A 119,313-nucleotide genomic window follows, 5' to 3' on the forward strand; every position below is an offset into this window, starting at 1 on the left:
TGCTTAGCTTCTGAGATCTGACTAGAGTAGCCTCAGCCATTGAAATTAGAGAATGAAATTCATTTGTTTAAAGGGAAATTGTTTGAATACATTCGTAGTATTCTTCTCCCCCCACCTCAAGTTCTTAGCTAAATGGAACCTCCATGTCCAGAAGCAGTGTACCTCTGAATTACTTGGGGTGGCAGAAAAGCAGCAGAGAGAATTTTCCTTTCCACCAGCAGCAACTATTTAGAATCAATATTTTGGACTAGATGAACTTTTGGTCTGATCCAGCAGGGCTCTTTTGACCCATTTCCCTTCGGAATCAGGATGCAGCAACAAGCGAAAGAAGAATCCAGCTACGAAACGAATCACGGCGTTGGTAGAAACACCTCTACGGACCAAAGGAAAGAAAAGCTCCTTGTGAAACTCTGCCATGCTGAGCAGATCCTCCAAGCTCTGGACTCCTATCGGCAGGAGGGCATCTTCACTGACGTGGTGCTCGCGATGGACGGACAGGAGTTTCCTTGCCACCGCGCCACCTTATCTGCCAATAGTGCTTATTTTCGGGCCATGTTTGCCGGTGGTTTGAGGGAAGGCCGCCAAAGTGTCGTCAACCTCCAGAAGATCTCTGCATCCACCATGGGCCTTGTCTTGGACCACATGTATGGGAGGAACGTGGTCATCTGTGAAGACAATGTGGAAGGGCTGTTGGAGCTGTCCAGCCTGCTTCAAATCTCCACACTCCAGGCAGCCTGTATGGACTTCTTGGAAGATCAACTCCACCCTTCCAACTGTTTGGGCATCAAGAAGTTTGCTGATACTTTCTCCATCCCGTTCCTGGTAGAGAAGAGCAAGAGGTTGATACTGGACGGCTTTGTGGAAGTGTCCCGCCATGAGGAATTCCTGGATTTGGAGGCTGGGGAGCTTGCCGAGTTCCTGGCGGACGAGCAGTTGGCTGTTCTGAAAGAAGAAGTGGTCTTCGAGGCAGCCATGAGATGGGTGCGCCATGACGCGACCACCCGGAAAGGGGCATTGAGGGATCTGCTGGAGCATGTGCGTCTCCCTCTGTTGGACCCCTGCTACTTTGTGGAGAAGGTGGAGACGGATGAACTCATCCGGGAGTCTAAGGAGTGTCTTCCTTTGCTACGAGAAGCCCGCAAGGGTTACCTTCTAGGCACCGAAGTCGGCTCTCCGTGGTCTAGACCAAGAAGGTAAAAATGTGAATATTTATCTGTTGACATGAGTGTTCTGCATGTATCTTTACTGTTTTAACTGTTTACACCTCCAGTGTGGTGTAGTGGTTAGGAGGAGTGGACTCTCATCTGGAGAACCAGGTTTGATTCTCCACTCCTCCACATGAGCGGCGGGCTCTAATCTGGAGAACCGGGTTGGTTTCCCCACTCCTCAACAAGAAGCCAGTTGGGTGACCTTGGGCTAGTCACACCTCTCTCTGTACTCTCTCAACCCCACCTACCTCATGAGGTGTCTGTTGTGGGGAGAGGAAGGGAAGGAGATTGTAAGCCATTCTCCTTAAAAGGTAGAGAAAGTTGGCACCAACTCCTCCTCCTCCTCCTCCTCCTCCTCCTCCTCCTCCTCCTCCTCCTCTTCTTCTTCTTCTTCTTCTTCTTCTTCTTCTTCTTCTTCTTCTTCTTCTTCTTCTTCTTCTTCTTCTTCTTCTCTGATGTTCCTCAGAGAAGCTCAGATCTGTTTACGCACCATTCCATGTGCCATTGCTTCTTCGAGTGGTCAGCAGGGTTGCTAGTTCTGGGCTGGGAAATTCCTGGTGATTCTGGGGAGGAGCCTGGGGAGGGGAGGAATCTCAGCAGAAGAGAGCTGCTGCCAGTCTTAGCGGACAATACTGACCTTGATGGACGAAGGGTCTGGTTCAGTATAAGGCAGCTTCGTATGTAGGGTTGCCAACCTCCAGGTACTAGCTGGAATCCTCCTGCTAGTACAACTGCTCTCCAGCAGATAGAGATCAGTTCACCTGGAGAAAATGGCCATTTTGGCAATTGGCATTGAAGCCCCCTCCCCAAATCCTGCCCTCCTCATGCTCCACCCCAAAAACCTCCCGCCAGTTGTGAAGAGGGGCCTGGGAAACCTATGCATGTGTTCATAGCATGAACATTGTACAGACTTGCCCATTTCTTTTCTCTCATCAGATTCATGGAATTAGCAGAGATGATAGTGGTGATTGGAGGCTGCGATAAAAAGGGTCTTTTGAAACTCCCCTTCGTGGAGATGTTCCATCCGGCGAGTGGGCAGTGGAAGCCCCTCTCTACCATGCCAGGATACACCAAATCGGAGTTTGCCGCCTGCACTCTGAAGAACGACGTGTACGTATCAGGTGAGGAGACTGTAGAGCCAACCCCTCCCGCTCTGCCTTTTAGGCAGTTCATGAGATGGAGGGCATGTTGGCCCTCTTCTGGGCATGGAGTAGGGGTCACTGGGTGTGTGTGTGGGGAAGGAAGTTTGGAATTGCCTGCATTGTGCAGAGGGTTGGACTAGATGACCCTGGTGGTCCCTTCCAACTCTATGATTCTATGACCACTGCGTGTGCCACAGGAAACAGCAAGGTTGACGTAGCATGGGGCTTTCATGGTAATTGGCGTGAGACTGCTGCTGAAAACGGCATTCCTGAGTTCCCATCCCGTCTCCGTAACATGGAGGATTATGCTGTGCGCTCTTGTGACCGTATTCTCCACCTTATTGGCTGTATTCTTCACACAACCCATAGTTAAACTTTGGGACTCCCTGCCCCAGGATGTGGTGATGGCTAGGGTTGCCAGCCTCCAGGTGGTAGGTGGAGATCTCCCGCTATTACAACTGATCTCCAGGAGGAGGGCAGAGTTTGGGGAGGGGAGGGGCTTCAATGGGGTATAATGCCATAGAGTCCACAGCAGGGTGTCTGCTGTGGGGAGGGGAAGGGAAGGTGATTGTAAGCCGGTTTGATTCTCCCTTAAGTGGTAGAGAAAGTTGGCATATAAAAACCGACTCTTCCTCCTCCTCCTCCTCCTCCTCTTCCTCCTCCTCCTCCTCCTCCTCCTTCTTCTTCTTCTTCTTCTCCTCCTCCTCCTTCTCCTCTTCCTCTTCCTCCTCCAAAGCAGCCATTTTCTCCAGGTGAGCTGATCTCTATCACCTTGAGATCAGTTGAAATAGCAGGAGATCTCCAGCCACCACCTTGCTGCTGGCAACCCTGTTTATGAGTAGAATGCATGCCATCTATCTGTTCAAAGACCCCAAAGAGCTGGAGATATCGGGCTAGATCTTGCAGTGGTCTGTTCTGGTATGAGGCAGCTTCCTGCGTTCCTATGGTTCTCTAGCATTTAAAACAAAATATTTTAAAGCTCCAAGGAGGACATTTCCGAAATGCTTTTGACAACATACTCTGTTCCTAAAATGCTTTTATTATCTGGATATTTTTTTCTTTTAAAAGTTCTTTTCTCTGTCCTGCGTCCTGTAGCTGACCTGTGTTTGCTTTTCAAGGAGGACACGTCAGCAGCAACGACGTCTGGCGGCTGAGCCCGAAGCTGAATGCCTGGCTCAAGGTTGCCTGCTTGAAGAAAAGCCGGTGGAGGCACAGAATGGCCGCTCTCCAGGGAAAGGTGTGTCTTTCTGCTTCCCATAGTCAAGCAGTAGAATTGCCAGGTCCCTCTTCATCACCAGCGTGAGGTTTTGGGGGCGGAGCCCGAGGAGGGCAGGGTTTGGGGAGGGGAGGGACTTCAGTGCCATAGAGTCCAATGGCCAAAGCGGTCATTTTCTCCAGGGGAACTGATCTCTATTGGCTGGAGATCAGTTGTAATAGCAGGAGATCTCCAGCTAGTACCTGGAGGTTGGCAACCCTACTTTTCCTGTATGATGTAATCTTATCCCTGTCAGAATTCTAAATGTTCCCACAGGCTCGAAAAGGTTGGGGACCCCGAACCTTGCCATTCCACCCTCTATAGGTATCACCACTAGGACCTTTTACCCCCCTGGGATTAGTGAACCGAACGTGATTCTTCCTTCTTCTCAACGACAGATCTACGCAGTGGGTGGATATGACGGCTTTGACCGGCTGGCTAGCGTGGAATGCTACGACTCCTTCTGCAACATCTGGACAGATGTGGCCCCTCTGGTGGAAGCCATCAGTTCGGCGGCTGTTGCTTCTTGCCTGGGTCATCTGTACGTGATTGGGGGCGCGGTGGATGATAGCGCCAATACAGATAAGGTAAGGGAGGGTTACCAGATAAAGACCAAGACAATAGTACCAGTCAAGTGAAGGGGGAGGCAGGAATATATCTGAATGTATAGAATCATAGAGGTGGAAGGGACCACCAGGCTCATCTAGTCCAACCCCCTGCACAGTGCAGGAAATTCACAACTACCTCCCCTACACACACCCACAGTGACCCCTACTCCATGCCCAGAAGATGGCAACAAAAACCCTCCAGGATCCCTGGCCAATCTGGCCTGGAGGAAAATGGCTTCCTGACCCCAAAGTAGCGATCGGCATTACCCTGGACATGTAAGAAAGGGCCACGAGAGCAATGTGCTGACACAACTCTTCCCCAGACCTATGGCTGCCAGGTCCCTTTGCAGTCGGCAGGAGTTTTGGGGGTGGAGCCTGAGGAGGGTGGGGTTTGGGGAGGGGTAAAAAAAGATCATCTATATAACTTCGATACCCCCAGATGAGTTCTTTAAAGGGGTGATGATCTCCATAAATATACTTCCTTTCAAAATCAGCCCTAAAGATGTTCGCGATGGTAGGGGCTACAGCCGAACCCATCGCAATGCCTGAAACCTGAAGATACAATTGGGTATCAAAACGAAAAAAATTGTGCTTGAACACAATATCAACTAAACAAAGTAGAAATTTAGAGGAAGGGATAGGATCTACTCTATTTTGCAATAGATGTTCAATTATTATTCTGGTATGATTTAAAGGGACATTTGTGTAGAGGGATATGACATCTATAGTGGCCAAAATACAATCAGAGGGAACTTGTACGTTTTCAATATATCTCACAAAGTCACCGGTATCCTGAATAAAAGATTCAGTATCAACAGCAAATTGTCGCAGATGGTAATCAAGATATTTTGCAATTGGTTCAAGTATACTTTGCGATGCAGACACTATTGGATGACCAGGAGGAATTTTTCCAGGCTTTTGAATCTTAGGTAGTGTATATAAAATGGTCATTCTAGGATGCTTGTTGGTCAAAAATTCTGCAGTCACATTGTCTATGTCTCCATTATGTACTGCTTCTATTGATTATAATGTCAGCAATAATATTGGTGGGATCTTTGGGAATTTTAAAAAGATTGTTTGCAGCCAGCCGGCTGCGACTGCTACATCACAGGTGTACTGATTGCAATCATGGATTAGCTGTAGTAAGTTGTTATTTAGTAACATGTATCCTGATGCTTATTATCGCCACACCTTGTATCTTACCCCGTGCTGGAAGTTGTGTGTTCGTCTATCCTACGTGGGAGAATCTATGTATCCGACCCTTTGAGTCTTTACCCTATATAGGAATATTTAATATGACAAAAGAGGTCTTTGTAAGTATAAATCTTTTACTGGGTTGTGTTATATATTATATCGATTGTGTATTTTCTTGAGTATATGTTTTATATGATAATTAGGAAGGACTGAGGAAGAGTCTCTTTTGGAGCTCGAAACGATCGTCTCCTCGTTGCCAACTCCTCTTCGCTGGTCTGAATTCATCACAATTGGAGACTGACTCTCTTCAAAAATACTCATATGTGACTTTAAACTTTGACCTTGCCTATTTTGCTAATTTTGTAATATTATCCTCTATGTGTAGTCACGGTGTATGTGTATTGTAATATTATAAATATATTTTTCACCTTTGCATACATTGTTGCTCCTGTACTGAGTACCTGGAGGTTGGCAACCCTACCCAGACAGTCAGTCTCAACCCCATCTGGCCACCCCATGGCTTTCTTTAGGGCACTGAAAGATACTGGGAATTGGTGCAGCTGGATTTCAGGCATTAAATAGTTTGGCATTTTTTATAAGTTTTGGTAGTACTATTTTGGTGGGCAAAAATTAGTATTTCGCTTAATTTTGGGGACCAGGTATAGATTTCTCCTTTCCTCATCTGTACCACTCTCCTTCCATCCTTTGCACGACATCAGCTCTTCCTTCTCAGTGGCCAAAAAGGCCACGTCTATTTAGTAGCAAGGCCGTTGATTTATATGGGTCCGCTTCGAACTCCGCTGCCGCCGCAGCGTTTAAATATTTAATCTTGAGTTGGTCTGGATGGAGGCAGCAACCCTTGCATGGAGACCACAGCTGAAAGAGACACTTAGGTGGTTCAATATTTATTTCCAGACAGCGGCAAAAGAACACCCTATCTGGAATATCCAAGGCCAACCTTAAAATGTGTAAAGGAACAACAAAACTGAAATGTATTTCCAGGGTTTTTTTTTTGGGGGGGGGGGTATTTTCCTTCCAAGCTGCAGAAATTTCCTAATGTGACCCCCTGTGGTGCAGTGGTTAAGAGTGTCAGACTAGTATCTGGGAGATCTGGGTTCTATTTTTTTTTGCCAAGGCATGAGTTTAGTTTGGAAGGAATGTAAAAACAGAAGGCTATTCTCATGACGCTGCCTTATACTGAATCAGATCCTTGGTCCATCAAGGTCTGCATTGTCTACTCAGGCTGGCAGAGGCTCTCCAGGGTCTCAGGCTGAGGTCTTTCACATCACCTACCGCCCGGTCCTTTTTAACTGGAGATGCCGGGAATTGAACCTGGGACCTTCTGCATGCCAAGCAGGTGCTCTACCTCTAAGCCATAACCCCCTTCCCTTTGCCTTATACTGAATCAGACCCTTGGTCCATCAAGGCCAGCATTGTCTACTCAGACTGGCAGAGGCTCTCCAGGGTCTTAGGCAGAGGTCTTTCACATCTCCTTCTGCCTGGTCCTTTTCAACTGGAGATGCTGAGGATTGAGCCTGGGATTTTCTGCACCCCAAGCAGATGCTCTACTACTGAGTCACAACCCTTCTCCATGGCTCTCAGGCAGAGGTCTTTCACATAACCTGCTGCCAGATCCTATAACTGAAGATGGAAGGGATTGAACCTGGAACCTTTTGTACCCAAGGCAGATGCTCTACCACTAAGCCACAGCCCTTCTCCATGGCTCTCTAGGGCCTCAGGCAGAGTCTTTCACATCACCTACTGCCAAGTACTTTTTACCTGGAGATACTGGGGGTCAAACCTGGGAACTTCTGCATGCAAAGCTGATGCTCTACCAGTGAACCTCCACACCTCCCCAAGATCAGAACTGAGAAGTTTATTTCTTCTTTAGGGTGAAGAGACAGTGGCAATCATCAGTTATTCTTGGTCTCTGTGGGAAGATGTTCTTGACTTTCATGGTTGGAGATGTGTCTGTCCGTTTGGACTTGACTGGGTGTTTCCTCTCTCTCAGGTGCAGCGCTATGATCCAGTGACCAACCAGTGGAGTCTTCGGTCTCCCGCCCCTTTTAATCAAAGGTGTCTCAATGCTGTCACATTGAATAACTTGATTTATGTTGTCGGGGGGCTTCTGAATACAGTCTTCTGCTACGACCCCCAGAAGGACACCTGGAGTGAAGTGGCATCTCTCCCTGGGCCTCTGGTAAGAAGACCTTCCAGATGTTTTAGATAGACCAGATCCACATTTTCTCCATTTTTCACGTCCACCTGTGTTCCTGTTATTCTGACAGTGGACATTATTTATTATTTATAATTATTTCCTTGAAAAAAATATATGCCGCCTCTCCAGAGACTTGCTCGAGGTGAATCTCAGAGTAACGATAATACAATGAATACTTCTTACCTCAAAAATAAGTAATAGTTCTTATCTCACCACAGATGCTAATTTTATGCCCATTGCATCTCTCCCCAGCTCTAATCAAACTGATTCTATTTGTATTGTACCTTTGAATCCTGACTCCCTTCGTTGTGACACCCCCTCAAACCCTTCAGAATGGGATCTCCATTCCTGCTAGTATCAGATGAAGGGAGCTTTGACTCTCAAAAGCTCATACCCCGAAAATCATGACAGTCCCTAAGGTGCAATTGGACTTGAATTGGACTCTTCTACTACAAACCAACACAGCTACCCTCTAGAACTAACAATATCAATAGGGTTGCCAGGTCCCTTTTCGCCACCGGCGGGAAGTTTTGGGGCGGAGCCTGAGGAGGGCGGAGTTTGGGAGGGGAGGGACTTCAATGCCAAAGAGTCCAATGGCCAAAGTGGCTATTTCCTCCAGGGGAACAGATCTCTATCGGCTGGAGATCAGTTTTCATAGCAGGAGATCTCCAGCTAGTACCTGGAGGTTGGCAACCCTTTTAATCAATATTAAAAGAAGTTATAACAACAATGTGGGGGCATAAAAAAAGTGTAAACAATTCAGCACCCTGAAATGACATTGGTAGGATAATCCTCAGGCAAGAAGCAGATCATTTAAGAGGATGTAAGAACATCAGAAGAGCCTTGCTGGATCAGACCAGTGAGGGTCCATCTAGTCCAGCATCTTGTCTCACACAGTGGCCAACCAGTTCCTCTGGAGGTCCAACAACAGGGCACAGAGGCTGAGGTCTTCCCCGGTTGCTACCACTGAACCAATTTTTCAACCATTTTTAATCCATAAAAAAGATGGAGCCTTTCAGAGCTGTCTTGAACCCACACATGAACACATGAAGCTGCCTTATACTGAATCAGTGAGGTCTTTCACATCACCTACTGCCAGGGATTGAACCTGGGATCTTCTGCATGCCAAACAGATGCTCTACCACTGAGCTATGGCCTCTCTCCATGCCTCCCTAGGGTGCCAGGCAGAGGTATTTGATATCACCTTCTATCTGACCCTTTTAATTGGAGATGCTGGGGATTGAACTTGGGACCTTCTGCATGTCAAGCAGATGCTCTACCACTGAGCCACAGGTCCCTCTACACTATGGTGTAGTGCAATGGTTCCCAAAGTGGGCAATACCACCCCCTGGGGGCGGTGGGAGTACCTAGGGGGGCACTAAGAGGCAAGAGGGCAGCAGGGGAGCGCTAGAGGTGGGCCCCTTCATCTGTGTTGTTCACTAATTTACAATGGATCAAGCGATGGCACCATGCTGGCAAATTTGGTGGAAACTATCAGAATTTTCTTCCAGACTTTGAAGAGCTGGTACCACCGGATCAAGTTCATCAGTTTTGTTGAATAAATTTCAACTACAAAGTTTTAATTTGATTTTGAATAGATGTGCAATTAGTTGTTACTGTTTTGAAATTTTATTGTTATTATCTACTTTAGCGAGTCTTGCAAACCTGTTTTGAATAATGCTTTTTATAGGGTGGGGTAGGGGGTGCTGGGGTTGAGTTTGTGGAACTAAGGGGGCGGTGGCTCGAAAGGTTTGGAAACCACTGGTGTAGTGGTTAAAGTGTTGGACTAGGATCTTAGGAAGTCAGATTCAAACCTACCTCACAGGGTTGTTTTGAGGATAAAACAGAGGAGAGGAGAACCCGTTTGGGTTCCCATTGGTTGAGAAAGGTGGAATATAATAAAGTAAGTAAATAAATAATAGTTATAGCTGTTGGGGTACACATAAACATTCCAGCTTGGTGCATGAAGGACTGAATGTGTGCCTTTCTGTCCTTTCAGGAGAGCTGTGGGGTCGCCGTGTGTGCTGGTAAGGTCTACATCCTTGGGGGCAGAGATGAGAACGGAGAAGGCACTGAGAAAGTCTTTGTTTTCGACGTAGATAAGGGGAAAGTGGAACCGCAGCTGCCCCTCCAGCGCTGTACCAGTTACCACGGCTGCGTGACCATCCTCCGACATATGACCAGATGATCCAGGGTTGCCAACCTCCAGGCTGGGCCTGGAGTTCTCCTGGCATTTGCAACTGATCACCGGACTATAGAGATCGGTCCCCCTGGAGGAAATAGCAGCTTCAGAGAGCGGACTCTATGGTATACCACAGAATCTATGGGCAATTGAAGTGACACTCCCTCCCCAAACCTCCAGGAATTTCCCAAGCCAGACGTTAGCAACCCTACCTGGTGGTGGCTACTCTCCTTGACTTACCCGTCACTAGGGTTGCCAACCTCCAGGTGGTGGCTGGTAGGGTTGTCAACCTCCAAGTACTAGCTGGAGATCTCCCGCTATTACAACTGATCTCCAGCCGATAGAGATCTGTTCCCCTGGAGAAAATGGCTGCTTTGGCAACTGGACTCTATGGCACTGAAGTCCCTCCCCTCCCCAAACCCCACCCTCCCGAGGCTCTGCCCCAAAAACCTCTCATTGATGGCAAAAAGGGACCTGGTAACCCTAGTGGCTGGAGATCTCCCGCTATTACAACTTATCTCCAGGCGACAGAGATCAGTTCCCTTGGAGAAAATGGCCGCTTTGGAAAGTGGACTCTATGGCATTATACCCCATTGAAGTCCCTCCCCTCCTCAAACCGCACACTTCTCAGACTCCACCCCCAAAATCTCCAGGTATTTCCCAACCTGGAGCTGGCTGACCTCTGCTCCCCCCCCCCAAGCCTGTCCCATCCATAGATGCCTGCATTGCATGTCAAAAGTCCAGTTTCATAAGGCATCTGCCCCAAATTCTGGGTATTGTCATGCCAACCTTGAGTTGACTTGAATGTGCTTTTATTTCTTTCAGTATTTTGTTTTCATCTCACTTCTCCCCCAAGGTAGCACCCACAATTCTCCTCTGCTTTATCCTCACAATAACCCTTGGAAGAGGTCACACTGTGACAGGGTCCCCTGATGAGTTTTCTACCCAAGTACGGGTTTTCACCTTCATCTCCCTGCACGGAGTCCAGAACCCCTAACCACTACACCACACTGTATTAGTGATTTATGCTACCTTTCGGGATCTGCTACCCTGGGCCCCGAGTATCTATAAGACCTTCAGCTTTCACTTGCCTTGTCCAACCAATGGGATGATCTGCAGAGACCCTCTTCAAAAAACCCTAGGGTTGCCAACCTCCAAGTGCGCCTGGAGATCTCCTGGGATTACAACTCATCTCCAGACTACAGAGATCAGTTCCCCCTGGAGAAAACGGCTGCTTTGAAGGGCGGACTCTGTGGCATGATCCCCACCCTCCTTTGACTCTACCCCCGAATCTCTAGAAATTTCCCAGCTTAGAATAAGCAACTCTATGACTACCCATCTTCAGAAGGGAAGCACATGGCTAAGTGAGACAGGGCCTTCTCTGCTTTGGCTCCTTGACTTTAGAATCCCCTCCATTTGTTTGACCCACAAATCTGCTGGTTTTTAGGCACCACTTGAAAAATTTGGATTTTCACAGGCCTTTGTGATTTATTGATGACAGCTTTGGTTTAATTTAATTAATTTATTTGGTTTAATTTATTAATTTAAATAAATTAAAGATAAATTAAACCAGTTTATCTTTCCTCATTTTGTATTTTAACCTGTTCTTGGTTTTGATTTTGGGAAGTTGGCCATGCGAACGACAAGTAAAAAGGTTCTTGTAGGTTATCCGGGCTGTGTAACCGTGGTCTTGGAATTTTCTTTCCTGACGTTTCGCCAGCAACTGTGGCAGGCATCTTCAGAGTAGTAACACTAAAGGACAGTGTCTCTCAGTGTCAAGGGTGTAGGAAGAGTAATATATAGTCAGAAAGGGGTTGGGTTTGAGCTGAGTATTGTCCTGCAAAAGTATTGTCCTGTAAGTATCAAGATAATGTGCTAATGAGGGTATGGTATGTTAATATGGAACCATTGTATCCTGAAGTGATCTGTTAATGTGTGTAATCCAAAACTAATCTGTATGGCTATTGTTGAATGTTGTCTTTGTCTGGAGGTTTTTCAGGGCAGGAAGCCAAGCCTTATTCATTCTTAAACTCTCCTCTTTTCTGTTAAAGTTGTGCTGATGTTTATGAATTTCAATAGCTTCTCTGTGCAATCTGACAAAATAGTTGGTAGAATTGTCCAGTCTTTCAGTGTCTTGGAATAAGACCCTGTGTCCTGTTTGTCTTATTCCAAGACACTGAAAGACTGGACAATTCTACCAACTATTTTGTCAGATTGCACAGAGAAGCCATTGAAATTCATAAACATCAGCACAACTTTAACAGAAAAGAGGAGAGTTTAAGAATGAATAAGGCTTGGCTTCCTGCCCTGAAAAACCTCCAGACAAAGACAACATTCAACAATAGCCATACAGATTAGTTTTGGATTACACACATTAACAGATCACTTCAGGATACAATGGTTCCATATTAACATACCATACCCTCATTAGCACATTATCTTGATACTTACAGGACAATACTTTTGCAGGACAATACTCAGCTCAAACCCAACCCCTTTCTGACTATATATTACTCTTCCTACACCCTTGACACTGAGAGACACTGTCCTTTAGTGTTACTACTCTGAAGATGCCTGCCACAGTTGCTGGCGAAACGTCAGGAAAGAAAATTCCAAGACCACGGTTACACAGCCCGGATAACCTACAAGAACCAATGAACTCTGACCGTGAAAGCCTTCGACAAGTAAAAAGGTTAGTAATTATATTTTAAAAAGATGAATACCTCCAACTTCACTTACAACATCGCATTTTTGGTACGGAACTATAAATCTAGCTGCTGGAAATTAGTTGTAGTAGCAGTCGGTTTCAATAAAAGACCAGGAAACCAAATACTGACGGAAGGCAGGTGTCTCGCCTTGGAAATAATTTGTTTCACTTTTCGCTCCCTCTCTCTTCCTCTGTGGCGCTCAGATGCTAGGCAGGGTTGCCAATCTGCAGGTGGTCAAACACCAAAGAGAGAACTGAGCTGCCTAAACAATGTTATTCAAACTACACAGCTACTATGGCTATCAAATTGTTATAAAAATTTCATATATTAAATTAAACCAAAACAAGGCGCTGTTGCTTCTAGATACTTATTTTATACATGTCATTTCAAATCCAAACATAAGAACTCAAAGATATTTATACAATTCTAATTTCTATTAATGTTGCTTAGAGGTCCATAAAAATACCAAACGTTTACACAGATGTGTTTCTGAAGAATGTGGATTCTACTCAAAGTAGTCCATAAGGTATGCAAGGGGTGGAACAGGTTCCCGGTGAGAAAGTCCTGTTTCCCAATCTTCGTCAGCCACCCTTGTCAATTGAATATATATATATATATATATCTCCACTTCTTTTTGAGTTGTAGCAGCCGTTTTGAAAACTAGTAATACAAAATATATTGTTTAACAAAATATAATTAACACTAAATATCTCAAAAATGAAACATCAACGTGCCTTGCAAGTAATAATACGAGCTGAAGCTTCTGCTTTTTTTATCAGTCTAAATTATCTGACACGTACTTATTTGTCCCGTAGGATCATGTAGCAGTCAAATAAGTCACACATAGGGTTGCCAACCTCTGGGTTCTGTGCAAATTAACATATAACAAACACACAATATAATACAAAACTCTTTCAAAGTCCAAGGTACAAAATGCTAGTTTAAGAGCCAAGCATCAAGTAATTCTTCATATAGAAGTTGCAAGGAAGATGATCGTTTCTGTATTCTTCATCAGTTCCATTTAGTTCAAGTTTCTCTTATATGCACATAAGGTTATCCAATTTAAATACAGCCTCTTTCTCAAACTGATAGGAGATCAAGCTGTGTATGGTCTTTCAAATAAAGGTTCCAATACAGGATACAACATTGTCAATACACAGATTGTACAGACAAATTCAACATTTCAACTGTTCCCACCGGTGGCAAAGAGGGACCTGGCAACTCTATTCACACATCAGTATTTTAGCTACTGTACTATGCTCGCTCTGCCTGGGTTCTTGGGTGTATGTCTCTTCTACCTGCGGTTAATTCATCTTTCTATGCAGATGCCCCAACCCAACTGAATCTCTCGCCTTTCCACGCACCTGCCCCCCCTCTTTGCAGAAGCACAATCTGGAGAAATCAGAGCGGGTTCTCCACGCTTGGAGGTGTCATTACTGAAACAAAACAAAAAAACCCTATCAGGACAGGCAGCTGGCACAAGACGATTGCTCGAGAGAGAGCCGTGCCTTGTGGAAGGGCCCCAGCTGAGGAGGCGGGTGCCTGGTGATTAGCAGAGATTAAGGGCCGCATTTGCCATCTGGCAATTCCTGGGACAAGAGGATAACAGGCACCAAGCTCGCCTTACAGCGTTGCTGGGTTGCCAACCTCTAGGTGGGGTCTGGAGACTTCCTGGAATTGCAATTGACCTCCAGACGACAGAGATCAGTCCCCCTGGAGAAAAAAGGGTGCTTTGGAGGGTGGACTCTAGGGCATTAATTCACTGAGGTTCGGCTTCTCCCCAAACCCTGCTCTCCCCAGGCTCCACACCCAAACTCTCCAGTAATTTCCCAACCCATTGCTGGCAGCCCTGAGTATTACACCTAGAGTTGCCAGCCTCCAGGTAGTTTTCACAATGTCTTTTAGAGGCATTCAACATCATGCCCAAAATTCACAATTCCCCAGTGAAACTTCAGCCTATTATACTAAACACCAAACATTAACTTACAATATCTATACTATGGTACCTAATACATGTCCTAACAAAAATATCGAAATATACAATCATTTTCAATAACAGTTACAAGTCTGTGGATAGATGTAGCATTATCCGGAGACAAAATACTTCCGCCCATGATGTTAAGTGCTTCTAAACGACATTGTGAAAACTGGTGATTAAAGCTGATAGTTAGGATTATTGTAGTTGTTTAATTTATATTAGGAATTGTTGAGCCTGTGTGCTGACCATTATCTTCTGGTTTCCCTATATTGCAGCATAGGTTACTAGGTTTACCAAACCACCAGGTACTAGCTGGAGATCTCCTGCTATTACAACTGATCTCCAGCCAATAGAGATCAGTTCCCCAGGAGAAAACGTCTGCTTTGGCAATTGGACTCTATGGCACTGAAGTCCCTCCCCAAACCTCACCCTCCTCAGGCTCTGCCCCAAAAAACCTCACGCAGGTGGCAAAAAGGGACCCGGCAACCCTAATCACACCCTTCTCTATTATATAGAAGGTATGTGGGGTGTGTAAGATTTTAATTTAATTTTAGCATATTGGAAATATAATACAACATTTATATTTGTAAGCTGTAGTTATATAAGCCAGTAGAGAGCAGTGTTGTTTAACAAAAGTTTAAGGCTTTTTAATTTGAACTAGACTAAGCAGATGGTTTTTGGTTTTTTATCTTGAGTTGTACCTGGGACGAATTGATACCGAAAAACAACATGTGATCACGAAGATGAGATCATAACTGGAATGGACTTAGAAGGATGAGATATTATAATGGCTCTTGAAATTTGATCAAACAAAAGGTTCTGAAAGAGTATAAAATATGGAGAAATCGGCAGGGTTTGTTAGGAGACTTTCATTTTCGAAGCCGAAGTGCTGAAATATTCTCCTCTTTTGCCTGGCAAAATAAAAAAAGTCCCCCCCCCTTGCTTCTTAACCTGGCATCGTCTTTGTTCTTAGTAAAATCTGGCTAGTGAACAGAGGAGTGGCTATTGCATCCAACAGGTACTCTACCAAGAGTCTTGGGGGCAGGGTTGCCAACCTCCAGGTAGTGGCTGGAGATCTCCTGCTGTCACGTCTGATCTCCAGGCGACAGATATCGGTTCACCTGGAGAAAATGGGCGTTTTGGAAGGTGTACTCTGTGGCATTATACCCCATTGAAGTCTCTTTGTTCTGCAAACCCCTCCCTTCTCAGGCTCCATCCCCAAAATCTCTAGGTATTTCCCAACCCAGAGCTGGCAACCCTACTTGAGGGGAAAACTGCTGAGGTGTAAGGGCTAGGGCAAGGACCTTTGAGTCCAGAGTCCCCTGGTTCGAATGTCACCTGTGCCAGGAATCCCTTAGATGGTTGTGCTGCCCTGTGGGGTTATAGTTAGTAGATTTTATGTAAATGCTTAAGAATAGGTGCTGGCTAGCAGTATACCATGTGTAGGGTTGCCAGGTCCCTCTTCGCCACTGGTGGGAGGTTTTGGGGGCGGAGCCTGAGGAGCCTGGAGTTTGGGGAAGGGAGACACTTCAATGCCATAGAGTCCAATTGCCAAAGCAGCCATTTCCTCCATGTGAACTGATCTCTATCGGCTTGAGATCAGTTGTAATAGCGGGAGATCTCCAGCTAGTACCTGGAGATTGGCAACCCTAGCCATGTGTCACTTCTGGGTCCAAAACAGGAGGTGACATCATGGCATCACGTGATGCTAGGGTTGCCAGGTCCCTCTTCACCATCGGCGGGAGATTTTTGAGGCGGGGTCTGAGGAGGGCGGGGTTTGGGGAGGGGAGGGACTTCAATGCCATAGAGTCCAATGGCCAAAGTGGCCATTTTTCTCCAGGTGATCTGATCTCTATCAGCTGGAGATCAGTTGAATTAGCAGGAGATCTCCTGCTACTACCTGGCAGTTGAGAGAGAAAAAGCACCACTGTGCATGTGCTAAAGGTTTGGAAATTAGCACAGGAGCGAATGAGTATAACAAAGTGCAAATGTTTATATTGCTACAACATATAACCTAGAGTCACAACTATACACTTAGAACAAACAACATAAATAATCTATCCTACTATGTACAATATATATTACAACAATCAAGTAGGAACAACCAGACTTGAAAATTCAAAGTATAGGTATAGTCCTTAGGTTATATACACAATAAAGTCCTGGGTTCCTCTTCAAGTTTTAATGATGTTTTTGACATTGCCATGAGATGATGCCAAAAATTGAAGAAGGGATACGGCCGTTTCGAATTCTTTGGCTTAACATTTCTTCATCAGTCCCTCAAAAACCAGTCATCAAGTAATATCTCTAGCTTACATATTGCATATTTACTAAGAATTGAAGCAGGATAAATTTTGACCAGTTCCCACATAGGGCAACACAACTGTGTAGCAGTACATGATGCGGATCTTTTTAAGCCTCTGTTGCCTCATCGAGGGGCTGCAAGCCAGGGCTGGCAATCTTGACCTTGGGAAATTTCTGGATATTTGAGGGCAGTGCCGGGGGATGGCAGAGTTTGAGGAAGCGAGGGAGCTCAGCAGAGCTCAGCAGGGACGTCCGCCCTCCAAAGCTGCCATTTCCTTCAGGGAAATTGAGCTCTGTAGTGTGGTTTTTGGATCAGAGCCCAAGCTGCTATTCGTAAAGACTTTCAGCTCTTCCACAGATCTCGGAAGCTAAGCACGGTCAGTACTTGGGTGGGAGACCACCAAGGGAGTCCAAGATCGCTGTGTAGAGGCAGGCGATGGCAAAATCAGCTCTGTAGGTCTCTTGCCGTGACCTGGACAGCCCAGGTAGGGTTGCCAACCTCCAGGTAACAGCAGAAGATCTCCTGCTGTTACAACTGATCTCCAGCTGATAGAGATGAGTTCCCCTGGAGAAAATGGCCGCTTTGGCAATTGGACTCTATGGCATCGAAGTCCCTCCCCTCCCCAAAACTCTCCCTCCTCAGGCTCCACCCCAAAAATCTCCTGCCGATGGCAAAGAGGGACCTGGCAACCCTAAGCCCAGGCGAGGCTGATGTCATAAGACCTCAGAAGCTATGCAGAGTCAGCCCTGGTTAGTATTTGGATGAGAGACCACCACGCAAGTCCAGGGTTGTTGCACAGAGGTAGGAAATGGCCCTGCAGCCTTGAATATCTCTTGCTTTGGAAGCCATCACAACACCGTTACCTTTATTTGTAGCTGGTTGAGCAGGGATAAGTTTGTAACTGGTCAAAAGAATATCGAGCATACGGACTACCATCAAACGAATCTATATTGAGGTAAAGCAGGTTACGTGAATGTCCTGCATTGTGCAGGGGGTTGGACTAGATGACCCTGGTGGTCCCTTCCAGCTCTATAATTCTATGATTCTATGATTCTACTTCAGTCCTTTATTCCCCAAAGGAACTCCTTTATACAATCCTGGAATATAAAATACAACCCTCCCACCCTAGACGACATTCTACACATTTTAATTTCCTGTATTCCTCATTTCTTGTCTCTCTGTTGTCGCTAACCTTTTAGACAATTGGCGTATATGTTTGTTGCCTCCACATAACGTCTACCACATGAACGTTTCTGTGCTATAAACATCTGCCCAAAAAAACCCCCTTAAAACTATACATAAAAAGAAACTGTAAACATCTATTTGATTCTTGCAATGTTTTAAAAAATCCGTAGGTTTCTAAAGCGCAGGTTGCCAAGGGAGCAAGTTACCTCAGCGTGCGACGGGGACCCCCATTTCTTTTCAGAAAGGTAGCAGCCCGCTGTTTCTCCACGTTAGGTACTGAGACAAGGCTTGAGCAATCTTTTCGATATTCTGGTCGCTCATAAGGACCAGAATCGTGTCCGAGATGAACCGCTGATTGACGAAAAAAGTATACAGCAAGGCCAGGCCCAGGAGGAGGCCGCAACCGAACACCAGGATGGTGAGGAACTTGCCCAGTTTCCAAAGCCAGTGCATGACCTTCCGCCTCCTCGACCTGTTCAAGGCCACGTCGACCAACCGGGCCTCCACGATTTCGTGCATGAGAGACCCCACCTGCACGTGGTTCTCCTGGTCCGCCCTCAAGACCATGGCCTGCTGCACGGACAGCTCCACTTGCCCCTGCAGATCTTTGATGCCTTTCCGCTGGCTCTCCCGGGTCAGGAGGAGCTCCCCTACCGTCTCTCTCAACTGCGCCGAACGGCTTTTCTCCACTTCATACCGGTGCTCTGTCTCCTCCAGCTTGTCCTCCAAGCGCCTCAGGTATTTCTTCACTTCCACAGACAGGTTCTGCATCTCCATGAGGTCCTTTTCCTGAGCAGCTTTGTAGTCTTTGAAGAGGGCCACCTGGTAAGAAACCTCATGCAGCTCCTTGCTAAGTTCTTCATTGGCCTTCACCAGGGATTTGTTTTGGAGGTCCAGGTGGTGGATCTTCCCGCTGGTGTCATCAATCTGTTCTCGGATGTCTTCCACCTTCTGCATCTCACCCATGGTCGTCCTGAAACCGTCCACTATCTCTTGCAGGGCCATGTTCTTGTCCTTGAGGGACTTGTTCTCTTTCAGCAGCTCTTGGTTCTCCACGTCCAGGCAGGCCACCGTTTCCCTCAGCTCGGCAATTTCGACCCGGAGGGTTTCGTTGGACGCCGACAGTTCCTCGATGGTAGTGTCCATGGTGGGGATATCTCATTCAGAGCTGGCGACCTCTGCCAAATACAACCGGAAGTCAACATCAAAAAAAGGGGGGAAGTATGGGTAGCCAGCATGGTGTAATGGTTAAGAGCGGTGGTTTGGAGCGGTGGATTCTGATCTGGAGAACCGGGTTTGATTCCCCACTCCTCCACGTGAGTGGCGGAGGCTAATCTCGTGAACTGGATTTGTTTCCCTGTTCCTACACACAAAGCCAGCTGGGTGAGTTTGGGCTAGTCACAGCTCTCTCAGCCCCACCTAACTCACAGGGTGTCTGTTGTGGGGAGGGGAAGGGAAGGTGATTGTAAGTGAGTTTGAGTCTCCCTTAAGTGGTAGAGAAAGTCGGCATATAAAAACCAACTCTTCTTCTTCTAAAAAAATATTACTATCTAGATGGTGAGCCAGATTCGAGTCTAGTAGCATCTCAAAGACCAACAAGATTTTTAGGATTTAACCTTCGGTAAAAGCTGCTTTGGTCAGATACAAGTTCGAAATACCATATATCCATAAGGGATTATATTTTGCATTGCAATCGATGGAGGTGGTATTATTGATATTGCTAGTAATGAAAAATAAGATATTAAAGAAGCTATGCCTCTAGAGTTGGGGAGGGGCTGCGGATCAGTGGTACAGCATCTTCTTGGCATGCAGAAGGTCCCAGGTTCAATCCCCAGCATCTACAGCTAAAGGGACTAGGCAAGGAGGTGATATGAAAGACCTCTGCTTGAGACCCTGGAGAGCCATGGGGAGGGGCTGTGGCTCAGTGGTAGAGCATCTGCTTGGCATGCAGAAGGTCCCAGGTTCAATCCCCGGCATCTACAGTTAAAGGGACTAGGCAAGGAAATGATGTGAAAGACCTCTGCTTGAGACCCTGGAGAGCTGCTGCCAGTCTGAGTAGACAATACTGACTTTGACGGACCAAGGCTCTGAGATTCAGTATAAGGCAGCTTCATGTGTTCAACTGTGGGCTGGGAAATTCCTGGAGATTTGAGGGTGGAGCCTGGGGAGGGCAGGATTTGAGGAGGGGAGGAACCTCAGCGGGGTATAGTGCCATAGAGTCCACCTTCCAAAGCAGCCATTTTCTCCAGCGGAATGGATCTCTGTGATTGGAAATCTGCTGTCATTCTGGGAGATCTCCAGTTCCCACCTGGAGGTTGGGAACTCTATATGCCCCCCCCCCGACAATGAGCACTTGCTCTTCTTTATTGAACCTGACCAAACGAACTCTGTCTTGTGAAAGCTTATACCCTGGAAGACGCTTTTCTGGTCCAAACCCAGAACCTCAGTGGGGTATAATGCCGTAGAGTCTACCCTCCAAACAAATCCAGTTCACCAGATTAGCCTCCACCGGTTCTCCAGATCAGAGTCCACCGCTGCAAACCACCGCTCTTCACCACTACACCACGCTGGCTCATAACCACAAGTGACCGTGAGGGCTCCTATAATATGATTCGATTTTTGGCGTATAAGCTTTTGAGATTCAAAACTGTCGGACTGACTCCTTGAAAGCTGATACCCTGAAAACCGTGTGGCTTTCTAAGGCGCTACTAGACTCGAATCTAGCTCTTCTACTGCTGACCGACATGGCTACCGTCCTGAAACATCATCTTGAAAAATGTCACTTCTGCAAAGAAGCAGAAGGGAAATAGTTAACGTGGAAGGATGGCTGACAAGAGGCCCCTCAAAGCGATTAAAAGGACAGATCGGTTCTAATTTGGAGTCTCTTATTTGGAGACAGCTAACCCCAGGGGGGGAATGAGAGAAATTTATTCCCGTCCATGGAAGGGGGTTAATAGTTCATTATCATGGTAAATATTTATGCCTGGCTGGGGGTCTTTTCCTTGAACCCCTCCGCACTGATACCAGGCCCTGTTAGGGCAGACAAAGGGTCCCAGGTCCAATCCTGCCCATTTTAGCTCTGGAGCACTTTCGGCTTTAACATTGGAGGCCTGGCTGCCCCAAATGTAATTTCATCCCTAATTTGCAGGGAGATGGATTGACTCCATCAAGGAAGCCACAGCCCTCAGTTTGCAAGACTGGAGCAAGGCTGTTAACAACAAGACGTTTGGGAGGACATTAATTCATAGGGTTGCCATACGTTGGAAGAAACTTGACGGCACTTCACACACACACAGTCTGCACACAATTTTCAGGGAAGAGTTCAAACCACCATGTCTGGTTTGCATATCATCTCAAGCTACTGTTTGCCATGAATGCGGCTCTTCGTTCTTGAGACAATCTCAAGGGGAGGGTGATAGGGAAGAGAACAAACAAACCCAAGCTCTATCTCACAGTTATTTTTCGCCCTTCATTCCCCCAAGGACATCCGCTCCTCAATTGCCTTCTCAAAACAACCCTGCGAGGCAAGTTAAGAGACAGTGGCTGGCCCAAAGTCACCAAGTTTGAGCAGGTACCTCCAGGTACTGGAGAAATAGGCACAAGTACCAAATGCTAAGCTGAGGAAATAAATAGTACTAGGCTCTTGCAATGCAAACAAACATCTAGTTTGTAAGAGTTTGCACCTTCACTTATTGCACAGTCTTGTATAATAGATGTTTGTTTGCATTGCAAGAGCCTAGTACTATTTATTTCCTCAACCTCCAGGTACTAGGTGGAGATCTCCTGCTATTACAATGGACCTCCACGCGATAGAGATCAGTTCCCCTGGAGAAAATGGCCACTTTGGCCATTGGACTCTATGGCATGGAAGTCCCTCCCCTCCCCAAACCTCGCCCTCCTCAGTCTCTGCCCCCAAAACCTCTGCTGGTGGCAAAGAGGGACCTGGCAACCCTAGAGCGGGGCTTGAGTCCAGGTCTTCCCAGCCCTAGCTCTAACCACTATGCCGCAATGGCACTCACAACAATCTTCAGGCTTAGTTAAATAATGACAAACAATGGGTGGGACAAGGTTTCCAGTGGCATTTCAGGCTCCCACTGGAGGGGGGAGATGGGAAAATTGCAGGCCACAACAGAAATACTGGTTGGGATCCAAATCCATGTATCTTTGTGGTGTCCAGACACATGAACACGTGAAGCTACCTACTACTGAATCGGACCCTTGGTCCATCAAAGTCAGTATTGTTTACTCAGACCGGCAGCGGCTCTCCAGGGTCTCGGGCGGGGGTCTTTCACATCACCTACCTGCCTAGTCCCTTTAACTGGAGATGCCGGGGATTGAACCTGGGACCTTCTGCATGCCAAGCAGGTGCTCTTCCACTGAGCCACAGCCTATATGCCTATATGTTCAGCAACATATTTAACATATGCAAGATGTGCTTTGTTAAATATGTTATATAACAGGTTGGATATATACATTAACATGTGAGTGGAGAAAATACGTCTTTCTCCCTCTCCCGTTGATGCAGTGTTTCAGGCTGGGATGCCTGCTTGAATGACCAGGAATACAAAATAAAATAAACTGGGGGAGTGGGGGGGGGGAGAATACATTCTTATGTACATGCGGGGTGGGGGGGAGGTGTCTTCCTTTGGGGCTGTATCTCTAAGGCAAAAGCGCCCCCTGCTGAGCAATAGAGAGCACTGCAGAAGGATTTTTCCAGCTGTTCACAGCTGGAAAAATGCACTACTGCGGTCCAAGCTCTGCTCACAACCTGAGTTCGATCCTGACAGAAGTTGGTTTCAGGTAGCCTGCTCCAGGTTGACTCGGCCTTCCATCCTTCCGAGGTCGGTCAAATGAGTACCCAGCTTGCTGGGGTTAAAGGGAAGATGACTGGGGAAGGCACTGGCAAACCACCCCATAAACACAGTCTGCCTTGGAAACGTCGGGATGTGCCGTCACCCCATGGGTCAGGAGTGACCCGGTGCTTGCACAGGGGACCTTTACCTAGGATTGCCAACTCTGGGCTAGGAAATTCCTGGTGATTTGGGGGTGGAGCCTGGGGAAGGCAGGATTTAGAGAGGGGAGGGATCTCAGCAGGGTATAATGCCATAGAGTTCCACAACCTCCAAAGCAGCCATTTTCTTCAGGGGAACTGATCCCTGTAGTCTACAAATAAGTTCTAATTCTAGGAGAACTCCAGGCCCCTCCTGGAGGTTGGCAACTCTACACTTTCCATTTTACCCTCACAACAACCCTGTGAAGTAGGCCAGGCTGGGAGAGAATGATTGGCCCACAGTCATCAAGTAAGTTTCTAGGCAAGCCGGGATTTGAATCCGGGTCTCCCTGATCCTTGTCAACCACTCCAACCACTTATCACTGTGGATTTGTGACAGTAGACAGTGCCATGATACCCTGCTTGGAAATCAGAACATCACACCTAGCTGGCCACAACGGGAATTAGGGTTGCCATCCTCCAGGTTCTTGCTCTGGCTTTTGGTTTTCATGCAGCTGTTTCTCGTTGGGCTTCCCAGAGAGGAAGTGTCAGGAATGAAAAACCTCATCCCGGATGCCCAAGGATTGACAGTGACCACGGCAATGCCTCAGCCAATAGCGTCGTGAGGAGGCAGTGTGATGCAACAAACCAACATGATGATTTTGAAGGGACACCTTGGTGGGAAGGTTGCATTCTGGGGTTGCCTCCTCCGGGTGGGGAAATCCCTGGAAGATTCATGGGTGGAGACCTGCTGAGGACCCTCCCTTCCCAAACCCCGCCCTCCTCAGGTTCCACCCCCAGAATCTCCTGGGATTTCCCAGCCCGGAGCTGGCAACCCTGGTCATCACTCAATGTGAAACTGGCCTCGCCCATCATGTAGGCTGACAGTCCTGAGAATGGTCGGGGTCTTGGCTTTCCTTCCAGGGTGGCTAGGTCCCTCTTTGTCATCGCCGGGAGGTTTTTGGGGTGGAGCCTGAGGAGGGCGGGGTTTGGGGAGGGGAGGGACTTCAATGCCATTGAGTCCAATTGCCAAAGCGGCCATTTTCTCCAGGGGAACTGATCTCTATCGGCTGGAATCGTAGAATCAAAGAGTTGGAAGAGACCACCAGAGTCAGTCCAACCCCCTGCACAATGCAGGAGATTCACAACCACCTCCCCCCCACAACCCCAGTGACCCCCGCTCCGTGCCCAGAAGATGGCCAAGATGCCCTCCCTCTCATCATCTGCTTAAGGTCATAGAATCAGCATTGTTGACAGATGGCCGTCATAGAGTGCAAATGCCAAAGTGCATCAAAGTCAGCGTTGTCCACTCAGACCGGCAGCGGCTCTCCAGGGTCTCAGGGAGAAAAGGGTCTTTCACATAACCTACTGCCTGGTCCTTTTAACTGGAGATGCCGGGGATTGAACCTGGGACCTTCTGCACGCCAAGCAGATGCTCCGCCACTGAGCCACAGCCCTTCTCCATGGCTCTTCAGGGTCTCAGGCAGAGGTCTTTCACATCACCTTCTGCTAAGTACTTTTTACCTGGAGACACTAGGCTTTGAACCTGGGACCTTCTGCATGCAAAGCAGATGCTCTACTAGTGGGGTTGCCAGGTCTCTCTTTGCCACTGATGGGAAGTTTCTGGCATGAAGCCTGTGGAGGGTGGGGTTTGGGGGAGGGGAGGGACTTCAATGCCATAGAGTCCAATTGCCAAAGCGGGCCATTTTCTCCAGGGGAACTGATCTCTGTCAGCTGGAGATCAGCTGTAATAGCAGGAAATCTCCAGCTAGTATCTCCAGCTATTGTCTTCATTACTCACAAAAGCTGCCTCCCTTGGGGGCAATTAGGTGCTATTTACACAGCCCAAATAATGCACTTGCAATCCACTTTCATTCCACTTTAAAGGTGGATTTTACTGTGTGAACTGGCAAAATCCACTTGCAAACAACCGTTAAGGTGCAGTGAAAGTTGATTGAAAGTGCATTATTTGGGCTGTGTAAATAGCACCTTATAGTCACCAGCTGCACCCTTTCGATGTGAGCAATCTGGCTGAAAATTCTCATGCATCTTTGTGCAGGCTAGGGGGGAAAAATGCCCCAAAGCAATCCCTAGTATCTCCTCCCAAGAAGAATCAAGGATTGTGTTTTACCAAGAATCGCTACCAGCAAAATATGGTCTTAGGGTACAAGGGCAAGGCCTGATCAATTTCTGCGTTCAGAATTGACGCTGAGATGAAGACAATTCGAAACGTTTCCCTTGGGAGCACAGCAAAGGACTCCTGCAAAAACAGTTTCCTATCTTTTCTGAACAATGGTTGGTTTCTGCGAAACTTTCTAGCCAGGCTGCTGGCCACAGAGATATGGGCCAGATCACGCGAAGTGATGGTATCGCTTTACTCTGCTCTGGTTAGACCTCACCTAGAGTACTGGGTTCAGTTTTGGGCACCGCAATTTAAGAAAGACGTAGACAAGCTGGAACGTGTCCAGAGGAGGGCAACGAAGATGGTGAGGGGTCTGGAGACCAAGTCCTATGAGGAAAGGTTGAAGGAGCTGGGTATGTTTAGCCTGAAGAGGAGAAGACTGAGAAGGGATATGACAACCATGTTCAAGTACTTGAAGAGCTGTCATAGAGAGGAGGGTGCCCAGTTGTTTTCTGTTGCCCCAGAAGGTCGGACCAGAACCAATGGGTTGAAATTAAATCAAAAGAGTTTCCGTCTAGACATTAGGAAGAATTTTCTAACAGATAGAGCGGTTCCTCAGTGGAACAGGCTTCCTCGGGAGGTGGTGAGCTCTCCTTCCCTGGAGGTTTTTAAGAAGAGGTTAGATGGCCATCTGTCAGCAATGCTGATTTTATGACCTTAGTCAGATCATGAGAGGGAGGGCATCTTGGCCATCTTCTGGGCATGGAGTAGGGGGGTCACTGGGGGTGTATGGGGGGAAGGTAGCTCCGCCTCCAAAACCTCCCGCTGGTGGTGAAGAGGGACCTGGCAACACTAACTGGAATCCGGAACTAGACTTTTCACCATGTACCTGCCATTGCTACAAAAACAGACCGAACCTTTGTCTGAAATTGTAGCCGACGCCCAACATTTTCCGTCTACATCCCGAAGCACAAACCCACGGCTCTTCCCTAGGATGCCCGTTCTTGCTCCGGCTTTTTGCTTTCATGCAGCTGTTTTTCGTTGGGCTTCCCAGAGAGGAAGTGTCAGGAATGAAAAAACTCATCCCGAATGCCCAAGGATTGACAGTTACCATGGCAATGCCTCAGCCAATAGAGTCGTGAGGAGACAGTGTGATGCAACAAACCAACATGATGATTTTGAAGGTACACCTTGGTGGGAAGGTTGCATTCTGGGGTTGTCTCCTCCAGGTGGGGAAATCCCTGAAAGGTTCATGGGTGGAGACCTGCTGAGGCCCCTCCCTTCCCAAACCCCGCCCTCCTCAGGTTCCACCCCCAGAATCTCCTGGGATTTCCCAGCCCGGAGCTGGCAACCCTGGTCATCACTCAATGTGAAACTGGCCTTGCCCATCATGTAGGCTGACAGTCCTGAGAATGGTCGGGGTCTTGGCTTTCCTTCCAGGGTGGCCAGGTCCCTCTTCGCCACCGGAGGGAGGTTTTTGGGGCAGAGCCCCAATGAGGACAATGAGGCGAAAGGGCCTTCAGCCTTCCCCCACACACACTACTTTCCCAACCTGAAGCAACCCCAAGGAGCCACTGTTTTCTCCACTGGAAAAACGTATGGATAGCCATCAGTACATGTAAGTTTCCTCAGTGGACAAATAGTGGCTTCCAAGCTCAGTGGTAAGGCATCACCGTTGCTTGGAGAATGTCCCCGGCTCAATCCCCAGCATCTCCAGTTAAAAGAACTGAGGAGGTCATGTGAAGAGCTCAGCCTGAAACCCTGGAAAGCTGCTGACCTTGACAGACCAATGGTCTGACTCGGTGTAAGACAACTTTATGTGATCATCTGAGTGAATTCCTGGAGAGCATTTTACAGCGGTGGGCAGCAGCTGAAAAAGCCAGAGCCCAGGCCATAACAGATAGTATTCTAGTGGAGGAAAGGACCACAAAAGACCTTGTTGTGAGGAGCAAAGCCACTGCACAAGTTCATTCTAGAAGAAGTGGTCCTTCAAGTATGTGTACCCCAAGGCATGAACCCCAAGGCTGTAAAGGGAACACAAGATTTTCTACTGGAAACATATTCTGTTGACAAGGAAATTTCTGCTGGACTCAAATGCAGGCTGATGAAGCCAATTTTATTGGTGAAAATGCTATAGATCCGCAAGGCGTTCCCGTGCATCGTTCACGCAACTCACCACGCCTATTGCCAGCAACTTTGAGTATTGACGCTTCACAGCTACTTTTGAGATATTCTAAGACTCTTTGGAACGTCCCTTTCAGCAACTTTTGAAGCATTGCCTTCATTGTAAAATTCCCCTCTTGGGAAGAGCATATTTGTGTATAGTTGTTTGTGTATGTATGTTTAGGCTCATAGAAATTCCCTTTCACATTTGTAACAGTTTTTGCACTGCACTTGTTTATAAATGAAAAGAAATCTCTATAACTGAGCGTGTACTGTCTATTTATAGCAACTTGATTTACAGTCCTGGTGATTCTTTCATACAACCTCCAGGTACTAGTTGGAGATCTCCTGCTATTACAACTGACCTCCAGTCAATAGAGATCAGTTAACTGGAGAAAATGGCCTCTTAGGCTATTGGACTCTATGAGATTGAAGTTCCTCCTAGGGTTGCCAGCCTCCAGGTACTAGCAGGAGATCTCCTGCTATTACAACCGACCTCCAGCCGATAGAGATCAGTTCCCCTGGAGAAAATGGCCACTTTGGCCATTGGATTCTATGACATTGAAGTCCCTCCAAGGGTTGCCAATCTCCAGGTACTGGAATCAAAATAATGCACTTGTATAGCTAACAAAGCTCAGACTCAAACTGAAATGCAATTAGGTCTATTCAAAGGAACAACCTTACTTATAAGAATAAATACGTGCTCAAAGAGCAAAAGACAAAAATCAAACAAAATTCACAGTTACAGTATCCCAAAGGTAAGTATAAGTATACAATTTCTCTAAAAGGTAAGTCGAGGTATAATAGGCCAAAAGTCCAAACATCCAACTGGTAAGTATGCACAGGCAACGGAGTAGTTATAAACCGCAATGGGCTTCCGGTAAAGTCCCCATTTCATATTCTTTTTTCAAGCTTCAAATGTTTCCGTGTGCCAATAACCCTTATGGGAAAAGAAGCTTGTAAGCTTGCAATTAAATATGGACAGCTTTGGTGAAGCTAGCTGGAGATCTGCTATTACAACTTATATCCAGCCAATTCAGTTCCCCTGGCTCTGCCCCAAAACCTCCCGCCAGTGGCAAAGAGGAACCTGGCAATCCTAGCAACCAGTTTTTCTCAGCCCCTTAAATCTTGAGGTCCCCCCTTTCTTAAAAAAACAGAAACAGAAATGGTTTTGCTTTTCTTTAATTTGCACTGTTGTTTATGATCTTGTAGCGGACTCTTCCTGCCAGGCCGTTCAGGTCCTCTCCGTAACCTTGGAAGGGCCCGTTTTCCCGGGCAGGTCCCTTTCCTGGGGGGCGTTGGGGTTTTCCACAAGGGCCACCTGGCAGGAAAGCTGGTGCAGCTCATTGTTCAGGTGGTCGCTGGAGGAAATCAAAGAACACCTCTGGACTTCCAGTTGGTTGAGCCTCCGGTAGACTTCGTCCATCCGCTCCCGAATGGCCGCGACTTTCCCCTGCATTTCATCCATCACCAGTCTAAAGTTCTCTACGGCTTCTTGCAGGCTCATCTTTTAAAAACTGTATTTCTTTTTGCCTTTTAACGGTTCTCGGGATTGAGGCGGGCCGCTGTTTCTCCAAGGTCGTCAAGTCCTGCCCGACACAGACAGCTCCTTAAAGGACCTCGGCTTGGAGGAAAAGGTGGAAAAAATAACTTCCACAGATGGTGGAAAAAATAATTTTTTAAAACCCACGAAAAACCATTCTAAAATCCTCTTTGCCTGCAACCAGGGCTAGTTATGGTGTAGTGGTTAAGAGCAGTGGACTCTCATCTGAAAAACCAGGTTTGATTCCCCGTTCCTCCACTTGAGCGGTGGACTCCAGCCCCCAAATCTCCAAATACTTCCCAACCCAGAGCTGGCAACCCTCTCCCCCTCATTTGCCTTTTAGCAGGTCTGATGAACCTCTTTGGCCCAGTGCAGTCTACCTCCATCAGTCACTGCTATCTAGCATCTCAGAAACATTTCGACATATTACACTAAAAGATGGGGGTCCCGCCATATCCATAATAACCCCCCTCTTTATTTTTGCAGTTTTGCAGGGGATTTATGCCAACTCACAGAAACATTGGCCAGGGGATTTCAGTCACCTCCCCCACCCCAAACACACGACTGATTCCTTTCATAGGTTTGCCAGTGAGTTGGGAAATACCTGAAGATTTGGGGGGGTGGAGCCTGGGGAGGGTGGGGTTTGGGGAGGGGACTTCAATGGGGAATAAAGACATACAGTCCACCTTCCAAAGCCTCCATCTTCTCCAGGTATGGTTGCCAGGTCCCTCTTTGCCAGCGGCGGGAGGTTTTGGGGGTGGGGCCTGAGGAGGGCAGGGTTTGGGGAGGGGAGGGACTTCAATGTCATAGAGCCCAATTGTGAGGGTGGCCATTTTCTCCAGGGGAACTTATTTCTGTCGGCTGGAGATCAGTTGAAATAGCAGGAGATCTCCAGCTAATACCTGTAGGGTGGCAACCCTAATGTTGGGTTTGTGTTTTTTTTCTTTTCTCTATTGGCTGGAGATCAGTTTTAATAGCGGGAGATCTCCAGCTACTACCTGGAGGTTGGCAACCCTATCAGAACTGTCACCTGGAGATCAGCTGTAATCCCAGGAGATCTCCAGCCACCACCTGGAGTCTGGCAACCCTTACCCTTTCATAATTTATGCTCTCCGGTCCCAATGTAACATTTTCTCCCAATGAACCCCCCCTCCCAAATTAAGGCCTCCCAAAACAAACCGCTGTCAGCTGCCAAGTCTCGGGTCGGCTTGGTTTTCATCTCTCTTTCCCAGAGCTGCTGTCTCAGCAATGAGGGGGGATAATCTTTAACCTCCTTGTATTGCCACTCGCCATGGAAACCCCCCAGCCCATCCCATTATGAGGAGGCAGAGTGATGTAACAGACAGTGGCCTCTCCTTTTAAGTGCATTTAAACAGGGGTTGGAAGTAGGGCTTGCCAAGCTCCAGGTGGGGCCTGGAGATCTGCTATTACAATTGATCTCCAGACTGTAGAGATCTGTTCCCCTGGAGAAAATAGCTGCTTTGGAGGGTGGACTCGGTGGCGTTATAACCTGCGGAGGGACCCCCTCCTCCCCAAACCCTCCCCTCCCCAGGCTACAGCGTGGTGTAGTGGTTAAGAGCGGCGGACTCTAATCTATATAACAGGGTTCGATTCCCCATTCCTACACGTGCAGCCTGCTGGGGGACCTTGGGCTATTCACAGTTCTCTCCGAACTCTCTCAGCCCCTCCCACTTCACAAGGTGTTAGCTAACGCACCTCTGTTGTTTTGCATTGTTCCTTGAGGGGGATTCTTTGCGGCAAACACCAAAGGTCGTGTTAAATGGGCTCTTTTGTAATGCGAAGTTGGTATGTGCCGGCTTCGCAGTCACTTCCGGAATGATGGTTCAGCGTGAAAATTAAAAAAAAATATATGCGGGGCAATTCAGCCTGGAACGCGCTGATAATTACAATGCAAAAATGGCCAGACTGTTCTTAGCAGTACCTGGAGACCCTGGAGACCCTGGAGAGTCTTTGGACATCGTTACAGACTGTTGTTTCTGTGCGTACTGCTGGATATTTGATGGACTATCAGTTATTGGATTTGACAGTTATGACGGTGAATGTGTGATTGGTGTGATTTTTGCAGATTTATATCTAAGTATTATGTGATCCTTATTTTGGCAATCATCTAATAGATTTTGTATACAGTGAGCCGTCGTGCTGGTTTCTTATATGTAGTAACCTCCAGGTACTAGCTGGAGGTCTCCTGCTATTACAACTGATCTCCAGCCGATAGAGATCAGTTCCCCTGGAGAAAATGGCTGCTTTGGCAATTGGACTCTATGGCATTGAAGCCCCTCCCCTCCCCAAACCCCGCCCTCCTCAGGCTCCACCCCAAAAACCTCCCACTGGTGGCAAAGAGGGACCTGGCAACCCTAGGCATTGTGGTTAGGATTGCCAGCTCCCGGTTGGGAAATAATTGAGGTTTGGGGAGGGGAGGGACTTCAATGCCAAAGAGCCCAGTTGCCAGAGTGGCCATTTTCTCTAGGTGAACTGATCTCTATCAGCTGGAGATCAGTTGTAATAGCGGGAGATCTTCCAGCTACTACCTGGAGGCTGGCAACCTTAATTGTGGTGTGCACTTCTTTGTGAGAGACTACATATGCAACAGTGGTGCTTTTACCGTATCAAACACATGACCCGGGCTCCCAGTGTGCCTGGTCAATTTGGCATGCAATCTTTTGTCAATCACTCCCTTTATATCCCCTCCAGCTTTCTACATGTTAGTGGAAATGGGGTCAGTCTCTCGGGTCTCCGGGTCGATGAAGACGAATGAGGGGGCTTCCGAATGAGTCTATCGATCTCAGGATCCTTGTTCCCTTCTCTCTTTTGCAAACCCCGTCATTAGTAAGCGAGCTCCATTTGGCTGGCAGGGAATCAATTTGGGTGCGGGGAAGGGAGAATCGAACCTTTCTTTCAACAATGAATTCTCTCTCTTGGGGCCAGAGGGTAGCCATCTGCTTGTGGGGGGTGGGTCCTGGCTGTCTGCCTCCCCCTCCTCCAGCTCACTGAAGGACGTATGGTTTGTTCAACAACCAACTGGCTCTTGAAGAGATGCTGTGTCTGGACAGAAAGTCATCCAGCGAATTACAATGGGGCCCAGAAGTAAGGTTGCCAACCTCCAGGTGGGGCCTGGAGATCTCGCAGAATTACAGCTTATCTCCAGAGATCAGTTCACCTGCAGGAAATGGCTCCTTAGGAGGGTGGACTTTATGGCATTAAACCACACTGAGGTCCCTCCTCTCCCGAAATCCCACCCTTCCCAGGCTCCACCCCCAAATCTTAAGGAATTTTCCAACCCAAGAGTTGGCAACCCTATCAAGAAGCCCCACAGACAGGGAAAAAATTGTTTGCAAGGAATATCTTGTTCCCACCCTTGGGGGGGGGAATACCCTTTGGCTAACAGCAAGACTCCACAGCCCTTCCAGTACTGGAAGGCTACATCAGGGGAATATTTGGGGAGGGGCCATAGCTCAGTGGTAGAGCATCTGCTTGGCATGCAGAAGGCCCCAGGTTCAATCCCCGACATCTCCAGTTAAAAGGATTCAGGAAGTAGGTGATGTGAAAGACTTCAGCCTGAGACCCTGGAGAGCCATGGAGAGGGGCTGTGGCTCAGTGGAAGAGCATCTGCTTGGCCTACAGAAGGTCCCAGGTTCAATCCCCGGCATCTCCAGTTGAAAGGACCAGGCAGGAGGTGATGTGGAAGACCTCAGCTTGAGACCCTGGAGAGTAGCTGCCAGTCTGAGTACACAAGGCTGATATTGATGGACCAAGGGTCTGATTCAAGATAAGGCAGCTTCATGTGTATATAGGACCTGCTTGTAGGTCTTCTAAGAACATCTGTTTGCCAATGTGGGATATAGGATGCTGACCTAGATGGATCCTGGGGCCTAATCCATCAGGACTGCCTTTAGAGGAATATTTGCTGATCTGTACTTGACACCTGAGGTCAGTGTTCCAAACACAGCAATCCTGATTGCAATATTCGATACTGGATGGGGTTTGATGGTTGCCAAGTTTGGTATTAGCATTTGGTATGTAGTTTAGCAATGCCCGCAGCCAATCCGGAGGGAGGTGGAGCGTAGCATGAGCTTCAAAATGACAGGTGACATGCAACCGTACTGAACTGTTCAACGTGATTTGACCGCTGAAAGCTTTAATGTGCTTTCATGTTAGGCGCCTGCCAAAATGTCAAAAGCAACACATTCACTAAGCCCCAAGCAAGCAGATGTCAAATTTAAAGGGGCAATTGAACATTCAAAATTCCAGTTAGACGTTTGTCACAGTTTGCTGGAAGGAGGAAGTCTTTGAAAGCCTTTTCTTGTTTGTTCCAGTTTTTAACAGACTTTGGGCTCTCATTGAATGCTCTGTGAGAGGCGCATGGAGGCAAACAAGATATTGTGGTAGTCAAAAAGGGCAAGAGTCCAGTAGCACCTTAAAGACTAACAAAAATATTTTCTGGTAGGGTATGAGCTTTCTGAAGAAGTGAGCTGTGGCTCACGAAAGCTCATACCCTACCAGAAAATATTTTTGTTAGTTTTTAAGGTGCTACTGGACTCTTGCCCTTTTTGACTACTGCAAACAGACTAACACGGCTACCCACTGTGAAAGATATTGTGGGATACAGTCGGGCACACCGCAGTCCTGCAGTGGTCCATAATGTCATCCCTGTGCCTCTTCTTTTTATAAATAATGTCTATGTTGACTTCACAGAAATGCAATGGTTCTTGAGCGAGATTTTGGAGTGGTGGTTTGGAGCGGTGGGCTCTGATCTGGAGTACCAGGCTTGAGTCCCCTCTCCTACACATGAAGCCAGCTGGGTGGCCTTGGGCTAGTCACAGCTCTCTTGGAGCTCTCTCAGCCCCACCTACCTCACAGGGTGTCTGTTGTGGGGAGGGGAAGGGAAGGTGATTGTATGCCAGTTTGATTGTCCCTTAAGTGATAAAGTCGGCATATAAAAACCAACTCTTCTTCTTCATCGGTCACACAGGCACTCCGCATTCCATTTGACCAAAATGATGTACGAGACATTTATCTCCAAGGTGCTGATCTGGTTATACATCATTGATGAGTCTATTTAAATAATGCATCTCTCATTAAAAATGGAAGATGATACTTCTTGTTCATGCTCAGAGAGGAGGCAAAAAACTGGGTTTTGACCCAAATATGTCACAAAGGTTGATGGTCACCAAACATAAAGCACTTTTCCGTCATTAATAATAATGTGGAGGAGGGGACAGGGATTGTGGGACAAACGACCGGGGAAGTCAAATGAACGGAAGCGCTACCAAAGAAGGGAAGCAAAGAAATATAAAGGAGGAGAAAAATGAAAGACCAAAAAAAAAAAAAAAAAAAAAGGGAGAGAAGGGAAGCCTCTTCAAAGGCAAAAAGACAGGGTACTTTCGTTTAAAAGGGGGGATCCTTGAAAGTTTAAACCCCAGAGTTGTTTTTTATAGCTACATTTATTCCACCCTTCCTCCAAGGAGCTTGATAAAGTGTGTGTGTGTGTGTGTGTTAAGTGCCGTCTAGTCGCTTCCAACTCATGGCAACCCTATGAATCAATGTCCTCCAAAACGTCCTATGCTTAACAGCCTTGCTCAGTTCTTGCAAATTGAGGGCCGTGGCTTCCTTTATTGAGTCCATCCATCTCTTGTTGGGTCTTCCTCGTTTCCTGCTGCCCTCAACTTTTCCTAGCATGACTGTCTTTTCCAGTGACGCTTATCTTCTCATAATGTGACCAAAATATGATTTTGGTCATTTTAGCTTCTAGTGATGTGAGATCTCCTGCCGACAGAAATCAATTTTCCTGGAGAAAATGGCCACTTTGGCAATTGGACTCTATAGCATTGAAGGCCCACCCCTCCCCAAACCCTGCCCTCCTCAGGCTCCGCCCAAAAAAACTCCCGCCGGTGGTGAAGATGGACCTGGCAACCCTGTGCATTTGCTGTCCTGGGTATGTGCACACCTTGCCGTACTTGGTACTGTGTTTAGAGAACCCTGGGGAATGAGGAGAAAGGGGCCACCATCTATGGGGGGGGGGGACTGTGGCTCAATGGTAGAGCATCTGCTTGGCATACAGAAGGTCCCAGGTTCAATCCCCACTTAAAGGGACTAGGCTAGTAGATGTTGTGAAAGACTTCTACCTGAGACCCTGGAGAGCCGCTGCCGGTTTCAGTAGACAATACTGACTTTGATGGATAGGGTTGCCAGGTCCCTCTTTGACACCGGTGGGAGGTTTTGGGGGTGGATCCTGAGGAGGGCGGGGTTTGGGGAGGGACTTCAATGCCATAGAGTCCAATTGCCAAAGCAGCCATTTTCTCCAGGGGTGCTGATCTCTGTCAGCTGGAGATCAGTTGTAATACCAGGAGATCTCCAACTAGTACCTGGAGGTTGTCAACCCTATGTACCCGCCTCTCTTCAAAGAAAAAAACACAAGCCCAACATTAGGGTTGCCACCCTACAGGTATTAGCTTGAGATCTCCTGCTATTACACCTGATCTCCAGCCGATAGAGATCAGTTCACCTGGAGAAAATGGCTGCCTTAGCAATTGGGCTCTATGGCATTGAAGTCCCTCCCCTCCCCAAACTCCACCCTCCTCTGGCTCCGCCCAAAAAAACGCCCAAACGTAGTGAAGAGGGACCTGCCAACCCTACCCACCATTGAAGAAGGAATCACAGTAAGGATTTACAGACAACAAAAGATCCAGCATCCGTCAGATTTGCTGAATTTTATTATTATTATTATAGTCAAGTAAGGCTGTACATGTTTCATGCAGGCGGCATGCTGGTCCCAGCAGCTGGCTTCGGGGCAGAAGGCTGAGGGTTAACTTCCATAGGCTCGACTTGGCCTACGGAAACAGGATCCTGGGATGTAGCACCTGCAGTTTGATCAGAGGTCCTGCAAACAAAACAGAGGTCATCATTCCAAAGCTTTGTTTCTTGTAGAAAAAAAAGGGGAGGGGCCGTGGCTCAGAGGCAGAGCCTCTGCTTGGCATGCCGAAGGTCCCAGGTTCAACCCCCGGCATCGCCAGTTAAAGGGACTAGGCAGGTAGGTGATGTGAAAGACCCTTTTCTGCCTGAGTCCCTGGAGAGCCGCTGCCAGTCTGAGTAGACAATACTGACTTTGATGGACCAAGGGGTCTGATTCAGTAGAAGGCAGCTTCATGTGTTCATGCGTTCAAGACTGCTCTAGAAGTAGGGTGGCTAGCTCCAGGTTGGAAAATTCCTGGTGGTTTAGACGTGGAGCATGGGGAGAGTTGAGTTTGGGGAGGGACCTCAGCAGATTATAATGCCATAGAGTCCACACCCCAAAGCGACCCTTTCCTCCAGCAGGAACTGACCTCTGTTGTCTGGAGAGCAGTTGTAATTCCAGGTGATCTCCAGACCCCACCAGTAGATTGGCAACCCTATTCCCTGGCAGATAACGAAGAAAACATTAGATATTTATTTGCTTGTTATGGAATTTTGCAAGGCTGGTGCGTTTTTGCTTGTTATGGAATTTTGCAAGGCTTGTGAGGTTCCTGATTCAGTATTCATAGACCTGTTTGTGGCCCTGATTCTGCTTTCAAAGGTTGGTTTTGAGGGGAAGGGCCCTGGCTCATTGGCTGAGCATCGACTTGGCTTGTAGAAGGTCCCAGGTTCAATCCCCGACATCTCCAAGAATCTGGCAGTAGGTGATATGAAAGACCTCTGCCTGAGATCCCGGAGAGCCACTGCTGGTCCGAGTAGACAATAGAAGAAGAAGAGTTGGTTTTTATATGCCGACTTTCTCTACCTTTCAAGGAGAATCAAACCGGTTTACATTCTCCTTCCCTTCCTCTCTCCATAACAGACACCTTGTGAGGTAGGTGGCGCTGAGAGAGTTTGGTGAGAACCATGACTAGTCCAAGGTCACCCAGCTGGCTTCATGTGGAGGAGCGGGGAACTGAACCTGGTTCACCATATTATAGTCTGCCGCTCATGTGGAGGAATGGGGAAATCAACCCGGTTCTCCAGATTAGAGTCTTCCGCTCATGTGGATGAGTGGAGAATCAAACCCGGTTCTAACCGGATTAGAGTCCGCCGCTCCTAACTACGACACCACGCTGACCTTCACGGACCAAGGGTCTGATTCAGTATAAAGCAGTGTCATGTGTTCATGTGTCTAAATTAATGTTGTTGGTCTGGATCTTTCAATTGTTTTCACAGCCCTTTGGATTCTGTGTGTGTGTGTGTGTGTTAAGTGCCATCAAGTCGCTTCCGACTCATGGAGACCCTATGAATCAATGTCCTCCAAAATGTCCTATTTTTGACAGCCTTGCTCAGATCTTGCAAACTGTGGCTTCCTTTATTGAGTCCATCCATCTTTTGTTGGGTCTTCCTATTTTCCTGTTGTCCTGGATTTCCTATATACTGTGCAAAAAAAAAGGTTCAAGATTCCCAAAATTCTGTGCTTCTACTACATGTGTTTGCCAACTGATTGGAAAACCAAAGAAAGAATCTGAACCAACAATAATAAACTAGGAATGTTTCTCTGCCCCACTCCATATGTGATGGCGTCCCATTATGGAAATCAGCAGGTTTGCAGGCTAAAGATGCATTGAAGTGTGTGTGTGGGGGATCTCATTAGATGGGGAGGGGCTGTGGCTCAGTGGTAGAGCCTCAGCTTGGCATGCTGAAGGTCCCAGGTTCAATCCCCGGCAGCTCCAGTTAAAGGGACTAGGCAGGTAGGGGATGTGGAAGACCTCTGCCTGAGACCCTAGAGAACCGCTGCCAGTCTAAGTAGACAATACTGACTTTGATGGACCAAGGGTCTGATTCAGTATAAGGCAGCTTCATATGTTCATGACTAAGTTTCAGATTTGGTTGTTCCAACCGACGTTTTGAAATAGAAATGCTTTCCTATTCAACGTTCCTTTGTTTGCATAAAATATTTACTATCTCCCGCCTTATTTCTTTGGACTTGGTGCAATTAGCAATTTGTTCCAAGATGATCTCGTGTGGGACCTGGATCCCTGCTGTTATGTGTGGGCATGAAAGCTCAGGATGTGGATTCCCCCCCCCCCCAGCCAGAAAGCAAGCTTAAAAAAAAAAACTTAAAGCTCACTCCCCCTACATAGCCAAATGTTCCCTGTTGGTCGACGAACATGGTATTCTCAGCCTTTTTTCTTGCTGAAGATGCTAATGGAGTCTCCCAGCCACGCTGGCCACTTTGAATACCATGCGTAGAGGCGGACGTATAAGCATGAGCAGGACGCGCTTAATGCAATGTGACAGCTCAGCAGTTCGGTTCCCATAAAGCGAGTGATGGATGTTGGCATGCCACAGAGCAGGGAGAACAGCATCCAGCACTCAGTGTGTTGCACAATTAGGGTTGCCAGCTCCAGGCTGGCAAGTTCCTGGAGGTTTGGGTATGACCGCACCAGCAGTCAGCTCCCCATTCGCACTGGTGGCTTTAATCAGGCTTCACTCTACTTTCAGCTTCTTTTACTTTCAAGTATTCTATAAAGGCCATTTGCTGAATGAAACGAAAAATTTAGACTAATTTTAAATGAGAGTGAAATTTTCATTCCAGCTTAGTGGCTTTCTACCTCTTGGGTAGAGGAGGTCAGGCCCGTGAGAGCCCGAGAAAACGCCACAGAAGCTGAGCCCTCAGCTGGCGTGGATGGGAGGAAGGATCTTGTGGGATCTTACAAACTCAAAGAAGAAGAAGAGTTGGTTTTTATACCCCGATTTTCTCCACCTTTTAAGGAGTCTCAAAGTGGCTTACAATCACCTTCCCTTCCTCTCCCCACAACAGCCACCTTGTGAGGTAGGTGGGGCAGAGAGAGTTCAGAGAGAACTGCGACTAGCCCAAGGTCACCCAGCAGGCTTCATGTGGAGGAGCGGGGAAACCAACCCAGTTCTCCAGATTACAGTCCGCCGCTCTTAACCACGACACCACAATACACACATATTTCAAGTGCGGCATCAGCTCCTGCAGGCAAGAATCGGTTTCAACAGGTATGTCGAGCGGACAGTGGAAGGTGAGGGGCATTTATACGTTTGAGCTTTTTGCTCCATAAGCAAAATAGCGAAATGGAACCTCCATGGTCTGAGAGAACGTATCTTTGAGCACCAGGTGCTGAGGAAGAGAGGGGGCAATTGCAGCTGTCAGGCACTCTCTGTGGTTTCCCCGCAGGGCTGGCCCAAGGATTTGGGGCGCCTTAGGATAGGGCACCCAAGCTGGCACTTCTGTGGGGAGACAGGCAGATGGCACCCTCCGGCCACCCCGCCACACCACGGGAAGTCAGGAAGATGATATCTGACTTTACCACCTCCCTTCTAATGGTTCGTGTTGAGAAACTGCTACCTGCTTCGAAGGGCCCCATCCCAAAGATACCTGGTTGGGTTGCCTCAATGTTCTAAAGGGGATCTGCACAGTGGTGAATGTGTTTCGTCCTTTATCACATCCCTAAAACTGCCCCAGTTCTGCACTTTCTGAGGCCGGCTTCATGTTGTTGAATTGACTTTTCGTCCGGTTCTGTTCCTCTCCCCCTTCTTCCAAAGCGCCCGAAGCATCAGACACCCCCCTGGAGGAAACTGACAACTTAAGAGGGTGGAAGATGGAAGTTCTAGAGTGACATCACATCCCCATTGAAGTCCCTCCCCTCCCCAAACTCTGCCTTCCCAGGATCCACCCCCAAATCTCCAGGAATTTCCCTATCCAGAGTCGGCAACCTTATCTTTCTAACTTACCATTTGCAAGGATGCTTTTTGTGGCTTATTCACTTAAAAAAAAAAAAAAAAAAGGTCAAAGGAAGTGAATGTTCGTCTTTAACATTTATTTATCATCGTCCAGGAAGAGAAAGAAAGAGAGAGGCCCTCTCTGAGCTGGAAAAATTCACAAGCATGTCACACATTAACATTGATTTGGATAAGATTACACTAACAGCGAAAATGGAGGCAGTACCCAGAGAGACAGATTTAAAGATTTAGAGAGAGAATTTGTGTGAGGGTGCATGTGATCAGACACCTTGGATCTGCCTCTGGAAGGCCAGAATACAGATGTGTTCATGGAGGATTATGTATTTCCCAACAAAAACACAGCAGTTGAGCACAGCAGGTGATTGTGGTATTTATTTCTTTTGTTTTTGCAAAGCCAAGTGAAGGTATAAACAAGCGGGGTAAAGGACTTTTAGCACCATCTTGTAGACGGGGGAATAAAAAGAACCGGTACAAAGAAGGAGGTACAATAAATGTGACCAAAAGCGCAGTATCAGAATAGTCCAAAGGAAAAGGGGCAGAGGAAGCAGGCAAGCAAATTTTTCTTTTGTACAAGAAGCACAGAGAAAATATGTTACAAGTTTTGCCAAGACAGAGGAAATCTGTTCAAAGAAAAACTGTTTTTTTTTTAATTAAAAGGATTTATTAGGCATCCAAAAACAAGAGATTTCTGGTACCCTGTGGTCATTCCTAAGCATGTATACTCAGAAGTAAGTGAGCGCAGCAGAACTTACTCCCTAGTAGGCGTGCTTAGGATTGCAATCATCTGCTGCTAATATAAACCAAGGAGAGAGCAGAAAAGGCCTGTGGATACCTATTAATCACCCATATGGAAAAAAAGTTTAATTTAGAGTGGAGTTCCCCCATAGACCAGAAGGGGGCAGTTTAGAATCCCACAGAAGATCACCTTTCTATTTAAAGCCCAATCATATCGGACTTACTCTCAGGTAAGTATGCATACAACTGCAGCCTGAAATTTTGTTGCTTCGAGTAGGAACGAATTCGGCCGAACGCTTCATTTCCCCTCTGAACTCAACAGAATTTGGAAAGTGCCCCCTCAATGATAGGTAATTTGGACTTGGGTGCAAATGCCTTTGTATGCCACCCGTTGTTTTTCGTCACCTGGGTGAACCTCCTCACAGGCAAAAGCACTTCTTTAGCTCCTCTAAGGCTAGTTAGTTGTCCATCAACCTTCCAAAGGATTCATTTTTTGATCCCACCCTCCTGTGAGCTCACCTTGACTGTATGCTGGTCTATGGGGAAGTAAATCCACTCCTGTGAAGTGCTCAGTGGCACTCCGACTTCCTAACGGGCATTCCTTCCGGGATTGCATTTGAATACCCCAAAATGAGATTCCGGAATATTCTGGGGGATCCCACAGGCGTTGGCTGCTAAGCCAAGGAGAGGGAAACTCTCCAAAATTTTCCACAAGCCGCCTGGATCGCAGCTTGAAAATCCAGGACTCCCTTTGAGTCCCCGACGTATGTAATGTATTTCGGATGGTGCACGCCTCACCCTGACGCGCATACATGAACCTCTTCAGAACTGTGGTTTTATAATCAAGGAATGTCTATGTGGTTGTCCTCCCCCCGCCAAGCAAATGAGTATCATGGATGCTCATCATGAGGCATGCGCTCTTTTGGGGGGGGGGGCGGGGGGAGAAAATGCAGCACATTTGCAATTAGTTCTCCACAATTCCATTTCCTGAACAATATTCCTGAATTCCTCCGGCACGTCGGAGGCGTCGACACCTTCCCCGCTCCCCCTCCCCTCTACGTACACACGATCCCGGCTAACGGCACGCTCTACACTTCTAACACAGCTACGCATGGCAACACACCACAGAAATCATTACACATATGTTATAGTCAAGGCATCTCGGGCACAAGCCGTACAAAACACGTCACACACGATACGCTACGACTTAGGCAATCCATTCCGGTAATCAAGCTAAGTAACATATGCTATCCACCGGTCATACATATCCCCCCTCCCCACCCCAGTCTTGAGATATGTTCTCCTAACCCGGCATTCTGGCAAAACAAGATTTCCTCTCCTTTCTCGACTCTCTCCAAAATTAGCATGTACATTCTGCACGCTTCTAGGACCTAAGATTTGGGGGCTCGTTTCTCAACTGCCATCAGAACATCGGGGTCCCGAGAATGCTTGTCCTGAGATCTTCTTTAGTTATCATTTAGTTATCATTTCAGGGTTGTTGCTTTTTAAAAAATTAATGGGTTTGAAACGAAAAGAACATGAAAATGAAAAGCACAGGAAGCTGCCTTAGAGAAAGTCAGACCACTGGTCTATCGAGATCAGTATCATTTGCTTTGGGGTCTTTCACGACAACTGCTCCCTGGTCCTTTGAGTGGGGATTGAACCTGGGGCCTTCTGTATGAAAAGCAGATGCTCTACCACTCAGCCACAGTAGCTGCTCCCTAATAATAATTTAGAGCAGGGGTGTCGAACTCATTTGTTACGAGCGCCAGATATGACATAAATGTCACTTGGTAAGGCCGAGACATGCTTCGCCAGCCCAGATTGAGAGTGGAGGGGGTGGCTGTTTCGGCTGGCTCACGGGCTGGATAAGAGCTCTCAAGGGGCCAGATCCGGCCCGTGGGCCTTATGTTTGACACCCCTAATTTAGAGTGTTGGGCTGCAGTAGAAGAGCTAGATCTGAGTCCAGTAACATCTTAGAGACCAACAAGATTTTGAGGGTATAAGCTTTCGAGAGTCAAAGTATCCTTTGTCAGATATAAGTAGGAATGGAAGGCCCTATCTGACAAAGGGAGCTTTGACTCTTGAAAGCTTATATCCTGAAAATCTTGTTGGTCTCTAAGGTACTACTGCACTCGAACCTAGCTCCCTCATAAAGCTTGCTGCTGACAGAAAGGGTTTCCACTGGTGAGGAAGAAGGGGATTTTTTTTTGCCAATTTCCCCTCCCACCGCAGACCCCTTTCCATCCCCTCTTCCTGGTGCTGTTCTGGGGAGTCCACTTTCTTTTGAAGGCCAATTTTATCACGTTCTATGAGACATTATTGAGTGGAAGGAGAGGAGCATACATGCATTCACAGGAGTTTGGCCCTAAAAACTATTTGCTTGCAAAGGGGCTGATTCCCTACCTCTACTTAAAGAGTTTGAATGCCCTCGGGTGCTCCTGGCAACTGTCTCCTGTTTGGCATGAAGCGGCATAAGGAAAAGACTGGTGATGGGCAAGAGTTTTTGTGAGATAGCTCAAAGATGCTCGAAAAGGGATTTCATGTCCTGTTTTGTGAGCGCACATTTTATCCTCTCTTGCCTCTGGCCCTCTGGATACAATGCCAAACCTGGCAAAATCGGTTTTCCAGAGGAAAATGCAAGATGCTCATATGGACTCATCCCTCTCCCAAAGTACTTTCAACTCTCTGTCTCAGTCCAGACAACACACAAAACCAGGGTTTATTTTAACAACAGTTTGAGAAAACCAGGATTTGGCTTGCGGGAAATCACTGAAATCCATGTTTGCCAACCTCCAGGTTGTGGATGGAGATCTCCTGGGATTACAACTGATCTCCAAATGATAGAGATCAGTTCACCTGGAGGAAATGGCTGGTTCGGCATTATACCCCACCGAAGTCTCTCCCCTCCCGAACTCCGCCCTCCTCAGGCTCCACCCCCCAAATCTCCAGGTATTTCCCAACCCAGAGCTGGCAACCCTAACTGAAATTCTGGTTTGCTTTGACAGGACAGGTTCCATTGCCTTCCTCTGGCCAGGTACCTTTGAAGATGAGGAGTGTGCTAGGGTTACCAGCTTCCAGGTGGGTTCTGGATATGTCCTGGAATTACACCTGAACCCCAGGTGACAGAGATCAGTTCCCCTGCAGGAAATGGCTGATTTGCAGGGTGGTCTCTATGGAGTTATACCCAACTGAGGTCCCTTCCGTCGCCACATTCCACCCTCCCCAGGCTCCAACCCCAAATCTCCAGGACTTTCTCAACCCAGAGTTGGCAAGCCTAAATGTGCAAAGGCAACACCAGGAACAAGGCATATTCCCCACATCCATGCGTCCTGTGAAGCCAGAGTTAACTGTGGTTAATAAAACAGCTTCCACTAAACCCAATAGAGCAGCTTGGGTTCAGACAACTGAAGGAACTGCTGTTTAATCAACCCCTGGTATTGTGTTATGTGTCAACCGATCCCCTTTCTCCTGCTTTTCTGAAACCCTGACACTCGCAAACTGAAAACCAGGGTGATCCACGATCCCTTTCCTCCTTTAAGTCCCTTCTCCTTGCCCTGAAACCAAACCCCTGAAACGATCCCTCCTAAACTTCCGCAGAAGTCAACCAGAAAAAGCGTCCAATACAGTTGGAACCCAAGCAGATTAAAAGGCTCTAATTAATGTTGTGGCCTTTATTATTGGGGGGGGGGGGAGAGAAAGAAAGAGAGAAAAGGGGGAGTGAGCATGGCAAAGAGAGAGAGAGAGAGAAAGAGAGAAGGAAGGAGAGTGAGGAAACGCAGAGACATTTACTCTTTTGCTTCGGCCAACTTATTGTTCATCTCTTTGCTTTTCTCCTTGTCCTCGGGGTTGGCTGGGCTGGCGGCTTCCGTGCTCTTCTTCTTGGCAGCCCGGCTGGATGCCATCTGCTTGTCTTTGGCTTTTTTCAGCGGTTTATGGCTTGAGGGTGTCTTTTTTGGTTTTGGAGGCTGCGGGCTAGGCTTCTCCACCTGGGCAGGCGCAAGCGACAAACCACAGCCACAAAGAGAAAACACGCATGACACACAAGAGGGAGAAGGTGGGAAAGAAGGGCATTTAGAGAGGACTAGCAACATGGCGGCAGGTTTCGATTTAGAGCACAGGGTCAGGCATCAATCTGGAGGTCCTGGATTGACCGATCAGGGTGGCCAACCCCCAGGTGGGGCCTGGAGATCTCCTGGAATTGGAATTGATCTCCAGATGATTGAGATCAGTTTTCCTGGAGAAAATAGCTGCTTTAGAGGGTGGACTCTATGGCATTGAAGAAGAAGAGTTGGTTTTTATATGCCGACTTTCTCTACCATTTAAGGAAGAATCAAACTGGCTTCCTCTCCCCACAACAGACACCCAGTGAGGTAGGTAGGGCTGAGAGAATGTGACTAGCCCAAGGTCACCCAGCTGGCTTCATGTGGAGGAGCGGGGAAACAAATTCAGTTCACCAGAGTAGCCTCCGCCACTCATGTGGAGGAGTGGGGAATCAAACCCAGTTCTCCAGATCAGAGTCCACCGCTCCAAACCACTACACCACACTGAGGTCCCTCCCAAACCTCACCCTCCCCAGGCTCTATTCCCCAACCTCCAGGAATTTCCCAACCTGGAGTTGGCAACCCTATGACCAATGCAAAAGGGGAGGCAGTTCTTAACTTGCCCAAACAACAAGCGTTCCTTACTAAGCCAGTGTGAGGGTTGAACAGATCCCAAAATACGTCATAGAAATAAAACACTTTTGGTGACAGGTGGAAGGCAACATTCAGCATGCCACCAATTTAAAAAAAAATCAACATTTTTATTAAGCATCTTTCTATACCAGTATAGGGATGGTACAGCAGGAAAAACTTTGGGGGAGAAGGAATATTTTATCAATTCCACCCTATATATACAACTGGTGTAAAAATGACCCTCCGACACCATTAGAGTATATACTACAATGTATAATGTATGTACATAGATAGAGAATTTACATCATGAAGGTTGAGAAATATAGAGAGTATGACTCTGGAAAACATAGCTGTATCCATTTCCCCCCACATCCTTCGGTCTGCTCGACCCCACACTTCTTAAAAAATCCTCTAGAAGCACTCTTCATACATTTCCTTATCAGGATGATTGCTATTGAGTAGGATTGTTGGCAGTGGCTGGCCATTTATGCATGGTTGTTTCGTCGCAGTCACCCCGTCGACTGCTTCAGGGTTTTGCTTTGAATATGCTTGCATTTTCCGACCGTCAGAGGTCGCCTCGCTCTCCCCGCATGTTTACGTGGGTTTTGCCCGCATTTTCTGGATTCGTGTTTAGCCAACATCCAGACAACATGGGGAAAATGCGTGGAAACGCGCGGGGAGGGCAAGGCGACCTCTGACAGTCGGAACCTGCAAGCATAATCAAAGCAAAGCCCCGAAGTAGTCGGCGAGGTGACCGCGAGGAAACCGCCATGCATAAAAGGCTGCTGTCAAACTCGTATGCATTACGAGTTCACGTGTGGAGGAGAGTGAGGTGGGAACGAGACGTCAGAATGGAGGGGACCGCATCAGCCCGCCGATGGAAGATCACGGAGGAATGGATACTGGGATGGCTCCCTGTCGTTAAAACCACTCTGCAGAGACGAAACCAGGAGAGCAAAGGGAGTGGAGCACAGCTTCCACCCTGCCGTCCCGGTTTTCTGTCTGCAGGGGAACAATCAAAGTAAGGGCGCATCAGGGATTTCCCGTCTCCTCCTCCTATGCTCTGGACTGAAAGCAAAACAGCAAGCAGCAAGCAGATCGGATGATGGCTCAACTGAGCATCCAATTGGATGGAAAAGGGAGAGGATACCATTTGTCTGGTGGCAGTGGGCAATCTCCTGACCCTGCTCAGAGCCCGGAGGAGCGGGAGAAAAAAATGGTGGGTGGGTGTCAATGGTGATGCTCTAGGACAGGGGTGTCGAGCTCATTTCTGACAAGGGCCGGATATGACATAAATGTCACTTGGTCAGGCCGGGCCATGCCTTGCCAGCCCAGATCGGGAGTGGTGGTGGGGTGGCTTCCTTGGCTGGCTCGCGGGCCGGATGTGAGCTCTTGCTGTAACCGGCCCGTGGGCCGTATGTTTGACACCCCCGCTCTAGGACTTTCTCCCAACATCTATGGTAAAGACTATAAGGGAACTCCTAGAGCAGTATGGATTTCATGACATCATTTTGCAGTGATTGTTCTAGGAATTGTTTCCAGGGTAAAGACCATAGAGCAGGGGTGTCAAACATAAGGCCTGCGGGCTGAATCCGGCCCTTTGACAGCTCTTAGGCGGCCCACAAGCCAGCCGAGGCAGCCACCCACTTCAACCCCAGTCCCGATCCGGGATGGCGAGGCATGGCCCGGCCCGACCAAGTGACATTTATATCATATCCAGTCCTTGTTAACAAATGAGTTCAACACCCCTGCTATAGAGATTGGGGAGTTTTCTAAAGAATCACCACGAAGTGGAGTCACACCCTCCATGCTGCTCTAGGAGGTTCCTCAGTGGTAGAGACTACAGAGATAGGGGGGATTCCTAGCGCATCACCCAGAAGTGACATGTCCTCCCCCACCACAAAAAATCTTCACCCTCCCCAGGCACCATCTCAAAAATCTCCTGGCATTTGTCGGTTCAGGGAGGTGGTGAGCTCTCCTTCCCTGGAGGTTTTTAAGCAGAGGCTAGATGGCCATCTGTCAGCAATGCTGATTCTATGACCTTAGGCAAATGATAAGAGTGATGGCATATTGGCCATCTTCTGGGCATGGAGTAGGGCTCACTGGGTGTGTGTGGGGGGAGGTAGTTTGGAATTTCCTGCATTGTGCAGGGGGTTGGTCTAGATGACCCTGGGGGTCCCTTCCAACTCTTTGATCCTAGGATTCTACCCTAAACTTAGCTGATGGGGAGACAGTTTACAATGCAAGGCTTGTAAGAGATGTGCTGACCTGTGTTTTTTCCACCAACATACACAATCGGCTGAGCACATTTTTGCACAAGCACCACTGAAGCCAATGGTGGTTACGCAAGAACATAGACCTAATTTTCCACCTCTTGCTTCAGTGCGGCCGGCAGCGGAGGGGGCCTGTATTGTCCCCATCCCTCCTTACCTTCGGTGATTCCTTGTAGGGCTCGCTATAAAGGCTGCGTATCCTCCTGCGCTCGAGGAATTTGTTATCTGCCGGACCGGGCTTGGCGCTCTCTGCGGTAAACTGGGCACTGTAACTGGTTTCAACAGCCATCTTCCCCTCCGGGGGTTTGTACTGGCTCTTGGCTCTGATGGCTTTCACTGCCTTGATGTCTGTCCATGGTCGGAATTCGTTTCTGGTGGAAGGAGGAGTGAGAAATGAAACAGAAGATCGGCCAGAAAACTCAACAAACGACATTAATGGGACTGCTGGCTTTAACTAAGCATCTGCCCAGCCTTCCTGAGTTCATGAACCGATAAAACCACCTGCCATATACTAGAATCGAGTCCAGCAGCGCCTCAGAGACCAACGCAATTTTCGTGGTATAAGCTTTGGAGAGTCAAAGCTTCCTTCGTCAGATATGGATTCCATCCCGACTTGTATCTGACAAAGGGAGAACATAAGAAAGGCCCTGCTGGATCAGACCACGGCCCATCAAGTCCAGCAGTCTGTTCACACAGGGGCCAACCAGGTGCCTCTAGGAAGCCCACAAACAAGAAGACTGCAGCAGCACCATCCTGCCTGTGTTCCACAGCACCCAAAATAATAGGCATGCTCCCCTGATCCTGGAGAGAATAGGTATGCATCCTGACTAGTATCCATTTTTACTAGCAGCCATGAATACTCTTCTCTTCCATGAACATTTCCACTCCCGTCTTAAAGCCTTCCAGGTTGGCAGCCGTCACCACAACCTGGGGCAGGGAGCTCCACAATTTAGCTGTGCCTTGACTCTTGAAAACTCATACCCCAAAAACCGTGTTGGTCTCGAAGATGCTACTGCTCTTCCACTGCAAACCGACAGGGCTGTCTTCTGAAACTGTCTGCCATACACTGAGTCAGATCACTGGTCCATCTATTTTAGCATTGTGCAATTCGATTGGCAATTGCTCTCCAGCATCTGAGAACCATTTTAGCAGGGATCCTTGAACAGGAGGTGATGCCAGGGACTGATCCTGGAACCTTCTGCATGCAACACAGTGGGCTTTCCTCCTGATCCCTGGCCCCTCCATATCTGTGCTACACATAGGGTTGCCAGGTCCCCCTTTTTTGGGAGGAGTTCTGGCAGGGATCGCACACGCTGACACGATCGCGTCACTTCCAGTTTACACCTGGAAACACTGCGTCGCAGCAGGCCTCGAGGCAGCTCGTCGCGATGCAGCGCTTCTGGGTGTAAACCAGAAGTGAAGTGATCGTGACTTCCATCCTGACTTGTATCTGACTAAGGGAGAACATAAGAACATAAGAAAAGCCCTGCTGAATCAGACCAAGGCCCATCAAGTCCAGCAGTCTGTTCACACAGTGGCCGACCATGTGCCTCTAGGAAGCCCACAAGCAAGACGATTGCAACAGCATTTATTCTGCCTGTGTTCCACAGCACCTCATATAATAGGCCTGCTCCTCTGATCCTGGAGATAATAGGTATTCATCATCACTAGGATCCATTTTGACTAGTAGCCATGGATAGCCCCGTCCTCCATAAGAACATGAGAAAAGCCCTGCTGGATCAGACCAAGGTCCATCAAGTCCAGCAGTCTGTTCATCCAATGGCCAACCAGGTGCCTCTAGGAAGCCCCCAAGCAAGACGGCTGCAGCAGCACCATCCTGCCTGTGCCCCACAGCACCAAAGATAATAGGCATGCTCCTCTGATCCTGGAGAGAATAGCTAAGCATCATAAGAACATAAGGAAAGCCCTGCTGGATCAGACCAAGTAGTCTGTTCACACAGTGGCCAACCAGGAGCCTCTAGGAAGCCCACAAGCAACACGGCTGCAGCAGCATTATCCTGCCTGTGTTCCACTGCACCTAAGATAACGGGCATGCTCCTCTGATACTGGAGAGAAGAGGGATGCATCATAAGAACATAATGTAAGAGAAGGCTATCCGTGGCTGCTCTTCAAAATGGATACTAGTCATGATGCATGATGTCGGTGCAGCTGTGTGCAGTCACCGCTCCTGAGACGGCCGATGGAACTGCCCGCCAATCTACTTGACCTGGCGACCCTAGCTGCACATGAAGTGGCCTTGTACTGAGTAAGACCACGGATCCATTTCGCGCTGTGTGGTCTACTCAGATTGCCAGCATTTCTCCAGGACTCAGGGAGAGCAAGTTCTTTCCCAAGACTCACCCAGGAGCCAAGTCACACAACAAAAAGTCCTGGCATCACCCGCATGGCTGCCACAACAACTTTCAATCAGGTGCTCACTGCTCAGAACTTAATTCCAGGCATGCGGGGACTCAATCTGGATTAGGGAGCATGGTGTGCGTGGAGAGGTGGCTTAAGTTTCCCCCTCCACACTGTTTTCCCATCCCAGGTGCAGTGGTTAAAGTGTCATACTAGGGAAAACCCAGGTTCGAATCCTCACTCTGCCATGGAAACTCGCTGGGTGACCCTGGGCCAGTCACACACTCTCAGCCCCGACCCTGGCTAGTATTTGGATGGGAGACCACCGAGGAATACCAGGGACGTGACGCGAAGGCAGGCAATGGCAAACCACCTCTGAATGTCTCTTGCCTTGAAAACCCTACGGGGTCACCGTAAGTCAATTCCTAGAGCTACCGTGTACCACTTCTGGTTTTGCCTGGAAGCGACACAGGGATGCAGCTGATATAGGAAGAGGCCAGTCAGACCTAACATGGTGAAGATCTGTAGCGGGACAGGGGAATGGGTAGTAATAGCCAATTTTGTCTGGAACTGACCCAGAATTTAGAACTGGGGCGTCTGGCAGTAGTCATTGAATTTTAATGGGAAAGCGTCAATGAGCATTGAGTTGTAGTTTACGGATGACACGTGCCTTATTTAAAGGTTGATCAATCTATTTTGCAATCTATGTGAATGTCGGCGGCTGGCAGGGCGCCAAGCCCGGCGTCCTTCCCCAGGGCAGAAACACACCCATTAATTAAAACCTAGCTGGGTGTTTAATATTCAACACAGACAACAGACCTCAGCCAACGGCTTGTTAATCGCTGCCAACGACATGAGGACCAGGGAGCTGCAGCTAATTTATAAATTGCATCTGTGCATAAACAAAGTTTATTTGCATTAATGAGGCAGGCATCGGTGTCTTGATGCTATCAGGGAAATTCTCGAGCTGGAGCAAGTTTCTCTGTGCGGAACAGGGTCCGTGCACGTAACACGGTATTTTGTACACAGATCCTTGGTCTGTGAGCAACCCAGATTATGTGCACAGTTAACAATGCTGAATTTGCAATGGCATGCACATGTGTTAACACTAGGGTTGCCAACCTCCAGGTGGTAGCTGGAGATCTCCTGCTATTACAACTGATGAACACATTCTGTCTTATACTGAATCAGACTCTCGGTCCATCAAAGACAGTATTGTCTACTCAGACTGGCAGTGGCTCTCCAGGGTCGCAGGCAGAGGTCTTTCACATCACCTACTCGCCTAGTCTTTTTAAGTGGAGATGCCAGGGATTGAACCTGGGACCTTCTGCATGCCAAGCAGAGGCTCTACTGAGCCACATCTGATCTCCAGCTGATAAGAGACAAGTTCACCTAGAGAAAATGGCTGCTTTGGCAATTGGACTCTATGGCATTGAAGTTCCTCCTCTCTCCAATCCCCGCCCTCCTCAGGCTCCGCCCCACAAACCTCCCGCCAATGGAGAAAAGAAACCTGGAAACCCTAGTTAACACTGAAATCGGGTATAGATGTACAACCTAGGAGTGCATGCATGCCACATTTCACATTGGTATAAATGCAACCCCCTTCTGGATGTACACCTTAATGTGGTGAGGGGGTTTGTGTGTGTCAGGGAAGCTGAGAGCAATACCGTCAGGGGTCTAGACTTTACTAAGAGACTAAACTCCTGGCAGAGTCACTCAAGACGCAATGGTCGCAGCTGAGACACCAGACAAAGATGCGTCCACCCCTTTAAGGGATCCATGGCCACATCCGCAGAAGAGAACAGGCCGTTCCAATGGCGATGGGGGCAGAGGAATCCTTGAAGGTGTGCTACTGGGCAGAAGCAGTATTGGAAGGTGACACCGGCGGAGGATCTTTTGTAGACAACGGCAGGGCCACTGCGGCTAACCCTGGTTAGCACTGCACAGAAGAAGGCATTGGTAAACCACTTCTGACCAACCTTTACCTTGAAAACCCTATGATGAGACATGAATGTGTGACACAGATAGGAAGATACCACTGTTGCAGAAGATGCAGAATCAATACTTTGGCAGAGCTTTCTCACTTCCTCAGTACTCAGAAAGCAATTGATTGGTTCATTCCCACTCGCTCTTCTACTGCACTAAATGATTGCTGTGTAAAGCCCCATTGGGAGAGTGTGACAAGCACCTATTGACCAGTGCCAGTGACTAGCAAAACTGATTCCCCTTACTCCAATTTAGAAGAAGTGTTGGTTGTTATATGCCGACTTTCTCTACCACTTAAGGGAGACTCAAACTGGCTTACAATCACCTTCCCTTCCCCTCCCCACAACAGACATCCTGTGAGGTAGGTGGGGCTGAGAGTGTGAAAAGCCCAAGGTCACCGAGCTGGCTTCATGTGGAGGAGTGGGGAATCAAACCCGGTACTCCATATTTAGGATTTTTTTAAAGTTTCATTTATTTTTATTTAACTTTATAGTTTTTAAACACAATGCTGAAGTGCTTTCAGAGTGGGCAGCCCTGTGAATCAAAGGCAAGAAGAAAATGCCTTACATAGAAACACAGAGCTGGAAGGGACCTCAAGGGTCATCTAGTCCAACCCCCTGCACAACGCAGAGAATTCACAACTATCTCCCCACTCCCCCAGTGACCCCTGCTCTATGCCCAGAGGAAGGCAAAAAATCTCCAGGATCCCTGGCCAATCTGGCCTGGAGGAAAATTTCTTCTTGACCCCATAGCAGCGATCGGCATGACCCCGGGCATGTAAGAAAGGGCCACGAAAGCCGCGCACTGGCTCATCCCTTCCTGTGCTTCCTCTCATGAACTGCCTAAGTTCACAGAATTGGCCTTGCTGTCAGATGGCTATCTAGACTTTGCTTAAAAACCTCCAAAGAAGGAGAGCCCACCACCTCCTGAGAAGAAGAAGAGTTGGTTTTTATATGCCGACTTTCTCTACCACATAAAGTTTCTCTACAAAGACTCAAACCAGCTTACAAACCCCTTCCCTTCCCCTCCCCACAACAGACACCCTGTGAGGTAGGTGGGGCTGAGAGAGCTCTAACAAAGCCGTAACTTGCCCAAGGTCACCCAGCTGGCTTCGTGTGTAGGAAGGGGGAAAATCCATCCAAATTAGCCTCCGCCATTCATGTGGAGGAGTGGGGAATCAAACCCGGTTCTTCAGATCAGAGTCCATCGCTCCAAACCACCGCTCTTAACCACTACACCACGCTGTTTAGAGTGTAGCCCACTACACCATGCTGGTGGAAACCTGTTCCACCAAGGAATCGCTCTGTCAGGAAGTCCTTTCTTGAAACCAGTTTCTCTACAAATAACCTGAAGGACCAGTTCTTCCAATACTATCCAGCTGGCCAGTAAAGATCTGCCATCCAAGCTCTGCTCTCTGTGCCCCCAGCTGCAGAAGAAGGTAGAAATTAGAGACGGGGCTTTTACACTGGTGGCACCTTGCCTTTGCCACGCCTTGGCACCTACCTTGCTATTTTTTTAAGGTACCGGGCCAAAACATTTCTGCTTACCCAAGATAGGGTTGGCAACCTCCAGGTGGTGGCTGGAGATCTCCCACGATTACAACTGATCTCCAGGTGACAGAGGTCAGTTCACCTGGAGAAAATGGCTGCTTTGGAAGGTGGACTCTATATAAGGTTGCCAACCTCCAGGTACTAGCTGGAGATCTCCTGCCATTACAACTGATCTCCAGCCAATAGAGATCAGTTCACCTGGAGTAAATGGCCGCTTTGGCAATTGGACTCTCTGGCATTGAAGTCCCTCCCCTCCCCAAACCCTGCCCTCCTCAGGCTCCACCCCCAAAACCTCCCACCAGTGGCGAAGAGGGATCTGGCAACTCTAACTCTATGTCATCATACCCCATTGAAGTCCTTCCCCTTTCCAACCCCACCTTCCTCAGTCTCCACCCCCAAATCACCAGGTATTTCTCAACCTGGACCTGGTAACCCTAAGCCAAGGTTTAAAGTAAAAGGGTTTTATCTTTTTAAACAGTTTCCCCCTTCCAGCCTAAAGATGATTTATGGCTATTTTTAGGCTGCTCAACATTTGTCTTACAGTGTTCTTAGAGACCCAGCGAGGTGTAGCGGTTAAGAGCGGTGGTTTGGAGTGGCGGACTCTAATCTGGAGAAGCGGGTTTGATTCCCCACTCCTCCACCTGAAGCCTGCTGAGTGACCTTGGGTCAGTCACAGTTCTTTCCAACCAAGGTGCCTGTTGTGTGTGGGGGGGGGGGGAAGTGATTGTAAGCCGCTTTGAGACTCCTTTCGGTGAAGAAAAGCAGGGGTACAAAAACCAGCTCTTCTTCTTCTTCTTCTTCTTCTTCTTCTTCTTCTTCTTCTTCTACACCCAGTTTTAATAACTTGTAGCGGGTTGATTTTTAATGAATTCATGGTATTTTTTTTTTACTTGTCTTGAGAAGGTCTCTGGTGAGACAGCAGTCATTCATTCATTCATTCATTCATTCATTCATTCATTCTCTCTCTCTCTCTCTCTCTCTCTCTCTCTCTCTCTCTCTCTCTCTTAATGTAATCTAGTTTAGATGCCATTTTTAAAAAAAAGATCCAACAAATTTATGTTGGATGAGTATACTGATGCCTCAATGAGCCCGGGAAAGCTAAATGGAACCTCCATGTTCAGGAACAGTATACCTTCAAATATCAGATGCTGGGGAAAGGCAAGAGGAGATGGCCATCATCTTCCCACCCTGCTTATGAGTGCCAAACAGGCATCTGATGGGCCGTTGTGGGATACAGAATGCTGGATTTAATTGGTCTTTGGTCTGATCTAGGCAAACGCATTGGAACGGGCTTAGCCGGCCAAAAGTTCAGCAGCCCATTTTTCTCTCTGAGGCAGAGGGAAGTCTACTTTTCTGACCCTGGTGAGAGAAGCCAGTCCAGCTTGACATAGAAAAAGACACACAGTTAAGTGTGCCTTCATTGAACACTCCATCTCATGAGAGCCACGAAGACAAAAGGCCCATGAATTATGTATCAAACATGGGCAAGCAGCGAAAAGTGAACGGAGCTACACAAATTTCTGCAACTAGAGGAGGCCAACAAATGAATGCTGGAATTTCTGCAGTGAAATGAAAGCCAGGTGTGTTGGTTTTTCAACCAATAGTTTTTGAGCCTGAGGAGGGTGGGGTCTGAGGAGGGGAGGGGCTTCAGTGCCACAGAGTCCAATTGCCAGGGCAGCCATTTTCTCCAGGGGAGCTGATCTCTATTGGCTGGAGGTCAGTTGTAATAGCAGGAGATCTCCTGCTATCACCTGGAGGTTGGCAACCTTGGAAACTGGCCAGTTGGCAACCCGGGCATGGGTGGGTGAAGCTCATCATGCTCCCCACTTTGAGAAAATATTTCCCATGGGGAGGAGATAGGGATGCCAGCCTCCAGGTGGGACGAGGGGATCCCCTGGAATTACAGCTCACCTCCAGACTACAGAGATCACTTCCCCTGGAGAAAATGGCTGCTTTGGAGGGCGGACTCTATGGCATGGTACCCCACTGAGGTCCCTGTCCTCCTCAGGTTCCACCCCCAAATCTCTAGGAGTTTCCCAATCTGTATCTGGCAACCCTAGGAGGGGAGGGTCCTTAATGTGATATAATGCCATCGTGTCTACCCTCCAAAGCAGCCATTTTCTCCAGGGGAACTGATGCCTGTCTCCTGGAGATTAGCTGTAATAGCAGGAAGTCTCCAGCCACCACCTGGAGATTGGCAACCCTACCTGAAGAAGAAGAGTTGTTTTTTATATGCTAACTTTCTCTACCAGTTAAGGAAGAATCGAACTGGCTTACAATCCCCTTCCCTTCCCCTCCCCACAACAGACACCTTGTGAGGTAGGTGGGGCTGAGAGAGCCTCTAAGAGAGCTGTGACTAGCCCAAGATCACCCAGCAGGCTTCATGTGTAGGAGTGGGGAAACCAACCAGATTCACCAGATCAGCCTCCGCCGCTCATGTGGAGGAGCGGGGAATCAAACCCGGTTCTCCAGATAAGAGTCCACCACTCCAAACCACAGCTTTTTACCACTACACCACACTGGCTCTATAGTCTGAGCTATAGTCCTGAAATCTGGTATATAAATACTCCAAATTACAACCTTCATTTCTACCCTGCCCCCAAGGGCGAATTCACACCTCCTCTCAAAGTAAAACATTCACATTACACCCAAAAAGGATTAAGATACTTCCAATCCATCAAGAAAACTGACATTTTGGCAAGCCAGTTATCACCAGACGTTCTAATTTCTAGAGACTATGAAAAGGAGGCATATTTGAGCCACTTCCAAAAAATAAGGCGGGCCAAAAGATTATTCTCTAAATGGATAAAACACTTCCAAGAAAAGCTGTCAGAGCAGAAGGCCAGGATCACTAGAAAAGTCTGAATCACTCATCAGAGGGATTTCAGGGACAAAGAAGAAGAGTTGGTTTTTATATCCCAATTTTCTCAACCTTTAAGGAGTCTCAAGCCAGCTTACAATCACTTTCCTCTCCCCACAACAGGCACCTTGTGAGGTAGGTGGGGCTGAGAGAGCTCTATGAGAACTGTGTCTAGCCCAAGGTCACCCAGCTGGTTTTATGTAGAAGAGTGGAGAAACAACCCCGGTTCACCTGATTAGAGTCCGCCGCTCATGTGAAGGGGAATCAAACCCAGTTCTCCAGATTAGAGTAACAGAATCATAGAATCATAGAGTTGGAAGGGGGCATAGAGGCCATCTAGTCCATCCCCCTGCTCAATGCAGGATCAGCCTAGAGCATCCCTGACAAGGGCTTGTCCAGCCTCTGCTTAAAGGCTGCCAGTGAGGGGGAGCTCACCACCTCCCCAGGAAGCCAATTCCACTGTCAAACAACTCGTACTGTAAAAAGGTTTTTCCTAATATCCAGCCGGTACCCTTCTGCCTGCAATTTAAACCACTCATGCGGAGGAGTGGGGAATCAAACCCGGTTCTCCAGCTTAGAGCCCACCGCTCTCAACCACTACACCACGCTGGCTCTGTTAGCAACGCTAGACCCAAGTGTCACCCGTTAGCACCGCTATACCAAAGTGTCCACGTTCCAATCTGGAAACCAGAATCTTGCCGATGAAATGCTAATCCAAACATCTAAATATATGCCCATTTCCTTCACTGATGCTGATCACAAATATTGGATTTGTCGCAACTGTGTACCCACCAACCCCGGTTTGGATCAAGCCAGGCATTCAATCCCTCGGCGATGCACTCGAAGGACTTCCTTCATTGTTTAAAGCCCATTTTCTACTGGTGGATGATTGTTTTATGGGAAAGGATTGCCGGAGCTGGTTCCTCCATGGCTAATTGAGTCCCAGGCCAGCAGCTGTGCCAAAGCTAGCCCGCCCCCCCCCCCCCGGGATTCTCAGAGGAGTCTGCAAAACGGACTCCGTGACAGATGGCCGACCTATGAGGCTGCGTGATAATCCGACCTCCGTGGCCAAAGATGTGGTTTGTCCAGAGGCGGTCATCAAAGCTAAAAAACAGAGACATTCAGGACGGCCAGACGTGAAACGATACTTTCTTTTAAAAAATGAATAGGGCTCGGGATGCCAACCTCCAGATAGGTAGAGAAGAAGGCAGCACGGGGCTCAATATTAAATAAAGAAAAACAGTAAAGCCTACGCTTGTTATTCAAAAGTAATATTTCATCATTCAAGCAAACCAAAAAACAAAATACTCTTAAGAGCAAGCGTGTTGCTTCACACGTAGAAAACTTTACACATTGAATTGCCTCGCAGGGCTTAAAGCATAATACATACAGCCACTGAGGGCTTCACATACATATGAATAACAAGCTTAGGCTTTACTGTTTTTCTTTATTTAATATTGAGCTGTGTGCTGCCTTCTTCTCTAGCTTTCACTATTTCAGCACAGGTTAACCAACCTCCAGATAGAGCCTGGAGATAGGGTTGCCAACCTTCCAGGTACTAGCTGGTGATCTCCTGCTATGACAACTGGTCTCCAGCCGATAGAGATCAGTTCCCCTGGAGAAAATGGCCCCTTTGGAAGTTGGACTCTATGGCATTGAAGTTCCTTCCCTTCCCAAACCCCGCCCTCCTCAGGCTCCACCCAAAAAACCTCCCACCAGTGGCGAAGAGGGACCTGGCAACCCTACTAAGACAAGTTTGCCATCCAGCATGATTGGCCTGCATGCTCTGTTTCCCAACCTATGGGTCTGGACCCAAATGTGGGTTGCGAAGGCTCTGAAAGTGGGTCATAGGTCAGCCCTCCCTATAGGGTTGCCAACTTCCAGGTGGTGGCTGGAGATCTCCCTCCCCAAACCCCGTCGCCTCAGGCTCCATCCTGAAAACCTCCCGCCACTGGCGAAGAGGGTCTCCGCAACCCTACCAGGAGATCTCCTGGAATTGCAGCCGATCTCCAGGCTTCCGAGATCAGTTCCCTTGAAGAAAATGGCTCTTTTAGAGGGTGGACTCCATGGCATTATACCTTGCCAAGCTCCCTCGCTTTCCTGAACTCTGACTTCCCCAGTCTTCGCCCACCAAAACTGCAGGAACCTCTCAAGCCGGAGATGGCAGCCCTAATTTCTTCTAGTCTAAGGGGAAACCCTCAGCTGGAAAACTCTCTCACACAGCAGAAAAACCAGTCATGCCAGCAGAAAACTGGCTGACTGGCAACCCTGGCTTGGGTGGGTGAAACTCATCATGTATGTCACTTTGAGAAGAGTTAAACTAAGGTTGCCAACCTCCAGGTAGGTTCTATACAAATATATAACCTCTGCTAAAATAGTATAAACTGATAATCCCAAGACAGCACTCAGGCTCAAAAACAATTCAATATATCACAGTATATTCATAAACAATGTATTTTAAACTCAATGCTAATCCTAATCTATTCTAATCTATTATATACAATTCATATTCCATTTATCATTGTTTCATTCAATCAGGTGTACATTCACCATAACCACTACAGGAAGCACAAGTCCTGTTGTATACAATACAGTGGTTAATTAAAACCCTTTGTTAAGCTTGCACACATTTACAGAAATACATTAATGAATACAAACACAAATACAAACAGTTCAAACCCAACCAGGCATGTGTATATATTGTAAATTCTATTCCCAATTATTCAAACTTCTGTTATAATAGGTTCTTGTTGTAATACTGGTTAGTATAAGTCTCTCATATACTATGTGTGCAGGTATCAACCTAGTAAATTGGTCACGAAAAGTATCAACCTAGTAAATTGGTCACTCTAGAAATCACTGAATAATTCTAGAAATTATTCAAGGGAGAGAGTACGTGCACTCTAGATCTTGGCTGCGTTTCGTAGAGACCTTCTTCAGCTCATTGATTAATGTTGCTTAAATTACCGCAAAATAGTTCAAAGATTTTTTGGTAGAGACTATGGCAAATTGCCAAAGTAACCACATGTGTTTGTCCACAGTTTAGACATTTCTTTCGACCTCTGAAGGTTAAGAACATAAGAAAGGCCCTGCTGGATCGGACCCAGGCCCATCAAGTCCAGCAGTCTGTTCACACAGTGGCCAACCAGGTGCCTCTAGGAAGCCACAAACAAGACGACTACAGCAGCACCATCCTGCCTGTGTTCCACCGCACCCAAAATAATAGGCATGTGGTTCCAAAATGTAATTCAATGGCTGTTCTGGACGGTGGACTCTATGGCATTATATCCCAGTGAGGACTCTCCCCTCCCCAAACCCTGCCCTCCCCAGGCTCCAAACCCAACTATCCAGGAATTTCCCAAGCTGGAGCTGGCAACCCTGTCTATGGCTAGCATGGGGAGTGGATTTATTGACCCCTAAAGACATGAGCCCTGTTTATATGTTGCAGGAATGCATGCACAACCGGCATGTACTTGCGTACTAAGGTTGCCAACCTCCAGTTGGTGGCTGGAGATCCAGGTGAACTGATCCCTGTTACCTGAAGATCAGTTGTAATAGCGGGAAATCTCCAGCTACCATCTGGAGGCTGGACACCCTACTGCCACCACTCCAAACGGTGGTGGGGAAGGGAACCTATCACTTCTGGGCAAAACCTGGAAATGACAATGTGTAACTCTCGGGATCCCCAGAAAGTCTATGGTTTTACCATTGAGCTTTCAGTGATTTCTAGAGCTACCCACCTTCATGTATGAGTTTTCAGGAAGTGATGTCATCACACCTGCAGTGGCACCCCCACTGTATCCTAACTCTCCTGTTGGATGTCAGGCTCGGCCTGGCAACCCTACAAAATATTTGTCCAGATAGCAAATGTTGCAAAATGTGTCTGAGTTCCAATGAATCAATCATAAATACAACCTGATCCCCTGTGAGGTTGGATGCTGTAGCTGACATACTTTGTATTTTTTTTAAACCCAGAATTGTTACAGGTTGAATATCACTTATCCAAATTGCTTGGGACCAAAAGCGTTTCAGTTTTTGGATTTTTTCCGGATTTTGGAATATTTGCATATCTTGTGGATGGGACCCAAGTCTAAGCACTCAATTCGTTTATGTTTTATATACACCTTATACACATAGCCCGAAGGTAATTTTATACAATATTTGAAATAATTTGTGCATGAAAAAAAGTTTGTGTACATTGAACTATGAGAAAGCAAAGGCTTCCGTGGGGGAATCTGTCGGCTTGAAAAGTTTCGGACTGTGGAGCATTTCGGATATTGGATTTTCGGATAAGGGACACTCAACCTGTATTATCAGTTTATTAACATCCTTTGCTATAGAAGCCTGCCTAGGACAGACTCCAAATGAATAAATGAAAACACTGTTCAGCAGGCGGACAAGATCCTTCAGCGATGTGAACTGGAGGAGGGGACAGCTCAGGCAGTGATGCTGAGGTGTGAGAACAGAGGTGTTACAAATTCTCAGGATTTTTTCCATTATTTAACAACTGTATTCTGAAACAGAATGGTTCTGGAAGGCCAACTGCCAACTGTTACAACCTTGATTTTAGTTGGCAAGAGGGGTTTAAGCCTCCATCTTCCACTCATTTTCACGATTGGAAAACTTATATCCTGCACTATTAGCATTTTAATGGATTAGGGTATCCTTTAAAAGGTATCCTTTAAAAACATGCATCCCCCCCTCTTAAAAATGCTTAGCATAAACAGGCAGAGCGTTTCCAAGTAGCTACACTTTGTGGAGCTTGAAGGGTTAAACCCCCTCTCCCTTCCCCGCATGGCCCTGAGGAAAACTGCGGCTGTAAAAACTTGCAACTTGCATTTATAATTAGAATGAGATCTTTGTCTTGTCTGCTTGAGACCTCACTGGGGATTTGAACCCAAGACTTAGCCTTTAAGTGGTCTCCAGATGACCAAGATTAGTTCCTGGAGAAAATGGCTGATTTGGAGGGCGGGGTCTATGGCATTGTACCCTGCTGAGGTCCCTCTCCTCCCCAAACCCCACCCTCTCCAGGCTCCATCCCCCCCCCCAAATCTCCAGGTATTTCCCAACCCAGAGCTGGCAACCCTTTGCACGGCGTCATGTAACACTGGCCCTGCCTCAGGTTTGCCAGCCCCAATGTGGGGGCAGAACATCCCCCAGTTACTGTGTCCTGTTGCCAGTCTGAGTGGTGACAGGAGGGGAAAAAATTGGCTGGTGGGCTGATAGCGTGACATCTCTTCTGGGGAAAATCTAGAGCTGACATACACCTCTCTAGGAATCATCACAAAAATTTATGGTAAAGCGAAAGAGTTTCCAGCGATGCCTAGAAAGCAGTGACGTCACTTCCAGCTCTTCCCCGGAAGTGATGTCATGCCATCGCCATTACCTACCCCGCTAAGCCCCCCCCCCAGTTTCTTGATGGTTGCCAAGTTGTGCCTAGCAACTCTCCCCCAACTCCATCCGTAGGGTTGCCAGCTCAGGGTTGGGAAGTACCTGGAGATTTTGAGGGTGTGGCCTGGGGAGGGCAGGTTTTGGAGAGGGGAGGGACTTCAGAATGGCACAGTGCCATAGTGTCCACCCTCCAAAGCAGCCATTTTCTCCAGGGGAAGTGATCTCTGTAGTCTGGAGATCAGTTGAGCCAGTGTGGTGTACTTCAATGCCATAGAGTCCAATGGCCAAAGCGGCCATTTTCTCCAGGGGAACTGATCTCTATCGGCTGGAGGTCAGTTGTAATAGCAGGAGATCTCCAGCTACTACCTGGAGGTTGGCAACCCTACATTTAGTCCACCTTCCAAAACGGCCATTTTCTCCAGGTGAACTGACCTGTCTCCTGGAGATCAGTTGTAATAGCGGAACATCTCCACCTAGTACCTGGAGGTTGGCAACCCTATGTCTTAGGCCTGCTTGACCGAAGGCCAATGGCTGCTCTGATCTTCCAGCGGGATGCTGATGCTCACAGGTATCCTGCTGAGTCAGCTTCCACGTTTAGGGATAGAGGGAGGAGCCCGGAAAGCGAGAGAAGAAAGGAAGGCTAAGAGAATTATGGCTCAAGAAAAGCCATCAGGATAATTTGAATCACGACAGATCTCACGGCAATCCATCACCAGGCACTTGCTATTAAAATTCGAATTGCTCACTGCGACCCTCTGCCCCTGGGGAGTGGGAAAAGAAGCCAAGAAGCTCAAGGTCACGGCGGAGAAAAGAAATCAATGCCAGAGCCTTGTCAAAGGGAGGGTTCGCAAGACGGTGTTAAGATGGGGGTGGGGGGACTCTTGGAAAGATCTGTGTGGAGCATGAGCTTCTGCCAACCCAGCCTTTAAGAAATTTAATAGATCACTTAATTCCTTTGGGGCTGGCAGAAAGAGATGAAATAAAGGAATCAGCAAGATTCCTGGCATGTGATTCTTTAGGTACAGAATTATATTAAAACACCAAGAACGTCTGTTTTGAGCACCAGGCCCCACTAGGGTCTTAAAGCCTTCCAAGTTGGACGCCATCACCACATAAGAAAAGCCCTGCTGGATCGGACCCAGGCCCATCAAGTCCAGCAGTCTGTTCACACAGCGGCCAACCAGGTGCCTCTAGGAAGCCCACAAACAAGATGAGTGCAGCAGCATTGTCCTGCCTGTGTGTCCCACAGCACCTGATATAATAGGCATGCTCCTCTGGAGAGAATAGGTGTGCATCATGACTAGTATTCATTTTGACTAGTAGCCATGGATAGCCCTCTCCTCCATGAACATTACAACTGATCTCCAGGAGACAGGGATCGGTTCAAAAGAGTAAAAAAAAAAATTAAAGGTTGTGTGCTAGAAAAGCACCTTTCCATTAATTACATTCTTATGGTTAATGAACAAAGAAAATGCAGACCGGGAGCCTTTGAAACCTGCACTTAATGTACCTTTTGGCCTTCAGCCAGTCTGGGAGGGGGGGAACGTTCAAAGTCTGTGATTCTCCAGCGACATTGCTGAGCTGTGCATTGTGCTCGGACAGGGGCCAGAGAGGCACTCTGGAGGATTGGCCTCCACATGATATGCACAAGACAGCACCGGCTAAACTCTGCTCTCGAGCTCCTGCGTCGAACTACAGTTCATAGTATAACAGAATCACAGAGTTGGAAGGGACCAACAGGGCCATCTAGTCTAACCCCCTGCACAATGCAGGAAATTCCAAACTACCCCCCACACCCCCAGTGATCCCTACTCCATGCTCAGAAGATGGCCAAGGTGCCCTCCCTCTCATGATCTGCCTAAAGTCATAGAATCAGCATTGCTGACAGATGGCCATTTAGCCTCTGCTTCAAAACCTCCAGGGAAGGAGAGCTCACCACCTCCTGAGGAAGCCTGTTCCACTGAGGAACCGCTCAAACTGTTGGATGCTCCGGTCCAATCTGTTTTGGTGAACAGCGCAAAGTACATGTGGTCATCATCTTGCACGAACTGGGCAACACAAGGACTTTCCATGCAAGTACAGTTTCCATATCACATCACCACATCCAGGGGCAGGGAGTTCCACAGTTTAACAATGCATTGTGCGAAGAAATAGTTCCTTTTATCTGTTCTGAATCTCTCACCCTCCAGCTTCAGCAGATGACCCCACGTTCTGGTATTATGAGAGGGAGAAAAGCTTCTTCTCCCTGTCCACTCTCCCCATACCATGCATAATTTTATAGACCTCTATCATGTCTCCCCCTCACGGTCTTCTTTCCAAGCTAAACAGCCCTAAGCGTTTGAACCGCTCTTGATAGGTCAGTTGCTCTGGTCCCCTGATCATTTTGGTTGCTCTTTTCTGCACCTTCTCAAGCTCTGCAAGATCTCCAGGCCCCGCCTGGCAGTTGGTAACCTTAGTTGGATCAGATAAAACAGAAATGTCCTTCTTGGATTTTGAGACTGGCAGAGGTGGAGAGGAGGAGGATACCTTTGACAAAGATTTAGTTGGAGCGGTAAGTATTAAATCATGGTACATAATAGCTCTATTTCAGAAAGCACTTTTATTAGCCTGCGTTAATTACTGTCTGGCATTGCTCTGATTCCAGGTTATCCAAAGAGGTCTCGGATTCCTGAAAGGCTGAGAGAAGAGTGAAGGAGTTTATCTGGAGATTAGCCAGAGAAAGGTCTTAAGGAGGGAAAGCGAACTTCACTTGGGCATTCAAGAGGTAAAGACTTGGACTCCGGATGTCAGAGCGACACGGTCCTGCTACAGAAGGCCAAAAGTTTATAAACACTTCTGTAATCATTGCAAAATTTTGACACGTCTGTGATTTGGCAAAAGCAGTCATATGAACATACAAAGCTGCCTTAAATGGGCTCAGACCATTGAACACACATGAACACATGATACTGCCTTATACTGAATATATACCTTATATATGCCTTATACTGCCCTTGGTCCATCAAAGTCAATATTGTCTACTCAAACCGGCAGCAGCTCTCCAAGGTCTCAGGCTGAGGTCCTTCACCATCACCCATTGGCCTAGTCTCTTTAACTGGAGATGCCGGGCATTGAACCTGGGACCTTCTGCATGCCGAGCAGATGCTCTGCTAATGAGACAAGACCCCTCTGCTCATCCACAGGGAAGTTGAAAGCCAAACTATTATAGCTGGAGCACACTTCCTGAATTAAAGAGCAGAGGACTCTAATCTGGAGTAAAGGTAAAGGTGCAAGCACCGGGTCATTCCTGACCTATGGGGTGACGTCACATCCCAACGTTTACAAGGCAGACTTTGTTTACGGGGTGGTTTGCCAGTGCCTTCCCCAGTCATCTTCCCCTTACCCCCGCAAGCTGGGTATTCATTTTACCAGCCTCAGAAGGATTGAAGGCTAAGTCAACCTTGAGGCAGCTACCTGAAACCAACTTCCGTCGCGATCGAACTCAGGTTGTGGACAGAGCTTGGACTGCAGTACTGCAGCTTACCACTCTGCACCACGGGGTTCTGTAATCTGGAGAACCAGGTTTAATTCTCCACTCCTCCACATGAGCGGCAGACTCTAATCTAGTGAACCACGTTGGTTTCCCCATTCCTCCACAGGAAGCCTGCTGGGTGACCTTGGGCCAGTCACAGTTCTCTCCAGACTCTCTCAGCTCCACCTACCTCACAAGGTGTCTGTTGTGGGGAGAGGAGAGGAAGGTGTTTGTAAGCTGGTTTGAGACTTCTTAAAAGGTAGAGAAAACTGGGGTATAAAAACCAACCTTCTTCTTCTAAAAGTCAGAGAGGTTCTCTTTCCTATAAGGGTCCCAGTCTGACACTTCAACCAGTACTCCACAGTGGCTTTTCCTGTGGATATTGACTCTTTAATTTGACTTTGTGGTTAGAGTTGCAAACCAAAGCATTTAGGTAGCCTAATCCTAAGCACATTTACTTAGAAGTAAGTCACAGTGGCGCAGAGTAGTAAGCTGCAGTACTGCAGTCAAAAGCTCTGCTCACAACCTGAGTTTGATCCTGATGGAAGTCGGTTTCAGGTAGCCGACTCAAGATTGACTCAGCCTTCCATCCTTCCGAGGTTGGTAAAATGAGTACCCAGCTTGCTGGGGGGTAAAGTGTAGATGACTGGAGAAGGCAATGGCAAACCACCTCGTAAACATAGTCTGCCTAGTAAATGTCGGGATGTGATGTCACCCCATGGGTCAGGAATGACCCGGTGCTTGCACAGGGGACTACCTTTACCTTTAAGTCATAGTGAACTGAACAAGGCTTATTCTCTAGGAGATATGTGGATGTGTGTAGCTTGACTTGGAAATAAGCTCCACTGAAGCCAACTGGGATTCCTTCCACATTTATCTGCTGATTTCTTTACGGCATGTGAGTTGCATGGCCTTTTACCACCCTTGCAGACATATTGCATCAGGGCTCAAACCCCTAGTGCCTCCGAAGGGATCACACAAATAAGTGTGCATTTAGGATTGGGATGCGAGTTTCCAAATAAGCTCTAACACCGGTTCCTCAGTATAGAAACATATCACCCCCTCCTCCTGGAAAAACATGTTTTGGTGAGCATCACTTCTGAGAAAGAGATCTTTGTAACTTCTGAGGTTGCCTACCATAGAAACACCAAAACATAGAGCTGGAAGGGGCCTCAAGGGTCATCTAGTCCAACCCCCTTCACAACTCAAGAAATTCACAACCCCCCCCACACACACACACAGTGACCCCTGCTCTATGCCCAGAGGAACGCAAAAAAACTCCAGGATCCCTGGGCCAATCTGGCCTGGAGGAAAATTCCTTCCTGACCCCAAAGTGGCGATCGGCATTACCCTGGGCATGTAAGAAAGAGCCACGAGAACCAAGCACTGCACAACAACACCTTTTCTGGTGCCCGCCAAGTGTTTTTAGGGTGTGGGTGGGGCAAGGCCAGGTAGTACCTGATTTAAAGTACTGTGTTAAGATTGAAGTTCTGCTTCAGTTCTGTGTTTAGATTTCTGGTTGGTTCTACAACCCCGATCCTATTGTATTGTTTATTGAATCCCCCACCCTGTCGATTGTATTGACTCACTCTGAGCCATCCGCCTTGAGTCCAAATGACAGGAAGGAAGGAAGGAAGGAAGGAAGGAAGGAAGGAAGGAAGGAAGGAAGGAAGGAAGGAAGGAAGGAAGGAAGGAAGGAAGGAAGGAAGGAAGGAAGGAATGTCTCTTAACTTCCAGGCTCCCCCCAGTTCATGATATACAGTTCCCTTGGATGTCCACTCCCTTGGCAAAATGTGAAATTCAGCACAATCCACAACTGCTGCCTATTTGGTCTTTCTGTCCTCTTGGTTCACAACATGTAGGGTTGCCAACCTCCAGGTGGTGGCTGGAGATCTCCCACAACTGATCTCCAGGTGACAGAAATCAATTCCCCTGGAAAAAAATGGGCCCTTTGGCCATTGGACTCTATGGCATTGAAGTCCCTCCCTTCTCCAAACCCCGCCCTCAGGCCCCACCCCCAAAATCCCCAGGTATTTCCCAACCCAGAGCTGGCAACCCTATCTTTCTGCCCACTTGGTTCACAATCTCTAGGGTTGTCAACCTCCGGGTGGTGCTATAAAAATATATCAGTATGCAGGCTCAAGATAAATCCTCTCTACCATCCTGAGGATTTATCTTGAGCCTGCGTGCTGATATATTTTTATAGCATTGTTGTTTTCAGCATGTGTGTGTGTAAAGTGCCTTCAAGTCGCCGCCGACTTATGGCAACCCCTTTTGGGGCTTTCATGGCAAGAGACTAACAGAGGTGGTTTGCCAGTGCCTTCCTCTGCACAGCAACCCTGGTATTCTTTGATGGTCTCCCATCCAAATACTAACCAGGGCTGACTCTGCTTAGCTTCTGAGATCTTACGAGATCAGGCTAGCCTGGGCCGTCCAGGTCAGGGCTGTTTTCAGCATAGGGTTATTTATATTGTTGTTATTGCTTGTTTCAACCTCCAGGTGGTGGCTGGAGATCTCCCGCTATTACAACTGATCTCCAGGCGACAGAGTTCAGTTCCCCTGGAGAAAATGGCCACTTTTGGCAATTGGACTCTATAGCATTATACTCCACTGAAGTCCCTCCCCTCCCTAAACTCCGCCCTCCTCAGGCTCCACTCCCCAAATCTCCAGGTTTTTCCCTTCCAACTCTATGATTCTACGTTGAGTCAGACCCTTGGTCCACCAAAGTCAGTAATGTCTACTCTAACTGGCATCGAATCGCCAGGGTCTTTATGGAGAAGGGTCTTTCCCATCCTTCTGCTGCCGAGGACTGGAAATGAAGCCTTCTGTATTTACTGTTTACCGTTACAAGGAGCTACGGCCCTTCCCCAGTTTAATAGTCAGACAAATCTAACCAAATAGTTGAATGAATCTAACCTCTAGCAGTTGGCTGACACAGAGGATGACTCAACACTTGCTTCTGTTTTATTTAATCAAAGACTTCCTGTTTTCCTTTTGATGTTCAACAGATGTTTATAGGCAGAAATGTACTCCCGGTTAGGATTTTTAAGCACTGATAAAATGCTAGATTCATCCATGGTTTTGACATACGTTTCTTGGTGGGATGGGGATCCCCATCTAAGTTAGAGATGGAGCCCCAGGAATCTGGGAGGCGTATTGCATCGTTGCCCTGACCTGGATGGGCCGGGCTGGCCTGATCTGGTCAGATCTCAGAAGCTAAGCAGGATCAACCACGGTTAGCACTTGGATGGGAGACCGCCTATGAATCCCACGGTTGCTACACAGAGGTAGTCCATGGCAAACTACCTCTGTTGAAAACCCTACAGGGTCACCATAAGTCAGATGTGACTTGACACCATTTTCATCATCATGGCATCCCAACTAATGACTGTAGAATGCCAGAACATAACAGTTGCTTAGCTAAACCCCTTGCATTGAAGTAGAAAGGGTCTTCCACATACAGGAACAGTGGTGGTTTAACAAAGCTCTGGGATGCTACCTGAGCTTGCTACCCCCTGGTTGCACTGCATTCTGGTTATTACCCTCTAGTAGTATGACCATCTTCACTGCCCACCCCTTGCTGCCCCCTATCTTCCCTATCCTCACCTAGGGGCAGTTAGCATACCTTTCCTTCTCATCCTCCAGGTGTCTTTAAAGATAAGGCAAACTGCACATGCTCAATAAGGCTTCCTGAACTCTGCAAAATGCTTCCTGAACCCTTGCAAAATGCAAGTTTTCAGGAAGCCCTATTGGGTACACGTGACTTGGAACATTTGTCTGTCAGGATGACTGGACAACAGGGGAAATAATGTTAGCTGCTTGAAGAAGGGGAGAAGCTAAAGTGAAATCAGAGCAGGTGTGATTGGCTGAGGGAGTGAGCAAGGTGGTGGAACGGTGTAGTCAGGAAGAATGCTCAGAAGGTTCTGTGGCTGGTTGAAAAAAACCAGGGAGGATGCACGACAAGTGCTGAGCAAGGAGAAAAGAATGAGGAGCACAGTAAGCATGTGGAACAGCAAGCAAAGGGTGCTATGGGAATTGCAAAATTGCTGGGTCAGGTTGCAGAATAGTCAATGAAGATACTGCGACAAAATTAAAGGTGTTTTTTTTTAAGTGGAGATAGGCTTTGTTGATACTACACACTTCTGTCTTACCCCATCTACAAAGAGTTCAGAGTTCATGGGTTTCGTCCCCCCCCATTCTTTTTGCTCAACAACCCTCGGGGGGGGGGGTAGGTTAGGAGCTATTAGAGTTGCCAACCTCCAGGTGGAGCCTGGAGATCCCCCAGAACTACAACTGATCTCCATAGAATCATAAAATCATAGAGCTGGAAGAGACCACCAGGGTCATCTAGTCCAACCCCCTGCACAAGGCAGGAAACTCACAACTACCTCCCCCACACACCCCCAGTGACCCCCACTCCATGCCCAGAAGATGGCCAAGGTGCCCTCCCTGCCTTGATCTGCCTAAGGTCATAGAATCAGCATTGCTGACGGCCATCTAGCCTCTGCTTCAAAACCTCCAGGGAAGGAGCGCTCACCACCTCCTGAGGAAGCCTGTTCCACTGAGGAACCGCTCTAACTGTTAGAAAATTCTTCCTAATGTCTAAATGGAAACTCTTTTGATTTAATTTCAACCTGTTGGTTCTGGTCCGATCTTCTGGGGCAACAGAAAACAACTCAGCACCCTCCTCTCTATGACAGCCCTTCAAGGACTTGAAGATGGTTATCATATCACCTCTCAGTATTCTCCTATCCAGGCTAAACATACCCAGCTCTTTCAACCTTTCCTCATAGGACTCTCCAGACCACAGAGATTAGTTCCTCTGGAGAAAAGGGCTGCTTTGGAGGGTGGACTGTATGGTTTTATACCCCATTGAGGTCCCTTCCTAAACCTGTGCCCTCCCCAAGCTCCACCCCTACATATCCAGGAATTTCCCAATCCATACCTGGCAACCCTAGGAGACAGTGACTGGTCTAAGGTCGCTTACTGTCCTAGTCCGATGCTCTAACCACTACACCACAATGGCCAAAGTAGGATTTCCAGACCAACCAGGTACTAAGTCTAGAGTGGTCCTCTCTGATGGGCAGAACTATTTCTTCTGTGATATGAGGACTTCTAAATGAAAAGCCCCCTGTACATCTGTCATCCAGTTAAAGAAATCCAGACACTTAATAGTATGAGCGCTAACTGATCCTGTCTATGATTTCACTGGGTGATTCTCTCTACACAACACCTGAACAAATGAAGCTGCCTTATGCTGAATCAGACCCTCCATCCATCAAAGCCAGTATTGTCTATTCAGACCAGCAGCGGCTCTCAAGGGTCTCAGGCAGAGGTCTTCCACATCACCTACTGGCCTAGTCCCTTTAACTGGAGAGGACAGGGATTGAACCTGGGACCTTCTGCATGCCAAGCAGATGCTCTACCAGAGCCATGGCCCCTCCCCAAATTTGCATATGATGGAAAGTATAGCTATGAAGAGGGGGAGCATGCATTCTTCCTTTTTTCGAAAAAAATGTAAGAGCCCTGCTGGATCAGACCAAGGAATCCACCATCCAGGTTCCAATGGGGGACATGCCAATTCCTCTGGGCATAAGAGGGCACAGAGGCCAACGCAGGACCACACGAAGCTGCCTTATATTAAAGCAACCATTGGTCCATCATGATCAGTATTGTCTGCTCAGACTGAAAGGTCTCAGGAGGATGTGTTTCACATCATCTACTGCCTGGTCCTTTTTACTGGAGATGCTGGGGATTGAACCTGAGACCTTCTGCATGCCAAGTAGATGTTCTACCACTGAACCATGGCCCCTCCTCATGGCTCGCCGGGGTCTCAGGCAGAGGTCTTTCACATCACTTACTGCTTGGTCCTTTTTAACTGGAAATGCCGGGGATTGAACCTGGGACCTCCTGCATGCCAAGCAGATGCTCTTCCACTGAGTCACAGCCCCTCCCCAAGGCCAAAACCTCTCAGCTGTTGTGGTGTTCAGAGAAGTGCTCCCTTTGAACATGGAGTTTCCATTTAGACATTGTGGTTAACAGCCATTGATGGGCCTGCCCTCCACAAATGATCCCCTGTGGAAACCATCTAAACTAACAGGCATCGCCGTAACCTGGGGCAAGTGAATCCTGCAGGCGAATTATACATCATATGGGGTCAGGAAGCCATTTTCCTCCAGGCCAGATTGGCCAGGGATCTGTGAGGATTTTTGTTGCCATCTTCTGGGCATGGTCACTGGGGGTGTGGGGGGGTAGTGGTGAATGTCCTGCATTGTGCAGGGTGTTGGGCAGGATGACCCTGGTGGTCCCTTCCAGCTCTAGGATTCTATGACTCTGTGAAGCTCTCCAGCACCAAGTAAGACCATGGTGAAGCTCTCCAGCACCAAGTAAGACCATGGGTCCATCTAGTTCAAGTGTCCCCTCTGGCAGGTGGTGGCTGTTCAGGATCTCTACTGGAGGAAAGCCCTTCCCAGCATCAAACACTCAAAGATGCCAGGACAGAACTTCATAGAACCACAGAGTTGGAAGGTACCACCAGGGTCATCTAGTCCAACCCACTCCACCATGCAGAAAATTCACAAGTACCTCCCCCACACACACAACCCCCAAGGACCCCTACTTTTGGTACGTCAGTCCCCACTGACAAAGCTTTAGAGAAAGCTATTATCTGAGAGCTACTGGGAGACTCAGACATGCCTCTTACATTGCCCCACCCTGAACAATGTCCCACCTTAGAGGGGGACACCTCACGCAGCCTAGTGACAGGGTCCCCCTCTGAACAGGTGGCATCAAGTCCAGGGAGCCGGTTGGGGGCTTCTCACCTGTATGACGAGGTGCTCACCCGGGCCGTCACCTCCTCCTTGATCTGCCGGTTGAGCGCGTCCACCGCGGCCCGTCCTTTGCTACCTTCTGCTGGTACGGGGGTCCCCGGCTGGAGTGGCTGGGCCCCGTCCTCCGTGACATGGACCCTCTTCTTGGTCTTCTTGACTCGCCCCTCTTCAGGCCTGCCAGCCTTGGCCGCCTCCGGTTCCTTCCTTCCGGCTGGCTCTTTCTCCTGGCCCGCCTGGGCCTTCCGCCTCCTCTCCTGGCTGCCGGATCTTTCCCCGGCTCCCCTGTCGAGGTCGACCGGGGGGATGGGGATCGCCTTGGGGATCCAGGGGTGGTCCCCTCTCTTGGGGATGGGCCAGGCCCGGAAATCCTTCTGGTACTGGGTCTTGTTGTTGAAGGGCGTGTCCGACGGGTGGTATTCGCTTTTGGGCTTGCAGCTGGGCTCCGGCTTCTGGGCCTTCCAGGGCTTGTAGTCCTGCCGCATGACCGAGTCGACCGAGGCCTGGTCTTTGGGGCCCGGCTTGTGTTGCCCGGGGACCTGGTCCCCGCCCACGAAGGTCGCCCTGCCGGCCGCATCCTGGTCCCCGCCGAGGGCGGCCGGCTGGGTCTCAATGGGCGCAGAGGCCCGGGGCTGCTGCTGCTGCAAGACCACCGGAGGCCCCGGGAAGTCGGTGGCTTCCGAGTATTTGGTGAAGACCAGCGGCACGGCGATGTCCGCCTTGTCCAGCTGGTTCCAGAAGCGGGCGATGCAGCAGGCCCGGCTGATGCAGGGCCAGGCCATCTCGGCGGCCGGGCCCCCGCCCTCCTCCGCCGCCACTCCCCAGCGACCCCTCCTTGGGCACCGGCGACGGTCCCACCAAGTGGCTGCTGACTCTTCCCTGGGCCGGCTTCACATGGCGGGTGCCCTCCGGCCCGAAACCCAAAAGACTAGCCGCTTCCCGATCCGACGGGTCCCCTGAAGCAGACGGAAGCAGGGAATGCAAAAAGCAATTGATTGCAAAATAAAATTAATCAATTAAATAATAATAATTTTAAAAAGCCCAGCAAGGGTCTTGAGAAAGAGGCGATAATCCTGGGAGGCTTAAGGGTTTAGGGATGCCCCGTGAAGACGAGGATGGAAGGTCACTTAGAGAGGGACAATAGTTCACCGGGAAGGCAAGGAGAAAAACAGATCTCTTTTCCCCAGCGGCAAATCCCCCGAAGGGCTGCCGGGTCCTGCAGGGGTCGGGGGGCTCCAGGCTGGAGAGCGGCGCTCCAATGCACCGCCGGGGGCTTCCCGGCACCACCGCCCGGAGGAGCGGCCGGGGGGTGAGTGGGGGGCGGCGTGGGAAGCCCACCTCTCCGGAGCGCCGCCCGCAGATCGCGCCCGGCCGGAGCCAGGGATGGAGAGGCAGCCGCCGCCCGCCGCCCGCCGCCGCTGCGGAGAAAAGCGGCCCCACCCAGGGCAGCTCCTCGCGAGGAGGCGGGGGGGGAGGCGGTGCGGTCGGATCACCTGCCTCCGTCAGCACGCAGACGCGCGGGGGGGGGGAGGGGAGGGGAGGGGAGGGGAGGGGGGGATTAACCCCTTCCAGCCTGGCTGGGAGAGAGAGGCTGAGGCTGCCCTCCTGAGCCAGACCCTCGGCGAGGGGCTGCGGCTCAGTAACGCCCCAGGTTCAATCCCCCGGCCTCTCCGGTTGAAGGCGCTGGGCAGGAAGGGGATGCAAAAGACCTCTGCCTGAGACCCTGGAGAGCCATGGGGAGGGGCTGTGGCTCAGTGGTAGAGCCTCTGCTCGGCATGCAGAAGGTCCCGGGTTCAGTCCCCGGCATCTCCAATTAAAGGGACCGGGCAGGTAGGTGATGGGAAAGGCCTCTCTGCTGGAGAGCCATGGGGAGGGGCTGTGGCTCAGTGGTAGAGCCTCTGCTCGGCATGCAGAAGGTCCCAGGTTCCAATCCCCGGCATCTTCATCTAAAGGGACCAGGCAAGTAGGTGATGGGAAAGACCTTTGCCGGAGAGCCACGGAGAGGGGCCGTGGCTCAGTGGCAGAGCCTCTGCTTGGCATGCAGAAGGTCCCAGGTTCAATCCCCGGCATCTCCAGCTAAAGGGACTAGGCAAGGAGGTGTTGTGAAAGAATTCTCCCTGACACCCTGGAGAGCCATGGACGCATCTGCTTGGTATGCAGAAGGTTCCAGGTTCAATCCTCGGCATCTCCAGTTAAAGGGACTAGGCAAGTAGGTGGTGTGAAAGACATTTGCCTGGGACCCTAGAGAGCCATGGAGAGGGGCCGTGGCTCCGTGGCAGAGCCTCTGCTTGGCATGCAGAATAGTCCCAGGTTCAATCCCCGGCACCTCCAGTTAAAGGGACCAGGCAAGTAGGTGACGGGAAAGACCTCCGCCTGAGACCCTGGAGAGCTGCTGCCAGTCTGAGTGGACAATGCTGACTTTGATGGACCAAGGGTCTGATTCAGTAGAAGGCAGCTTCATGTGTTCATGTGTCCATCGAGGTCAGTCTTGGCAACTCAGACTGGCAGTCGCTCTCCAAGGTCTTGAGCGGAGGTCTTTCCCATCACCTACTGCCTGATCCTTTTTAGCTGGAGATGCCGGGGGTTGAACCTGGGACCTTCTGCATGTCAAGCAGAGGCTCTACTGCTGAGCCACCAGCCCTTTCTCCAGGGTCTCAGGGGGAAGCCTTTCACAACCCCAATCCTAGTCGTTTTTACTGGAGATGCCAGGGATTGAACCAGGGACCTTCTGCATGCCAAGCAGATGCTCTGCCACTGAGCCATGGCCTCTTGACAGTTTCAACCATGTGGTTGGAGCCTGCTGAGAATTCAGAAGGTGAAGAAAGCTGGCGGTGATGGTAAAAATTATCATTCATTATTTATATGCCACTTTTCTCCTCAATGGGGACCCAAAGGGACTTAAAATGCTGTTCTCTGCTCCTCCCTTTTATTCTCACAGCAACAACCCTGCGAGGCAGGATAAAGGGAGAGACAATGACCAGACCAAGGTCACCAAGGAATGTTCCACAGTAGAATGGGGATTCGAACTCGGGTTTCCCAGATCCTAGTCCAACATTCTAGCCACTTCACCATGTTGGCACCTCACGCAGAGTGACTGCCACTTTTCTCCATCCCTTATTCAGTTCCCCTTGTTTATTTTCTCAGGGGCTGATTTCCTCTGAGGGTTGGGGCCCTTTTGAATTCGCACGGGTGCTGACACACAGCCAGGTTTTGAGTCCTGGCTGCTACAGCCTTCAGTCAGCACAAAGCCCCCTTCTGGCCTCTTCTACAGCCCTGGAAGGCGATGCAAAATGTGGGTAGGGCCAATAGAATCATAGAGTTGGAGGGGAACACCAGGGTCATCTAGTCCAACCCCCTGCACAATGCAGGAAATTCCAAACTACCTCCCACCCACACACACCCAGTGACCCCTACTCCATGCCCAGAAGATGGCCAAGATGCCCTCCCTCTCATCATCTGCCTAAGGTCATAGAATTAGCATTGCTGACAGATGGCCATCTACCCTCTGCTTAAAAACCTCCAGGGAAGGAGAGCCCACCACCTCCCGAGGAAGCCTGTCCCACTGAGGAACCACTCTAACTGTTAGAAAATTCTTCCTAATGTCTAGATGGAAACTCTTCTGATTTAATTTTAACCTGTTGGTTCTGGTCCGACCTTCTGGAGCAAGAGAAAACAACTCAGCACCATCCTCTATATGACAGCCCTTACAGGAGAGGCCCTATCCAGCTCAGTGGATTTGCTCAGATCATTCAGAGCGGGACCTGCAGAAACAAGCCACGATCCCCCAAATCTGGCGTCTGAATCTCTCCAAAAGCAACTTGCAGGCTTGATTTAAGAGTGATCCTGGCTGACGCAAAAGCATTCTCCTAGGGGACCTCCCAACAACACAATGGCTGATTTAAACTGGTGCTCCCGTTGCTTAGCATTACAAACTCTGATGCTCCCTGTGGGAAGCATCTCTGCAATACGCTTCCAGATTTGAACACTTAAAAATAAAACTCTCAGGCCTACTTTGTTCATTATTCTGTGCCACTAAAGGTCAACATTTGGGATGTGGAATGGAATGGCATCGCCCAATCTTGTCAGATCTCAAAAGCTAAGCAGGGTCGTCCCTGGTTAGCCCTTGGATGGGAGACCATCAGGGAAGTCCAGGGTTGCTACGCAGAGGCAGGCAATGGCAAACCACCTCTGCTTAACTGCTTGCCTCGAAACCCTTTGAGGTCACCGTAAGTTGGCTGCGACTGGATGGCACTTTATACGCACACTGAATTAAAATCCATGGTGACATCTTGTGGCAGTGAGTTCCACAAGGCAGCTTCGCATGGTGTGAAGGAGCAGGAAATGCTGTCAGGGCAAAGTCCCGTGGGTTCCCCTCCCTCCTAACCAGCATGATGTTTAAATCAGGTCCAATTTCTTGCAGGTACAGGGAGAACCAGCCTTCTAATTGTTAAGAGCCCGCCCTTTTCAGACACACAGATGGACTCGCAGACACAAAACAGGCTGATTTTCATTTCTTGTTAACGTTAATGAAGAAGAAGAAGAAGAGTTGGTTTTTATATGCCGACTTTCTCTACCACTTAAGGAAGAATCAAACCGGCTTACAATCTCCTTCCCTTCCCCTCCCCACAACAGACACCCTGTGAGTTAGGTGAGGCTGAGAGAGTTTGGAGAGAACCATGACTAGCCCAAGGACACCCAGCAGGCTTAATTTGGTGGAGTGGGGAATCGAACCCGGTTCTCCAGATTAGAGTCCGCCGCTCTTAACCACTACACCATGCCGGCTCTCAAACACCCCACAACAGACACCCAGTGAGGTAGGTGGGGCTGAGAAAGCTCTAAGAGAGCTGTGACTAGACCAAGGCCACCCAGCTGGCTTCATGTGGAGGAGTGGGTAACAAATCCAGTTCACCAGATTAGCCTCCACCGCTCACGTGGAGGAGTGGGGAATCGAACACGGTTCTCCAGATCAGAGCCCGCTGCTCCAAACCACCACTCTTAACCACTACACCCTGCTGCTGCACAAAGTAAGTCATGAATGCCTCCTCCCTTCCCTCTTGTCTGCCATTGGAGAAACTGCTCAAATTCTCTCTTGCAACATGCTCTTCTTCCTAGTCTCTCTCTCTCTCTCTCCCCCCCCTTGCAAAAAAAACACTGGACAGCACCCGAGAACTGCTTTCTTCCTTCTAATTCCCTCCCCCCCCCCCCCGCAAGCATTTTTCTTTTCAGTACTAAAAATCGTTGGACAGATCCCCGGGCAACAGCAATCTGGATAAAAACAGTGCCTTGCAAAGAAGAAAGGAGCAGAGAAGGATGCATTAACCCCCCCCTCTCCACCACCACCCTTTTAATCTACCGTGGCAGGCCCATTTAGGATCCTGAAAGGCGGACCCCAGGGCCTTGAGATCAATAAAAGCCCCAAGTGTGTTTCAGGATCAAAGGCTCACAGGGCTGGTTTCTGTTCCTTGATGTGGGGCTGGAGGCCTCCCCGACTTTCCCCACAACAAGGAAAGGGAGCGAAGGGTTCAGGCTGCAGCTCCACCTTAAAAAGCAGACACTGTCTAGACCGGAGGAGTAGCAGAAGCGTCCCCACCAGGCACGCACACATCTGACTGTCTCTCTCCCCCCCACACAAACACACACACAGATCTGTCCTGCAGGGCTGAAGAAATGCAGAACAACCACAGACTGGCTGAGAGCAGCAATGAAACATTTGCTGGCTGTTCCAAAGCAGGAGTCAATCCCGCCCTTCGCCTGGCAAATCTTGAAATGCCTCGAGGACCCTATTTTTAAAAAGCATTGCTGGAAAAGGTGCAGAAAAAGAGAGCTAAGATGACCCACGGTTTGGAAAAGCGGAAGCATTTTGGGGTTCTGTTTTTTGGTTTTGGGGGAAGGGTTGGGGGACACTGGGTTGCCAACCTCAAGGTGGTGGCTGGAAATCTCCCGCTGGTACAACTGATCTCCAGGCGATAGAGATCAGTTCCCCTGGAGAAAATGGCCGCTTTGGAAAATGGACTCTATGGCATTATACCCCAACGAGGTCCCTCCCCTCCCCAAGACACTCCCAACACACATGAACACACGAAGCTGCCGTCTACTGAATCAGACCCTTGGTCCATCATCTACTCAGATTGGCCGTGGCTCTCCAGGGTCTCAGGCGGAGGCCTTTCCCATCACCTACTGCCTGGTCCTTTAACTGGAGATGCTGGGGATTGAACCTGGGACCTTCTGCATGCTGAGCAGATGCTCTACAAACTGAGCCACAGCCCCTCCCAAACACACGAACACATGAAGCTGCCTTATACTGAATCAGACCTTTGGTCCATCGAAGTCAGTATTGTCTGCTCAGACCAGCAGCGGCTCCAGGGTCTCAGGCGGAGGCCTTTCCCATCACCTACTGCCTGGTTCCTTTAACGGGAGATGCCGGGGATTGAACCTGGGACCTTCTGCATGCTGACCAGATGCTCTACCACCGAGCCACGCCCCCTCCCCACCTGCAGCACACCTTTAGGTTCCACCCCTTCTTCCTATCTAGCTCTGGGCTTGCTGCCCACAGCGTATCCTTGGAAGGTACAGAACGGATTTCTGAACCTTCAGACTTTGCAGTGTGGCGCAATGAAATCGCCCTCTTATCAGTCAAACAGAGATCCCTTAAGCCCTTTGCTGGCGTCAGCCTTTCCCTGTCAAATGGGGCCAAAGAGGTGTGCGTTCGCTAAAGTGAACGTTTTGTGTGAACTCACCTGGGCAGATAGAAATGTTGGATCACTTTTTCCTAGGAGGAAAGGCTGAAGAGTCTGGGACTTTTCGGTTTAGGAAGGAGATGACTAAGAGGGGACGTGACAGAGGTTTATAAAATGGTGCATGGAGTGGAGGGAGTCAACAAAGAGAACTTCTTCTCCCTCTCCCAAAATACTAGAACTCAAGGGCATACAATAATACTGATGGGCAGTAAATTTGGGACAGACACAAGGAGCTATTTCTTTACACAGTAAGTGATTAAAACGCGGAATTTACTGCCAGAGGATGTAGTAGGGTTTCCAACCTCCAGGTACTCAGCCACCCATCCGTGGTTACAAGGAAGGTACACTCCTTTGCTTCACAAATGAACTCTCAAGCTTACGGAAGAACTGGAAGCTTGACAAAATTTTGTCGAAGGCTTTCACGGTCAGAGTTCATTGGTTCTTGTAGGTTATCCGCGCTGTGTAACCGTGGTCTTGGAATTTTCTTTCCTGACGTTTCGCCAGCAACTGTGGCAGGCATCTTCAGAGTAGTAACACTGAAGGACAGTGTCTCTCAGTGTCAAGGGTGTAGAAAGAGTAATATATAGTCAGAAAGGGGTTGGGTTTGAGCTGAGTATTGTCCTGCAAAAGTATTGTCCTGTGAGTATCAAGATAATGTGCTAATGAGGGTATGGTATGTTAATATGGAACCATTGTATCCTGAAGTGATCTGTTAATGTGTGTAATCCAAAACTAATCTGTATGGCTATTGTTGAATGAAAGACAACATTCAACAATAGCCATACAGATTAGTTTTGGATTACACACATTAACAGATCACTTCAGGATACAATGGTTCCATATTAACATACCATACCCTCATTAGCACATTATCTTGATACTCACAGGACAATACTTTTGCAGGACAATACTCAGCTCAAACCCAACCCCTTTCTGACTATATATTACTCTTTCTACACCCTTGACACTGAGAGACACTGTCCTTCAGTGTTACTACTCTGAAGATGCCTGCCACAGTTGCTGGCGAAACGTCAGGAAAGAAAATTCCAAGACCACGGTTACACAGCCCGGATAACCTACAAGAACTTGACAAAATTGTTATGAAATGGGATTTTACCGGAAGCCCATTGCATCTTTAATAATCCGCTGCTTTTGAATGGTTAAACGCTTCGCGTTTCATGCATATTGTGATAATTGATCTGTTGGTCATGCACATGTTTTTTGTCAACTGCGGCTGTTCACTTGCTGTTTGACTTGTATAATATACATTCTATTAGCATATTCCAGTGTTCGTATTCATGTGCCATATGCTGGCCTTTTGTTCTCGTGCTGTGTCATTTGAATTCAACCTCCAGGTACTAGCTGGAGATCTCCTGCTATTACAACTGAGCTCCTGCCAATAGAGATCAGTTCACCTCGGCAAATGGCCACTTTGGCAATTGGACTCTGTGGCTCAGTGGCAGAGCATCTGCTTGGCATGCAGAAGGTCCCAGGTTCAGTCCCCGGCATCTCCAGTTAAAGGGACGAGGCAAGTAGGTGATGTGAAAGACACCTGGCTGAGACCCTGCAGAATTGCTGCAGGTCTGCAGTATTGCTGCAGAGTCTGATTTAGTAGAAGGTAGCTTCATGTGTTCATGTGTTCTGAAGGTCTCTTGCCTTGAAAACCCTACAGGGTTGCCATAGCTGCGGCTTGATGGCACATTTCTCCACCACCAGACAAATTCATGGAGAAGTGTCAGTGGCAGCCATGATGACTGAAGCTCCCAGCTCATGATTGCTACTGGGCTGAGCACAGACATTTGTTCTGGAACGGATCCCATTGTGTTTCTGCTCCTGCAGAAATCTGGTTTTGCAACTGCCCTTCAGGGAGTTGCAGATGCTATCAGTCGACGTTTGGATCCAGACCTACAAAAAAAAGTGCAGCAGCACAAAAGGGGGGAAAAACAACTTCCTCGGGAGCTGGTGGGCTCTCCTTCCCTGGAGGTTTTGAAGCAGAGGCTAGATGGCCATCTGTCAGCGAGGCTGATTCTGGAACTTAGGCAGACCATGAGAGGGAGGGCAGGATGGGTTGCGTCAGTGCTTGGCTCTTGTGGCCCTTTCTTGCATGCGCAGGGTAATGCTGATCACCACTTTGGGGTCAGAAAGAAACTTTCCTCCAGGCCGGACTGGCAAGGGATCATGGAGGGGCTTTTTTGCCCATCTTCTGGGCATGGAATAGGGCTCACTGGGGGTATGCGGGGGAGGTAGTTGTGAGTTTCCTGCATTGTCCAGGGTGTTGGACTAGATGACCCTGGAGGTCCCTTCCAACTCTATGATTCTATGAACTATCCACAAGCAATGACAAATGTATTTTAGAAATCTATTTTCAAAAGCATATACAGTTACATAGAAAATTTTTCTAAAGAAAAGTTGATTTTGAAAAAGCACATACAATTACATAGAAGAAATATCTACATCAGGAACAAGAAAACCCAGTCACTACCTGCAAGCAAACATGAATGAGAAAGTTACACAAAAAGAAATGAATAACATCCTCGAAAAGTCAGACACAAATCAAAAAGCTGAAAGCCTTATGAATAAACTTTGTCATGGGTTGCAAGTAGTTGTTTTCTCCCTTCTGGTTTGCTGTGCTTTCTTGTAGGTTGTTTTGAGAGATTGCCTTTTTCTTTATCTTGGATCCCAACCGGGCACTTCTGGAATTCCAGATATTGGCAACTCAAAACAGACAAGCAAACATAATTTTCAGTGGTCCAAACCTAGAACGGAATGTCTACATAACACCTTTACTCGGTAACAGCGATGCCATCTTTTCAGAAGAAGAGTTGGCTTTTATACCCTGCTTTTCTCTACCTTTAAGGAGTCTCAAAGCGGCTTACAATCGCCTTCCCTCCCCCTCCCCACAACAGACACCTTGTGAGGTAGGTGGGGCTGAGAGAGTTCGGAGAGAACCATGACTAGCTCAAGGTCACCCAGCAGGCTTAATTTGGTGGAGTGGGGAATCGAACCCGGTTCTCCAGATTAGAGTCCGCCGCTCTTAACCACTACACCACGCTGGCTCTCAAACAACCTGGCAGCTGTCTGTTCACAGCAGATTGGTCCAAAGGTGCTGGGGAGATTCCCCCCCCCCCCGATCTCCCAGTCCGGTCTGATTCCCCCCCTCAATTAGTCTCTGCTCCACTGTAGAGCTGGAATCTCAGCTTGACAAAGCCGCAGTTGCTGGCCCAACACATAACACATCAAGGGCAGTCCTGTCTGTCTGTACAAGAGGTCCTTATGTACGTCGACTAACAAAAGCCCTGCTGGTGCCCGGCCCCTTCTGTACTGAGGGAAAATAGTTAGCCTCACTTGGGCGATTGTTAGTGGCACAAGCATCTCTTGGAAACTGAGCTAGAAGTTTGCAAAGTGCATTCTGCAGCTTGGAGCCAAGCATGCAGGAGGAGGAGGAGGAGGAGGAGAAGAAGAAGAAGAAAAGAAGAAGAAGAAGAAGAAGAAGAAGAAGAAGAAGAGAAGAAGAAGAAGAAAAGTTGGCTTTTATATGCCGACTTTCTCTACCACTTAAGGAAGAATCAAACTGGCTTACAATCACCTTCCCTTCCCGACAACAGACACCCTGTGAGGTAGGTGGGACTAAGAAAGCTCTAAGAGAGCTGTGACTAGACCAAGGTCACCCCGCTGGCTTCATGTATAGGAGTGGGGAAACTACCCCCGGTTCACCAGATTAGCGTCCGCCGCTCATGTGGAGGAGTGGGGAATCAAACCTGGTTCTCCAGAATAGAGTCCACTGCTCCTAACCACTGCTCTTAACCACTACACCACACTGGCTCTCGTCAAATTAACGGTGCTGTGCTTAGAACAGGGGTGTCGAACTTGTTTGTTACGAGGGCCGGATATGACATGCCATGCCTCACCGGCCCAGATCGGGAGCGGAGGGGGGTGGCTGCCTCGGCTGGCTAGCGGGCCGGATGGCCCCCGGGCCACATGTTCAACACCCCTGGCTTAGAGATTCAGATGCGGAACTTCTCCAGAGATACCATTCGCTGCACCTCCAAGGGCAGCCCGAGGCAAAGAGCATGCTTGTGGTTTCTCACAAGTCTCCTCCAAAGAAAAACATTACCTTGGCGATGAAATCAAAGTCCTCGGCTATACGTGCCGTACTGGCCCGATTGGTTCCTTCTTCCAAAAGAAGGGGAGGGCCTTTCTCCCCAACCGAAACCACCTTTCCTGCTCCTTACTGGCGGCTTCTTGAACACTGTGCAAACAGAGACTTTGCTCCCATCGGCTTTCTCCACGGGGGGGAAAAGGCTCCTTCGCCTCGGAAACCCCATGCCGCATCCCCCCCAAGATGAAGATTGAATTTGCTCCCCGCTCCATCCCTCTCCGGAGGAGGCTCCAGACGGCTGCGGTGCTGCAGTGGGTCTTCAGTTTCTTGGCCCTAGGTAAAAAGTTTTCACGGTTCTTCCCATATTTGCTGGCAACAGGTCCTGTCATTTACCAATAGTGGGAGCAGGGTAGGGAGAAGGAAGGAGATTGCACCCGTCAGATGGTTTCTACGAGCATCCAGACCAGCTAGGGGGGGGGGGTTCTAGTTTTAGTCTTCACTGTGCAAATTAGGGTTGCCTGAAAGGGAGGGGGCCGTGGCTCAGTGGTAGAGCATCTGCTTGGCATGCAGAAGGCCCCAGGTTCAATCCCCGGCATCTCCAGTTAAAGGGACTAGGCCAGTAGGTGATGGGAAAGACCTCTGCCTGAGACCCTGGAAAGCTGCTGCCGGTCTGAGTAGATAGTACTGACTTTAATGGACCAAAGGGTCTGATTCAGTAGGGGAAGGGCCATAGCTCAGTGGCAGAGCATCTGCTTGGCATGCAGAAGATCCCAGGTTCAATCCTTGTCATCTCCAGTTAAAGGGACTAGGCAAGTAGGTGATGTGAAAGACCTCTGCCTGAGACCCTGGAGAGCCGCTGCCCGTCTGATTAGACAATACTGACTTTGATGGACCCAGAGTCTGACTGAGTATTAGGCAGCGTCATATGTTCATGTGTTGCCAACTCTGGGTTGGGAAATTCCTGGAGATTTGAGGGTGGAGCCTTGAGTGGGAGGGGTTTGTGGAAGGGAGGCCCCCCCGAGGGGTACAATGCTCCTCCAAAGCAGCCATTTCCTCCAGGGGAACTGTAGTCTGGAGATATTTTGTAATTCTGGGAGATCTCCAGGCCCCACCTAAAGTAGGGTTGCCAGTAACTCGAAATGACAAATGCATCGATCATATGCAATCGTCGAAACAAGAGAAGAAAATGTCATTGTGAGGGTGGCAAGTCTGGAGTTGCCAACTCTGGGTTGGGGAATACCTGGAAATTTCGGGGGTGGAGCCTGGGGAGGGTGGGGTTTGGGGAGGGGAGGGGCTTTAATGGGGTATAATGCCATAGAGACCACCTTCCAGAGTGGCCCTTTTCTCCAGGTGAACTGATCTCTGTCGCCTGGAGATCTGTTATAATAGCAGGAGATCTCCAGCAACCACCCGGAGGTTGGCAACCCTAACCTGAAGGTAGGCACGCTTAGTGCGAACGTAGGCATCGGCGGGGGACAGAAGTCTCCTCCTCCTTGGTCCAACTTATTTAACTGGACCCAGGCAGGCATAGATTGGAACATGTGAGATCCTTCTCCCGGCACTGGAAGTAAAATCAGGGGGAAGCGTCACCTGTTTCGTTGAAGACCAAGCAGTAAGATTGTCGATTGTAAGCGCTGTGGGTTCAGAGATCTGTCTGTGGTTTGTGCTGCACAGGAATGTACAATGATCTTGCAGCAGTAAGGAGTGATGGTTTGATGTTCCCAAATAAGATTACGGGAATCCAGACTTAGGGGTGTCATCCCCTAAGAGACCAAGTCCTATGAGGAAAGGTTGAAGGAGCTGGGTATGTGTAGCCTGAAGAGGAGAAGACTGAGAGGGGATACGACAACCATCTTCAAGTACCTAAGGGCTATCACATAGAGGAGGGTGTCGAGTTGTTTTCTGTTGCCCCAGAAGGTCGGACCAGAACCAACGGGTTGAAATTAAATCAAAAGAGTTTCTGTCTAGACATTAGGAAGAATTTTCTAACAGTTAGAGCAGCTCCTCAGTGGAACAGGCTTCCTTGGGAGGTGATGAGCTCTCTTTCCCTGGAGGTTTTTAAGCAGAGGCTAGGTGGCCATCTGTCAGCAATGCTGATTCTATGACCTTAGGCAGAACATGAGAGGGAGGGCATCTTGGACATCTTCTGGGCATGGAGTAGGGGTCACTGGGGGTGTGGTGGGGGGGAGGTAGTTTGGAATTTCCTGCATTGTGCAGGGGGTTGGACTAGATGACCCTGGTGGTCCCTTCCGATTCTATGATTCTATAACCTACAGGAGGGGACTGGAGATTGCCTGGAAGTACAGCTGATCTCCTGCCTACAGAGATCACTTCACCTGGGGAAACTGGGGCCATTTATCCAGGGAGGGATATAACTGTGAATTTCCTGCATTGTGCAGAGGGTTGGACCAGATTACCCCGGCGGTCACTTCCAAATCTATGTTTCTATGATTCTATCTCCTGGAATTACAACTGATTTACAGACGGTGGAAATCAATTCCCCTGGAGAAAAAGGCAGATGGACTGCATGGCAATATACCCCGCTGACGTCCCTCCCCTTCCCAAACCTCGCTCTTCCCAAACTCTATCCCACAAATCTCCAGGTATTTCCCAATCTGGAGTTGGCAACCTTAAAAGCACTTCTTTTGCAAACCCGTTTTTTTGCCTATCAGATGGGGAAAGAGAATGACAGACCATGAAGGTGAACAGTGACAGCCCGGGAAAGTAGCGTGTGAACGCCTGAACGCAAACCGTTTGCATTCGAGCCACTGAAAATTCTCGGAAACCAAGTGAGCATGTTTTGAGCGCTCGAGACTGTGGCTTGCAGCTTGTGATCAGACCTTGCTCACGTGTTGCTGATCATAGTCACCGGATCGTTGGCAGCGATAAGAGATGTCCAAGCACATTCCTTGAAAAAGAACCAACAAAGCGATTAGCCTTCACCGATGTAGATCAGCTGGATAGAAAACCCTTGTGGGAGTTTGTAATCCTGGCGCAATGTTGCAACTTTAATTAAAGTTCATAAAGTGTTTAGGGGAGGCGATCTGATCCCACGTGTTCCCAACATATAAAAGACACCAGATAAGGGGATGATTGGCACAGGTGTCAGAAAAGGAGGTCTCTGTCTCTTCGATCTATACGCAGAACATATCATGAGGAAAACTGGATTAGATTTCAGATGAAAGTGGAAGGATTTAGGGGAAACCAAAGGGGTTGAGCTGAACACTAATATAACAACCCATAAATCTATTTTTATTATATATTGTGCACAATTGTATTTAAAAACACAGGCCTAAAATACAGGCTTCCTAAAAAGCACAAACATAGTTACAAATATTACCAATACATAACAGTTGATGGTAGTACATAAAATGACCAAAATCTGACCAGACGCGTTTCGGCCTTTTACAGGCCTTCCTCAGTGGTCATACATATACAATTTTACAATTAGGGTTGCCAACCTCCAGGTACTAACTAGAGATCTCTCGCTATTACAACTGATCTCCAGCCGATAGAGATCAGTTCACCTGGAGAACATGGTCGCTTTGGCCATTAGACTCTATGGCACATAGAGTCCCCAAACCCCGCCCTCCTCAGGCTCTGCCTCAAAAATGTCCCACCGGTGGGGAGGACGGACCTGACAACCCTATACCGGCAGTCTTTAAGCAGAGGCTGGACAAACACTTGTCAGGGATGCTCTAGGCTGATCCTGCACTGAGCAGGGGGTTGGGCTAGATGGCCTCTATGGACCCTTCCAACTCTATGTTTCAATGATTCTATGTTTCTGTTAGGTATTATATGGCCTCTTATATTCAATAATTTGAAAAAGAAATTCTAGTTATAATTTGAGTAAAATTAATTTGGGTCTCTTTTTTGTCTCCCTTTTCTTATGGTTTCTTATCTCATAAGGTTCATTTCCGGATGTGTTTTTTATAACTTTCTGTATTTACGACCACTGAGGAAGGCGTATTCAGGCCGAAACGCATCTGGTCTAGCATTGGTCATTTACATTTATGTATCAACTGTGTATAAGTATTTTATAACTAATATTTTTATATGTAGCCTGCATTCTAGGCCCTGTGTTTTTAACAATTTTATAGTGTGCACCTTGCAAAAAATGTAATTATTTTGTTATAGTGTATAGTATGCAGCTCAACTTTTGAAGCTCTCTCTACATATTTGGTTGAGTTTGGGCCCCTTTTTTGTTGTTCTGTTCCATTCAACAACAGGTGTGATCTCTTTTTAAAAAAAAAAAAACCCTCTTGAACTGTAGTTATTTTTTGAGGATGAATTTGTTTTTTATTGCAGACCTTTCACTGTGTTAAAATTTTCCTCCGGCTTGAATTGGTTTTATTTTGTTTTAAAACCGTCTTTCAAGTTGCGTTCAACCTTTCTCGCGAATCGCTTGTTGGGCTTTTAATTGAGAAAAGCATGACGTCACACCGTTGTAAAGAAATGGAAGTATAACTAAACCCCTTGGCAACCTTGGCAGGGAAGCAAGCTTTCGGGTCTGGGCCCGGCTCCAAAGAAACACTGTTGAATTGGGGCTGGCGTTTGGGAATGTTACGCATCTTTGCAGAGGAAGGACACTGAGTTTTGTGGATCAACAGAGGAAAAGAAGCACGTTGGGTGACGTAGCCAGCAAGTTGTGGTTTCCAAGGCAACAAGGAACAACTTGGGAAAAGAAAACGATGCCTTGGGAAACTGGTAGGGTTGCCAACCTCCAGGTAGTAGCTGGAGCTCTCCCGCTATTACAACTGATCTCCAGCCACTAGAGATCAGTTCACCTGGAGAAAATGGCCGCTTTGGCAATTGGACTCTATGGCATTGAAGTCCCTCCCCAAACCCCGCCCTCCTCAGGCTCCACCCCCAAAACCTCCCACTGGTGGCGAAGAGGGACCTGGCAACCCTAGAAACTGGCAAATACTTGAACACAAAAATGCATGGTGGAATGGAACGCTCCATAGGGTTTGGGTTACCATCGCTGGATTTGTGGGGTGGGGCTTGGAGAGGGTGGGGTTTGGGGAGGAGAGGGACCTCCGCAGTGTATAATCCCCTAAAGTGTACCCTCCAGAGCAGCCATTTTCTCCAGGGCAACTGATCTCTGTTGTCTGGAGAGCAGATGAAATCCCAGGCGATTAGGGTTGCCAACCTCCAGGTAATAGCTGGAGATCTCCTGCTATTACAACTGATCTTCAGGCGATAGAGTTCAGTTCCCCTGGAGAAAATGGATGCTTTGGCAATTGGACTCTATAGCACTGAAGTCCCTCCTCAGGCTCCACCCCCAAAATCTCCAGGTATTTTCCAACCTGGAGCTGGCAACCCTACCTATGAGGAAAGGCTGAGGGACTTGGGAGTGTTCAGTCTGGAGAAGAGGAGGTTGAGAGGGGACAGGATTGCTCTCTTGAAGTATTTGAAGGGCTGTCTCTTAGAGGAGGGCAGGGAGCTGTTCCTGTTGGCAGCAGAGGGTAGGACTTGCAATAATGGGTTCAATAATGCAGGCTGAAAGGTACTGGCTGGATATTGGGGGAAAACATTTTTACAATAAGTGTTGTCCAACAGTGGAATCGGCTTCCTAGGGAGGTGATGAGCTCCCCCTCACTGGCAGTCTTTAAGCAGAGGCTGGACAAGCACTTGTCAGGGATGCTCTAGGCTGATCCTGTGTTAAGCAGGGGGTCGGACTAGACGACCTCCATGGCCCCTCCCAACTCTATGATTCTATGAAATAAAAGAAAGGCAAGTTGGTCTTTTCTGAGCCCGGCCTTCCTTCTTTGGTGTCCAGGGCTGGCCTTCCCTCTGCCAACACTTGCCTCCTCAGGTACCCAAATCATTCATCCGTTCATCTGGCGGTGGCTGCGGCCTTTCTCAATGCAATGCAATGCAATGCAATGCAATGCAATGCAATGCAATGCAATGCAATGCAATGCAATGCAATGCAATACAATACAATACAATGCCTTTATTGGAATCTTGAAATAGTAAAACACGCCGTACAGCCGGCATAAAAGAATAGGATAAAATCATTATTATTACTCATTAAAAAAGATTATCAATTTGAGTTAAAATTTTGTGGTGTGTTTGAGCTCTCTTGAATCGAATGATCTTTGGAGATTCTCTCAGCGAGGGCTATAGCTAAAAAGGAGGCTACTGAAGTAGTGAGATTCCTGTCCTGGTCTGCTAGGAGGAGGAGGAGGAGGCCTTTCTCTGTGCCCTTCTTGGCCTGTGCCAGCCGTTCTGGCCGTTAGCAGAAGGGTCGGCTGGCAGCTGCTCGGCTATGCTTCCCTCCGCCAGCAGCGGTTGCCATGGTGATGCCAATGAAGCGAGGACTCGGCGGCACAAAGGAAGCAGGGGGAGCTGGGCTACCCGTTTGTTTGCAACAGGCGAAAGGAGGTATCTTGGCACGCGAGCTCATCGCTGGCTGTCCTCAGCCGGCTGGGCTATAGTGGAAGCTCTGGTCGTGATTTCTAGCTTTCAGAGAACGTACACAAGCCGAAGCCGTTATACTAAAGAAGGGAGCTGAAGCTTGGGCGAGCAATCTCACCCCCCTTTGGTTAAAAGAGGAAAGCAAGCTGGAGCTAACACAAGAATTCTAGGAGGCCCTGTGGCTCAGTGGTAGAGCATCTGCTTGGCATGCAGAAGGTCCCAGGTTCAGTCCCTGGCATCTCCAGTCAAAAGGACTAGGCAGTCGGTGATGGGAAAAACCATCTACCTGAGACCCTGGAGTGGGGCTGTGACTCAGTGGCAGAGCATCTGTTTGGCATGCAGAAGGTCCCAGGTTCAGTCCCTGGCATCTCCAGTCAAAAGGACCAGGCAGTCGCTGACAGGAAAGACCTCTGCCTGAGACCTTGGAGAGGGGCTGTGGCTCAGTGGTAGAGCATCTGCTTGGCATGCAGAAGGTCCCAGGTTCAGCCCCTGGCATCTCCAGTCAAAAGGACCAGGCAGTCGCTGACAGGAAAGACCTCTGCCTGAGACCTTGGAGAGGGGCTGTGGCTCAGTGGTAGAGCATCTGCTTGGCATGCAGAAAATCCCAGGTTCAATGCTAGGGTTGCCCCGTGCTCCTGGAAGGAGCTTCATGGGGCTGGGGTGGTGGTGGTGTCCTGCCCGTGCATGGGAGGAAAATGATGGCAGGGGGCCTATACATCAGGAAGAGGGTTGCCAACCTCCAGGTGGGGGCTGGAGATCTCCTGGAATTACAGCTGATCTCCAGACTACCTAGAGTGCTTACTTAATATTTAATTATTTAAAACATTTATTCCACGTCTCCCGGAGAAAACGACCGATTTGGAAGGTGTAGTGCAAGGAATTTTACCCTACTAGGTCCCTCCCCTCCCTAAACTCCACTTTCCTAGGCTCCACCCCCAAATCTCCAGGTATTTCTGAACCTAGGGCTGGCAGCTCTAGTTAGGACGCTGAACTGATCAAGAAGAACAAAAGCTTTATTTGTAAAACTAACAAACTGGATAGGAGAAAGGAGAGATGAAGCTAGCTGCCCAGCTAGCTGAGAACAATAGCCGATGAATACTATTCTGCAGACAGAGATGGAAAAGCCCCTTTAGAAAGAAGGTTTGCCGCCTATAGTCCTGGCTAGCTAGAGTATGCTGCCCCCTACAGGATTTCCTTCCATCTTCTTTGTACACATGATTAGGGTTGCCAACCTCCAGGTGGCTAGCAAAAATAAACAGCAGGGGCTCAATTCTGTTCAAGAAAAACTCTATATATTATATACAAAAGTCTAGTAACAGTGTAACTAAGTGTGAACACCCACAAGTGTAAATGAAATAACACAAAATGACAATAACATAAACAACACTATATATATATACATATCCTCAACAATCTTTTACAAATGAAGAAACGGCAAGGTTCTTATTCAAAGTTCATCAACAAGGTAGCACAACAAAAAATTGTAGTTTTCTTAGTGCCTTGCGGCTGGAAATGGATAAGTGTAGCTTCTCAAAAAAGTCTTCTAAGCCAGAAAGGAATTATTCGAGAACGTTTTCCGGATTAATTTTTAAACGTTTTCGCCCACCACAAGGGGGCTTCGTCAGCCTTAAAGTCTATGGCACAGTCGCCTCGCTTTGCCTCATCAGGCTTCATAAATCAACGATTCCTCTAAGGCACTGGTTCCCAACCAGGGGTCCATGGACCCCCAGGGGTCCGCGAGAACTAAATTAAGGTCCGCAAAACAAAGTTATAAACCCATAATAAATTAATATTTTCAATTAAAAGTTCTCTATTATAAAAATATATATTCAAATATTATTCTAAGTTTAATGTTTAACTAACAGTTATGATTAAAGTTTATTTTCAAATTCTCAGAATTTTTTTGAACCTTGGGGTCCCTGCACCGAACAAAAAAGTCCTAGTGGTCCCTGGTCAAAAAAAGGTTGGGAACCACTGCTCTAAGGGCTAGGTTGTTTCTCAAATCAAGGACCGTGATGAGGTGGCGGCTGGAGATCTCCTGCTATTACAACTGATCTCCAGCCCACAGAGATCAGTTCACCTGGAGAAAATGCTCACTTTGGTAATTGGACTCTATGGCATTGAAGTCCCTTCCCTCTCCAAACCCTGCCCTCTTCAAGCTCCACCCCCAAAAGTCTCCAGGTAATTCCTAACCCTAATACAAAATACCGGAGATTCTTTGACACAAGAACAGCTGGGCTAGATTTAGGGTTGCCAACCTCCAGGTAGTGAAAAATGACTACAAGTCTTTTGCTAAGAACTGTGAAATTACTGTCAGATGGCAAGCTATATTTAAGTCTGAAGAAGCAGAATTCTATACCCGCGAAACAAGATTAAAACCCGGGATCTTGTCACATTATGGTGCAATTGCGCCTTGTGAATAGTGTCAAATGGAACATATCTTCTGTGAGCGTTATACATCCTCATCAGCGGTTGCTGTATAAGCAAGAGTTATCAGCAACGCAGAGCTCCGGAGGACGGTTTATGATTGGCCAGCTGGTGTCAGCTGACCGGAGCAACAAGTGCATCTTACAACGCGGCACGGTGGATTGCGGTAGCCGGTTAGAGAAATATTTTGTTCCAATTCCTTGGCGTTTTGAAAGCTTCACAGTGGAAAGGGCTACAAAATTATACAGTTGGGACGATCTTTACTTATAACACATGGTTCTATGTTGTACTATATTGTTATAGAGATATTACTGTATACTTTATTTTGCTAGTGGTATAATTTGTAACTTAATGAAATAAGAAGAATTGAAATACAAAAAGAGATTGCATAAAGTGGCTGCGTGTTGATATATATTTTCCATAAGGAAATTTACCACAAAAAAAAAACAAAAAAAAAACCCTCCAGGTAGTAGCTGGAGATCTCCCGGTATTACAACTGATCTCCAGCTGATAGAGATCAGTTCACCTGGAGAAAATGCCCACTTTGGTAATTGGACACTATGGCATTGAAGTCCCTCCCCTCTCCAAACCTCGCCCTCCTTGGGCTCCGCTTCCAAATTCTCCAGGTATTTCCCAACCTGGAGCTAGCAACCCTTCACATGATATTGCTATATTCCAACAAAAGCAGCTTAATAAATTGTGGGTGTGTTAAGTGTTGTCAAGTTGCTTCCGACTTATGGCTACCCTATGAATTAATGTCTTCCAAAACGTCCTGTCATTAACAGCTTTGCTCAGGTCTTGCAAACTGAGGGCCGCAGATTCCTTGATGGAGTCAATTCATCTCACGTTGGGTCTTCCTCTTTTCCTGCTGCCTTTAATTTTTCCTAGCATGATAGAGTCCAATTGCCAGCGTGGCCATTTTCTCCAGGTGAACTGATCTCTTATCGGCTGGAGATCCGTTGTAATAGCAGGAGATCTCCAGCTAGTACCTGGAGGTTGGTAACCCTAATGACTAACCTCCTGGTACTAGCTGGTGATCTCCTGCTATTACAACTGATCTCCAGCAGATAAAAGATCTGTTTCTTTGGAGAAAATGGCCGCTTTGGCCATTGGGCTCTATGGCTTTGCCCACAAAACCTCCCACCAGTTGCGAAGAGGGACCTGGGAACCCTAGTTTCGCCAGAGGCAGCTAGAGCATCTGCATCAAACCCAGAAGCACTGTCAGTGCAGCACATGGGTCGTGCATGCGCACATCACTCACCTCGCCCTCTTTTGCCTGCTGACATTCAGCTGGTTGGTGGGCAGTCTGGTGAATTGGTAAGCCTACAGCCTCCACCCTGGCATACTGTTTCCAAGATGGATGCCTGCCTGCTCCGTCTCCCGACCTGCCTTTTCTTCTGTCACAGCTCAGTGTTGCATCGCTATCTTCATCGGCCTCCTCTTCACCCGCTTCTGGCTGGTCAGCGCACTCTACGCGGCATGGTGGGCCTGGGATGTGGACACGCCGAGCAGAAGTGGGAGGAGGGTCCACTGGATCAGGAACTCGGTGGTCTGGAGATACATGCGGGACTATTTCCCTATCACGGTAAGCACAGCGGTTGGGAGGGCTGCTGTAGATTTGGCGGGTTTATTGCTTTGTTTGTGGTGCAGTGGTTAAGAGCGGCGAACTCTGATTCCCCACTCCTCCACATGAAGCCTGCTGGGTGACCTTGGGTCAGTCACAGATCTCTCCGAACTCTCTCAGCCCCACCGACCTCACAAGGTGTCTGTCGGGGAGGAGAAGGGAGGGTGAGTGTAAGCCACGTTGAGTCTCGTTAATAGGGTTGCCAACCTCCAGGTACTAAGTACAGATAAGGCTAATGCTTTCAAAGTCAATCACTGTCACAAATCAGTACAAATATATCACAATTTTATCACAATGTAGTACATAGTGTAGTGAAAGACAAACAACACACAATTCTATATACAATCCTACAATGTATATATCTCTACAACCCCACTATGAGTAATCTTCATAGAGGAATGATAAGAAAGCAAGATGTTCACAGTTCCATATGGGTAAAGTCCAATATTGTAGAAGTCTTCTTAGAACAGGGGTCGGCAAACTCATTGGTCAAAAGAGCCAAATATCAACAGTACAACAATTGAGATTTCTTTTGAGAGCCAAATTTCTTAAACTTAAACTATATAGGTAGGTACACTGTTTATTAACTTAATAAACTTTAATTAAAGTTTTAAGTCTTGACGAAGGTATCTGGTCCTTGAATCTAGCTTGCCCCAAAATGCCATTGTATGTGTGACCAGGAGATGGCGCCTCCCAACCAAACTTCAAGACTCAGGTCCAAGACATTTCAGATTGAGTTCAGAGAGCTTTTAGTCATTTATACTTTCGGGTGTTTTTGACAGGATCACATCTTCAGGCAGGGAATTCTGGAAAAAATATATGTGCACAGACTGGTGAACCAAGGGAATGAAATGGGAATTTGCTGACAAACTTGGCAGTGTTTGTTGGAGTTTGACGAGCAAAATCAACTCTCTTTTGAACTTGATATTTGATCATTAATATTCCTAAAAATATTAATGTGATGTTGTGGATAGAGTGTCAGGCCATGACTGGCTAGATCTGAGTTCAAATCCCCTCCCTCTTTCAATAAACTTGCTGCCGTTCCCTCTGACCCAGTTCAGCCTACCCTGAAGGGATGATGTGATGGTAAAATAGGTGGGAGAATCACATTGGCTGCCTTAGAAGGAAGGGGAGGGTAGAGATAAATAATCAAGTACATCTTTAACATTTGCGCTTGCCTTTGTCCAAGTCCCCTATGTGAACCTCATAGGTTTTGAACCTGCTTACGTTTGATTTATGGCCACAGATGTTAAACATTAAGCCTGAGAACCAATTCAGGATCTTTGATGGCTGGCCTACGGTATTCCCGAGTTTCTCCTCAATGCCCTTAGTAGGGCAGAAGAACTGTGAGATATCTCAGAGGGCACATTTATGCTCTGGTATGAGCCCCTGACCCTAGAAGCTAAAATGACTAAACTGAGGCTATCATATTTTGGTCACGTCATGAGACGACAAGAGTCACTGGAAAAGACAGTCATGCTAGGAAAAGTTGAGGACAGCAGGAAAAGAGGAAGACCCAACAAGAGGTGGATTGGCTCAATAAAGGAAGCCACAGCCTTCAATTTGCAAGATCTGAGCAAGGCTGTCAAAGATAGGACATTTTGGAGGACTTTCATTCATAGGGTTGCCATGAGTCGGAAGCGACTTGACGGCACTTAACACACACACGAGCCCTTGAGCATGATAAAATGTGGGGAGGGGCTGTGGCTCAGTGCTAGATCATCTGCTTGGCATGCTGAAGGTCCCAGGTTCAATCCCCAGCATCTCCAGGACCAGTCAGTTCCTCTGGAGGGCCAACAACAGGGCACAGAGGCCGAGGCCTTCCTGCCAGTGGCAAAGAGAGACCTGGCAACCCTACTAGCAGAGCCTCTGCTTTGCATGCAAAGGTCCCAGGTTCAACCCCTAGTATCTCCAGGCAAAATGTACTTGGCAGTAGGTGATGTGAAAGACCTCTGCCTGAGACCCTGGAGAGCCATGGGGAGGGGTCCTGGCTCAGTGGTAGAGCATCTGCTTGGCATGCAGAAGGTCCCAGGTTCAATCCCCGGCTGCTCCAGTTGAAAGGACCAGGCAGTCATGATGGGAAAGACCTCCACCTGAGACCCTGGAGTAGACAACACTGACCAGGGTAGACCGACAGTCTGATTCAGCATATGGCAGCTTCATGTGTTCTCCCCAGCGGCAGCGGGGAGATAACTCTTGGGGAATCACATCAGTATGATGCTGGTATTGATTGGCCCTGGCCAGACCATGATACTGTCTGTCCAGCTTCTCTCTCATCTGGGTAGGCTGCAGACAGCCTAGGTTCCAACAGACATCTTAAAAAAAAAACACATTAAAAGAAAAAGAAGAAGAGTTGGTTTTTATATGCCAACATTCTCTACCACTTAAGGAAGAATTAAACCGGCTTACAATCAGCTTCCCTTCCCCACAATAGACACCCTGTGAGGTAGGTGGGGCTGAGAGAGCTGTGACTAGCCCAAGGTCACACAACTGGCTTTGTGTGTAGGAGTGGGGAAACACATCCAGTTCACCAGATTTGCCTCTGCTGCTCATGTGGAGGAGTGGGGAATCAAACCCTGTTCTCCAGATTAGACTCCACCGCTCCAAACCACTGCTCTTAACCACAGTGGCTATTTAGTTCAAGCTTAGGCAAACCAAAGAGGCCACCCAGCTGACCGGAGTCTCTCACCTTGTCCCTCCTCCTCCTCCTGGCCTCGTGACCCTCCTGCAAGGGAGTGACGGCCAACTTCTTGGCTCCCACCCCACAGTTTGAGAACACCGGCTTAATTATTTGGTTCTTGTTTGTCTGTCTTTTTAACTGTGCACTTTAATGATTAATTCTGAGCATCCTTAAATGCCTTGTGGAAGAAAGGCAGCCAAGATACCGTGTAAATAAACAAATACACACGTGTTTGCACAGAGGGGGGCGGGGATGCGACTTGTGCAGGTAGATAATCCTGAAACTGGTACCCAGCACTGGCCCATTCTTACAGATGTGTACGCAAATATAATGCCATGGAGTCCACCTTCCAAACCAGCCATTTTCTCCTAGGGAACTGATCCCTGTCACCTGGAGATCAGTTGTAATCCCAGGAGATCTCCAGTTACCACCTGGAGGTTGGCAAGCCTAGCTTCATCAGACCTCCTCCTCCCTATGACAGTAATTCAGTGGAGAAATGACACACACACACCCCATCTCCCGGGTCTCATGTAGCTATTGGATCTGAAGCGCTTCAAAGTCCGGACACCACTGCAAAATACAAAACATAATTCGCTCGGCTGAGAAAAGTGTGTAAAATATTAACTGCCCTCCCCTTCCCCATGGAGGTGATTCTGGGACGAAACAAAACAGATTTTATAAGGCAGGGTTTCCCCATCTTTTTGAGGATGAGAGCCATTTCGACCTGTGGACTCGGGGTTAAAGATGAAATAGTTTAACAAGCAAAGTTGCTAAACACTTCAGAGCCATTTCAAATAATGAGACGGAGAATCGTTCTTTTTAAGACAGTTAAAAGTTATTTGAGGGAGGCTTCCTTTCTGGGCTACAAAATAGGTTGTGCAGGTTTTTGGAAACACAACAAAAAATACCCAAACCTGTTTAACCAGTGGTGAACATGGCATGAGTAGCATACTCTTTCAAATAATCTCCTACTTTCTGAAAGGAAGTATTTTCTCTTTCTGTGTGAAACGGTATTCCCAGCATAGGAGGATCAGGGCTTGGGGGTTTTGGTACCCAGATTTTGTCAGAAGCAGCTTGTCTTTCTGGCATCAGGAAAAGTTTTATTTATTTATTTAAAACGTTTATTAGAATCTCTGTCTTATCAGTAGGGTTGCCAACCGCCAGGTAGATCTCCTGCTATTACAGAGCAGGAGATCTCCTGCTATTACAACTGATCTCCAGCCAAAAGAGATCAGTTCTCCTGGAGAAAATGGCCACTTTGGCCATTGGACTCTATGGCATTGAAGTCCCTGCCCTCCCCAAACCCCGCCCACAGGCTCCACCCCAAAAACCTCCCGCCGGTGGCAAAGAGGGACCTGGCAACCCTACTTATCAGGATACAGTTTCAGCTTGTTCACCCTCAACCCAGCCCATTACTAGGGTGGCCAGCTCCAGTTTGGGAAATACCTGGAGATTTTGGGGTGGGGCCTGAAAAGGGTGGGGTTTGGGAAGGGTATAATGCCAAAGAGCTCCCTCTCCAAAGCAGCCATTTTCTCCAGGGGAATTATTCCAGAGGGCTTTTGTATGCAGATAAAAGGGTTGCACTGTACAAAATGATCCACAAAGTTAGTTGGATAAATTATTAGGGGCTCTGGTCTATAGTTCTGGGCATAGTTTGCTGTAAGTTGGATTCTACTATGTAATTTTGCTTCATTTAATCAGAGAATCAGAGAATCATAGAGTTGGAAGGGACCACCAGGGCCATCTAGTCCAACCCCCTGCACAATGCAGGAAATTCACAACTACCTCCCCCCACACACACCCAGTGACCCCCACTCCATGCCCAGAAGATGGCCAAGATGCCCTCCCTCTCATGTTCTGCCTAAGGTCATAGAATCAGCATTGCTGACAGATGGCCATCTAGCCTCTGCTTAAAAACCTCCAGGGAAGGAGAGCTCAACACCTCCCGAGGAAGCCTGTTCCACTGAGGAGCCGCTCTGTTAGAAAATTCTTCCTAATGTCTAGACGGAAACTCTTCCAATTTAATTTCAACCCGTTGGTTCCGGTCCAAACTTCTGGGGCAACAGAAAACAACTCGGCCCCCTCCTCTATATGACAGTCCCTCAAGTACTTGAAGATGGTTCTCATATCCCCTCTCAGTCTTCTCCTCTTCAGGCTAAACATACCTGATGCAGTAGAAAAGGGCAAGAGTCCAGTAGCACCTTAAAGACTAACAAAAATATTTTCTGGCAGGGTATGAGCTTTCGTGAGCCACAGCTCACTTCTTCAGATACGCATACCTGATGCATCGTGCTAACATTTTGCTTTGCTTCAGTTCTGTTTTTTAGATTTCTGGTTGGTTCGACAACCCAAATCCTATTTCGTTGTTTATTGAATGTCCTGTTCTGTTAATTATATTGACCCACTCTGTGTAATCCACTTGGAGTCCGGGTATAAAGGGCAGATTATAAATAACAAAAATCAATCAATCAATCAATCTCTGTCTCCTGGAGATCAGTTCCAATTCTGGGAGATCACCAGGCCCTACCTGGAGGTTGGCAACCCTTCTGGTTGCCCTCCCTTCAAGTGTTTCCTTTTTCAAAACTTGGAGATGTGGTCAAAGCAGCTTATCATAAGGGAACCTCAGCCATTTCTTTTAAAAGTTCCTAATAGCTAAACGCGGCTAACGACACAGAATGCTTTGAGGGACACCTGTCCTCTTCCTCTGGACAGACCGATGTTTGGTTTCAGCATGATGCCAGCGAGGTAAAATCACTCCCTGCAAAAAATCACTCCGTGTCCACGTGGAGGGCTGGGTTGGAACGGGGCCACATCCTGTGCAAAGCACATGATCGTCTGCAAAAACACCCGAAAAGCAAACAGATTTATCAGGGCAGCAGCTTTGGAGAGAAGTGGAAGAGGAGCGTTGCGGATTTTGCCCTAACAGATTCGCAGATAGCTCCCCCTCTGAAGTTCATGTCAGACAAGCTCCTTGCGATGGCATCTGGCAAAAAAGCTCTCGTGTGAAAATGCTCTTCTGCCTAGACAAAATAATATCAGAAGAGCCCTGCTGGATCAGACCACTGAGGGTCCATCTAGCCCAGCATCCTGCCGCACACAGTGGCCAACCAGTTACTTCAGAGGGCCAACAACAGGGAACAGAGGCCAAGACCCTTCCCCTGATGTTGCACTGGGATTCAGAGGTTATACTGCCTCTGAATGTGGAAGTTCCCTTTAGTCCCCATACTCTATAAGCAGCCAGATCCCTCCTCCCTAGGGTTGCCAACCTCCAGGTAGTAGCTGGAGCCAGTGTGACGTAGTGGTTAAAAGCAGTGGTTTGGAGCGGTGGAGTCTGATCTGGAGAACCTGGTTTGATTCCCCGCTCCTCCACATGAGCGGCGGAGGCTAATTTTGTGAACTGGGTTGGTTTCCCCCACTCCTCCACATGAAGCCAACTGGGTGACCTTGGGCCAGTCACAGCTCTCTCAGTCCCACCTACCTCACAGGGTGTCTGTTGTGGGAGGGGAAGGGAAGGTGATTGTAAGCCGGTTTGAGTCTCCCTTAAGTGGTAGAGAAAGTCAACATATAAAAACCAATTCTTCTTCTTCGTCTTCGTCTTCTTCTTCTTCTTCCTGCTATTACAACTGATCTCCAGCCGATAAAGATCAGTTCACCTGGAGAAAATGACCGCTTTGGCAATTGGACTCTATGGCACTGAAGTCCCTCCCTTCCCCAACCCCCCCCCCTCCTCAGGCTCCACCCCAAAAACCTCTCGCCAGTGGTGAACGTGTTGATTGGGGTGTACAGTTGAGGGTGTTAATTCAGAAAAAAAAATACCATCAATTTGTTCCATCAATTTGGTGTAGTGGTTAAGAGCGGTGGTTTGGAGTGGCGGCCTCTAATCTGGAGAACCGGGTTTGATTCCCAACTCCTCCACATGAGCAGCAGACACTAATCTGGAGAACCAGGTTGGTTTCCCCACTCCTATATGTGAAGCCAGCTGGGTGACCTTGGGCTAGTCACAGTTCGAGCTTTCTCAGCCCCACCTACCTCACAGGGTGGCTGTTGTGGGGAGGGGAAGGGAAGGTGATTGTAAGCGGTTTGATTCTTCCTTAAGTGGTAGAGAAAGTCTGCGTATGAAAACCATTCTTCTTCTTCTTCCCAAAATCCAGCAAGTAGCCACAAACTGTATTCTTTCCTGTAACTTTCGTACCAACTTTCCTGTAACTTTCGTACCAACTTATTGATGGAGCCGTGCACTTTGTGGGAAATGCTGTCAGCAAAGCAAGACAGTTCTGCGTCACAATATGAGCATATATGGAGGCACCCCTGGATACATAGAAAGATCAACAAATGTGACCCTCATTTGGTCTCAGGTCCACCTGTGCAATGAGGCAGAAGGGAGGCAACATGTTCCAAGCATGCCTCATTAGGAGAAGGTGCTCAAACATCGGCACCAATAATGATGTTCTGGAACAGATGGAAAATCCACCATCAGACAAACCAGCCTGCTCTTAGAGGCTGCTCACGCACTTACTTGGGGTGACCAATTCAAGCAGTACCTGTAGGGTTGCCAGCCTCCAGGTGGTGGCTGGAGATCTCCCGCTATTACCACTGATCTCTTGGCCATCAGTTCCCCTGGAGAAAATAGCTGTTTTGGAAGGTCCATTCTATGGCATGATACCCCCATTGAAGCCTCTTCCCTCCCCAAACCCCGCCCTCCTCAGGATCCAGCCCCCAAATCTCCAGGTATTTCCCAACCCAGAATTGGCAAGCCTACATATCTGCCCGGCTATATGTAAAAAAGTGAATTCTGGGAAAAGAAATTCCCTTCCCCGTAACAGTACTAGTCAGTGCTATCTAAATGTTAAATAGTTACAACAAACTGAGAGATACAGGTAGGGTTGCCAGGTCCGTCTTCGGCACTGGCGGGAGGTTTTTGAGGTGGAGCCTGAGGAGGGCGGGGTTTGGGGAGGGGAGGGACTCCAATGCCATAGAGTCCAATTGCCAAAGAGACCATTTTCTCCAGGTGAACAGATCTCTATTGGCTGGAGATCAGTTGTAATAGCAGGAGATCTCCAGCTAGTACCTGGCAGTTGGCAACTTTACCAATGACCTGCTCACAGCAGTCGAGATGGGGGTAAGACAATAGTTGCATGAATCCATTGTTCGGTTTTGAAAGAGACCCATTTGGTTGACTCTGCAAGAGGCTGCAAAAACCCTGAAAGGCTTTTGTCTTACAGCTGGTGAAGACAGCCGAGTTGGACCCTGCGAAGAACTACGTCTCTGGCTTCCATCCCCACGGGGTCCTGGCGGCCGGAGCCTTCCTCAATTTCTGCACTGAGGCCTCAGGGTTTTCTAAGCTCTTTCCAGGGATGTCCCCTTACATGATGATGCTGCACCTCTGGTTCAGAATCCCCTTCTTCCGTGACTACTTGATGACTGGAGGTAAGCATGCCAGGAATATGTGCCTCCATCTGCCACCCTAGTGTTGACAACTTCCAGGTACTAGCTGGAGATCTCCTGCTATTACAAATGATCTCCAGGCGACAGAGATCAGTTCACCTGGAGAAAATGGCCGCCCTCCTCAGGTTCCATCCCAAAACCTCTCCCAAATCTACAGGAATTTCTCAACCCAGAGTTGGCAACCCTAGGGTCAGCATTAATATCAGAACTGCTGGGGTGCCAGGTAATGTCAGTCATAAATTGACAATATTCCTGCCCATCCCATATTGCTACCAAGCAGTCATTCATAGGCACAACTTGCCATCCCTGGAGGTGACAGGTAATCTATTCTGCAGGAAGGCATACCATAAGAAAAGTCATGCTGGATCACACCAAGGTCCATCAAGTCCAACCAGGTGCCTTTAGGAAGCCCACAAACAACTGCAGCAGCATTGTCCTGCCTGAGTTCCACAGCACCTGATATAATAGGCCTGCTCCTCTGATCCTGAAGAGAATAGGAATGCTTCATGACTAGTAGCCATTTTGACGAATAGCCATGAATAGCCCTCTCCTCCATGAACCATTCCCCTCCATGTCCATTCCCCTCTTAAAGCCTTCCAAGCTGGCAGCCATCACCACATGAGAACCTAAGAAAAGCCCTGCTGGATCAGACCAAGGCCCATTAAGTCCAGCAGTCTGTTCACACAGGGGCCAACCAGGTGCCTCTAGAACAAGACGACTGCAGCAGCGTTGTCCTGCCTGTGTTCCACAGCACCTAATATAATGGGCAGACTATAAGAACATAAGAAAGGCCATGATGAATCAGACCCAGGCCCATCAAGTCCAGCAGTCTGGTCACACGGTGGCCAACCAGGTGCCTCCAGGAAGCCCACAAACAAGACGACTGCAGCAGCAGCATCCTGCCTGCGTTCCACCGCACCTAATATTATAGACCTGCTCCTCGGATCCTGGAGAGAATAGGGATGCATCATGACTAGTAGCCATTTTGACTAGTAGCCATGAATAGCCTTCTCCTTCGGGAACATGTCCCCTCTTAAATCCTTCCAAGTTGGCAGCCGTCACCGCATCCTGGGGCAGGGAGTTCCTCAATTTAATTATACCCTACCAATAGCATCCAGTGCTGCCAGAATTTATAAGTTTTTATCATGAAGAGTGTTGTTTTCATATATTGCTCAAGCGTTTGCCTGTTTTTCGTGCCCAGGTTTCGTCTCATCTGACAAGGAAGCTGCTGCCCACGTCCTGAAGAAGCCGGGAGGAGGGAACATGCTCATCATTGCCGTTGGAGGGGCTCAGGAAGCCCTGGACGCACGGCCCGGGGCCTTTACACTGCTGTTGGCAAACCGGAAGGGCTTTGTTCGCCTGGCGATAGAACATGGGTGAGTCTTAGGGCCCCAGTGTCAGAAGGGATCTTACAGGACATCTAATCCAACCCCTGTGTAGCGCAGGAAATCCAATGCTAGAGCATCCCCAACAGAGTTTCTGGTGATTCCTAGAGAGGTGTGATGTCACTTCTGGTTTTTCTCCGGAAGTGATGTGATGTCATTGCCCGATGGCACCCTCCCCCCCAAGTTCCCACACCTTGCAAACACCCATCACATAATCAAATAATGTCAACATGGAAGTAGCCTTTGCCATGGCAAAATTTTTATCTATGGCTTTTAATGATACTTCCTTTTAACGGGAAAGCCAGCGTGGTGTAGTGGTTAGGAGTGGTGGAGATCCTGGTTTGATTCCCCACTCCTCCACATGAGCGTCGGACTCTAATCTGGAGAACTGGGCTGGTTTCCCTCTCCTACACATGAAGCCTGCTGGGTGACCTTGGGCTAGTCACACTCTCTCTGAACTCTCTCAACTCCACCTACCTCACAAGCTGTCTGTTGTGGGGAGAGGAAGGGAAGGAAATTGTAAGCTAGTTTGATTCTTCCTTAAGTGGTAGCGAAAGTTGGCATATAAAAACCAGCTCTTCTTCTATCTTAGATTTTGTATTTCCGGATATTTGGTTATTTCTGTATTACTAAATTCATTGGATTCTCTTCAAGCATTTATTTATCTGGATTTATATCCCACCCTCTAATCCCAGCCAAGGCCGTGTTCAGGTCGGGTCACTTTGAAGGGTTTTTATTGAGGTCACCCAGCAAGCATCCATGGCAGAATGGGGATTCGAACCTGGGTCTCCCAGTTCCTGTTTCGACACTAATCCCCTTCCGTCCTTGTTTTCCAGGGCGCCACTTGTCCCGGTGTTTTCCTTTGGTGAGAATGAACTGTTTGATCAAGTGGAAAACCCCAAGGGTTCGTGGCTGAGATGGACCCAAGAGCGCCTGCAGAAGATCATGAAAATCTCCCTGCCTCTCTTCCACGCTAGAGGGGTTTTCCAGTACAGCTTTGGGTTGCTTCCGTATCGGCGGCCCATCTACACCGTGGGTAAGTCCATCTCCATGACCAACCAGCTGACCTTTTCCACAAGCAGAGGCTTTGACTAACTAACCAAGGGGGTTCCCAACCTTTTTGAACCTGTGAGCATCTTTACAATTTTGACACAAGGGGTGTGTGTGCAGCTACTGCCCAAGCAACATTTTTTGATATCTGAACAGCCAGTCAAATCTCCAAAGACCAATCAGAAGCCCTGTTGGGCAAAAGCCCCACCTGGTTCCTCCCACTTTTTAAAAACACATGAAAGGTGTTGGTTGGTACCGTAGTGCCCACTAGGGTTGCCAACCTCTAGGTAACCCTCCAGATGACGCAGATTCGCCATCCGCTAGCACAGACCGGCTACAAGCCTTACCTATGGAAAATATGTTCTGTGGAAATGTGACTGTTCGTCGCGGGATTGCCAGAATCGACAAAGCTCAGGCAAAATAGGACCTTTTACCGGAAACCTATCTTTCTTTGGCATTCTTGGACTTCTTTTGACCAAATGGTCATTGCCACTTACCTTGTATTCCTCAGGAGTGTGCACTTGTACTATGTGTTAATTTTGGCTTGTTTGCTGTAATTGAATTATAGACTATCTCGTTGTTTAAGCAATAGTAGTCTCATGCTTTTTTTCCATAAGTGTCTACTGTTTATTGTTACCATTTCCTTTGGACACTAGCCTTCAGTTTGATTTCCAAACCTCCAGGTAATGGCAACAAAATGGTATCACCCGTACTAAAAAGGGGCACGGGAACAGCACGAAAGATTGCTCATTGGGTGAAGTCCGGCTGAAGAAGGCAAAATCTTTTGGCAAAAACGCCTGCTATCCGGAAGGTGTTTCCGTGCCCCGTGCCCTTTTCGTTTGGCCTCCACGCCTCGCATCCTTTTTTCTTGGCGCTTCGCCTATTCCAGTCTTTCAACGCCGCCCCACGCTCCTCGCCTCGGCGTTTTGTTTTTCTTGTAACTTTAGAGCTTGTTGCCTATGTATATGTTATACTTGATTCCTGTTAAATTTGTCCTCTGTTTTGGAGGTTTCTTTGTTCACTGTACATATTGTTAGCACTCACATGGATGTTTGTCTTGTTTGAAATAGATGCACAATAAGAATTTTTGTACTTTGACATTGTCTTGCTATTGCTTTCTTAGACATTATTAGCAATTGAGTACGTACTATACTTTCCCCCACCAACCTCCAGGTAATAGCTGGAGATGTTCTGCTATTACAACTGACCTCCAGCTGATAGAGATCAGTTCCCCTGGAGAAAATGGCCGCTTTGGCAATTGGACTCTATGGCATTGAAGTCCCTCCCCTCCCCAAACCCCGCCCTCCTCAGGCTCTGCCCCAGAAACCTCCCGCCGATGGCAAAGAGGGACCTGGCAATCCTGGGGCCCCAGGCATCACGTCAGAGATGCCTGAACTAACCTCAGGCCCTGAGAGAGCATTCCCATGATTGGATTCTCTCGATCTGCATCCTATACGCTGACCCAGCCAGAATACTGCCAGCCAGCCATCCCTTTCGTACAAGCAGGGCCATGCTCTCTGATGGGATTTGACAGGCAGAAATTAACCTGTATTTGTTTCCAAGCTCATTTGGACTATCTCGGTGGCTTTCCCACACTTTCACCAACCTACCTGGTGGAAGACGCTTAATGCAATAGATCAACAGCGGCCCCAAACAAGAGAAGCCCGTGGACTGACAAACACAATTAGAGTGAAGTTCAGAGGAAAGGACGATAACCTCGGCTTGGCTGGCCGACGAGGCATGCCCTGTTACCGTTTTTTGAAACTTCATAGCCTTGAGGTTCGACATTTCAACAAGGTCTAGATTGAGTTTGCACAAGTTATCAATGTAAAACCGCAAAAAGGGCCGTAGCTCAGTGGTAGAGCATCTGTTGGCATGCAGAAGGTCCCAGGTTCAATCCCCAGCATCTCCAGTTAAAAGGGTCAGGTGGTAGGTGATGTGCAAGACCTCTACCTGAGCCTGAGACCTTGGAGAGCCATGGGGAGGGGCCACAGAGCATCTGCTTGGCATGCAGAAGGTCCCAGGTTAAATCCCTGGCAACTCCAGTTAAAGGGACTAGGCAAGTAGGTGATGTGGAAGACCACTGCCTGAGACCCTGGAGGACCACAGCTGGTCCAAGTAGACAATACTGACTTTGATGGACCAAGTATAAGGCAGCTTCATGTGTTCAAAAGTGAATCAAGTGCACCAGGACTGAAGGCAGTGTGGTATAGTGGCCTAGAATCTCAGAGTCTTGGGTTCCAGTCTCCACTCTGCCATGAATCATGCTGAGTGAACTTGAACCAGTCACCCAATCTCATCCTAACTTACCTCGCAGGGTTGTTGTGAGGTCATGATGGGGGAACCTCACACTCCTCTCTGTGTTCCTTGGAGAACATATGGAAGATGTGCCTCTGCAAATGTCCTCCCTTCCAGTGACACAGGAGCCCAGTTCACATGTTATAATGAACGTACGTACATCCCGCCTGTACATGTGGACATCTGTTTGTTAGAAAGAGCCGAAATGCATTCCCTTGATGAATGAAACTGAGAACCAGTACCTGGATAAATGTGGAGTTTGTTTCACACATTCAGCTGTATGCGCATTGAATGTAACATGAGAATTACTCGATGCACAGTTGCGATTTCACCGGTGCAACCCACTATAGGTAGGGTCCTATATTGTGTGTGTGTTAATATTGCTGGACTGTTAGTTTCATTCAATGTGTAGATTAAAAATTCTAGGGGTCTTATTGATTACACCAGTGGTCATTTTTAGTGCACTTATAATTGTGCTTTATTTTAAGCTGCATTGGGATTCTTTAGTTGGCAGGTGACATAAAACGCATTGAATGAATATATATTATTTTTAATTAAAATATCTATCTCTCTCCTTTCCTAGTATTCCGATTGACATTTTATACACACAGAAATGTTTCTGTTTTGTCTAACATCATAATACAGTTGCCAACCTCCAGGTGGGGCCAGGAGACCTCCCGGAATTACAACTGATCAGTTCCCCTGGAGAAAATGGCTGCTTTGGAGGGTGGACTCTATGGCATTGTATCCCACTGGGGATGAACACATGAAGCTGCCTTATACTGAATCAGGCTCTTGGTCCATCAAAGTCATTATTGTCTACTCAGACTGGCAGCGGCTCTCCAGGGTCTCAGGCAGAGGTGTTTCCCATCACCTACTTGCCTAGTCCCTTTAACTGGAGATGCCGAGGATTGAACCTGGGACCTTCTGCATGCCAAGCAGATGCTCTACCACTGAGCTACAGCCCCTCCCCAAACACCACTCTCCCCAGGCTCCTTCTCCAAATCTCCAGGAATTTCCCAACCCAGAGTTGGCAACCCCAGGGAAACCTCCTCCCTGAAGAACTGACTAGTATATGTCAGTGACGTCAATGTCTCTTTCTCTTCCGCAGTTGGAAAACCCATCCAAGTTGAAAAGAAACACAACCCAAGCCAAGAAGATGTAGACGAGTTACACAGTATATACATGGAAGAGCTGTGCAAACTTTTTGAAGAGCACAAATTGAAGTACAACGTTCCTGAGGACAAGCACCTTTCCTTCATATGAAAGGAGCCATGAAAGCTATCATTCATATTTTGTTTACATTGGGTTGGATCCAAAGAACCATAAATAGAAGGAAAATAGATAATTGTGCTATTTCACAGATGTTTGCACTAGGGCTTTTGTGAAAGGTATACGTGCTGTTCTATAATGTGTATATCCTGTAGCAGTTCTGAGATTTCCACTTGACATTGGGCAAGTAGAAGAACAACTTTGGGTGGAGATTCCTTTGTTTTCTTGTATAATGTTCTCATGTTAGGAGGGAGAGGAGAGATCCAGATACGGCACCATGTCTTCCTTGGAGGAGGGGCAAATTAGAAATGCAACGGATAGATGGACGGACGGACTGAGAGAAGTACAGACAGAGAGATGGATGAAGAGAGAGAGAGAGAGAGAGAGAGAGAGAGAGAGAGAGAGAGAGAGAGAGAGAGAGAGAGAGAGAGAGAGAGAGATGGTTTAAAGGAGTCCTTCTGTAAGCAGAAGATGCCTTCCTCATGTGGAAGAGCATCTCTTTGGATCCAACCCAATGGGTTTTGACTTCCACCAGCATATTCACGCGCACACACACACACACACACACACACACACACACACACACACACACACACACACACACATTCTCAGAAGTGTCTCAGATTTGGGGAGAGAACACAAATTGGTACAATGCATGTAGAACTGTATATTGGGAGGGCCCACCTGAATTTCCAGTTCGTATTTGTTCGTATCTGGTTTCTGGGAAACCAGAAATTTAACAAGAAATTCAAAGAGACCTGAGGGAATTTGTTAGATGATCTGGAAACGGCAGCCATGGCTTGCAAATACCTTACATGAGCAAATCCCTCTTTGATTTCACTGTGATTAGATGAACAAAAACGTTCTCAGAATTAGACAATTATCTCCATTTTGAATGTTTTCATCAAAAAATGCATGACTATGGTGCGTATGAGGAAACAATATATTGATCAGTAGTTCTTATGTTAATATTTGTTACTTTTTAATAAATTTGTTGCAAAAATATTGTTTTTGATCTCCTTCACTGGTTATTGATTCTTGCATATCATTTTGTCCTGGTTGTCTTAGAGGCGACTCTGAATTCGGGGTTGCCAACTCCAGCTTTGGATGTTCCAGGAGATTTGGGAGGGGCTGTGGCTCAGTGGTAGAGCCTCTGCTTGGCATGCAGAAGGTCCCAGGTTCAATCCTCGACATCTCCAGTTAAAGGGACTAAGCAAGTAGGCGATGTGAAAGACCCCTGCCTGAGATCCTGGAGAGCTGTTGCCAGACCTGAATAGACAATACTGACTTGGATGGACCAAGGGACCAATTCAGTATAAGGCAGCTTCATGTGTTCATTATAGGGAGGGGCTGTGGCTCAGTGGTAGAGCATTTGCTTGGCATGCAGAAAGTCCCAGGTTCAATCCCCAGCATCTCCAGTTAAAGGGACTAGGCAAGTAGGTGATGTGAAAGACCTCTGCCTGAGACCCTGGAGAGCCGCTGCTGTTCTGAGTAGATAATACTGACTTTGATGGACCAAGGGTCTGATTCAATAGAAGGCAGCTTCATGTGTTCATTTGCAAAGGGCAGAGCTTGCAGAAGGGAGAAAACACAGGGGAGATTGTGATGCCATAGAGCCCCCCCTCCCAAAGCAGCCTTTCCTCCAAGGAAATGGATCTCTGTATTCTAGAGATCAGTTGAAACCTCAGGAAAATCTCCAGGCCCTATCAGGAAGCTGGGAACCTGCTTATTGGCTTGGATCCAGCAATAAATCTCTGCCAGAAGAAGGGACCGTCAGTAATAGAATGGGGTTTCCTCACCCTTCATCTTCCACTGCAGTCTGAAGATCTCCAAACTGCTATTCCTCAGGAACTTGGGATCTACTGGAACAGCATGATTTAGGGAACCCTAAGAGGAAATTTTCCATGTTATCTAGTACAATATTTAGACTGTAATCGCCTTTAAGCCAGGATCTTTTTTACTATCATTCTGAAAGCCATAATTAAAAAAAAATAGCTATTGTGATAGGGTTTGTTTTTGTAAAATGTGTTGGGGGCCGATTTTTGGCTGCACAGCAAAAAAAATTCTATTAAATATATAAATAGAATGATTTTTTTAAATGAGAAAGGCTGCTACTGCATCTCTGCTCCTTAACATGCAGCATACAAGTGAAATCCCCAGAGTACAGAAAAAGCAATTCCCTTTTTTGGGAGTGGGGAAAATGAAGGATATGATGGTTATTGGCCCTCTTTCTTGGCTTTGGTGTTACACGTGAACACATGAAGCTGCCTTATACTGAATCAGACTCTTGGTCCATCAAGGTCAGTGTTGTCTACTCAGACTGGCAGCAGCTCTCCAGGGTCTCGGGCAGAGGTCTTTCCCGTCACCTACTACCTGATCCTTTTTCTAGCTGGAGATGCCGGGGATTGAACCTGGGACCTTCTGCATGCCAAGCAAATGCTGTACCACTGAGGTGCCATGGTCCCTGCCCAAATGCTTTTTAAATGCATTGATTGTAACGTGAGAATGGCTCAGCACGCCTAGAAAGTACAATCAAGTGTACACTGGACACGGTTGGTATGTAACTTGTGAATAGGTCTATGGACAAGACAAACAGAGTTTCACTTACCTGTAACTGTTGTTCATCTGCTGGATCTTCTATGCAGGCACACATTGGGGACTGTGCAGGCGCAGGCCAGCTACGGATAAGATTTATCAGCTTCTAGCAAAATCTAAAAAGAGAGTGCTCCCCCTCCCCTTGGGGCATGCAATCTCCTCGCCCACCGATCCCAAGACCCAAGGGGGAGGGAGCACTTTTCCCTCCAGTTCTCCAACCTGCCGCCACGGAGAGAGTACGTGTTAGCTTCGTCTCTAGCCATGGAGCCCAAGAAAACTCCACTTTTTAAAAAATGTACCTCCTGTGGTACCAAGATGGGGAAGACTGATCCTCACCTTGAATGTCTCCTTTGTTTGGGAGAAGGCCACCTTCCTGCAACTTGCAAAAGTTGCTCCAAACTCACCAACAAGGCCCTGAGGGTTCGGTCGACTCGCCTGCTCTCTCACCTCTACAAAGAGTCTCTGAGTCCGCGGGGTCAATCTGCTGAGCCGGGTACTTCGACCGGTAAGCCACAGTCCGAAGTGGGACCCCCAACAAAGAAACCCAAGAAGGGTGGCCCTTCTAAGAAGCCCTCATCGCTCATTGTTCGTCCAGCAAAGTTTACTGCTCCGGATTCCCAAGATGGCCACGGCCGCGGCTCTTCGAGCCATGCTTCCCGCTCCAAATCACCTTGGTGCCGATCGCCTTTGCGTTCACCGAAGTCTCTTCCACGCTGATCACCCTCGTCATCTCCTTGACGCCAATCTCAGGCCAAGTCGTCTCATCCTTCGGTGTCGATCGCCTCCGAAGTAGCTGCGCAGCAGCCCATTCTATGTGGGACTGCATAGAAGCCATGCAGATGAATTAATATTTGAATCTGTGGTCCTAAGGAAGCGGAACAGGGAACAGACACACACAAACACACACACACACACACATATATATATGAACATATGAAACTGCCTTACACTGAACCAGACCTTTCGTCCATTAAGGTCACTATTGTCTATTCTGACTGGCAGCAGCTCTCCAGGGTCTCAGGCAGAGGTTTTTCACACCTACTGCCTGGTCCTTTTTAACAGAGATGCCGGGGATTGAACCTGTATGCCAAGCAGATGCTCTACCACTGAGTCACAGCCTGTCTCCATGGCTCTCCAGGGTCTCAGGTAGATGACCTTTCATATCACCTACTACCTGATACCTTTAACTGGAGATGCTGTATTGAACCTGCGACCTTCTGCATGATCCATAGTGCCTATTTGTTTATGAGTTTTTAGGGAATCATTTTATCATTTTAAATATTGTTTTTAATTGTTCAAATGTGTTCATGTTTTTATGTTTGCCGTTATTGGGGTACCCTGATCGGGTGGAAAGATGGCATTAAAAGAATTTAAGTTCTTAAAATTAAAAATGTCTCTACACAGTGCTTGACTAATCCCGTGGGATGCTGAAGATCTTGCTGCACATTGTTTCTTGCACCTGGCTTATTAATAGCAGTGTGGGTTGAGCTTCAAATTAAATAAGACTCGCATTGCATAAAACAGCAAGAAGGTTTAAGAGGTGGCTCAGATGAAGGCCAGAGGAGAAAGAACAGTCTATTTTCTGCCGGTGGAAAGCTGCTGAATTGGAATTCCCATGCAGATTTGATACTATCAGTCTGGGCTCAATAGAGGTTCTTTGCTCACTCCAAAAAGCACTTCCTCCTCCTCCTTTCGGGATTCATACATTCTGTTCTGATTCATCATACTCTGACAATTCATTTAGATTTGAGTCCAGCAGCACCTTAGAGACCCACAAGATTTTCGGGGTATACGCTTGCAAGACTCAAATTGCCTTCCCTTCCCCTTACCACAACCAGCACCTTGTGAGGTAGGTGAGGCTGAGAGAGCTCTAAGAGAGCTGTGACTGGCCCAAGGTCACCCAGCAGGCTTCACGTGGAGGAGTGGGGAATCAAACCCGGTTCTCCAGATTAGAGTCTGCCGCTTTTAACCACTACACCACGCTGACCCCAAAGATCAGTTTTACCTAGAACTACTTTGGATGGTGGACTCTATGGCATTATGCCCTGCTGAGGTCCCTCTCCTCCCCAAACTCTACCTGTCCAGGCTCCACCCCCTCCCCTCAATCCCCAGGAATTACCCAACCCAGAGTTGGCAACCCTGCTCACTGGATGCCGTACAAGAGAAGTCGTTTGATTTGTCTCTTCCCACTTGAATTGTCCATTGATGCCTATATATGCCCTCATCTCAGCCAAATCCTATTATTTCAGGCTCCTAGGATGGGCCCATAACTCTTCTGCAGGGGTCATCTAAAAATATATGATAGTTCTATATATAGACTTTTTCCAGACAAGACTTTGTGGGTTTTAAAAAAAATTATAACCTCAGTACTGTACTGCTGCTATTTGCACAACAAGATCTGGCTTTGTCAGTTGGAGTCCCAGTAATGCAAAGATCACGTTCAGCTGCCTCCCATGGGCATGTTGGGTTTCCCTATTTATTCTGAGAATGTTGCAAGAAGCTGTCCCTCCGTCTCTTCCTCTCAAGTTCTTCTTCCTCTTGCCTTAGCTCTTTGGGGCTCCTTCCAAGTATTCCAGACATTTTCTCTGGGGTACTGCAAGTCTGCATTTGCTTTGCTGAGCAGATTAAGAACATAAGAACATCAGAACAGCTCTGCTGGATCAGACCAAGGCCCATCAAATCCAGCAGTCTGTTCACACAATGGCCAACCAGGTGCCTCTAGGGAGCCCACAAGCAAGAAGTCTGCAGCAGCCTCATCCTGCCTGTGTCCCATAGCACCTAATCTAATAGGCCTGCTCCTCTGATCCTGGAGAGAATAGGTATGCATCATAACTAGTATCCATTTTGACTAGTAGCCACGGATAGCCCTCTCCTCCATAAGAACATAAGAAAAACTCCGCTGGATCAGACCAAGACCCATCAAGTCCAGCAGCCTGTTCACACAGTGGCCAAACAGGGGTCTCGAGGAAGCCCCCAAACAAGACGACTGCAGCAGCACCACCCTGCCTGTGTTCCACAGCACCTAGTATAATAGGCCTGCTTCTCTGATCCTGGAGAGAATAGGTATGCATCATGACTAGTATCCATTTTGACTAGTAGCCATGGATAGCCCTCTCCTCCCCTCTTAAAGCCTTCCAAGTTGGCAGCCATCACCACATCCTGGGGCAGGGAGCTCCACAATTTAACTGTGCATTGTGTAAAGAAATACTTCCTTTTATCTGTTTTGAATCTCTCACCCTCCAGCTTCAGCAGTTGACCCGGCGTTCTGGTGTTATGAGAGAGGGAGAAGCTCTCTCCATACCATGCTTACCTAGCTGGTTTCTTGTTCTTACCGTAATGTACTTAAAGAACTTCCCCTACAGGTTCACCATAAGTCGGCTGTGACTTGACAGCACTTGACACACTTTACACACACATATACGTCAAGAAAAATCCGGGCGAATGGTCACAGTGGAGCAAAATCCAACATAGTGAGGATTCGTTTAACGTCTGACCCAGTCCTAATACCTGGTTGTTGTTTTTTAAACTGGAGATACCTGGGATGTTTTTCAGTCCAGGTTCCACCACTGAATTACAGCCCCCGTCCCCACTTCTGTGTTACTAGCAGGAGTAAGCAGTGAGTAGGAATGCAGAGCCCATCTGTGCTTGCAATGATCCCAAATGGACAGGATTAGATGCTCTATTTTAAGGGTTACTCTCATATGATAGATAATAAGGGCTGTAACAAACAGCAAATTGGCAGCCTTGTTCTGCAATCCTGCCCTTTGCTTTCTCTGTACAGGGTTGCGCTGTGTTCTGTTGCCAGAACCTTTGTTTCCTTCTGCAAACAGCCCCTCTGGGGACAAGCTGAAAGTTACGCTTGAGCTTTGCAACCCAGAGCCGTTCTCCCCCTTACAACATTACCCTCCTTTGCCTCTTCAGATAAAAATAGAATCAGCTGAAAAAATAAATAAAAGCGTTTTCAGTAAGTTAAGAGCTTGAAGCCAAGCAGTGTAAGGGATGAACTGTCGCCCACCAAAAGTTTCAGAGGGCAGATGAACACATGAAGCTGCCTTAAACGGAGTCAGACCCTTGGTCCATCAAAGTCAGTATTGTCTACTCAGACTGGCAGTACAATTACAATAAGGTACAATTACCTTATTGTAATTGTACCTTATTGTATTGTATTGTATTGTAATCAGGCAATTACAATAAGGTACAATTACCTTATTGTAATTGCCTGATGGGATCAGACCCATCTAGCATAGCTTCCTCCTCCAAGCAAGACCAGCCCAACTCCCTGTAGAACACACAAAGCTGACTTACACTGAGTCAGACCAATTGGTCCATCAAAGTCAGTATTGTCTACTCAGACTGGCAGCGGCTCTCTGGGATCTCAGGCAGAGGTCTTTCACATCACCTGCTTGCCTAGGCCCTTTAACTGGAGATGCTGGGGATTGAACCTGGGACCTTCTGCATGCAAATGCTCTACCACTGAGCCACAACCTCTCTGGGGTCTCAGGCGGGGGTCTTTCGCATCACCTGCTTGCCTAGTCCCTTTAACTGGAGCTGCCGGGGATTGAACCTGGGGCCTTCTGCATGCCAAGCAGAGGCTCTGCCACTGAGCCACAGACCCTCCCCAAAGCATTATATGAATAATGCTCAAAGTGCATCAGACTTATTATCGATTGTAATCCTCACAATAACCCTATAAGGTAAATCAGTATAATTATCTCCACACGGCAGATGGGGGTCAAGAGAAGGGCTGACTTTAGATTACCCAGATACTTCACTTCTGGGGTGTTGGGCCTTTTTTGGGGTGGGGGAATTGTGCTCTTCAAACTTAACATGATACAACAGATCATGTATATGTGAGCTGAGCCCCACACTAGATTGTCTCGGTGTCTGGGGCTCAAAGTTCAAAGCGAATGCCGTGTCACTCAGTTTTGTGCCTCATGTTTTCCCGCATGAGTCACTCCGTGTAGTAGCCTGTCATTGATGTGGTAAGTGGAGGGCCGTCAACAGGACAGTAGAGCTACCAAGCGAGATAGGTCAAGATTCTTCCCGTTGTCCCCTCTGCTCTTCTTCTTCTTCTTCTGTCTCCCCTCTGCTAATCTCAGGGATTTCCTTCCTTCTGGTCTCCTTTTCCTCCTCTTCTTGTTTGTTTGTCCAACTTCCATGAGGGCAAGAAGTGCCCTCAGCATCTCTCTCTGTCTCTGAAGCTAAGCAGGGTTGGCCCGGGTTAGGATTTGGATGGGAGACCATCAAGGAAGTCCAGGGTTGCTACGCAGAGGCAGGCAATGGCAAACCACTTGGGTGTGTCTTTTGCCTTGAAAACCCAACGGGGTCGCCATAAGTCAGCTGCGACTTGATGGTACTTTCCCCCACCACTTTCCAAGCACAGATTACTTGCTCTTCACTCCCTCTTTGCCCCTGTGTAGACATGAGGCATCATTTTAAAAACCTACAATGGAGGATAGAAAAAAAGACTACAGTGCCCATGAGGCAGAGTGAGGACAAGCCCTACGAGGAAAGACGGAGGGACTTGGGAATGTTTAATCTGGAAAAGGGGAGGTTGAAGGGGGACACGATTGCTCTCTTTAAGTATTTGAAAGTCTGTCACTTAGAGGAGAGCAGGGAACTGTTCCTGTTGGCAGCAGAGGATAGGACCCGCAATAATAAGTATAAATTATGGGTGGAAAGGTACTAGCTGGACATTAGGAAAAAAACTTTTTTTACAGTAAGAGTTGTTCGACAGTGGAATCAGCTACCTGGGGAGGTGGTGAGCTCCCCTTCACTGGAAGTCTTCAAGCAGAGACTAGATGAACCCTTGTCAGGGATGCTCTAGGCTGACCCTGCATTGAGCAGGGGGTTGGATTAGATGGCCTCTATGGCCCCTTCCAACTCTATGATTCTCTGACACGTGTATGCAAATTGTTCCTGATCCCTCTGGTTTGATTGCTTTGGCCATTAAGGGACACAGTAGGGGCAGAAGGGGATATCTCGTACCTGTAAGTCATTAACTACGAAAGGGTAAAGTTTTCTGCCTTTAAAGATCGTAGCAAACAGCAGAAGAGGAGGAGAAAGGGAGGCGGTTGCAGAGATCAGTTATCAGTCATGCCTTTGCCTTTTTGGAACAGTTCAGCACATGGGAACTGTCCAAGCGTGGCTTTTAGAAAGCTGGACTTCTCTGACTGCAAGGAGCAGATGAATGGGCTCCCTGCTCCATTTCTCATAGCTGGGGCAAGATTGAAATGAGGGACTTCCAGAATATTGGTGTGCAATCCTAACCACATTTATCAATGGAGAGCCGGCATGGTGTGGTGGTTAAGAGCGGTGAACTCTATGCTGGAGAATTGGGCTTGATCCCCCACTCCTCCACATGAGCGGCAGAGGCTAATCTGGTGAACCGGGTTTGTTCTCCACTCCTCCACATGAAGCCAGCTGGGTGACCTTGGGCTAGTCACAGTTCTCTCAGAACTCTCTCAGCCCCACCTACCTCACTGAGTGTCTGTTGTGGGGAGGGGAAGGGTCGGTGATTGTAAGCCGGTTTGATTCTTCCTTAAGTGGTAGAGAAAGTCGGCATATAAAAAACAACTCTTCTTCTTCTGTCAATCCTAAATTTGGCCCTAAGGACAGCAGTGTAAACTTACCAATATTGAACCAGATTTGTGATTCCCTGATAGTATATGAATGAGTAGCTGTATTTTGCTCAGTGCAGGCCTGGTTTCTTTGGGGGGGAATATTTCATAATCATTTGGGCCTAGGGTTACCAACCTCCAGGTGGCACCTTGATCTCCAGACAAGCAAGGTCAGTTCCCTGGGAGAAAATGGCAGCTTTGGAAGATGGATAGGGTTGCCAGCTCCAGGTTGGGAAATACCTGGAGATTTGGGGAGTGGGGACTGAGGAGGGTGGGGTTTGGGGAGGGGAGGGACTTCAGTGCCATAGAGTCCAATTGCCTAAGCAGCCATTTCCCCCAGGGGAACCGATCTCTGTCGCCTGGAGATCAGTTGTAATAGCAGGAGATCTCCAGCCACCACCTGGAGGCTGTCCAAAGTCTGACACAGAAGGAAAAGGATGTCCAGGAAGATATAACAAATCACAAAACTATATTGAACAGTGTGAAACAATCATATCAAAACTATGTACAAAAGGTAAGTGTCAATCCTTTATACCGTCCCACATCTGACACACTTCTAAAATGCCATTATTTTGCAGGTGCAGGGTACTCAGGTAAGTATGTTCTGGTATGTTCCAGATATCTCCCCAAACCCAATCCTCCACCCCTAAAATCTCCCGGTATTTCCCAACCCAGAGCTGACAACCATTTTTGGGTCCCAGCATCACCGCAATGTTTACAGAGACGGGCTTGCTTCTCTAGCAAATCTATCCTCTGTTTAACCCCGGTCGGAGGAACAGGTGAGGGAGTAACCCGAGCAACGGATTCAGAGGGCCTTTTCAGGGCCTTTTCCTCCCCTCCATCTCCTTGGCAACACAGCAGGCCCGGCGTTCCTGTTCCAATTCCTCACTTCCATCTCCTGCACCGATCTAAGGCTATTATGCCACAGCTGACTACGCGAGCGTAATTCAGTACATCAGCGGAGCTGTCATGTATCCTTGGTGATGTTGAGGATGATGACGACGATGATGAAAATGATGATAATAAATAAATAAAAAGCCAGCCAGCGGGGTGTAGTGGTTAAGAGCGGTGGTTTGGCGGGATGGACTCTGATCTGGAGAGCTGGGTTTGATTCCCCACTCCTCCACATGAGCTGCAAAGGCTAATCTGGTGAACCGGGTTTGATTCCCCACTCCTCCACATGAAGCCAGCTGGGTGGCCTTGGGCTAGTCACACTCTCTCAGCCCCACCTACCTGACAGGGTGTCTGCTGTGGGGAGGGGAAGGGAAGGCGATTGTAAGCTGGTTTAATTCACCCTTAAGTGGTAGAGAAAGTCAACATATAAAAACCAACTCCTCCTCCTCCTCCTTCTTCCTCTTCCTCTTCTTCTTCTTCTTCTTCTTCTTCCAACAACAACAACAACAACAACAACAACAGTCTTGACTAATCCTAGGTGCCAGGTCGCCACGGCCCCTAGAAATTTCACTAGGGTGCCTAGTATTTTCAGCAATGATTTCCTTGTAGTGTCTGGTGCCTAAATGTTTGGATGGGCTCCTAGAGCCAAAGAAGAATTGATCAAGGCCTGCAGTAATAATAACAGGTTTTGACAAAATGAGGCCGGATTCTGCACCAAGTGAAATCCATGATCTGGATAAGCTATGCTAATGAAGCATTTTGCAGAGGTTTGTTTGTTTTAAATGATATGCCCTGAGGAGCAGAAATACAGGGGAACCTATTTCGACTATTGTTTGGAACGATACATGGGTTGCTCCCGGAGACACCCACGCAAAGTGTCTTTTGAGCATGTGCCGAGTACAGTTTCCATCCCACGAATGACAGCTTCACATAGAGATAATTCTTCCCTGTGTTTGCAGAGTTCAGTCTGGATTTGAACCTGGTTCTCTCTGGTCCTGGGTGGGCCTGGTCCATGCACACAAGAGAACACTGTGGTTGTGTGCTGAGATGGTTAAATGGACCCCAGATGGCAGGTGTATAGTTGCCAACCTCCAGGAGGGGCCTGGAGATCTCCTGCTATTACAACTGATCTCCAGCCGATAGAGATCAGTTCCCCTGGAGAAAATGGCTGCTGTGGCCATTGGACTCTATGGCATTGAAGTCCCTCCCCTCCCCAAACCCCGCCCGCCTCAGGCTCTGCCCCAAAAACCTCCCACCGGTGGCAAAGAGGGACCTGGAAACCCTAGGCTCCCCAGTAGGAAGAATGCACCCTGGCAGACTCCCTTTCCCTGTGCATTACCACACGTCTGGGCTTATAGGGGAAAGGGCTCACGGGTCAAAGGGCGCGGGCCAGAGGAAGACGTGATCCTCGGCACGGTTCGCTTTCAACCCTGAGCACAAGCAGTCACCTCGCAAACAATCCCCAAATGCCTTTTAGTGCATCCCCGCCACCTGTTCTACAAAGAAGCCGCTTGACCGACCTGCCAGCCCTCTCCACGGCTCTCCCTCTTCATCTTTCAGTGTTTACCTCCGGGCCCAGGATGGCTCATCCAGGAGGCTAGGAAACCTGTTGCCCCCCCACGCTTCCCCCTACCTGCCACCCCCTCTGCTCCAGTTCAAGAAGAAGAGGAACAAATACTCCTCTTCCCTATTGGAAAGTGCAGTCAAGTCGCAGCCCACTTATAGCGACCCTGTAGGGTTTTCAAGGCCAGAGATGTTCAGGGGTGGTTTGTAGGATTGCCAGCCTCCAGGTACTAGCTCCAGGTACACCAGCGTGGTGTAGTGGTTAAGAGTGGTGGTTTGGAACGGTGGAGTCTGATCTGGAGAACCGGGTTTGATTCCCCACTCCTCCGCATGAGCGGCGGAGGCTAATCTGGTGAACTGGATTGGTTTCCCCACGCCTCTACATGAAGCCAGCTGGGTGACCTTTGGCTAATCACAGTTCTCTCAGCCCCACCTACCTCACAGAATGTCTGTTGTGGGGAGGGGAAGGTGATTGTAAACCGGTTTGAATCTCCCTTAAGTGGTAGAG

At 48.1% G+C, this 119,313-nt stretch overlaps 3 protein-coding genes across 3 annotated transcripts; 2 read left to right on the top strand and 1 right to left on the bottom strand.

Moving 5' to 3' along the window:
• Positions 1-309: 309 nt before the first annotated feature.
• KLHL35 (kelch like family member 35) lies at positions 310-9,813 on the top strand. The gene is made up of 6 exons (XM_056858681.1): positions 310-1,193; positions 2,145-2,329; positions 3,469-3,587; positions 4,004-4,192; positions 7,419-7,607; positions 9,625-9,813. The coding sequence occupies exons 1-6, from the start codon at positions 310-312 to the stop codon at positions 9,811-9,813; spliced, it is 1,755 nt and encodes a 584-aa protein (XP_056714659.1).
• A 25,756-nt stretch (positions 9,814-35,569) lies between these two features.
• Positions 35,570-72,479, bottom strand: MAP6 (microtubule associated protein 6). Its single transcript, XM_056858485.1, has 4 exons — positions 71,688-72,479; positions 47,368-47,581; positions 44,054-44,250; positions 35,570-35,699 (listed from the first exon to the last, which is right to left on the bottom strand). Exons 1-4 carry the CDS (start codon positions 72,473-72,475, stop codon positions 35,570-35,572), a joined length of 1,329 nt encoding a protein of 442 aa, XP_056714463.1. The 5' UTR covers positions 72,476-72,479.
• A 10,293-nt stretch (positions 72,480-82,772) lies between these two features.
• On the top strand, positions 82,773-107,127 carry MOGAT2 (monoacylglycerol O-acyltransferase 2). Its single transcript, XM_056858534.1, has 6 exons — positions 82,773-82,866; positions 92,786-92,964; positions 100,906-101,110; positions 102,330-102,504; positions 103,350-103,549; positions 106,973-107,127. The coding sequence occupies exons 1-6, from the start codon at positions 82,773-82,775 to the stop codon at positions 107,125-107,127; spliced, it is 1,008 nt and encodes a 335-aa protein (XP_056714512.1).
• Positions 107,128-119,313: the final 12,186 nt, after the last annotated feature.

Source organism: Euleptes europaea, chromosome 12 (assembly GCF_029931775.1).
Source record: "Euleptes europaea isolate rEulEur1 chromosome 12, rEulEur1.hap1, whole genome shotgun sequence".
Taxonomy (NCBI): domain Eukaryota; kingdom Metazoa; phylum Chordata; class Lepidosauria; order Squamata; family Sphaerodactylidae; genus Euleptes; species Euleptes europaea.

Bases quoted from the DNA above. Each gene is read 5' to 3' on its own strand.
- MOGAT2 (XM_056858534.1), top strand. From the start codon at position 82,773: ATGAAGATTGAATTTGCTCCCCGCTCCATCCCTCTCCGGAGGAGGCTC. The intron at 92,965-100,905 runs GTAAGCACAGCG...TTTGTCTTACAG, and splicing joins GGGACTATTTCCCTATCACG to CTGGTGAAGACAGCCGAGTT. The intron at 102,505-103,349 runs GTGAGTCTTAGG...CTTGTTTTCCAG, and splicing joins CGCCTGGCGATAGAACATGG to GGCGCCACTTGTCCCGGTGT.
- KLHL35 (XM_056858681.1), top strand. From the start codon at position 310: ATGCAGCAACAAGCGAAAGAAGAATCCAGCTACGAAACGAATCACGGC. The intron at 2,330-3,468 runs GTGAGGAGACTG...TTGCTTTTCAAG, and splicing joins GAACGACGTGTACGTATCAG to GAGGACACGTCAGCAGCAAC. The intron at 3,588-4,003 runs GTGTGTCTTTCT...TCTCAACGACAG, and splicing joins TGGCCGCTCTCCAGGGAAAG to ATCTACGCAGTGGGTGGATA.
- MAP6 (XM_056858485.1), bottom strand. From the start codon at position 72,475: ATGGCCTGGCCCTGCATCAGCCGGGCCTGCTGCATCGCCCGCTTCTGG. The intron at 44,251-47,367 runs GTAAGGAGGGAT...GCGCCTGCCCAG, and splicing joins CCTACAAGGAATCACCGAAG to GTGGAGAAGCCTAGCCCGCA. The intron at 35,700-44,053 runs GTAAATGTCTCT...TTTTGTTTGCAG, and splicing joins AAGTTGGCCGAAGCAAAAGA to GACCTCTGATCAAACTGCAG.